Source organism: Nyctereutes procyonoides, unplaced genomic scaffold (genome assembly GCF_905146905.1).
Source record: "Nyctereutes procyonoides isolate TBG_1078 unplaced genomic scaffold, NYPRO_anot_genome, whole genome shotgun sequence".
In the NCBI taxonomy this organism is placed as follows: domain Eukaryota; kingdom Metazoa; phylum Chordata; class Mammalia; order Carnivora; family Canidae; genus Nyctereutes; species Nyctereutes procyonoides.
This window is the reverse complement of record NW_026575126.1, coordinates 26,589,891-26,711,786: the sequence shown is the minus strand read 5'-3', so window position 1 is coordinate 26,711,786 and position 121,896 is coordinate 26,589,891. Positions and strand designations below refer to the sequence as shown.

The following is a 121,896-nucleotide window of genomic DNA, read 5'->3' as shown; positions in this document are numbered from 1 at the left end:
ACCTTGGTATATTGTAGAGCTATTTAAGAAATGTATTAGAGCTATTCTTGACTTTGAACATTTCCACAAGATATTGTTGGTGATGAAATGAGAGGCAAAATAGCATGTAAAATAGGACTTCATTTTTATAAAACAAATTTTAAAACTGTGTGTGTATGTGTACTGAATACTATGAGGATGGAAAAATGTAAGGAGGGATCATACTACTTAACAAGAGTTAGCTGTGTGGGTATGCATGGGGTGTATGCGGGGCGGCAGTCATGTGGTTAGGAAGAGAAGGAGGAGGAAGGACATGCAAAACTAAAGAGGAAAAAGAAAGGTACTGTATCTAAATATAAAGCATTTTTATGTGACTCCTACTTAAATAATTAATGATCTTATTGGTTACCATTTCTCTGGCAGGTATTCTTTCTTTCCCCAGTTTTATTGAGATATAATTGACATCTAACATTTGTAAGTTTAAGGTGTATAACATAATGATTTGATATATGATTTATTGCAGAATGATTACCACAATAAGATTAGTTCCCTTTCATCACATTAGCATAGTTAGACAACCTTTTTCCTTTGTGATGAGAAGTTTTAAGATCTATTCTCTTAGTAACTTACAAGTATACAATACAGTATTGTTAACATAGGCATCATGTACACTATACCCCCAGGACTTAATTTATAACTGGAAGTTTGTACCTTTTGACGACCCCACCTAATTCCTTCACCTCCTACTTTCCTCTGGTAGGTGTTCTAAGTTTACTATATCATCTTAACAACCTGTGAGATAGAGATTATTATCTCCATTATATCTAGATGGGGAAACACATTTTTGAGTAGTAAAATAGCTTGCAAAGCAACATGGTTGCAGCCATCCTCATAAACAGGAAGGAGTCTCACCCAAAATTTGCATCAGATGTCAAGGCTAGTGATGCCAAAAACACACTAAGAGGTTTTGAAAGGTTTACTATTTACACAATGAGGCTTTCTAGGGAGAGCTGGGCAGGCCTCTCAGGTTGTTCTGTAAACAGTTTGAGAGATCTGGAGAAGGAGAATGACTTGGAGTTTTTACGCTGGGTCAGGGAGTGGGTTTCTGCACACAGAAAAGGAGTTATATGGTTTGAACTTTCTATCAATGCCAAAGGAGGGAGCATTTGGGCTTTCTTAACAGCTTGACCAGAAGTGACAAGAGGGGAAGAGGGAAAGTGCTTTAAAGCTCCCAGTGGTCTAACATCAAAAAATGAAGCCAGGGCAGCCTGGTGGCCCAGTGGTTTAGGCCACCTTCAGCCCAGGGTGTGATCCTGGAGACCCAGGATTGAGTCCCATGTCTGGTTCCCTGCATGGAGCCTGCTTCTCCCTCTGCCTGTGTCTCTGCCTCTCTCTCTCTCTCTCTCTCTCTCTCTTTCTCTCTGTCTGTCATGAATAAATAAATAAAATCTTTTTAAAAAATGGAGCCAGATTCTTCATTATAAATGGGTTAAAAAATTATACATGCCGGTATTTATGAAAAACATTTAGCTTTATATCTGCATTTGTGTATCTACTGTTTTGATTAAAATAACTGTCCAGGTTATTTTTTGTGACACTTATCTAAGGCTAATACCCAAATGATACTTAATGTCATGCATGTAATACAACATGCATGGTCAAATACCTCAAACTTTAAAGTCTTGAGAAATAATCTATTTTCAAGAAATTAGCAAATATTAAATAATCAACATATTCAGTCTCTGAATATAGACACAAAATAAATATGAAATCACTTTGTATCGTCAGTATTACCAGCTTGCATAGGATTACTAACTAATAACTCAAAGGATAATTTAAATCTATCTCAGTAATGTTTTTTAATTGTGAAAAACAATTATTTTATTCTTACCAAACCAACTTGTGAACAGTTATCATTAAATTTAATAATACTAAATAATTCTTATATATTTACTTCAAGTTCCTAATGTCAAAGTGAATAGTATTTTAGAGAAAATCATGATAAAATAAAGGTGAATGCATAGGCTGCTTGGTAACATGCTGAATTCTTATTAGAATCTGCTTCAGAGGCTTGAACTACTAGTACAAAAGGAACACACCACACCCAATCATTTCATATTAAACTTTTTATTAAAATTGAGTCTTCATAATATATTTAAAATGACATGTTCCACAAACAAATATCTGGGCAAAAAAATTCTATATGTAATTATTGGCACATAAATTTGAAATAAAAACTAAGCTATATATATATATATATATATATATATATATATATATATATATTTCCAAATTCATATCAATTATCTGGAATACCTGAGTTTCTAGCTGTTGGTTTTCCAGATAGTGTGAAATGTTTTTCATCCACCTCGTCAAGGACACAGCCCATCCAGAAAGAATAACTTTGGTTAATAGATGCTGTCTCCCAAAGATCACACAGATGTCCTCAATGGGATTCAGGTTTATCTTCTGAGGTTTCTTCCATATGGAGGTCAGTCTGTGATGCAAGGAAGGATTCCCATGTAGCAAGGCACTGAATAATGGAAATACACCACGAGGAGATCAACAGTAGTTAACTTTCAGTAGGAAAGGATAATAAATCCTTATATATTTGTTCCTAGAGCAATCTACCCTGCTCCTGTCTCCCACCAGTATGCCAGAAACCTTGTTGTTTCCTACATATTTTAATTTCTAATGAGGGATACCATTGCTAAATAAGAGGAAAACATAAAAGTTTAAAAAAAGAGCATGGATTAGTTTTCTGACATGATCCAGTATTACCCCACTGTCAAGAAAGAAAATCACTACATTTTGGAGAAAAAGATGGACCATTTGGATCTGAGGAGTTGGGCGTTAAGCATCTAGACAGAGAAGTGGGGATATAAGCATACCTCTATCAGATTTGAATCCCACTACAAGTCTGAGTTTGGCTAAGCTGATGAATCTTCATTATAGTTTCTCCAGCTATAAATTAGATTAATGACAGTACTTACCACTAGGGCAACTATAAAAATTAAAGTTCCATAATCAGTATAAATCCCTATGAAGAATGCTTAGCCCAAATAAGTGCTCAAAAATTAGTAATTATTATATTATGATGGTCTCTTGGGACTAAGTGGTGAAACTTGGTCATTAATATGCAACAGGAAATGAAAAAGGTTCAGACGAGACTGAAGGTGGTGGGGACACACAAACAGGAATGTGACCACCTTTGTGATGTTGCTTAGGACTGACCTGCCTACTTGCCTAGTCTCAGTAAGCTGTATGAATTTTATCCACAGCATAATTTTAATAGTTTGCATATATTCAGGATTCTTCTAAAACAGACTTACTCGAACATGTATTTGGCATAAGATTAAATTAATTAAAAGTCATATCTTTTCCAAATGTGGATAGACTGCTACATACAAATACATACATATTTATTTTTTTTGATATAATACACTCTGAAGTTGGACTGATTAACACCAGTTTATTTGCCAAACTACTTTCATGTCACTTCTTTAGCCTCTAAACGTTTTATAGCTTTAATATATCTACTTCTGACAATAGGAACTAAGTGACAGACCAGCAATTTCCCAAACACAATACAACTCAAAATTTAAACCTCTCAAATTGTAAATGTGCTGTGTTTCAAAAAGTATGTATGTATGGACTTATGTATGTGTATATATGTGTGTATACAATATTGTTTCAAACTGAAGATTTAGAATATGGGAAGCATTTTACCAAATAAGGTTTTTATAAAGGTCATACACAGTGATTTGACTCTGAAATAGTTTCCAGAGCTTAGGATATGAATAATATGGTTAGAAAATTGTTTATTTGCATGAGAGCAGAAGTACTGTTGAAACCTTAACTGCCGAATTAAAAAAAAAAAAACAGTAAATTACTGAGTAAAATGTTAAGTATTTATTTTCTGATATATGTATTTTGAAAGTCAGGCGTGGAATAATACAAGTCTCATAAGAATAATCAAATCTATCAAGACTTTAAGGGGTATTTTTTATTTAAAATCTTTAAAGAGTAGTGGTACCTGAGTATAAGCCATAAGGCATAAGTTTTTAGTCACTCTGATGAATCAGTTCTGGGATTTACCTTTACTCTTTAGTAAGTTACTGACTCTCTGATTTTCTCCCTCTTTGGATGTGCAATAATAATAATACCTATCTCATTGGTATGAGGAAATAACAAAGCAAGATAAGGGTAAAGAAGGTGAGGGTAGGGAAAAGAGAGAAGACCAGGTAACTGTAGGGACCATGAGGCAAGAGTGGCCTCTTCTGATGTGGTACAGGAGAAGAAGCAAATGTATTTACATTAGATCCTTATACCCATAAAAGGGCATTAAAGAGAAATACCTCACATTTGACATATGTTTCAACTTTTAGACCTTATGTCTTTTATAACTGTCCAAAGTATACATAATTTGGGAGGCAGGGGCTGACATAAAACATCCATTCGCTCAGAAAATATTTTTGAGTTCTTATTATGTCAGGTGCACAATCTTTGACCTTACGGAACTTATGATTTAGCAAGAAACACAAGTAAGAAAATATAATCAATTATGGAGTCTATGAAGTTTACAGGGTATGATGGAAATAAATAGTAGTGGGATCTAAATCACACTAGAATGAGTTAACGAATGTTTCCTAGTAGGAGTAAGCCAATAAATCTCTGGCATGTTTGTGAAAGGGTAATGTGAGGAATAGTTTATGGTAAACTGGTTAGGAACTGGGGCTTAGGACTTCTGTTGCTGACTAAGATGGTATAATAAGGACTGAATTTACTCCTCTGATGAGAGAAGACAGAAAGACAGAAAGAAAAGAAGGAAGGGAAGGGATGGGAAGGGAAAGGAGGGAGGGAGGGTGGGAGGGAGAGGGAGAGGGAGAGGGAGAGGGAGAGAGAGAGAGAGAAAAAAGAAAAAAGAAAAGAAAAGATATATGAAATATATTTTTCAAGACCCTGAACATCAGGCAAAAAAGGACAAGAGAGACGTGATAAAAACAATCTGAGCCCTATGACTACCCTACTGTTATGGGCAGAATTGTGTCCCCAAAACTCATTTGTTGAAGTGCATTCTGAGATACTTCAAAATTCATTTGTTGAAGTACCACAGAATGTGTAACTATTTGGATATAAGGCCTTTAAAGAGGTGATTCATTTGAAATAGGGCTGTTAAGACAGGCCCTAATCCAATCTGACTAGTAGCCTTATAAGAGGAAATTGGTTATATAAGGAGACTACAGGAATGACAGCAGAGAGAAAAGATGGTATGAGGACATAGGGAGAAGGCTGCCATCTGCAAAGTCAAGAAGAAAGGTCTCAGAAGAAACCAAGAAGCTAAGCCTGCCAACACCTTGATTTTGGGCATCTAAACTCCAGAACTGTAAGAAAATAATTTTTTGTTGCTTAAGTCACTCAGTTTGTAGTATTTTGTTATGGCAGCCCTAGCAGACTAACACACCAATTTATTGCCTCAAGAGATTTTCCAAGCCATGGTTGAAGAAGGTGAATTTTGATGTATCCAAGCAGACTCCCTGGGTTGAAGAGATGCAGCTAAGAGTCTACAGAAAAGTAATGCAGGAGAGTTCATAGAGCATAGCACCAGAGAAGAAAGAGTGGAGAGAGAGCACTCTGGAGATCTGTGGAGGTCTGCCTAGGGAATTCAATGGAGTCCTGATTAGTACATGCATGTAGAAAATTACTTGAGGCCTGGAAAAAGAAGCCACCAGTTAGGATTAGAATGAACAGTGCCCATGTCTCCCCAGGGCCAGGAAAGGAACAGGGTTCCACCAAAGAGATGGGAAAAATCTCATGATTCATGAGTTATTGGGTAGAATACAAAAAAGGGTCTTTCCTCAATACTGGGAAATAATTTGCCCTATACTAAAAGCTGCTCAAGTACCACCTAAAAAATCTTAAAAGTAAGACCTTAAAGGATCAAATTGTGTCCAAGCAAGTTAATTAAGTGCTATAGGAATACAGAAATATTCACCACATAACAAAATTCAGAATACATGGCATCTAATTAAGGTTACCAGGATAAAAAGCAAAAAAATATGACGCATAATGAGAAAAAAATCAACCAAGTGAAATTTACATACAATGGAATATTACTCAGCCATAAAAAAGAGTGAAATCTTGCCATTTGTAATAATGTGGATATAGCTAGAGAGTATGATGCTAAGTGAAATAAGTCAGTAAGAGAAAGACAAATACTGTATGATTTCACTCATGTGTGGGATTTAAGGAACAAAACAAATGAATGTTGGGCAGGGGAAAAAAGACAAACCAAAAACCAGACTCTTAACTATAAAGAACAAACTGATTGTTACTGGAGAGAGGAGGTGGGCAGGGGATGGGCTAAATGGGTGATGGGGATTAAGAAGGGCACTTGTGATGAGCACTGGGTATTGTATGTAAGTGATGAATTACTACATTCTATACCAGACACCAATACTACACTGGATGTTAACTACTTGGAATTTAAATAAAAATTTGGAGAAAAAAAAAAGAAATTGACCCAGAATTAACAAAGATGCTAGATTTAGAGACATGGACATTACAAGTTATTATAAAACTGTCCTAGATGTTCCAAGAGTTAAGTAGAGGCATGGAATAAATGAAGAATACACACAAATTGGACTTCCAGAGATGAAAATTACTGGGTGAGATGAAAAAATAGAATGAATGGAATTAATAATGTATAAGACCAATGCAGAAGAAAAAGATTTGTGAACATAAAGGTATACGAATGGAAAGTATATAAAAGAAGACACACAAAGAAAAAAGATCAACGAGAAAGAAGAGAAAAAAGCATCAGTGAGTCAGAGGACACAGCTTGCAGTAGTATAATATACTTGTAATTAGCATCGCTGAAAAGGTGGGGTGCACAAAATCTTTTGAGAATATTAAGGCCAAAATTTTCCCAAATTTGATAAATTATAGACCCACAAATCCAAGAAACCTAACAAACCCTAAACATAAGAAACAACATGAGAAAGAATGCATCAAGCCACTTTTTATAACCAAATCACTCAAAATCAATGATAAGGATCATCTTTAAAGACAGAGAAAAATGATAATCTTAGAGACAAAAGAAGGAAACATAGGCTGAGTATTTCTCATCCAAAATACTGTAAGCGAGAAGATAGCAGAGGAACATTTTTACGGTAGCGAAAGAAAAAATACTGTCAAGATACAGGATGCTATATCTCGCAAAAATACCCTTCAAAAACAAAGGTGGAATAAAGATATTTTCTGACATACAAAAGCTATAAAGCTATAGAGTTTATCACCAACAGACCACACCACGAGAAATGTTTTTAAAAAAGAAAAATTCCATCAAACAAAAAGAAAATGAGACCAGATAGAAAAATGTGAATCCATTCAAAGGAATGAAGAACACAGGGCATGGCAGTGATATGGAAACATGTATTTTTTATTACTTAAATGTATTTAAAATATAATTATTGAATTAATTATTATTATTTTTTATTTATGATAGTCACAGAGAGAGAGAGAGAGAGGCAGAGACACAGGCAGAGGGAGAAGCAGGCTCCACGCACTGGGAGCCCAACGTGGGACTCGATCCCGGGTCTCCAGGATCGCGCCCTGGGCCAAAGGCAGGCGCCAAACCGCTGCGCCACCCAGGGATCCCCTGAATTAATTATTAATAATTAATAGTAACAAGATTTTTTGAGACTTATAATACATGTACAAATCAAATACATGACAAAAGAGCAGAGAGACCAGGAAAAGAGAACAGAAGAATACAATTGTAGGTTCTTTTTTTTTTTTTTAAGATTTTATTTATTTATTCTTGAGAGACACACAGAGAGAGGCAGAGACACAGGCAGAGGGAGAAGCAGGCTCCATGCAGGGAGCCCAACGTGGGACTCGATACTGGGTCTCCAGGATCAGGCCCTGGGCTGAAGGCAGTGCTAAACCGCTGAGCCACCCGGGCTGCCCTGATTGTAGGTTCTTATATGATAGATGAAGTGGTGTGATATTACTTGAAGGTAGACTATGGGAAGATTAAGCAACCCGCAATAAACCCAAAAATAACCACTAGAAAAATAAAAGGTATGTCTAATACACCAACAAAAGATGTAAAACGAAATCATACAAAATGGTCTATTATCCAAAAGAAGGTATAAAGAAGAAAATGGGAGCAAAGAGCAGACAGAATAAAAAAACAAATAGCAAAATAACACTCAAACCAAGCCATATCAATAATCAATTTCAATGTCAATAAGCTTAATACTCCAACAAGACAAAGATATTTCTATTCAATAAAAAAAGAGACCTATCTATATTCCACTTATAAGAAATACACTATAAAGACACAAATACATTTAAATTAAAAGGGTTAAAAAATACATACTATGTAACACATGTCAAAAGAAAGCAAGATATACTAATATCTAATATGATTATAACATATAAATTATAATTATATAATATAATTATTTTTTTAAATCCTTTTTTTAAATTTTTTTTTTATTTATTTATGATAGTCACAGAGAGAGAGAGAGAGGCAGAGACACAGGCAGAGGGAGAAGCAGGCTCCATGCACCGGGAGCCCGATGTGGGATTCGATCCCGGGTCTCCAGGATCGCGCCCTGGGCCAAAGGCAGGCGCCAAACCACTGCGCCACCCAGGGATCCCTATAATTATTATAATATAAGCTATATTAGATAAAACAGATTTTAGAACAAAGATTATCATCAAAAATAAAGGTTATTTTATAACGATTAAGGCATCAATTCATCTAAAGGGCATAATTTAAAATATTTATATATATAATGGGAGAGGTTTAAAATACATGAAACAAAAACTGATAGAAATGTAAGGAGAAAGCCAAATTCACCATTACGATTGATTTTGGTATGCCTCTTTCACAAGAATTGTTAGAATATGTGGACAGAAAACCAGCAGTGATGTAGAAAACTGGAACACTATTATCAATCAAGTTGACTTAATTGATATCTATAGAAAGGAAAATACACATTTATTCTTGTATGCACATACAACACTGACCAAAATAGACCATATTCCAGGCTACAAAAGAAGTCTCAGTAAGTTTTAAAAGAGACAAGTCACATAAGTTTGTTCCCTGAACACAATGGAATTAAATTAGAAATCAGTAAGAGAGAGATATCTGAAAAATCTCCAAATATTTGAAATCTTAACAGGAAACTTACATATATAATACCTCCCGTGTCAAAGAAGAAATCAGAAGGAAATTTAGAAAGTATTTTGAACTGAATGAAAATAAAAACATGGCATATAAAAAATTTTGGGATCACTAAAGCAGTACATAGAAAGAAGTTTAAAGCACTAAATGTCTATTAGAAAAGAAAGGTTCGCGATGAATACTAGGTGATGTATGGAAGTGTTGAATCACTATATTGCACATCTGAAACTAATATAATACTGTCTGCTAAAAAAAAAATACTGTCTGCTAACCAATTGAAACTAAAGCAAAAACTAAAAAAAAGAAGAAAAATCTTAAATAAATGATTAGTTTCCATCCTAAAAACAAACAAATAAATAAAACAAATTAAACACAGACTAGGGAGAGAAGAAAGAAGAAAGAAAGAAAGAAAGAAAGAAAGAAAGAAAGAAAGAAAGAAAGAACAAAACTGAAAAGATCAGAGTGAATCAATGAAAGATTAATAAAAGTGATAATCATTAACCAGACCTAAAAGAAGAGAGATGACACAAATTTACAGTTGTGAGGAATGAGAAATACGACATCAGTATCCAGATCCTACTGAAGGAAATAAAGGAACATTAAGAAAAACTTTATATCAATACACTGACAACTTAAATAAAATTTCCCTAAAGACACAAACTATGCAAATTCAATAGATATAGATAGAAGAAATAGATAACCCAATGAATTTGAATTTGTTGTTAAATATCTTCCCACAAAGAAAACTCTAGGCCCAATGGCCATCACTGGTGAATTTTATCAAACATTTAAGGAAGAAATCATATTAATTCTACACAAACTCTACCAGAAAGTTGAAGACATAGAAATGCTTTCCAATGTGCCAAAACCAAAGACAGTGTAAAAGAAGAAAATTACAAACCAGTATCTCTCATAAACACTGATACAAAAATTCTAAATAAAATTGTGGCAAATCCAGCAATCTGTAGAAAGAATTATACATCATGGCCAAAAGGGGTTTATCCCAGGAATGTAGGATTGGATTAACATTCAAATTTTGGTCAATATTAACTGTATTAAATGCAGTATCTTCTCAATAGACACAGAAAGGGCATTTATCAAATTATAATGTCCATTTCTGATTTTTAAAAACTGTCAGCAAATTAGGAATTGAAGAGAGTTCCTACAACCTGAGGAAGAACACCTACAAAAGACCTAAAGTGAACAGCACAGGCAGACATGCATTAAATATTAGCTGTCATTAGCATTTTATCTCTTTTCAATGCCAAGGGAAATAAAGAAAGGAAAACTCAACTTTACATATACTCAAAAATCTCCTTCACCAAATTTTGAGTATCTAACAAATCAGGAAATAGAAAAATACCAAAATACAAATCTCTTTAAGTCTCTAGCTACAGTATCTACAAAACAAGGAAAGTTACTAACCGGGACTGGTGGCCCAATAGAGAGCAGACTTTGCATTTGGGAAGAGCCCTGTTTTCCTAGTGAACCTCATTTCTACTGGAGCCGTCTGGCCTCCTCTGCAAATCCACACACAATTCTGCTATCTGGTAACCCTGCAGGGCAGCCCAAAGCTATTACTGCTTTCAGGAGATATCACATCTTTTTGATTACTCTGCAAAACTATCATTTGAATAAACCTCTGAAGTCCTCAAGGTAAAATTCAAACTGTAATTCTGAACAGTCTATTCTATTTAGAATTCCTGTCAAATAAGTGATCCAAATTACACCAAAGACGGCATTAATTCTCCCGCGAAGAAACTTCTATTGTCATATTCTGCTTCAACTATGGTAGCTTAATAAACATGTAAAGAAGATATTCAGTAGACATCCATGCTGATTAGTGTGAATTAACATTTTCATTTTGCAACTAAGTCCTAAATGGGACGGTGAAATTTAGTAAAAAAGACAAATTAGCCACAGAACTCTTTAACAGCTATCATACTATAGGAAAAAAACAATTTATGTATTTTTGAAATAGGAGTTCTAGAACATTACCATAGAAAAACAGAAATAACATGACACCTGCAATATATATCAATATGAATATTTGCTCAGGCATTGAAATGCTTGCTTTAGTACATATTACCTTCATGTTACCACCTTACAGTGACTGCTATGTATCTTATTTCACAGATGAGAAGGTTGAAGCACAAATGGTTAAGTACGTCTGTGATATTACAAATCTGGCAAGTAGTACAGCCAGTGTTTATTCATCAGCAAATGGAAAGTAACTCATCTCCTGAAAGACCACCAGGATACACTTAATGAGTTACTGGGCCATCGAGATGAGATACCTTCCTTTTACATACTGGAAAAAGGACAATTTTGGAAAGAGACATGGGTAAGAAAATGCATGACTGCAGGAGGCATTAAGCTGAAAAAGTTTTAGGAAGTGTACATACGCAGGCTGAATGTTAGAAATTGATTCCCTACATACCTCTTTGAAATTCTTTATATATTTCCAGGAGCACACACACTCTTTGAAGTGGACCTAAGTACTCAGCAAATGCAGGCGATTATACAGTAGGATTGTATTGACGACACATACAAACATGCTGGTCGTCACAAAAACTGCAGTCTTCAATCTGAATATTAATTAATTGACACCCTGGTTTCTATTGCTCTCTAGGTTCTGAACTAGGTTCAGCACCTGATGCTACCAGGCCTCTTTTGGAATTTTGATAGATTTTCTTCTAAGTAAATACATCAGCTGTTCCCTCCTGCCAATATTTAATAATAACCTGTTACCTATTTGCACAATTATCAAATTAATGCAAATAAATCTATTTTAAAATAATAAGAGATAATACCTAAAACTCTTTTAAAAACCTCTTTTCTCTTTTGCTTGTTTTTAAAGTATGAAAAACCAAGTAAAGATTTAAGAAATGGATTGTTTATGTCACATATTTAAGCAATTTAGTTCAGTATCTGCTGTGTACGGGACTGTGATAATTGGAGGAGATAAAGAGTCATCAAAACAGTAGCAACACAATCTCAAAATCTAGTATGAGACTTGTTCATAACTGTAAATCATGTTTTTTAAAAAGACATTTCTGTTATTTGGCTTCTCATTGCTTTCTATCAAGGAATTGATTTTTTTCCACTTTTAAATCATTACAATTATGAAGCAAGCTAATATCTATTAAAATTATATATACCCAGTACTGTCAGCCTGACCGTTACCAGTACCCAGCCTCTCATTCTAGTTTTAGGTTCTCCTATCACCAGAGGATCAACAACAGGCTGTTAGTTGAATAGTGTTCATAATCTTCCACACTATCATTTTCTTTGATACAACAATACTTTGACAAAATCAAGGAATTGCATCTTATAGTTAAGAAAACTGTGTCTGTAGATATCAATACTCTTTTTTTTCTAATGCCTTCTGTGCCTCACTGCAGTAAAGTGAGCCAATAAATATGCTGTACATGCTACTAGGCAGGATGCTGGGTGACCAAAAAGTAAATTGATCACAAATCCTCATTAAATGAGACTCCAGTGCACGCTTTCCCTAGGTGGCTCCTGTTTGTAGCCCAAGGCCAAAAACTGTAGCTTCTCTTTGAAGGGCAGGAGTGAAAAACAAAGCTGTATAGTTAGGAAGGTGAGCCAGAGCTGGGGGAGACAGATCCAGCAGGTAAACAAAGGCCTTTTTGTTCCTATGCACATGCTTAACGACTTCTCAAATGCACAGAATGTTTAGAAAATATGTTTTAATTCCAAAGCCAGTTTTAAAAGTAAATCTGTTGCTACTTCAACAAAGGTGGTAATGAGAATTCACCCTCAGAAAAGATTAAATATCTCTTCAGGTCTTGTAAGTGTGTAGTAATCCTACAAGCAGATGTGACTAAGTTTTCCAGAGAATGAATGATACAACACAGCTTCCAATGAAAGCTTGCATGTTTAAGATAATCAGTATTTTTTAACCTGGTAGGATATGAAGGAGTTCTGTCCTACAGTGTGACTTCGGACAAATATCTTCACTGCTCTGGGCTTGTTTAATCAATCATAAAGTAAGGGGCTTGGATTGTGTATGTCCAGTAACTGTGATCGTAGAACTAGGAAGTGAATGCTTCCAGGGGCTAACGGTAGCTAACAAGAGGTTGGGAAATGAGATCACACACAATTTATAAATCTACTCTCCTTGGCTCTCCTTGGCTTGACACAGTGTGGAAATGCATCAAACATAAAATTGTACCTCTTTCCTCAGTATTTGATATTTACAAGATAATTATCACTATAAATAAATTCCAAAGAGATGATTCATAAATTAATGAAAAATATTTTCAATTACTACTACTTCTGCTCCATTGATAATCTACATTTATTGAAACCTTATTATGTGCTAGGCACCAAGCTAAGGATATCACATATATTTTTATCTATCTATCTATCTATCTATCTATCTATCTATCTATCTATCTATCTACTTTGAAACGTATTTCCTACATTGGCAATTCCAGGCTCAAGTAGAGTAAACTGGCTTGAGGAATAACCTACAGGAGACTCCTAGGAGGATGTTTATGAGTATAAAAGTTTCAAAATCATTTAATTTTAGTGACTTATAGTGAATATTAAATTTTACTTCTAGGAATTTTCTTTCATCTTTCCTTATTCCATTCCATATATGCATACACATACACATACAGACACATTTTAATACCCAAACAAGGGGTGCCTGGTGGCTTGGCTCAGTTGGTTAAGCGTCTGCCTTTGGCTCAGGTCATGATCCCAGGGTCCTGGGATTGAGTCCCACATCATCGGGCTCCCTGCTCCGTGGGGAGCCTGCTTCTCCCTCTCCCTCTGTCTGCCACTTCCCCTGCTTGGGCTCACTCTCTCTGTCAAAGAAATAAACAAAATCTTTTAAAAAAATACCCAAACAAATCTGTGATGTACTATTATTTTCAGCACTTTACAAAGGATACTGAGGCTCACTAAAAGAAAGTCTTCAAAGTCTTTCAGCTCTAAGTTGTGCCTGTTCAAAGCCATGCTCGTAGCCAACATGGGATGTCAATATAAAGTTTGGTGTTTCCATCAGTCATCCTACTATCCTGTTTGTGGAACAGCTAATAGAAAATTTAGTTTCATCCATATTATCACATAAATCAAATTAATAAAATATTATTTATATATTCCTATAATAGCATAAAATAACTATAAACTTGCCTAAAACAATAACAATGAAACCTATCATTATGAAATGTGATAAAAGCCAAACTTTACCATGTACTTATAATTGTATGTCTTTTAATAAATTAGAAATGAAAAATATGACTGAGTGTCCTCTAATTATTTTAATGCTCTCTCAAGTGATCTTGGGCATAAATGACATCATCTCATTTGAGGAAACACTGAAGCTCACAGATGTAAACATCTCTGCACTAGGCCCATTTCACTGCAAAATAAATTACTTTTTAAAAATTATAGATCATACCTAAAATGAAGGTAATGGGATGTGTAACATTACAGTAATAGCTTTTTACCACCTAAACCTAAGATTCCAAACAGTATTGAAAACTTGCAGGAACTGCATATTTTAAATTGTGAATGTAATCAATCCAGAAAGAAATTAGAGATTATGTTGCTAGAGGAAAGCAACTTCCATTATCTTGTAATAGCTAAAGTTGCTCATTATATTTCATTTTTGGAAAAGTCTAAATTCAGCCTCTAAGAATCATCTGCCAATTTATAATTTTAGAACTATCAACAACTTTAAAATAACAGAATTTGCATATTTTTCTAAAAATTACTTTAACATATCTCTCAAGAAGATAAGTAATAAGCTTGATTTATAAATCCTGCAAATACTTAAAAGACTAACAGATAATGCAAAAGGACTCATTAGCTACAAACGCCATCTTGTGGTCCATGCTTTTATTATTTTGTCGTATTAGTCTGTATCTCTAACTCAAGATCTGCTAAAGATAGAACCCTAGATACAATGTATTCCCTTTCTCTTATTTTTACACATGGAAAAAGTCTAATGCACCGGCAATCTTTAGAGGAAGAATTAATACAGGAACTAAAATCTGAATTCAAATCTTCCCAACTCATACTTTTTCTATACTTTACCATCATTGTTTTTGACTAATACGCATAATGTCCAGTTTAGACACTTCAAACACCAAGATTTTCTGTGTTTAACCACATCTTGAAAGTACAGCAAACTATAAAGAATAGCACCTTTGAATTACTGAAAAATTATCAAGATAGAGCTATGAAGTTTTACTGCATTATTTTAAAGCATTTCATACATGTCTTCTAATTTTATTCTCCTAAAGATTTATGAGGGGGATGTCTCGGGTGGCTCAGCAGCTGAGTATCTGTCTTTGGCTTCGGTCATGATCCTGGGGTCCGGGATCGAGTCCCACATGGGGCTCCCTTGAGGAGCCTGCTTCTCCCTCTGCCTGTGTCTCTGCCTCTCTCTGTGTGTCTCATGAATAAATAAATAAAATCTTAAAAAAAAGAAAGATTTATGAGGGCAGTGTGTGGATAAGGGGGGAGGGGGATTATCAATACCTCTACTGACAGATTAGAAAATTGAGTTAGAGAAGACATGACTAAGATTTTACAATTAGCTAGTGGCAAGCATCCTGATATTCAAGTTTAATTTTTTCATTAGTAAATCCACCTTTTTTCTTCAAGATGTTATATCACGTAGTGTGTACATGTGCCTGTGTCGTAAATCCCTTTCTCCTTTTCTTTATAGGAATTACCATATTTATTGGCCTGTAGAATGCAATCATCATTTATGAAGCACAATAAGATGAATGTTCTTGATTCGGAAACTAGATACTTTTGAAATTATAAATATGTAATCTATTCAAATCCGTGATTAGCTTAACAAAAATTTATCTGATCCAAAGGAAGGGAAAGAGGCACATACAGTCTATGATCTAGTGTAACTGTCCTTTTCACACCTAAATTTAACTTCATTTGTATAGATAATTGAGAAATAATATCACAGAATATGAGATTAATGAGAATATTTTTAAGAGAGGTTTTTAAAGAAAGCAGAAACCTGAAAGACACAAAAACCTTCAAGACTTATATGAAACCTAATAAAAGACGTACATGGTTATGTGAAAACATGAGCTGTAGCTATGGCTTTTCAATGTACAATTCAGAACCGAAATGAACACTTAATAAAACAACAGGACACAGATGACCCTTGAATGACACAGGTTTGAACTACATGAGTCTACTTATCTGCAGATTTTTTACAGGATAGCACTGTAAATATATTTTCTCTTCCTTCTGATTTTCTTAATAACATTTTCTTTTCTTTAGCTTCCTGTAGTGTAAGAATACAGAATATAATACATGTAACATGCACAACATGTGTTGACTATTTTACTGATAAGGCTTCTGGTGAACAGAAGGTTATTAGCAATTAAGTTTTTGGGGAATCAAAATTTGTACACAGATTTTCAGTTGCACAAGGGGGTGGCTCCTCTACCCCCCACAGTGGTTACATAATTACTTTGGAATTCTAAAAATGACAATTGATTTCAAGGTTTCCTTAGAAGTAAATAAAAATCACATTCTGTTGCATTTAAGCTTAATTTTCTAATTGACTGTATTTTATATATTTACATATATGATACTTAAATTTTAAGTAGATTATAAATTTTTAAATGGAAAGTACACTATGTTAAGTGTAAGAGATAAACAGACTCTTAGAAAATAGATGGAACATTAGAGCAGTGTTTCTCAAACTACTGAGGTGAAGAACACAACTTTTTCTTTCAATCTCCAAGGATCATTAAGTGGTCCTACTGAGTGTGACTACTCTGCAGCTGCATGCCACATGAGTCACCACAAAACCTGAACAATACTGGCCAATATTTAATTAGCCAATACTTAATCAGAAAAACAAGTCTAATCATCCACTTGTATGTCACGGTGATGGTTAATTGCTGTAGAAGATGTTAATTGATTACTTTCAACTTTTGACTTATCTTGTTATGAATCTGTAATAAACAACTTATGGACTGGGCATCAGTCCACACTTTAGAATTACTTAAGAGATCGACATAATTACCCAAGGTTTCTCAAATTGTGTTCCATGACATGCTAATCCTGCAAGAAGAAATGCTGATCTAGTCAAGGAAATTATACCTTCAGATTCACAAACCATATAAGCACGAAAATACACTAAGAACTCTTTTAACTTTATTTAATCCAAATTTCTTTGACCACAGAACTTTTTCTTTCAAAAGCGTCACTCATTAACATTACAAAACACTGATTTTCTATAAAATGCATTGAGAGGCCTAGTACAGACAGAATTACTGATTTATATTATTCAACAATTGGTTAAAAATTTCCAGTGGCAAGGAATTTATGTCTTTACAATGCAATTTAATATAATTTAGAAAATTATAACACATAGGAAATAATTCTGTTGCATGTGAGTTCAAATTATATAATTTCCAAGAGCTGGTTTTAGATCTATTAACTGAAGCAAAGATAAAACATGTAATCCTTCTTCTATGACTGCCCTCCAAATATCTTTCTTCTTTTCCAATTTTTTGAATGAGGATGCATTTCTAAGACCATTAGCATCATAACCTTATCCTGATTACATCTTAGTTTGTCAATGTTACTTTCAAAATGCATCATTAGGACTGAATTCAGTATTTTGAATAGCTAGTAAAGGATGTAGATAATTACTTTGCTCTATTTTTTTTAGTCAGAAGTGTCTTCTAGCATAACAAGACTGTAACTGTAACTCTCATAAAACTTAAATTTTGAATAGAGCAAATTTCAATGTGGTCACCAAGATAAAAACCTAGTGAATTAAATGAGTTGACCTCTAAAAAGTATACTATCATTTCACATGCTGAAGATCATTTCATTGGAAAATAATTTTGGTTTGAGTACAAAGACTCCTTTGGAAAAAAACTAGTTAGAGGTAGATTTACGACTTGGAATATGAAAGCAGGGCCCTGTCATCACTGTGGTGGATAATATTTACCTTCTTATTTGTAATAGTAGGGGAACATTCACCTGTATCACTAAAACTGTGTATCAAATTATTGAGGTATAAGTTCAAAAGGTAGTTGGCTAGAATAGAGCAGTCTTTTCAGCCAAGTAGAACTGCAATTTACTCTAAGAGCTCATAGTTACCAAAACTTCAGATGGTTTTACAATAAAGGTCCAAGTGAATATTAAAAGTCTCACATTTCTATTAGTTCCCTGTCTTTCCTAAAGAATATTTGTTTATTCCATAAGCAGCTTCTGTGAGCAAATAAATCAAAGACATCCAACAAAGGTGAACAGGTTTTCTTCCTAAAGAGTTTCTTGGGAATGTAAATGTGCTAAGGTGCATTGTCGACCTTCTCCAATAAAATGAAGCAGTATAACCTAGATGGAAAGCACTTGGCTATTAAACTGTCATAACCAATGATAGCCAAAGTAAAATCAATGCAAATAAATGACTGGTGATCAACTATGCCCCCAAATATACAACAGTTACAGATCCAGAGAACTATACACAGGGACTTCCTCTGATACTTGCAATAGTTGATTTTAAAAAGTTACTTATAAACTGTCTTTAACCTAGTTTTCCCTCAGGTCAGATTCTTACATCTTCACTTATCCAAGAATCCTGGTATAATCTATCAAGCTGAGAAGGGAGCTACCTGGCCTCTGTGGTAGCTAATCTCCAAGTATGCCCCTCCCACAACTGACAATAGAGAACTGTAACAGCCTCCCATGAACATTCTAAGCAGGTTTTCACAGATGATTTTATTTCCATATTCAATGGGGAAGCCGCTAATCAAACAGTAAGAATATGAAGTTTTTAAATCTTAGGATAACACAAAGCTATTCATCTCTATTTTCCTTGCTGTGATCATTATTACTGTGTACCTTTAGATTCTGTTTAAAATAGGAACTGATTGCTCACCAAAAAGTGATTTCCATGGCATAAATAGTAAAAAGAAAGACAAGGTGAATCATCAAATAATCAGCTGTATTGGTTTCTATACTAAAAATATAAAAGGGAAGTTCCTAGGTATTCAATGGAATGCCATTTAATAGTAGGAAGATGAAAACTCAGTGTTTTCTTTTTGAGGATAACCATCCCTAAATGAATTGGATGGTCCACAGAAAAGTGGTATGATGTGGCCTGCATTTGCTAATCCAGACATTCAGGTCCCCCAGTGAGTGACTTCCACTAAGTAAGAAAGTAGATAGTGTGGGCACAAGAATGTAATGGGTTGAAAATTTTAACTGGTATAAAAATGTTTAGGCTGATTAAAAATCTCAGCATCTTAGACTCTCAAGATGGGTATGTTTGCTTTCCAGGAAATCTAGTCTAATCACAATGGGAATCTATCCAAACCTGGGGTCTACATAATGTAGTTCTGAAACATTCTTCAAAGAGTTTCAAAGATAATATAGACTCTTCTGACGGGCTGTTTTAGCACCATCAAGAAATCTGTCTTCTTGGGTCCTAGGGATCAGGTCAGGTACCAGCTTTAGTAAATGGTATGAGGCATGAATATAAAAAGAAAAGTCCCCTGACATGAATTCAAAAATCCTTGTCTGAGGTAACTGAATTACTCGCAGCTATAGCCAACTTCTTTGTTCTTATGATCAGGTAATTGAGACATTAACTTTAAAGAAAGTATCTGTTTACTTGGTTTCATCCTAAGAGACTGTCAATATAAAAAATAAATGGTTCAATATAGACCATTTATTATGCCTCTGTCCCAACATGTCAAAAACTACCTGTCATTCCTTGGGATCAAAATAATTAAATAAACTCTCTGGGTAGATCCTCTGGCACTCCCACTCTCCTCTCTATAAGGAAGGCTGTTCACAAAGACTTAAGGAGTTATTATGTGACTGTATATGGGATACATAAGATATTACAGAGGTTAACTATTTTGGAAATAGGTGTCACTGTTCCCATATTCCCCCAAAATTTCTCTGAAGCGAATTTTAGTATTTACCTAGGAAAGAAAAGCAGTCTGCATTTCTCCTGGGTGAGCAGAAGTCTGCTGATCTTCTTGACATAAGCCAGTTTAGAATTAAGGGCTATAAGTTACAGGCTTTGTAAGCACTGCTTTTGAGTTGGTAAAGGAAGGGCTTTTGCATTGCTCACTGGAAAAAAGAATATAGTCAGACTTCTCTTTTTGTGGCAATGGATAGCTGCAGTTTTATTATCCCTTCAAATATACTGGATTTTAGTTACCTTTTTATTTAGACTTGCCTAAATCTTTCAACTTATATTTTCATTCTCCTTGATAGAGACAACAGGACTTCCCCAAACCTCACTTCTTCCTGAAATGTGCCTCCTGACACCGTTTTCTCTGTCTTCATCTTTGACTGTATCCCTCTTTTTGGATCTTTGCCTTTCATAATCCATGCAGCACAGGTATAATCATATCTAATTCTTTAGCTGCTTCACTTTTAGTTTTTAGAATTGTTCATTCTTCTTATGTCATATTCCCTTTTTGAGTCTGTGACTTTGAAATTAAAACTAAATTTTCTGTGACTTTTTAAAACTCACATTACTATAGTCTAGGGAATATGACTGAAAATGGGCAACCCTGAATTTGAAAAGGACACTTTCTCTCCAGGTTTCTATCATATCATATAACATTTCCCCTTTTAGGATGGAATTAAGACCAGGGAAGCTATTCCCCCTCAGTGCTTCCTTTAATTCATGCAGATGAGCACAGAGTCCATAATTTATCTGATTCCCAGTTTTCAAAAGAAGAAAGAAATTTTGGACAGAAATCTAAACGCCACCCAGAATCTTGCTTATCTGGCAGTTTTATAATCATTATAAAAAATCATTATCAGGGGCAGCCCTGGTGGCGCAGCAGTTTAGCGCCGCCTGCAGCCCAGGGCGTAATCCTGGAGACCCTGGATCGAGTCCCACGTCAGGCTCTCTGCATGGAGCCTGCTTCTCCCTCTGCCTGTGTCTCTGCTACTCTCTCTCTCTGCATCTCTATGAATGAATAAATAAATAAAATATTTTAAAAAAATCATTATCAATATAGATTAACCTCTTAATGTCACAATGCTTGAGAGCTATATTTATCTGGATCAAGGTGTTTTAAGTTTACAAAATTTACAACACATTCCAAACTGTTGTGCCTTACTGATTTTAAAACAATCAACTCTTGGGATCCCTGGGTGGTGCAGCGGTTTAGCACCTGCCTTTGGCCCAGGGCGCGATCCTGGAGACCCGGAATCGAGTCCCACGTCGGGCTCCCGGTGCATGGAGCCTGCTTCTCCCTCTGCCTGTGTCCCTGCCTCTCTCTCTCTCTCTCTCTCTCTGTGACTATCATAAATAAATAAATAAATAAATAAATAAATAAATAAATAAATAAATAAATAAATAAAATACTAAAACAATCAACTCTTTCACCAGAATTTATTTTACCATTTCCCCAACATAACAAGGAATACATTTTTAAATAAATACAAGTGTACCTGAAGAACTTCTAGGGTGTTCAATGCTCATCCATTACTTTGTAGAACGATTATCTATCTATCTATCTATCATCTATCTATCTATCGTCTTTTTTAAAATTCTCTAATTGTTAAGGGGTCCATAAATAGCTACACTTGTATTTTAGGAAAACAGTAGCTGTATTATTCATCTGGCTCTATGATATCCTTTTGCAATGATTTTTTTCTTTCTTCATTCATTTCCCAGCAAAAGGCCTATGCTATAATCATTTTTTTTGTTTCCTACACTTCCATGTTGACACATGTATTTCTATTATTCAGTAGTGATACAACCCTTCAATTAAATCTGTTCACTACAATTCAAGTAAATACAACTAATGTAAATACTCTTTCAATAAAACAAAGCTGTAGTAATCAAGTGAAAAATATATATATATATTTATATTATATTATATATTAGTATATATATATTATATTATATATACTTGCTATATATATTATATATACTTGCTACTCTTCTCCAGTAAACTATTAAGGTCCTAATGGCAAGACTTAAAGTTTGAATTTGGATGCTCCAGAGTACTTAGCACAAGATTTTGATGTTAACAGAATCTTAAATGATTTCAGATGAGACAACTGACATTCTTAAAAATAAGATTGATATAATTTGAAATGAAATGACCTCTGACCTGGTTATTTCTTGAATTCTTATCCAGAAAGTTTTTACAGTCTAATGTTCATAATTACTTGTGATAGTATTATCTGTGAGAGCAAAAAAATGTAATGTGTTATGTTAAGATACATTATTTTTGAGAAAAAGTAAGCAAATAAGAAATATGGAGCTCAAAATAACATATCTACTATAATCATCATGATGCAAAATAAATAAGGAATCATGTTTTTATGCTGACACATTCAGAAAGGGTCATGTAGAAATCTTAAAATATTTTGATCTGAACAAAGCAAATGATTTTTCTATATTGGATTTAAATATGCCACTCTCTCTGGGAGAAAAGGTTACAGGCATTCTTTGTTTTTAATTTATATATTAGTGTACCTAGCTTTTGTTGTTGTTTTTGTTTGTTTTTAGTGTGCGTGTATGTTAATTTTATAACCACAAAAATAGGACTATTAAACAAGGGCTTCCATACATTAATACTGTAAAGTAAACTGTGCAAAGGAACAAATTACATTACTTTAAGTATTACATTCACTTAAGTATTTTATTCACTTAACTATAAACTGCATTATTTGGCAAAAATTAACATTATGTGATCTTTTCATTGATATTAAAAGTGAATTTTCTAAGAGTATATTCTTTCAGTTTGTAACACTGACCAAGGATCACTTAGCCTTTCAAATTTCTCCACCACCATCATCATCACCATCAGCATAAACAACACATAAACAGAAACTGTTCTCGTGTTTTAGCATTCCTTCACATTTTATCAGGAAGTAATTTTCTTTGGTTATTGAGTAGCAATATACTTTGAAATTACTCAACTCATGTTCAATTGGATTTTTTTGTTGTAGTGTTTTGTTAATTCTTGTTTTTAAAAATAAGTGAAATTTCTTTTTTTTTAAGATTTTTATTTATTTATTCATGAGAGATGAGAGACAGAAGGCAGAGACACAGGCAGAGAGAGAAGCAGGCTCCCTGCAGGGAGCCTGATGCAGGATTCGATCCCAGACCCCAGGATCATGCCCTGAGCCAAAGGCAGATGCTCAACCACTGACCCACCTAGGTGCCCTGAAATTTATTTGTAATTATTTGTTATATAGGACAAAATGAAAATAATTTCATTTTATCCATATAGAGTTCACCTAGAGATATCTGTTTTTTATTTGGTGTCAACCATCTCCAAGTAAATTCACATACCTAAGTACCACATTTCAATATGACAATAGCTAGCTTCCGATAAAGACCCACGCCTCATACTTAAAATCTGATTTTCCTCTGTCACTTTGATATTTAACTTTTAAGTTATAAACAAGCAGTGACCATTTCATTTCATAAAACAAGTCCAAAGGCAAATGTTTACATCCCAATTCATCTATCATACTAGGAACAAACCCCTTTGGGGATTTATATTTGCAAATGTTGATTAAAAAAAAAGTATTTCCATAAGAATGTGATTAAATTAAAAAAGAAAATGGAAAGATTCTGGAACATTTTACTTCTCTGTATATCTAAGATATTCTGAAGTTAACAGATAACAGCAGACTGTTACTGTTTCAGGCCACACAGTCTGTGTGCTAATTAGGAAGCCTTGATTATTTAAGGGCTCCAACTTCCTGATTATGCTTGGACTGATATGGCAAATCAGTTAAAAGTTATTCACTTGGGAAAAAAAACAACAAATAATTGAAACTGTAGGGTTCTTTCGAATTTAAAGAAAACTAATGATTACTTCAAAGTTATACATCTAAGATGTATTACACTCGATACATTTTTATGAACACTTAGAAATGTAATTCATTTGGAGGAAAGAGTTAAAAACATACTGACATAAACTGCCGTGAAGAACAAAACTGGCAATATGGCACGGTGATACTAATTTAACTGTTTCTAAGAAAACAGTATTTTATATAGACTGAATTCAGTCTATAAGAATGACAAAAATATGAATTTATGTGACAGGTATAGTCAAAACCCAAACACTTCAGTTATAACTCAGTGGAACTGCTATGAACACTTTCCCTTAAAAAATAAAGTCCAAACTTAGAAAAAAAAATTCACAGATCCTATCATTTAAAGGAAAATACAGCCCATGCCTTTGTCATGTGATTTTTATACCCTAATACACTTCTGTTTTATAATCACAGTCAGTTATAGTATATTGCATATTTCAATTTTTGAGGCATTTTCTTTCTTTCTTTTTTTAAGTTTTTATTTATTTATTCATGAGAGACACACAGAGAGAGGCAGAGACACAGGCAGAGGGAGAAGCAGGCTCCATGCAGGGAGCCCGATGTGGGACTCAATCCCAGGACCCTGGGATCATGCCCTGAGCCAAAGGCAGATGTTCAACGACTGAGCCAGCCAGGTGCCCCTTAAGGTATGTTCTTATAAATTATTTTGGCTGATTGTCATAACACTTCTGTAACATCAGAATGGACAGTTCTAATGTAAAGGAGAGAGGAAGTTATTTTTGTGGATTTAAATAGTTAAGTGGTAATAAACCCTATGTTAGTCAATGTGCTTTATTCAATAAAATATTTTAAATCATTTCAAAATCTGAGACTTATGGGAGATTTCTTTGAGATATCTGAACTTAAGGTGGTTAACACAGAATAAAAAAATTAAGGAGATGGGTGCCTGGGTTGGCTCAGTCAGTTAAGTGTCTGCCTTCGGCTCAGGTCATGATCCCGGGGTCCTGGGATGGAGCCTCATGTCTGGCTCTCTGCTCAGTGGGGAGTCTGCTTCTTCCTCTCCCTCAACCCCTCCCCATCTCTTGTGCTCCCCCTCTTTTTGCTCTCTTAAATAAATAAAAATCTTCAAAAAAAAAAAAAGTTAAGGTGAGAGAGAGAATGATCTTTTCAATCACTTGCATTTCCAGGCCACTGCCACTAAATCCCTGTGTCAGTTCACATCTCTGTCTGGTGCTGCAACAGTTCCCTAACTATCAGGTCTCATCATATCCAGTTTTGTTGCATTCTGACCCATAAAAGCCCAAGTGACCTTTCTAAAGGTAAGTCTAACAGATAATGTCATTTCCCTGCTGAAAACTCTTCAATGGTCTCTATTTCCCTTAGGATGAAAAAAAAAAGACTTCTATGATAAAGCACTCTTTAGCTCAGTGGGGTTCGGGACACATGGCAGCAAATTATGGCATCTGGCCATATTGAATATTTTAAGCTGAAGGAGTTTGAGATTATGGCAGAGGCAGGAGGATCACTTCAACTTTACATAACCCTCATTTTCCATAACCTGATAAAACCCTCATATGGGACTACCTGGGTGGCTTGGTGGCAGATGCCTTTGGCTCTGGTCATGATCTGGGGTCCTGGGAGGGAGTCCTGAATCAGGTTCTCCATGGGGAGCCTGTTCTCCCTCTGCCTATGTCTCAGCCTCTCTCTGTGTGTCTCTCATGAATAAATAAAATCTTAAAAAATAAAAAAAAAAACCACTCATATGAAAGGTCCTTATATCCAGGGGAATGGAATGTCCTTATCAAAGGAAAGGAACAAGCAGGCCTTGTTAAGTTTCCCCAGTTTATTATACTGACCTCATACTTCTTAATCTACCATAATGCTCTATGACTGCCCACCCTTCATCAAACCTAGCATAAAATACTTGGGTCTGTTGCTTCTAGACACTATGTCCTTAGGAAAGCTGTAAGTTCTCGGGGAACTTACATTAAATCAATTTGTGTGCATTTCTCCTGTCAATTTATCTTTCTCATTTCAATTTTCAGACCTAGCCAGGGACCCTAAGAGAGTTCAGGAAAACTTTTTCCTCCCATACAAAACCTCGTTTTTCAGTTCAATACTACCTCTGTTTCTCCAACCTCCAAAAAAGAACCTCAACTATTTGAACATGTTCTCTCACTTCTGGGATTTTCTGCATGTATTTTCTCTGACTGGAACTCTTTCCCACATCTTATCCGCCTACCTTTATTCATCATTCAGGCCTCGGCTTAAACAACATCCTCTGCAGAACATTTCTCATTCCTTCCAGATTAGGTTAGATGCCTTTGTAATATCTTTCTATGCTAGAACGTATTATACTTTATTCTAATCTTTTGTATTAATTGTCTGTTCTCCTTGGTGACTGTGACTGCATGAGAAAGGCACTGTATTTGTCTTTCATGCTGTGGTCCCTCCAGGGCCCAGCACAGCATCTGCTAGAAGTAAGGGCTTAAGAAACTCGTTAAATGAAAATATCATTATCAGTTAATCTTTGAAAATATACAATATTTTATAGTATTAAACTGACATGCACTACTAGACCACAAAGCATAGAATAATATTCTTAATGTACCGGTTCCATATAGTCATTAATTCAGCCAGAGATAAGGTTTAAGATACGTTTAAAATGTACCTCCTAGGAACAGTATGTTTAGGATATGGTAGATTTAAAAAAAAAGAAGTGGTAGTATAAAATTCATTTAAAATAATAACTACCTCAGGGAACTGTCTTTTGCAAAAAATAAAAATAAAAAACCAATCATTTGAAAAGCAAAATGATGACTAGGTTCTATCTTGAACTTCAGAAAAAAAAAAAAAAAGCTGAACTAAACTAAACTGAACTAAAAAAAAAAAAAAAAAAAAAAAGAATAGCATGCTTTTTTGTTGAGGTTTTGAATGGCAAGGTAGAAATGGCAGGGACACAGGATCCAGAACCCAATTTGATTTTCTGCTCATTCAAACCTCTGGTCCTGTTCTCATGCTGGAAACCCTTTATAACATAAGAAAGGGGGAGGAGGAGGAAATAAGACAGGAGGATCAGTAGGAAGCATTACCAGGTGCTTTTGAAAAATTCAAATCCTTCCAAAACAAGAAACTGTAGGGAAAACAAACAAAACAAAATGGTGTCATATTTCTTTCTCACATCAAGGCTCAAATTAGGCACTTGGGGCATGCTGCGTAAGAAGGAAGACTTTCATCCTTCCTCCACATAAACACATTTGTTTCGGTGGGTGGGTTCAGCATTACCCTATTAACTGGAAACTCCACTGGCACTGAGCCACCAAGGAGGCTTTTGAATGTGACACTTGCTTCCTTAATAGACTCTTTCATCAAGGGACAGATAGAAAGTAAAAGAGAGGATAACTTTCATAACATGAAGCAATATCACATATCACTAATTACCTGTTCATAATAGTGGATATTCTCCTCAGCCATATCTGTAAATGCTGACTTGATATCATTTTGCATATTGTGTTTCCATCTTTCCCAATCTGCTTTCAGGGCATTATTAGCACATTCCACTTTATCTTCAAGTTTTCCAATCTCTTCTGTAAGCTGAATTAGATCACAAAGAGAGATGCATTGATCAATGTATTCTTGCCACTAAATGAATTCATCAAATCTAAGCCAAACATTATATCAAAACAGCTTAAGTATAATTCTTTGTTTGGAAAGTCACCGGCATTTACTCCTTGTACTAACCAGTTATAGTAGAAAGAAGACTGGATTCAGCCAGAGATGCTGAGTAGAGTTCTAAGGGCTGCCACGAATTAGCATTTGACCTTGGCTAAGTCCCTCAAACCTTGGGCTTGGGTTTCACTATTTATAAAACAGAGGAAGTTGAACTACAAGTTATCTCAAAATTCTTTTGCATTAACCCTCACTACCACTATTGTTTATGGTGATAATATTTATGTTAAGAGGTATGGTTTAATTCAACAGCTTCCTCTTGCTGGTCCTCATTTTTCAGTTGTTTTTAGTAGAAGGATCAATTTAACTGACAATGTTATAACATCCAATCAGATTATGCAGTCCAACCTGGAGGCTCAGGGGATTAACCTGCCAAATTTAACTGAGCTGGTAACAGAGGCAGGTTGATATCTCAAGACACCTGACACCTAGTCCATGAGCCATCAGACAGGCTTAGTGTGATAGTTACACCTCCTCCCACCCCAACCCACCAACCTTTGAGCATGTATTCCATTAATTCATTGTTTTATATTTGGTGTATTTACATATTAACACATATAGTTAGATATACATTATTTATATACACTATTTATTCATATATTCAGAACATGTTTATTAAGTGCCTTCTCTGTAAGGCATTCTTCTAGGGCTTAGAGATTCAGTAGTGAAGACAATGGACAAAAATCCCTGCTTGTACCAGACCTTATACTCAACCGGGGAAAGACAAACCACAAGCAAGATAAATGAAATAGGAACAATCAATTGAAAATTAATGCTAGAAAGAAGAGTGAAGCAGAAAGGCAGATAGGGAATGTAGGATGATGAAGTTTCACATAAGATGACAGGGGAAAGCCTAAATGAGAAGGTGTCATTTGATTAAATACTAGAGGCAACGTGAGAATGAACCATGTGGCGCTTAGAAGAAAAATCATTCCTAGCAAAGGAAACAACACGGGGAACAGACAGACTGGAAGTGGAAGCATGCCTAGATGTTGAAGAAGAACGCGGAGGCTAGCATGGCTGTAGCATGAATTAGAGTGAACAAAAAAGGGGGAAATTCTAGGAGGTGAAATCACAGAAGGAACAGGTGACTAGCTCTCATTGAGCTGTGCAGTTCGTGGTAAAGTGCTTGGATTTTATTGGGTAAGATCCAAGGCCAGGAAACTTCAAGCAGAAATGACACCAGCTCTCTCGTGTTTTCAAAGGGGTATCATACACTACCAATGTGGTGCAACTGGAAGTATTGGAAAGAGGCTATTATTTAAGATCCCCATTTCAGAGGCATTAAAATGTGAGAATGTCTTAGAATCAAAATACATTATTTTGCTTGATGCTTATATGAATTATTACTCTCATTAATCTTATTTTCATCATTATTATTTTCGCTACGGAATTCCACTTTTCTGTCCTTATTTCATCGCAGCTATATTTGTCTTTATTTTCTAAGAATAGACATTTGGTATTATATATATCTTCCATTACCAATGGGAGATGTATTTCAATAGCAGGTTGACTTTCATGTTTTTTGGGGGGAGGAAGGGGATTTTTTTTTTTTACTTGTTTTGTTTGTAAACTATCTCAGTGAGGCCATTTATTACTTTATGAGTATGTGTACTCTTTGGGGTGATTATTTTGTTAAATCTTAGAGAATCTGGGCAGCCCAGGTGGCTCAGCGGTTTAGCACCGCCTTCGGCCCAGGGCGTGATCCTGGAGACCCGGGATCGAGTCCCATGTCGGGTTCCCTGCATGGAGCCTGCTTCTCCCTCTGCCTGTGTCTCTGCCTCCTCCTCTCTCTCTCTCTCTCTCTCTCTCTCTCTCTCTCATGAATAAATAAAATCTTTAAAAAAATCGATAAAAAATCTTAGAGAATCTGTCTGATGAGTTGTTAATGGGACGTTCACGGGATATCTGATGGTGGGCTGTGGATGCTACGGGATAAGCTGAGAGTAAAATTGCTGAAAGCCAAATGTTCCAAAGAGGATCTGGGTCTGCTGGAAGAAAGCTCACTCTTCTAGGTTGTTGGACGAAACTGTGCCATTTTCATAGCCAGATGGAAACTATTAACAAAAAGTCTCTCTTATGTAGGATCAGGAAGGTACCTACAAAAACTGTAAGTGCATTATTATTCTCCCCCCGCTTAGCTTCTGCAGTCTAAAATTGCTATGCACTGGAGTGGGATTCTTGGCAGACTCCTCTACTAAAACTGGCTTTAGGAAACAGAGTATCTAAGTCATATATTTTATGTTTTTCCCCTTCCTGAGAGTTTAACATGATATCCCTGTCATAGGGGTTTATAAGAGTTTTCCCTTTATCAGTCTGCAACTCCCCCTCATAAAAGCCCTTGGAAGCGGTGGTCTGGCTGAATTGTGCTTCTGCTCTGGCTGAGAGCTACTAGAGAAGTCCTGTCCTGTTCTCTGATCTCACTCCTGCCTACAGAAAGGAGGTTTGTAGCCTTCTCAGCACAGCATTGGGTTTAAGAAGAATGATGACTGGTTAGACTGAGTTGTTTAAGCCCCACTTCTGTCTTTATAAACTATGTGGCACTGGGTAAGACTAGCTGTTGAAGCCCTAGTTTCTTCAACAGTAAAATGGATATAAAAATGACAATATATCACACAGGGATTTTAAATGCATGAAATAACTATTGACTTTCACAGTACCTGACAATTTGCCTACTAGATGTTATGTATTACCATCACCAACCACCATCACCACCACCATCACTATGACTACCACCATCACCACCACCATCATCATCATGAGTTGGTGAAACTGAAGTTGATTCCTTCTCTTCTTCCAGTATTTTGATCTCTGGAAGTATTTCATTCCTCTGCCAGGGTCTCAGTCCTAAGTCAATTTCTAGTGCTATTTCTTAATCTGTTCTCACCAGTGTGGAAGATGATACATATGCTTTAAATATATATGATCAATTCTTGTCATGTTTTTGTAGCTAGAGATGAGTAATTTTCCTTTCTTTGATGATTTCATCATTGTTTTAATGGGAAAGGAGTAAAAGAGACATTAGGTATTTCCCCACACAGACTCATCTTCCCATAATTTCAATTCTAGGAAACTCTTAATTTATAATAAGCACAAAATGCCTAATTCAAATGAAGAATGACCTGGACTCTATCTTTCCTAATAATTTACAAAAGCATCGTATGTCCTTTCCCTTAGTTATCTTCAATTTTAGCAAGTTCTTTGGTATAAGGTACATTTGCATGGTGCCATCCAGGCTTAGAACATAAACACTTAAAAAAGTTAACCAAAGTGGGAAAGTAAGATGTGTTAGAACCTGGCAGGCCAAAGAAGTCTTTCTAGCACTCTGTTGCCCCTCTTGCCACACAGCAGGTTTCAATAACTCTAAAACTAGAAAATTCAATTCATAAAATAGCACAGAAAAGACTGAATTAAAAAGGATTAAAACTTGAATAATTGTTTTCACAAATCCTGGAAACGACTTGGCCCTCCGTTAGTGGAAAAACAGAAGCAAGCAACCCTTTTTGCCAGGAAAATGTTGTCATACCAGAATAAGTAATATGAGATTGTAAGATAGTAAAAAAAAAAAGTGGGGGGAGATTTATATTTAACAGCAAGGCTAATGGGTAATTTCTAGCTTCAGTTATAGTCAGCTAGAAATTAGCCACACAATTAAATGAAAACCATTAATACTAAGAGCTCAGGCAAACAAAACAGTCTTTCTCCAATACTGACTCCCTACTATAGTACCAGTAACAGCAAAGAGAATAATAACCATTTATGCATTTCTGCCGTGGGCCATTGCATTAAGCTATATACTTTACATATATTATTTCATTTAATCTGAATAATGTTACAAATTTGGTGTTATTATCTTCCTTTTACAAGTTAGGAAGCTGGGAGAAAAAAATGAAAGAGATCACACAGTGGCATAATAGAGATTCAAACCAAGGTCTTGCCTAAGTCAAAGCCCATGTTTTTTTCCACACTGACTAAACAGCACCAAGCTACAAGGTTGAACTGATTCAGCTTTAACTCAAGGAGTTTGTAATCTATTAGGATACACGTGTGCAAAAATGAAATAAAAACCAAAGACTATATATAAACTATGAAGTAGAATGTGATATAAACCACAATGGAGGAAAAAATTAAAGAGATATAGGAAGACACAGGATGGAGGATTAATTCTAATTAGATCAGGGGATATTTTAACTGTCAATTCAGTAGGCAGGGACTGGGGAAGAAACACCTGGATGAAGGTAAGGCATAAACAAAACCACAGAGATGGCATGTGACAGACTGCGACAAGAGACTGGATAAGACGTAAGAGTGGAGTTTGGAAGTGGACAAGTGGAGACAAGAGATGCTGCCGGATAGGCTGATTGAAGATTCACTTATACCTGCTTGAGGGTATAAATGATATTGAGCACAAAATGGATTCTGCAGGAAATGGTAAATCCCTAAAAGTTTCTGACCAAGATAGAACTGTATTTCCTAAATCAGAGATATACAAGGATGATTAAAGAGAAAAGAAAGAGGAGAGGAAAAAAGGAAACCCCTCCCTCCTGCTTGTGATTTCTCTCTCTCTCTCATGCTCTATCTCTCTCTCTCTCTCTCTCTCATGCTCTATCTCTCAAATAAATAAAAATTTTAAAAACCCAACAAAATACCAATGGCATTTTTCAAAGAACTGGAACAAATAATCCTAAAATGTGTACGGGAACACAAAAGTTCCCAAATAGTCAAAACAATCTTGAAGGAAAACAATCAAACAAAAACAAAAAACAAACAAGCAAAAACAGAGCTGAAGGTGTCAAGCGTCCTGTTTTCAAAACTATACTACAAAGCTATAACAACTAAATCTGGCACAAAAAGAGACACAGATCAATGGAAATAAACCTACATATTCGATGGCCAATTAATAAACAACAAAGGAGGCAAGAATATACAATGGGGGAAAAGACAGTCTCTTCTATAAATGACACTGAAGAAACTAGACAGCCACATGCAAAAGAATGACACTGGACCGGTATCTTACACCACATACAAATATCAATTCAAAATAGATTAAAGACTTGAATGTAAACTTAAAACTAGCCAACTCCTAGAATAAAGTAATAGGCAGTAAACTCCTTACTACTGGTCTTAGAAATATTTTTTTGGACAAGCTTCCTCAGGCAAAAGCAACAAAACCCAAAATAAACAAATGGGACTACATCATATTAAATGCTTTTGCACAGTGAAGGAAACTATCAACAGAACAGAAAGACAACCTACTGAAAGGGAGAAGATATCTGCAAATCATATACCTAATAAGGGATTTTTAGCTGGATATTTTAATGATGCTTAAATTGCCTTAGAATTCTTCTAGACCAAAAAATGGTGATGTGGTTCAATTTGAAAACTAAAAAATTTGTTCCAATAAAATGAATGCTTAATCCTACTCACTAAAATACAAAAATATATAAATATATAAATCTGGTTCTATTTTGGGGCCATATTCTCTTTTGATTCAATCAATTATTTTGTAGCACTATGCTTTCAAGGTTCTCAGAAAACTGAACATTTTACTGGTTTGAAGTAAGTAATTCAAATGTTGTTTGCAATGAATATCCTCATTTCCAGAACATTTCTGTATGTCCAGTGCTCTGCTGCATATGGGGAGCAAGACATGTACCTGTTACAAGGGAGAGTAACCTGCCTCAGTGACAAGATGCTTTTGTGTCTAGATTGACACATGTACTGTCCACTGAGGCAGCTCCACTCTATTTTATCCTTCTTGGTTGCCTAAAGGTATTAATACATTTGGTTTGGTCTCCTCTTTTATTTTCCTGAATTTTAAAAATTTCATAATCACAGACATGTATAATAAGCTTCTCAAGTTTCCTCATCTGTAATATAAGGAGATATAAAGTCCCTACTTAATAGGATTCTTTAGAATAACATGTTGGTAAAGAACCTGGGACTTAAGCATTTAGCACACAAGTGGCTAAGCATTTAGAGTGGCATTCTGAAGTGACCATGAAAGGATTAGTGTCTCAGAAATTTCCTGAATGAATCTGCCCACTCACTCAATTTGTAATATATTAGAGAATACGTATTGAGGATCTACATAAAACAAAAAATGCAAATAGACCTTTTGCTCCCCTAACTCTGAAGGCATTTTAGAGCATACTTTCTAGTAACTAAAAATACCTGTTCAGCAACTTAAGAAGATCCACCATATTTCCGAACGTTTTCTTAGGCCTTTAGTTTTTCTTATTTATTAGAAATTAGTTATTAGGGATCCCTGGGTGGCGCAGCGGTTTGGCGCCTGCCTTTGGCCCAGGGCGCGATCCTGGAGACCCGGGGTCGAATCCCACATCGGGCTCCCAGTGCATGGAGCCTGCTTCTCCCTCTCCCTCTGCCTATGTCTCTGCCTCTCTCTCTCTCTGTGACTATCATAAATAAATAAAAAAACTTACAAAAAAATAATTTAAAATAAAAAAAAAAAAAAAAAAAAAAAAAAAAGAAATTAGTTATTAGTTTTTAGGAAATATATTAGTTCCGTCGACAGCTACTTGTTAATCCCAACTATGAGCTGAGTACCATGCTAGGGCTGGTGCCTCTGTGTGAAATATTTTCCTTCTTCTCTCACTCATTTTTTTGGCATACTGATTTCATAGAAACAGATCGTTACCTAATGTCAGAAAAGTATCCCGATTCTAATACAGCTTCATGATGAGACCAATATAGAATGCCGTAACCTATGTTTCTCAAATTGGGATTCCTATGTCCACATTAATACTCAGGGATCACCTAGAGAATTGCTAAGGTCACGAATAAGCATGGCATAATCTTTTATGATATTTTCTGTGGATAGATATTTTATAGAAGGCATATACAAACATTTTTAAATTAACACAAATACAAATATACTATGGGGTAATGATACTCAAATGAGACTTTAAAATAGAAGAGCTTAAAAAATGCTGAGCTTACATGGAGTGGGTCTCTCTCAGAAGCCTGGAGTATCTGTTCCAACTTTTCCATATAGAAGAAAGTAAACTCTTTTAGTAAAAATGTTTGAATTACATACTATTACTGAAACGTGTTAGAAGCAAATCTGCTTGACTGCTGAACTATATATTTAATAAATAATTAATATACTTCAGCATGATAATTCTAGGGGAGTTAATTGCCATGATTACCAACAATTTTGTCAAAGTATCATTTATAAAAATTACAGATTGAGAAAGCAGCTTCCGCACAGTCTATCTCTACAGGAGTAGCTGCCAGGATGATGGAAGAAAACACCAGTCAAACTTTTTTCAATCACTGTGACCTATCACTGATAAAGAGCGGTCTAGAGGGGACTTCACTTACCTCTCTAAGAATCACCCTAGCTAACTATTCGATCACCCATCTTTCATCGCTTATCCCTTACATTACAATCTAGAACTAGTGACAAGTAAACATGCCTTTTCCTCACCCTATCAGTGTCTCCATTTGCAAGTACAGTAGTAAGAACATACAGACAGTACAATTAAAACTGGAGAATCTCTCCAGTATCATGACTTAGCCCCTAACATCAAAATAGTTTATGAGAGTCCACTCCAAAAGCATTATTGGAAGAATTTTTTTCTTCATTAACAAATAATGGCAATCTCACAAAACTTAGCTCAATGTGGAATCATTTATGAGGTTAGTAACATCTTGATATAAAAACTGATATTCCTGGCATAAGCAATAGTAATTACAAGTCATTTTTTTTCTTTTCCCAGTTTTATAGAGATAGAATTGACAAAATTGCATACATTTGAAGTGTACATATAATGATGAATCATTCTTATTTGGAAATACAGATACAAAAATCCTAAAACACTGAGCAATGGGACGCCTGGGTGGCTCAGTGGTTAAGCAAACGCGTTCTGCTCAAGCCATGATCCGGATGGAGTCCCACATCAGGCTCCTTACAGGGAGCCTGCTTCTCCCTCTGCCTGTATCTCTGCCTCTCCCTCTGTCTCTCATGAATAAATAAATAAAATCTTTAAAAAAGAAAAAACAATGCTGAACAAGCCAAATCTACTAATAGTCAAATTGAATTTACTCAGGGATCCAATGACGATTAAAATGAGAAAATTTCTAAGTGTAAATCACCACATCAAGTGTATAATGGAGAAAAATCATACAATTATATGAGTAGATGCAGACAACTACTTAATAAAATTCACCAATATCACAGAGAATAAGAACTATCTGAACCTGATTAAAGATGGGGGAGGGGACTTCAGCCAAGATCACTACTAATGAAAAAAATCTTGAGAGCATTTATGTTATTAGCATCAGGAATAATACAAGAATGTCCCATCATTAATAACATTATAACATATTTTTAGCCAGCTCAGTAAGAAATGAAAATATATATTTATAAAATATAACAGCTGAATAAATACCAAATATCAAGTAAATAACAAAATTATCAATATGTACCCACGATAGTATTTTCTACATAATAAATCCCAAAGGGCCTACAAATTATTAAAATTAAAACTAATTTAGAAGATTGCTATATAGAAGATAAATATGCTCAAATGAATTACATTTTTACACTCAAGCTGAAAACAAAGTTGTAAAATAAAATTTTTTAGATTTATAATTTAAGATAAATTTAAGTAAAAAAAAGATAAATAAAGTAAAAAAAATAAGGTTTATAGGAACACATTTATCACAAAAAGTAGAACTTTTTGGAAAAGGCATTTTTGAACTTTACTGAGAGATATCCAAGAAGACTTAAATAAATGGTATCTGAAAAATCATTCTATTTTATATCTTCTAGCTAGTTCTCTTTCCTCTAATTTCAGCTTAAATATGTTTCTCATATAATCCTTTTCAGAAAAGCATTTATGTACAAAGTAGCCTCTTATCTTGTTGTCTATTTCAGTCTGTTGTTCATTTCCTAAACACTGATTAGAAATAGCTGTTATTTTTATTTGCCTATGTTGAAATGTAAGCTGTTCCAAGAGGGCCATGTGTCTATCTTTTGACCACTGTACATCCCTAGTGCTCACACTATGTGGGAATTTGATAATTATTTGTAGAATTGATGAATGAATTTAGAAAAGTGAAATATTAGTAATGAACCTTGGTTTGTTTCCCTACTGCCTTTCCAATGATTATTTCTTTACACTTTGAAATACCACACAAAATTAAAATGTGCCTGGATCTAACCTTAAAGTCATATTATCACTAAAATTTTGAACAAAACAATTTGAGAATAACAGCTATTCTTTCTTAAAAATATCTTCATTGTTTTCTTTTTAAAATGGCTTCTCTATTATTTCCTTTTATGGGAAAAAAGTCAACCATTCAATCTATTTATTCAAATGCTAAAAATTTCTCTTCATCATCAGAAAAGCTGGGAAATTATCATTTCGAAAAGTTCTTGAAAATAATATACCTAAATAAAAAGATTTAGATTGCCACTCCATCAGAAGACAATAGAAAATTCAAAAATCCAATTCTAATCTGACAGCTACGTCTTCTTAACAAGTATTAATTAAATTGCAGGGGAGAGATAAGAGGGCTCTTAACAATAAAATTATATTATTTTCTGATTCGTGAGAGAGGTAAGATGTGTCTGGAGAAATCAGATGCTTGATTATACAATGCTGCTCAGGCATACATATGATTACTAAGTAGTATCTTTGTTATATACTTTACAATACATATATTTCTTAAACACTAGAAAACTTTCTCCCTGAAACCCATTGGCAATTTTGTTATCCAAATGTAATATGTTCAGGAAAACACAATGCATTTTCTAAAATGACAATTTGAGTCATAAACACCCACAAATGTAGTTGACACATCACCTTTCAAGTCAGCATCTCTAGCACCACTAACATTCCTCAAGTAAAGAATATGATTTCTTATAACATTGGAGGCAACAAAGCCAATTATTTAAATGATCCTATTTTTAAAAATATAGTGATCTCCTTTGAATCTTCTGCACAACAGAGATCTAGTAAATACATACTGGACTCAAGAGCATTCATTGCTTTCTAGGTGTTTCCATGAGTCTTGTTCAAACAAACCTTTTAAAAAAGGAATGAGGGCAGCCCCAGTGGCTCAGCGGTTTAGCACCACCTTCAGCCAGGGCCTGATCCTGGAGACCAAGGATCGAGTCCCACGTCGAGCTCCCTGCCTGGAGCCTGCTTCTCCCTCTGCCGGTGTCTCTGCCTCTCTCTCTCTCTCTCTCTCTCTCTCTCTCTCTCTCTCCCTTTCTCTCTCTCTCTCTCTCCCCCCCCCGTGTTTCTGCCTCTCTCTCTCTCTCATGAATAAATAAAATTAAAAAAAATAACATTAAAAAAATAAAAAAGGAATGATGTGTCTCCTTAAAAAGAAAGTCAAGTCTTTAACTCTTTAGACGCAATAATTTCCTGTGTTTGTTTCTGAAAAGCATATTCTAAATTTAGAAAAGCAATATGCTATATTATATTATATTAATATTATGCTATTTTATATTATATATTTATATTTATATTATATAATATATTATAAATAATATATTATTTATATATTTATATATTTTATATGTTATATATTTTATATATTATATATTTTATATATTTATAGCAATATGCTATATATATTATATATTTTAACTAATCTCATATTGCTTTTCTAATATGCTATATTACCATTAGGTTTTACTGAGGTTAAAAGATATTTCAAAGCAAAATCTAAACATGTCTTTCACAGACTTTTAGAGGCTCTAAAATTTTCTGTACAGTAATGCTTTCTATTCACTGTTTAACCAAACAATATCTCACATATTATCCCATTTAATTCTCACTTGTAAGGCAAACATTATTTTTCCCATTTTACTAACAAGAAAAAAGTAAAGTTTTTCAAGTTTCAGTGACTTTTTCTATAATTTCTTCCTGGAACCTGAATTCTCTAATTTGTAATCCAACCCTCAACATTACTAAACTCCAAAATGGGCCAGTGAACTTGCATTCAGAGCATGAAAAAACAGTTCACTGGCTACATATAAGAACTTCCATTTGTATGTAACTCTTTTTTTTTTAAATTGACATTATAGTTTCAAGTGTACAACATAATGATTCACTGGCTACATATAAGAACTTCCATTTGTATGTAACTCTTTTTTTTTTAATTGACATTATAGTTTCAAGTGTACAACATAATGATTCAGTATTGTGCATACAGGCAAAGTGATCACCACAATAAGTCTGGTTAACATCCATCACCACTCAGTTACACATATTTTTCTTGTGAGGAGAACTTTTAAGATCTACTCCCTTAGCAATTTTCAAATTTATGATTAACTATAGTTACTATGCTAAACATTACATTCCCATGACTTAGTTATTTTATGACTGGAAGTTTGTACCTTTTGACAACCTTATATTTAACTCTCATTCAATGTTTTTAACGTATTTGCACAGTTTATAATACAGATAAAATATATGAATTTAGTAGAATAAATTGATAATTTATGCATTTAAAATGTATATATAGTAGGTGATATGCTCAGAAATATTATATGTAAGTGATGAAGCATGTGGTCAAAGAGTCTAGTGACTACATGTTATCTTTGCTGAAATACAGTGTACGTTACACTTTTATTCAAGTGAATTCTCTTGACGTTACTTTTAGACATTCATCTCTTTTCCATCCGAATTCCTACCAAACCTAAAACCTTAATTAGATATGACCCTTCAGGACGCCTGGGTGGCTCAGTGGTTGAGTCCCTGCCTTCGGCCCAGAGCATGATTCTGGAATCCCAGGGTCGAGTCCCGTGTCAGGCTCCCTGCATGGAGCCTGCTTCTCTCTCTTCCTGTGTCTCTGCCCCTCTCTCTCCCTCTCTGTGTCTCTCATCAATAAATAAAATCTTTTTTTTAAAAAAAAGATATGAGATATGACCCTTCCTCTTTGACCCAATCAACCAAACTACCATACGTTAAAAAGCAGCTCTTGCAACATATTCTAAAACAGAGCTAGCCAGCAGAACTTTCTGTGATGACAGAAATGTTTTATTTTAGAGTGTTCAGAATAGTAGCAATAGCCATACGTGACTACTGAAATATAGTTAGTTCGCCCAAGGAACTGAATTTTAAACTGTATTTAATTTTAACTAATCCAAATGTAAATGCGAACAGCCACATGTGACTACTGGGTACTATCTTGTACAGCATAGCTCTGAAGAGCTATGATTAATATAACTGGAATAGCATATATGCTCAAGTATATGAGTTACAAGGTTCTCTACCACAAAGTTATCCTTTAATAAAGCTCTTGTTTTCCTAAAAAGCCTCTCATATTATTGAATATTTTCTGAATTACTTCATTCTAAAAAAACATGATAGTAACCTTAGAAGAAATATTAGCACGCAACAAACTCAGTTAATGGTACTTTTGGATATGTATATATCCACTAATAGTCCACTAGTGCAATTAGGGTTTTTTTGTTGTTGTTGTTGTTGTTGTTGTTGTTTTGAAGGTGATAACCTAATAATTATTTTTAGGAAATGACTCATAATTTAAGTGTTTGATTGTCATTACAAATAAGTATTTTAAAGTCTACTTTTAAAAACACTGCAAATAGACAAACAAAAAGAGCAACAAGACAGCCTAGTTCTATCATACATAAAATATATTCTAAAACCTCCATTATTGAAATAGTATGGTTGTGATGTTTAACAGGTAGATCAAAGGAACATACAAAAAGTTTTAAAATAGGTGCATATGAGAACAAAAATTTTCGAATGTCTGAAAGTATATTTCACAGGTAGCATCACAATTACTGGCACGATTATTCAAAAACATGATTATTCAATAGATAGTTTGGACACAACTGGATAGTTATCTAGAAAAGAATATAGTTGAATCTGCACCTCACATTCATAACTAGAATCAATTCCAATGGCTCAAAGATTCAAATATAAAAAAAGAAAACCACAAAAGTTAATAGAAGAAATATGAGACAATTCTTTTATTATCCTGAAGTGAGGGAGGACTTTGTCACATGTACTTAAAACTAAAATCCTTTAGAAAAAGATAAATCTAACTTTATAAAAACTAAACATATTTGTATAACAAAAATCACTATAAAGAAAATCACAATACAAATGACCCCTCCAAAAAAACCCTAATAAGATTCCGTAATAAGAATCCTGTAAAAAGCAGGGAAAGACCAAGAATAGAAAAAATCCAATGATCAAAAAATCAGCAATCACAAAAAATGAAATAAAATTTTACATAAATTAAATAAGATTTAATAAACTTAATATTATTAAACATATAAAAATGCCTAATCCCACTCATCATAATAGAAATGCAAATTAAAACTACTACTCTTCACATATCAGATGGGAGCAATCTAGTTTAACATTGAAAAGCCTAGGGTGGAGGGTACAGGAGTAAACAAGCAGTCAAAAACATCCTGGTGAGAATGTAAATACATCTCCCAGTGGAAAACAATTTGGTGGTAACAATAATAACAACATCAATAACAACAGCTAATTCTTTTAACCTTTCCTTTGTACCAGGCACTATTCCAAGCACCTTATATGTGTTAACACATTTGGCCCTATGAGCTAGGTACTCTTACTTCTACTCTACAAACTAATAAATCAAGAACAAGAAGTTAACTAAATTGTCCAAGATTCCACATTTAGTAATGAAATATCAAAACTGAATAGCCTCTGATTCAGCAATGTAACCTCCAGGTATTTATTCTATGGATCTACTGGTACATTTATAAAATAATATTTATATTAAGTTATTCATAGAAATAACTGCTGTTTATAGCAGCAAGAGATCAGAAGTAAATAGGCACCAGTAGGAGTCAAATTAAATCAATTCTGATACATGCATACAATGAAATACCATGTAGCTGTATAAGGCCAGTGACTGTAATGCTGACCAGGATATTATATTAATAAGGCAAAGTGCTGAAAACTTTATAGCATATTACTACATTCATTAAGAAAAGGGAAATCAGGATGTATATTTGTATTTGTAGTACATCCATGAAGAAACATGGAAGACCAGAAAAGTGACTGACCAACAGGATGGACTTGTAATGTGGGTGGCGGGAGTTGGAGGACATAGTCTATGGGGATGGGACGATGACTTTTCATTAAATGTGAGTTTTAAAATTCATAAATTTTGAATCATGCGAACGTATTACCTACTCAAATAAATCATTTTAGTTTTTTTTTTTTAAAAAACAACATGCTAAGTTCTTACTTTAGAATTCAAAAACATACATGTTTTGGAAGAAATGAAACACTGAAGTTCTTTATGTTCATAAATGCGTACTGATGGTTGGAGATAATATCTGTAGGGACATATCATGTAAGGATCCAAAAGTAAGGCACAGAAATAGACACTCTGGGCTCCTTTTTCCTTATTGTTGAACTGTGTGAATATATAACCTTTTCTAATGAAGAGGGAATGTTAGATGACTCAAAAGAGATGTTAAAGATGCATGTGAGTAGAAAAAGGTGATATTTCTACATTAATATATTTACTTAGTTATTATTAATTCTCATTATTCAATATTAGAAACCCATACATTTATACATTGGTGTGATCTTAAATGTGTATAACTAAGTTAACCTCAATGTTTTAACTAAAAATTTGACATTGAACAAAAACCTCGACTTGTAGGGAGTGATCTTCATTGGAAAGCTTGTGTTTGCCGTTCTCCATGTGACAGTGATGACCATATCTGGTGCGTGGGCATGCCCTTTCTGTATCTTTATTTCTGGACTACCCATGACATGTCCAGGATTTTCCTGGTGGAAAGGTCTGTGCCAGCTCTTTTAATACATGAAAGATCTGTTTTGAACACATTTCTCTGTCCACTTTCCTACTCATTTGAGATTAAAAGCTTCAGGATCAGAGGGTCTCCTGGCAGGCAGAACCAGTGGAGGTTTGTGTATTTTTGAAAATGCCCCAGTGATCTTGAACTCCTACCCTTTCCCAGGCCACACTGCTGTTGAGAACCACTGACACACACTAGGGAAGAAATCGTGCTCCTTTAATTCATTTCACACCCTCTTTTTACTGAGAGATAAGCAAAGCAGGTCAATTTACTCTAAAATTAATACCATGAAAACTGCCAGTTCACTGTGACAGAGTATTTCAAATCACCACTAATGTTCTGCAGCAGGAACGGCAAATGGAATTTATCACACATGCAAACTCTGACTGATTGATAGGAGTTAGCTGAAGCATGTTGATAAGCATCTTTTCAAATGTTGCCCTGGAAACAGTTTTATATCCAATCGAATCTAATTGGAATACAGTTTAACAGCACCCTTTCTGGAGTCCTGCTTCGACAACTCTGACATGTGCAATATTGAACCTGTACCTTTCTCACTCTATGCCTCAGTTTTCACATTTGTAAAATGAGGAAGTAATAGTTCCTACACCTCACTGTATTATGTGAGATGTAAATGAGGTAAAACATCTATAGCACTTAGTAGCACAGACAGTGATTAAGAAATGTTAGCTATTACCACCACCACCACCACCATCATCATCATCATCATCACCACCACCACCACCACCACCACGATGTTAGTTTTAGCATGACATACTGACCTGGTAAAATAAGTCTACATAATAATTCCTTAAGAGAAGAAAAAGAAGAATTTCAGCTTTCTGAGATCACCACAACTCTCTATGTTCCAAAGTGTTTTCAAGTTGCAATTTCCAATGCATTATGATCTCTAAGTATGATTTTTTGGAGACGATAAAAGGGGAAAGCATAAACAGTTAAAATTCCATTCTGTTTGGATTCTAGTAGAAAATAATTGTCATTTGTCTTAAAATATTCTGGGCTTCTGACCCACCCTATCAGAAAAAAAAAAAAAACCTATTTACAAAATATGGGGTGTGCAGTACCAGGTCATAGGTTTGGCTCTGCTGTTTGACTAGCTAATGGTGGACAAATCACTTAACCTACCTTAACAAAGTCATCACCACTACCACCTTGGTTTATGCCATCATCTTGGCACTCTGAGTCTTGGACTCTGCAGGTCTTTTTGTTTCCTTTGCAGGAAACAGAGTGAGCATTTGAAAGTGACTACAAATTCTTCCATTTCCCTTTCTCTTCCTGAACAATTCAGTCCTGAAACTTACTTGATGGGGCTGAGCAAAGCTGATGTCTATATTCGTGGAGGAAGGGAGGCAAAGTCACGGTGGCCCAGAGCAGGACATCAAAGCATTCACAAGACGATGAAGTAGACCCTACAAAAAGTAGTCTGGAAAGGGAAGTCACAGCCCAAGCAGGGTGAAGAGGGTGCCTTAATGTGTATGTGTGGCCGGGCAGGGGGCATGGGGAAACAGAATCCTAGAGTGTAAAAATGCCTTGCACGGGTGTGGCCCAGCATAGGGTGCAAAAATCCAAGTTGGGTGAGGTACTTAGACAAGAAGATGACAAGATCTATCAACATTGGTTACAAACGGGATTGATCAAATAGGAAGCTATATGAAGGATACTTGGAACCTGTTTCTCATGGTCAGAAAGGGAACTACAAAAAAGGAAAGAAGGAAAACTAGGGTGAACCCTTATGATGCTGTGTTTGAACTGGAGGCACTGGTATGAATTCTGTTTTTCATATATGTAATTAGACAAATAAATACAGATACAAAGATGTGTGTTTGTGATTCTACATAGATATATTCCCTATCTCTATCCACTCAGGGTTTAGAATCAGTGATACCTCAATAGCAGCAAACACATCTAATGCCAAGATATTGTATTCTACATACAATTTTTCTCACTAGAAGTAAGCAGGGCTTGTTGGAAAAAGTGCTGATTCCAGGGCTGGTGCAAGAGAAGGATAAGAAGAACCTGGAATGTCTTGTTGTATGAGAAAGAATGATGGAAGCATGTCAAAAAGGAAAAAAAAAAAGAAAAACCCACCTTGAAGACTGCCCTATTATTAGCCAATTTGGGGCAATTTGCATATAAAAATACACAGTGATAGTAATGGACCTACTGACTAACACAGAAAACCACACACACACACCCCAATTGGAAGTTAAACGTACCATAAGGAATGGTATAATTACACAGTCTCAAAGCAGCTCTGCACAAAGTTTTTATTACCTGCAAAGGTACAGGAGTGATTTTACAGTGGAGAAGTTTAGCAGGCATCACCTTGGTCAACTGTTTAGAAGAGGACATCATCATTAATGGGACAAATAAAAATCCTGTGCTTCTTAACAGAGATCAATGAAAAGACCACAGCATCACTTGAACACTATTCCTGCCAAAGACTGATAATTTAAATCTAATCACAGGGGAAAGTCAAACAAGTTGGTATGGGAGGTATTCTGCATAATAACTGGTCTCTACAGTGTCATGGTCATGAAAGTCAGGAAAGATGAAAGACTTGTTGAAGACTGAAGAAAAAATGTAACTAAATGCTGTCAATAACATTAAAGAACAGGGGCAAAGTCTGAGTGAGGTCTGAGCATTAGATGAAAGTCATGTTTCAATGTTGCTAGTTGTCTCATGGTTATGTAGGAGAGTGTCCTTGTTTGCAAGAAACATGCACCATCAGGAGTCTTAAGTACAACTTACTTTCCAATGGTTAAAGGAAAAAAAAATTTTTTTGAGCTGTCCTTACAACTTTTCTGTAAATCAATTTAAGATTTAAAAAATACTGGGACACCTGGGTGGCTCAGCGGTTTGAGCATCTGCCTTTGGCTCAGGACATGATCCCAGATTCCCGGGATCAAGTCCCGCCATCGGGAACCTGCTTCTCCTCCCTCTGCCTATGTCTCTGTCTCTCTTCTATGTCTCTCGTGTATAAATAAGTAAAATCTTTAAAATAAAAAAGGTTTTAAAAATACCAAACTTAAAAGCACACAGCACACCACATCGTATGTCTTCCCTGGTTGGAACTTACCAGTGGCTCCCATGGCAACTCGAATAAAATGCAAGACCTCTGTGTTCTTATCCTTCTTGCTAGGTCCTGTCTTCACTGCCAGCCTCTACCCCTTAGTCTTCTGTACTGTAGCTCCACTAGCTGTAACTAAGCTCCCGGAACATGCAGAACTCATTCCCATTTCAGAGCTTTGCAAAGGTTCTTCTTAGAACACTCATGTCCAGATCTTGGAATGATTGCCTCTTGTCAGCATTCAGCTGTCCTCTCAACACTCCCTTTTCAGAAAGGCCTTCTCATCCCTTCTTGGCAGTCTCTATCAATGATTTAATTTAAATTTATTCTTATCAAATTAATTTGTTTATTACATTAGCATAGTCATTTATTGATTTTATTTTCCTTTATTTTCAATACCCCCCACCTAGACTGTAATCACCTTTCAGGATAGGGGCTTTGTCGGTCTCCATCCCTGCAATTTCCCCACAGCCAAGTCCTTAGATAGAGAATGAGCTAATAACTTGGTTGACTGACAGTCTAGGCCTTAATTTCCTCATCTACAAAATGGGAATAAATTACTATCTATCTTATAGTATTATACATGGAATAATAAATGCAAATGATTAGCACAGTGCCTGGCACACAACAGTTACTAAATAAATCCAAAATATGCATATACAAGGGAAAGAACTAGTTTGGGTCTAGAACCTCTTTGAAAGTTGAATGGTGCTTTATAGGGTATCTCCCCCTAAATTTACGGCCTTATTGACTATGATTTAATAGAAAGAAGAATGCTTACTTTCCAAAGCCCAGATATATAACTAATCAAAATGCACTTTATTTAGTGATACGGCACTGTGCTTAGAAGAAAAATCACTGGTTCTATTCTTTGTAGAAATATATATATTATTTTTAGAAGTGCTAGTTAAATGATTCATACTTTAAATAATATGTTTTATGATACCATTATATATTCTCTAACATATTATTCTTTTATACTTTCTTCCTCCTACTTACCAAAATTTTTACTGACACAAGCTCTAGATTTATAAACATTAATTCATCTTCAAAAAATTTTTCTTCAAAGTAAGCATTATTTCTGCATGTTCATGGATAAAGAATAATTAATGTCTGATTAAGGTCACAAGTTAAGTAAAAGTGAATCAAAGCCCTCTCCAGGCTGCAGACACCCAGTGTGTTATTGCTCTAAGCATAATCAAATATTTATTGAGTGCCCAGGCAGGGCCAGGAGTGAAAGAGATATGTAAGACAGACCCTTAGGACACATTTCTTATTAACAAAAAGTCTAAATTAAAAGGAAATTGAATCTATTTTGAGTTTCTATATGGGACAGCTATTTAAACCATTATATCTATGGCGGGTATAACTCCAGACAAAACCACAAATCCACAAGGATACCGTAAGTAGAATTTCTTAAATCCTGAGAAGAAATGACTAGAATTTTAAACCACTTCTTTCACTTATCAATTTGTTACTTTTTCTGTTGCAGTTAAGACAGTGGGGGGGGGGGGGATGTTCCTAGAGTAAGACACAGAGCTAACAATCTTCCTTTAGAAAATCATCTACAACAATGTTACACTGCCTCTGTTTTTCTACAGTCTTCCATTGTCTTCTCCCTCCTTCCAGCCTCACCCACCACAAGCATACACAAGCCTTATTCATCAAGACTCTAGGTTTATGTGTTCTTTTTTCAAATCAGTAAATGTTAAGGTACAACGCATTCCCTAAGCAAATTTCATGGGTAAAAATTTTGGAAGTAATACAAGTTTTTCACTTCACCTTCAAATATTGCCTGATTAATTTTCCTGGTAACAGTTAAGATGAGCTAGTCAGCGTTCAGGTTTGTGTTCATGATAGACGTGTTCGTGTTTGTGGATTTCTCCCCCCACCCCCCAAAAAACCATGCGTTTTTTGGTCACAAATATAAAGATGTGTTGATCTTTGAGTTGATTTGAAATACTTTACCTCTAGCTCTTTTTGTTAGTATGTTTCTTACTGTTTCATATTAGATTTGATATAGCTTCAAAAGCTATACTATACAACTAGCTTAAACACAGTAATAGATAAAGGAATGACTACAAAGGGAAAATAAGAGTAGGGAAAAATCATGGTCAAAGCCAGGTGTGAGGCTGACACAAAGGACACACATACTTGCCCGGCAGGTCTGGATCTGAATTGAAGCTCTTAATAGCCTAGGAACTAATGTAAAAAGTGGGATGGGATCAGGTATAAAAGCTGATGTGTACATGCTGAAAAAAAGCTAATGGCTCAGGAGAAATTAGATCCTATTGCTGGTGCTGAGACATAAATGAAACTTTTCTCAAGAGTCCTCATAAATGAAAAATAAAATGTAGTCAGTGCTGTTGATGCTTATCATAAAGGGATTTATGGTTCTCCTCCTTAAAATGTCCTTCATTATAAATCAATAGCATAATACCAAGTACAGTTTAGTTTAAATAATCCTATAAAGTCCGAAACACAACTTTTTGATAGTCTGTACAAATTTAGATACATTTTAAAGTATCTATTCAATTTCCTAGAGTGACTAGCTGGGGTCGGTCAGAGTGTCCACTTTTCAGTCCAAGTTAATTGCTGCTTCTTCTTTTATTAATATATTTTTTTGACAATGTGAAGGTCTAAGAAGAGAAATTACAGCCACCACTTACACTTTGCTCCAGAAGAATGAAACATCCAATATATACTTCCAAAAAAAGTTTTTTTAAATATTGTTTATAGAAATATTTACAATCTAACACTAGAGTTAGACACCGGGTTAAGAGTTTTCAGATGCAAAAGAAAAACCCTTTCAGATGCCGATTTAACAACACTCTAGGGAAGATAATCCCCATGACTGTTATAGTTGAGGAAATTAAAGCAAGGAAAATGTAAGTAACTTGCCTAAAACTACAAAGGCACACAATCCTGTGGTTGAAATCACATGCAACTCTGCAATTGCGTTTGAAACCCTGTATGAAATACTTAGCAGGGAGTGCTCTACTTAAAATGCCAGGAGCATAAAAATAAATGTTAGAGGGGAAAATTAATATGGTAAAATTTCAAATGGAGATCCCAAGCTCAAAAGATTCTTAGTCATAGGGTAGACATGACTTTTTAGCATTGAATCAAATACCCATTAACCTCCTTCAAAGTTTATATAAGGGGATCCCTGGGTGGCGCAGCGGTTTGGCGCCTGCCTTTGGCCCAGGGCGCAATCCTGGAGACCCGGATCGAGTCCCACATCAGGCTCCCGGTGCATGGAGCCTGCTTCTCCCTCTGCCTGTGTCTCTGCCTCTCTCTCTATCTCTCTGTGTGAGTATCATAAATAAATTAAAAAAATTAAAGTTTATATAAACAGAAGTACATGTTTTGTTTTTTGCCCCCACCACTCAAGCCAATGCCCTGAATGAGAGGCCTGCCAGTAAAGGTACAGAGGAAGAGGAATTCTAAGCACTGCCAGGGACTTTGTTCTGGAAGGAGACGCTGCTGAAGGCCATTTTAATTACAGCCTCCCCCATTCTCTCATCCCTAAATCCTACCCAGCTGTGGTATACTATTCTAATATGTGCTACACTGTGTATTTGTGGCACATATGTATTAGTTGTTTACCCAGAATCCATTCCCCACTTCCCTTCTTACTACCTGAAAGAGCCCTAGTTTTTTTTCTGGTGTTTGCAGCAGGGAGCATATTGTTAGATTCTGTAAGTCCATTCTGATGGCCACATTCCCACTCCAAGTAACTGACTTGATCATGGACTTTTCACAACTCTGGCTAGTGAGAAACAAGGAACAGTCTGCTTGGATGCCTTCTAGAATAAATGGATAAAAGAAAATATACAAGAAAAAAGTCCCTTTTCCTTCCACCAGATAGTGTCACATCCTTTACCACTGGATGAGAGTGGTATATGTAAATGTGTGTACCTGTGTGTATGTGAGAGACACACACAAAGATGTAAACAGACAAAAAAGAAGCAGAGAGAGGAAACCAGATACTAATCAATGAGGCATACAGAAAGGAATAAATGTGTAAAACGTCAGGGGAGAGAGATAAGACAATAAATATCCAAGAAAAGGTAGAGGTGACCTCTGCTCCCCCACCACACACAAAAAAAGTTATGTCAATACTTTCATTTCCTAGAAGCTTAGAGGAAAGCCAATCCTGCTTTGTGAAGCATTTAGTACACTATCAAGAACATCTGAAGATTAATAGCCACTATTTGAGGCCAAGAGTAAAATACTAGTTCAAAAATAGCAAGTCATACAGAGCGAAGACCAGCTTGAATAAATTTGGTATCTGTTTGCATCTACTGAATGTGGCTATATGCAAATCCAGATCATAATGATCTTATGAAAATGTATTTTTTTTTTTGCTCACATAAATATACTGCTAAACAGCTATGGCATTCTATCTAGATCCAACTCTCAGATTCTATGCACATATTGCTAAATGTCAAATGTATTCATATTCATTTATATTTGAATGCTGCTTTGAGTGGAAAACTATAAATCACCCATTCAAAAATAAAAACAAAAATAAAATGGATATGCAGCATTATTTAGCACCACAGATGAACCTTATTTATCTTGCAGTTAAGCAGAGAAGTGAATAAGCATTTTCAAACAGAAGCTCTGACTCTGAAAACTTAATAACTAAACTGCAAAAACCACAAGTTTCTTCAAATATCTGAGTTTTCCTCATAATCTCAGTTATTGTTATACTTTTAGCTCCACAGTCAGAAATTCTCTTACTTTGACTGAACAGCATCTATTTCATTGAGTATCTTTCCTGGAACACATAAGACAACTCTCAATTTGTCTTGAAATACTTTATTATCTACACTTATCTTAATTATTCTGTATCAAGCTGTTTTTATAAATGCCTCATAAGTGGTTAAAAAAAGTTGAATGACTCTAAATAAATCTGTTGAGTTCATTTTGTTGGTTCCATCACTTACCACCAGCCAAAGCTATATAAATTCCCTTTCTTCCTCTTCACCTGCTATTCTTTCTCTGGTTTTTAATATTGGAATATGTTATGGCTCAGTCCCAGGACCTCTTTTTTCTCATCCGTTGGTGACCTCAAGGCTTTAAATACTACCTGCTAACAACTCCGAAATATGTATCTTCAGCTGGATCCCTGATCTGACCTCTAGATTTTTATATGTAACTCTATACTCAAAATCTCCATTTGGGTATCTGATAGGCACATCAACTTTAAATGTTCAAATATGATTTCTTCATCTTCCCCATTAAGCCTGTCCCTTCTAAAGTTTTCCCCATTTCAATTTATATCAACTCTTACCTTCCAGTTGCTCAGTCCAAAAACCTTGGTATCATCCTTGCCCACTCATAATCCACAGATGTCCAGATAGCAAACAGCTCTGCCTTTGAAATCTACTTGGAATCTGACCACTTCACACCATTTCCACCTTGCTCCAAGCTGTTGTGTCTCAGGGGGACTATAAGAGCTAGTCTTCAGTGCTGGTGTTCTTCTATTCCATGCCACATACACATCAACCCTCGTCTTACCCAAGCACAGTGATTACTTCATAACTTACTTCTAATCATGTTATTTCTCTGGTCAACTATTCTCTTCCTATTTCACTGAGACCAGGGGTCTCACAATCTGACCCCTCTGACCCCATTTTGTACAACTTCTTTCACTTGCTCATTCCATTCCAGCAACACTAGTCTCCAGGCTTCTCCTGAAAAGCACAGGCCTATTTACTCTTTGCACTTCTTGACTCTACCTGAAATGCTCTTCTCCAAAATATTCATATAGTTCAAGACATCGCCTCTTTCAGGTTTTAGTTGATCACCTTCTTGATAAGACCTTCCCTGACCCCCAGTTTTAAATTTCACTGCTCCCAAACACTCCCTCTTCTCCACACTTATCATTATATGACAATCAATTTAAATTTTAATAGATTGTTTCCTATTGTCTCCATCCACTAGAATGACGTTGGCTTTCTTGACTGCTATCTCTCCAATGCTTGCAATAGTGTCTCTCTTATAGTAGGTACTCAACAAGATTTGTTGACAGGTTTCGCTGAATACCTCTACCTCAAAGGTCATCCTATCATGACATAAAGTTGCACATCTCTAACTTTATCCTCCATTTTATATGCTATAGTTCAGTTTATAGAGCTACTACCTGTCCCCTTAACAAGCTAGATGTTTAGAGTCACTAACAACTTGAAGCACTGGCTTCCCTTCATTTTTTAACTGTTATTCTATCTTCCACCTACCTCTCTCTCAAATTTACTTCCTTGTTACTCCCCTACTACCTCTTCAGTTCAAGCTCTCACTGGATCTACACCCAAAGGATAAAACCCATACTATGGCAAGGTTCTCTTCCTATCTGACTGTAACCTACCTTTACAGCCACATCTGCTCATCTCCCCTATACCTACTCTCTGTACATGTACATCAGCCTAGTTTTCTCAGTTTAGCATGCTTTTTGAACCCTTACTACCTTTCATAATACTGACTGTACCTGAAATATGCTCCCTGCTCTTCATGGAACAAGTCTCAAGTCATTTTACAGGAGCCATCTCAAGTATTACTTCTATAAAATCATCAAAATAACAGCAGCTAACGGCCACTGAGTGCTTCCTAGGATTCAAATAATTTACTCACATTGTATCATTTAATCCTTAAACAAATCTATTAGAAAGGTACTAATAACTTCCCCCAAATCATACATGATAAAACAAGGCTCAAAAAAGTTAGGAAACATATCCTAGGTCACAGACTTAAGCAGATGAACTAGGATTGGATCGTAGGTCTATCTAATCCTAAAGCCTAAATGTCAAAACTCTAAATAAACAGCTGAACTGACCTTCAAATGGATATTCTGAACGTCTTTACTGAGTTTAGATCATTTTAAAATGATTAATTTTATTGTTGTGAGATAAGAACTACAAACGACAAACTCCAAGAAACTGACACTTTGCAACTATTTAGATAATAAAGAATTCACTCTAGAAACACTGTTTTAATCTGCAGGAAAACACATAATTTTTTGTAGGCATATTTGTGTGATGAGAAAAAGTAACAGACACACCATTACTGACAATTTACAGCATTTACAAAATTACAGGCAAGGTAACAGACCGGAACCTTGTTTTTGTATACCACAGAGCCCACATAAAGGTTGCCTGATATGTCTGAAAGGACCTCTGGAATGTTACATCTCTGCTAATCTCCACCCAATAATTATAACTCTCCTAGTTTTTGCCTGTCTTGGTAAAGCTTCATCTCACAGACCTTTTCATTATGAGTTGCTTTGCTGGGTTTGCATATAGCAACCCACCCAAAGGTGACTTTGATGGAGCCTCTAAAGGCAGCCCCGCAGGTCTCCATAGAAATGGCCCCAGGGCTGTCTCCAAAGTGGCCCTGCTTGAGTTGCCATGGTAAACAACCAGGCTAGATTGCTATATTCAGTTCTCTGCCAGGGTCGTCATGGTGACTGCAAAGGATGGCTCCTTAGAAGGACCTCACAAGGGCGCGTTTCCATGGTGACCCTATCCTGCATATTTCTAAGCAACTTCCCTCCGGTTGTTCTGTGACCAATCATGGCAGGTTCAGTTTGAGAGTAACCCTGGAAGGTTTCTCCCAAAGACATCATCATAACATAGGGATTTGAAAGTGAGGTCTGTAAACACATAAACTGCCTGAAAATGTAAATGGTACCATTCATAAATCATTAAATTGGTCCCTATACGTTTTAGGAAGGATCTGTTTTGATGGGTAACAAAAAAAAAAAAAAAAAAAACCCACATACACAAAAAACCCACATTTGCAACGTCTGTTAAATGTGTCTGTTTCAAATCTTAATTTAAAATATCTTACAGAGTATAATGCAGATAATTAAAGTTTCAAATTTCTCCAATCTTACAACATAGCAGATAACTAGGTAAAAAATACTTTATAGTGGATATGACACATACACATAAAATGAAATCATAAATACAGATGGATCATTAGGTTATAATGAGATATCAAGGAAATTTTTATAGAGCAAAAGACAAAATATTTGCAAGTCAAATGAAAAAAAATGTGTTTTTTTAGTTGAGTTGGGAAAGCCTAGCCATATTTGGGCCCAAGCTATTTTTTCCTGTATTTTTGTGGTTGGAACAATCTCAATTACTCTTCCTTTCAATTTAAAATATGAATATAAACCATTCTGAACAGATGCTTGGTTTTTAAGCCATTTAACTATTCTCTTGAAACTTTAAAATACTGTACTTTATCTAGTATTTAGTTAAGGGCAAATTTCATCTAATTGCTAATTTCAATATCTTTAAAAATTACTTAACAAAGAATCCACAGTTCAAAAAATACAATTATAATTTCTGTACATGCATTCTCCTTTGTTCTTTCCAAGTGACTCTTCAAATTTACACACACACACACACACACTCCTTATAGTGAAGAAAAGATTAACCCTGGGTTTCCTCTTTTTACTCTTCATCTTGAGGTAAGATGAAGATAAATCAAACATGATTTCCCCCCCGAGCATTAGTTCCTCTGGTTTTATATTTTCCATTATTTTCTCTCTCAGATGCCATTCTCCTATTCTATCTACTGCAGTCCACCACTGCCCATGCACCTTCCATGCAGGAGAAAGAACTTGGGTTTGCAAAAATAGTCAAGGAAGATGAGGATAATAAACATTCACTTCATTCACTTCTTGGTGAAGTCTCAATGTTTTAGATAAAGTCTGAATTTGTAGAGATGTCTCGTTTTAAACCTTCAGTATGTTTTTGTGAATCAGAGCAATCACTGCAATTTTCATACACTCATTTATTCACTAAATACTTATTGAGTGGCTACCATATATCAGGCACTGTTTTAGGGGCTAAAAACACTTCAGGAATCAAATAAAAAAAAAAAAATCCCTGCCCTTCAGGTGCTTAGATTATGGACCAGGAGAGAGAGAAAGATAGTATAAAAAAAAGCAGTAAGTACAAAATCATATCTCTAGTTAGAAAATGATTAAAGCCAGGGAGAAAATTAAAGCAGGGAAGACGGAGGCTGTTCCAAGCCAGGATGGGATTATAATAGTAGGATTAATGGGGGGGTTTAAAGAACTCCCCAGGCACCTGCCATAAGCATACTCAATATCATACTCAGTACTAAACAAAATCCTTACATTAAAAAAAGATCACAGAGAAATCAACAGAAGTTAACCAAAGTAATACTCAATTTTTCCCATTTTGATACTTGCGGCACAGTCTGTGGAAGGCAACTGATATACCATGACCCCTCATCCTACTTCTGCTTCAAGGACTATATGAACTTGAGCAAGTTACTCCACCTTCAAAGCCTCTTTCTCAATTTCAAACCGAGAATAATAACTCCAAGCTGAAAACAGTACTCTGAAGATATGCAAAGATAATAAAATGCTAAAATACTGTGGGTGATACCATAATGTCTGGAATTAACACAAGAACACTACAGGAAAAAGAGGTGAAGAGAGAGACAGATGAAGAAAGGTGGTCAAAATGTTGGAAATTAATGAAGCCCAGCGATGGCTATATGAGTGAGTTCATCATATCACTTTTTATGTTTGAAATTTCCCGTAAAAATCTACTGCAAGGAAAGATGAAACTTGAAAGCAAAGATACTTCCTTTATAAAAGTGTTTACAAGAATTAGAAAAAAGTGTACAAAAAAAAAGAAAAAAGAAAAAAGTGTACAGAAACATTGACTTATTTTGTATAAACACCTTATAAAATGAGCAAAAGGTGGTTTTATCTACTAACCTTCTGGAACAATGCTAGGTACTTTCCATACCTTCTTCTAACACCCTAATTAAAAAAAAAAAAATTACGGGGATTCCTGGGTGGCTCAGCAGTTTAGTGCCTGCCTTTGGCCCAGGGTGTGATCCTGGAGTCCCGGGATCGAGTCCTGCGTCAGGCTCCCTGCATGGAGCCTGCTTCTCCCTCTGCCTGTGTCTCTGCCTTTCTCTCTCTCTCTCATGAATAAATAAATAAAATCTTTAAAATAAATAAATAAATAAATAAATAATTTAAAAAATACTTTCTACTTTAAGTATCAAAAGAAACAATATAAGAAGGAAAGTAGAAAAGTATCACTGTTAAGCTTGCAGATTCACTGGGTACTCAATGTCTAATGGATTTTTAGAAGACAGTTTAGTATCATTTGCTGAATCCCTAAAAATAAGCATGCTAATAAAAATTTCAGACAATGAATTCTCTATTATTATATCAAGAAACTTAAAAACTTACCAGATCAGTATCTGCCTTTTTATATGTCAAAGCTTCCACTTTGGAATCCAGTTCTGCTTGTATTTGGTCTCTCCTTTTCATAACACCCTTCATATCAAAACACAAGGATGGAATGGGTTGTACTTAGGTTTAATAATATTTGTATGACAAAAATATACATTTTAAAATATAAATAGCCTATCTTCCCCAAGTCATCAGTCCTTTGGGAGATACAATGACTTAAAGAAACTTTTTTAATCTCTAAAAGCTAAACTGAAAGCAAGTATTTAAAAGAGTTTTTTTTTTCATAAATCTTTTATTCATTTTCCCGATGCACATCTTACTGGTTTAGGTGTTTTATGTACAACTCTTGATGGAGCACTCTAGACATACATTGTTCTTCAAAAAGAGCAAAACCAAAACAAATAAACAAACAAAAAAAATCAGTGAGAGCACTGAAAATATATGGTAGGGTGTAAAGTGGTTGCAGTTGGGAGGTCATACAGGCCACTCACTCACCTAAAAATGTCTATAATAACTGGCAGTTACCCAATTCTAAAGGCATGGTTAATTGAGTTAATTATAGCAGGGAATCAGAAAAGTGAAGTGTGTACTCATATTTTAGACTTTGTTTTAGCTTAAAATATATCAATATTAATCAATTAGCCATGCCTTTGAGGAGAAATCATAGCCTCTTCTCTGAGAGGAGTTCCATCTTGTTTTCTTGAATAACCATGATTTCATGTTTCAGCGTCCTTAAACTTTAAAACACCCCTGTGAAGGAATTTGAATGCAGAATTCACCTTCATCTTTTATAATGTTTGCCAGTCTTTTACAATGTCTTTCCCTTAGTGAGTCACTTTTCTTCCAAGACCTGCTACCAAGGCTTCATAGACACAAGGACTCTTTTTATATGTACACATCTTCTACTGGTTTTCACAATACTAATTTAAACAATAAAATCATGATAACGAACACAAGTGGCCTCAACAGGTTAAGTAAAAAATAAAGTAAGTTCTAGGTAGTAAACAATTCAACCAGGAAGAGTAGAAATGAAGGACATAAAGGAGCCTTAATGAGCCACAGGTCTTTGAGAGGTTTTCAGAGGAAAGGAAGAACCTACCTATAAATCAGCTGAATGGAGACCAGATAACATGGCTATAGTATTCGAGAACTGAGAGGCATTAAGATTAAAAAAAAGCATCCTAAAAATTACTCAGTCTAGTTTTGTGCCTGGTGGAATCACTCTTAAAATACTCAAAAGAGATGAACATTTCTCCTATTTTCAAAGAACTCAATAGAAAATCCAACTAATTATCACAGATCTTTTACATTTACTTCAATGTTTCATTGCCATTAATATCAAGAACCCCTTCTTTCTCTAACACAAATGACAAATACTACAATTGTGTCTCATTGATTTAAGGTGTATTTCCATAAATATTAAGTACTATGCTTCACGTGAGTAGAATAGTGTAAGTAAGAGTTGGCTTCAGAAGACAACTAGTAAAATTACACAAATTTAATCATTTTGTCAAGGCATACATTTCATTATTTTAGCTCACATATAAAGAAAATCTTCCAACATAAAACAGAACCGGAAGTGCAATATAAATACTACTATTTATGCCCTAAGAGTCTACAATAATATAATCAAATGAGAAATAATTCTTCAAATACAAATCAAATACAAAATAATTATTTGTATTAATCAAATACAAAATACAAATAATTCTTCAAATACAAATCAAATACAAAATAATTCTTTCTGGTGGCAATTATAATTTTTCCATACGTATAATGACACATGACTTAAATTACATAATTTTCATCTTGACGTAATAAAGAGAAAAACACACCTTAATTAAGAGAGAAGAATATACTATTTGTAATTATACAAATCAGATCTCTTTGAAGAGCCACACGGGGGGGGGGGGGGCGGTATCAATAATGAAGTAAAACAATGAAATGTAGCCAAGGAAAATGATGGAGACGAGGAGACTCCTCCACCGTGAAACACTAGAAGCCTCTGGGAAGCAAGAAGGGTCTGTTTATAGAAGACCCCAATAAAGGTAAGTAACAGCAGCAACCTGAAATATCTACAAAATATTGAATAACTGGGAAAGAAAAGGCTAACTGTGATAAATGCAAAGGGGACAGACCTCATGCTGAAAGGCTAAGAAAGTTTTCCTTACCAAGGCAGAAGCAAAATTAAAAAAAAAAAAAAAAAAAAAGAAATCCGTCTAAACCAAGAGTACAGGAAAACAGACACGGCTCCAATTACAATCCGCAGAAGAAATGGACTCTCTCTGAATGTAAGCAGACTCCTTCCCCCACTGCCATGCTACAACACCAGAACCCTGAGGGCATCAGTTTGTGCTAGCTGCTCTGAGCAGAGGATAAAACGGGATGAAAAACATTAGCTCTGCAGTTAGCATTGCTAAATCCCAAATATCTGGAAACCTTAACTTGAACTGAGGAGGTTAAATGCAAAACTTTGATATAAGAGGAATAAAAGCCTTTGTAAATAGTGAAAGAAAAACATTTTAACTTGAAGGATTTCTTTTTAGAAGCGCCCAGAAAACAGAACAAACGTCAAGATCCTTCTCAAGTACTTTGTACATCATGGTACTAAATAAATTGCTAAATCAAATGTGCCTAGAAGTAGGTAACCAACTCTCTCATGAAAGGAAATTTCTAAAGCACTAAAAATTTTTAAAATACAATTTTAAAAGCTTAGAAAAACGTATCATGTTGTCTTCGTAAATCCTGACTGAGGATGTTTCAAATGTCTGTGTTATACGTCACTGTTGCTTTGTCTTTTACTCACATATTCTTCTACTCATTAATTCATTTATATAGTGAACAAATATTTATGGAGCATCTGTATGCAAAGCATTCTGCTAGGACAGGAGAATAGTGGTGAAAAAAAAAACAAATAGAAACTGCCTTTGTAAAACTTATAAACAGGTCAGGGACTAAGGTAAAAGTATAATGAGGCATTCTTACCATTAACATTTCACTATAAAGTACATACTCATGTACTACAGGAAGCAGGGACTCTGAGAGTCCAGACATCCGCTTCTCAGTGGCCTTACAACATTTGTCAATGCAGCTGGCAACCCCCTTTAGAGTATCAACCAGATCTTCTTCTGATGCTGACCACAGAATGTGAATCGGGCCATATTCTTTCATTTCATCAGAATATTCTAAAAACAAAAATTAAGTTTTTCAATTTATAGAAGTTTTACAAATCCCTATATTAAAGACAGTAAGGAAGTTTTACAAATCCCTTTATTAAAGACCTTATTTTTCTCACTGTGCTTATGTTCTTCTAAATGAACATAAGTAGATGGATATCATCTTTGATTAAATTAAACAGTCATTCTAATCTACTTAGGTCAGTTCTCGAATGACTGTCCAAGAGTAATCAGTAAAAGCATCCCTTTTCATTTCTGAAAGTATCCTGGATTGAAATATAAATTATACAGGACCACCGTATCTATCATGGGCCTCTGCCTACCAAATAAACTACACCTCAGTGTCTCATAGACAGTATTACCTAAACAAACTAATCTTCTTTTGAATACATATCCTAACAGTAAGTTTAACAGTAAGTTTTTCCAGTGATCTAAGCAAAAAGTCTGGTTATCATCCTATACACAAACTTTGCAGAGCCATTCGATCACCAAATCTAATATTTCTTAATGTCTATCTATCCATCCACCCATCCATCCATCCATCCATCCACCTATCTGTTCTTGCTTCCACTGTTGTCAGCTCATGAGCATCTGTAACTTTAGAAATTAGAAAGTTCTCTATGATCAGTTTCTACATTGTCTCTCCAAGTCCAACTCTTGAGATTCTCTCCCAAAGATATTTTAATTCAGCCAAAATAATTACTCATTCATGAATATCTCATGATTTCTCCTCAAATATTACACATATCCCTTTGCCTTGCCCACTGCCATTTCTACCATCTGACAAACTACTTCTAAACTTTTAAATCCTGCCACAAATAAATTCCTTCAGATTCTGCTTCAGAAAATTTGTAGATGCTTTGTCCTCAATGAGCCGATCATAATTTTATACTTCTATTAAAGCCTATCATAATTTTATGCTTGTAATATCCCATTCTATCATAATTGCTTGTATAAATCTTATGTTCCTAGGCCATATGCTCCTTAAAACAGGGGCTGAGTCTCATTATTTTCTTTCATCTCAAAGCCTGATACATACTGTGTTCAATAAATATTTTCAATTAGTGAAAGAATGAACAACAAAAGATTATTCAGTGCTTGATAAGCCATTAATTCAAAAATTTGGAGTCCATTTTAAAATCTGATTATTTTTACATTTTTCCTTTTATTTTATCATCTTTCAATGATAGCTTTTTATGGTAGAGAATGTATAATCAGTGAGTGATTTTTTTTGTCTAGTATCCATTAAATACAATGAAATTCCCTATATTTTATCATTTTACTGCTCATTAGGATTAGATTAAATATGTCATATTACTCTGAATTAAATCATTAAAATATCAAAAGTTTGATCAAGTGAACTGAAAAATATTTTTAAGAATTTAAAAATAATGAAAATATTAGCTGTCACTGAATAAAGTTATTAGGCCTCATGACCACTAGAGCCTTTGCAATTGCACCCTCCTGATCTAGGCCTATCCTTTGTTTTAAATAATGGCCATACTACACTAATATTTCTGGCAAAGAAAAATGTTCTCCTTTATCTCTTTTTCTCAAATTTTGTGTACATCAGTATCATTATACCTCTGCAACATTTATCTTTATAGAGAGAGCTTCCCTAAAATTCTCCACTGTGCTTATACAGCACTCAGATCACATTTGTAAGCAAACACTTAATGAGTCGCACTGTGATTTATTAATATACCTGTTTCCCCAACTAGACTCAGTGAGCTCAAGGAAAGGTACCATTCTATTCCTCCTTTAACCTCCAGCACAGAGAAGCAGCGCAGCATGTTGTAAATACAAATATGGCAAATAAACGGAACACAAAATAAAACAAAATCAAAGAAAAAACTTGAATAATTTTTTTTAAGATTTTATTTATTTATTTGAGAGAGAGAGTGAGTTCGAGCAGGGGGAGGGGCAGAGAGGGAGGGCGAGGCAGACTGCCTGCTGAGCAGGAAGCTAGACCCAGCTGGATCGTAGGGCCCTGAGACCATGACCTGATCTGAAGGCAGACACTTAACCAACTGAGCCAGCCAGGCATCCCAAAACTTGAATAAAATTTTTTAAGAAGAGAAACCCTAGCTATGATCACCAAAGTTTCATGATTTGGGTATGAATAAAATGCCCTATATAGCTTAGGCTCTGAAGGCTACAAAAGACAACACTCATCATTTTGAATAAAATTTGGTAAGTGGGCTTCACATTGGAAAGACTAAGAAATCCCTCAAGTTTGGGTCAGTGGCAATCACTCCCTGAAAATTAGAACTCAAATTTATAAAGTCTACCATAAAATCCAGTTTTCCCTCTGAACAATTCAGAAACTTTAGAGTATACCAATGATTTAAAAACTGTTCCCTAAAAAAAATAAATAAAAATTGTTCCCTCGCACCAGCAAATGTGAAGCAGCATATTGATATTTTACAAAACTCCTACATCTCAAGAATTTCCAGGGGCTTCTCTGACTTGCTATCCCACTTAACTAGGCATCAAGAATATACTTAACAGAATTGGAATCATGGAATCCAGTTAAAACAATTAGCCTCTTGAGAATAAGAAAAAAGACAAATGGTAAATAACAAGGACAGACCACGAAGTCTTAAAAAAATTATTAAACTACATTTAGTTACCACAATGACATCATCAAGTATCAATGCACGGGAAAAAAAAGATAAAGGGAAACGTACACTCAGCTATAACAATTTCTTCTGTTTTTTTAATAACCAATTGATTCTTGATAAAGCAAATTTTCCTACCACCAAATGATATGTTAACTCATTGATTTTTTCAATCATTGAACAGGTTTTAGTTGAGTACCTACTATGTGCGAACTACATGAAGATACTAGAAATAAAACAAATCTTTTCCCTTTTGGTACTGATGGAATTTGCTGTTTAATGGGGGATCAAAAAAAACTAAAAAATAAGCCATCAATGTAGATACTTAAAGTAGTTCATCTCTCAAACCAATTTATAATAGAAGATAATAAATAAATTGACTTGACTTAGCCACTTATTTTTAATGTAGTTAAATGCAATTAGAGAATTACCAAAAAGTCATTATGGAATCAGAAAAAAATCATCATGGAATAAAATGTAACTTATAAACCATAAAAAAAAATAAAGAAAGAAAAGAAAACTGAAAAAGGAAATGGTGACTGCAAATAAAAAGACAGACCTAATTTCCAGTATATAAATCTCTCTGCCATGCTGGGACAGGCCTAATGCAGAGTACTGGGTCCAAAAATATTACCAGAAAATGTGGAAACCCTATTTTCTGAAACATCACTGGATTTTTTTTTTTTTAGATATTTATTTATTTGAGAGAGAGAGAGAGAGAGAGCACCAGAGAGCAAGAGAGCACAAGTGGGGAGGGAGGAAGAAGGAAGAGGAGGTGGAGGGAGAGAGGGAAGCAGACTCCCCGCTGAGCAGGGAGCCCGAATCAGGGAGCCCAAGTGGGGCTTGATCCCAGGACCCTGGGATCACGACCTGAGCCAAAGGCAGACGCTTAACCCAGTAAGCCACCCAGAAAACCCCACTTTGATTTTAGGCTATGATCCATGTTATACATTTGAGACTAACTTTATACAACTCTTCTCAAAATCTGAAGCTCAGGGCTTGAGCTGCCACTAATAGTTATTTAAATGAGAACAAGAAGAGCTAGTGATTAACTAAAGCAAATGGGAACTGACCATAACTACCTTCAAAATCATACAGAAAAAAAAAAAGAAAAAAATCATATAGAAATAAAAAATTTTCTCAATAGGTCTGGTCAAAAGCCATACTTGAAGGTGAAATTCTAACTTGATGTTATGTGGTTCCTCATGTAAGGAGCTTAGAAGTCACTGCTCAATGTTAACAAGGAAAATGCTGAATAGACTGAAAAATAAATAACTTCTCTTGATTCTCTAAGACAGAAAAGGCCACAAGACAAACCACTGCTCTCAAGATTGGAAAGACAGATGAAAACAAGGAGTCGTGGGTTACCAGGTATATGCTAAAGACCAAAAGAAACCACCTCTAGCCACCCACTGCTGGGGTAGGGAGACTGGAACTGTAATTGAGGAACTGCTGGAGGCTCAGTGTGGACATCTTTAAGAGTTATAAACTTCAGGAGGACCCAGTCATGAGGGCCCCCCTCCACAATATTGTTGTTACTCCAAGGAGATCAACTAGGTTCCCACAGTAAATACTGAATAAAAATTACTCCTGCTTCTTGCAGAGGGAAATGAACCATCTTTAAATAGCCAGAGCACTCTGTTCTTTTTTTTTTTCTTGTATTTATTTTTTCTTTTCTTTTTATTATTTATTTATTTATATTTGCACTTTATTCATTTATCTATTAATTATTTTTGGACTCCATTCTTCTTAACAAAGGCCTGCCCTCAGAGAAAACTAGTTAACCAGAGCATAACCTGCTCAGGGATCATCAGAGCCTACCTGACCTGGAGCAAGGGAAATACTCAACTCTAGTCCACTCTGGCCATTCTGTCCCAACTAAGTAGGGAGGGAAAAACTGAGAAACTCTTGTGCAGTTCACATTCCACAGGCACTGGCTCACTAAAAGATTAAGACTTAATCACAAAATTATAGAACCGTTCAGGTGTAACAATTTTTTCTGTATTTAAAACTATAGAGTCTTTCTCCTCTGCAGTATCTTACCACGTTACTAAAGGCAGGTTAATAGCAGTTCCTTTTACCCGGGATCATGTCTGACTATTAAGAAAAAATCACAAGGCATAATAAAAAGCAAAAAAGATAATTTAAAGAGACAGAGCAAGCATCATAATCAGACATGGCAGGGACCTTGAAATGATCAGACCCGGAATCTAAAGCAACAATGATTAATATGCTAAGGGCTCTAATAGATAAAGTAAATGGGATGCAAGAACAGATGTGGGTAGTAAGCAGAGACACAGAAATCTCTGAGAAAGAACCAAATCAGAGAAAGAACCAAAAAGAAATACTAACTTAACATTGCTTTACTACACTAGCAAATGTGAAGAACCATCAGAAATTGAACAACTTTGTAATCACATTCCAGTGATTCTACATACCCCTTTCTTCCTTGTAAATTCTCTGAGATATTTTATCTATCAAATTTATTTTCTGGCTAAATATTTCAATAAAGTTATTCATTTCCATGAACTCCTCTGGGCGGCTTTTCACCCCTCTCATTGACATTGCAACAGCTCTGACTGTCTGCCCCATCCTGCTGAGTAATCCAGGCCCTTGCTTCTTGTGCGAAGAGAGTTCCTAGAAACAAACAGACAGACAAACAAATGAAATATTTGTGGCAAAGCAAATATTCCAATATTCCCAACAAAAGGAAATCCAATTGGAAGGATAAAGAATATAAAAATGTTTCATATATACTTTATGTAGTTTGAAGCAGGTGAGTTATATTAGGGTACAGTTCTTTCTCTAAGTGTATCTTCTTGATAATATTCCTTTTCAAAGTACTTGTGTTAAACATGTATACATGTTTCCTCTCAACATGGATCTTTTAAAGAACAAGGTTTAACAGAGGAGATCATGCTTAAGGAGATATTGGAGAAGATAAGAGGATAATATGAGATGCAATCTATATTTTATAACAGGGATTTAATGGGAAAATGATTGAGAGAAGATTTCTCAGGGTCTAAACTACTCCCTAAAAAAAAAAAAAAAAAAAAAAGGGGAAAATGTCATTAATTCTTTAGTTATAATAATAGCTAACATATACTGAGAGCTTAGTATGTTCCAGGTACTATACTCCCACTTTTTAATATATAACTCACAATAAACACTATCAGGTAGGTTCTATTATTATCTTCATTTTACAGAAGAAAATACAAGCATAGGAAGGTTAAGGAGCTTGCTCAAAGTCCAAAAGTAATTAAGTGGTAGATAAGATTCAGTCTGACTCCAGAGGCTTCACTGCTAAGCACTAACTAGCTTTGTCTTCATAATGTTTCTACAGTAGTTTGTAAGTATATACTCCCTGAGCACAGCTCTTTAATCAACTGAAGTGGGTAAACTGTGACACTAACTCTACTGGCTGGCTGCCTGTAGAGAAAGATTTTTAAGAATATATGTAGTGAGTGCTGTTTCATAGTTAACCTGAGAGGGAGGGCTACCAACTTGCAAAATAGAAGTACTGAAATAAAAGGATACATCACACAAAAGTAACCCTTTAGAAGTATGGCATATTAAAAAAGAACACCAAGAAGGCCAAGGGATTCTGGTGATGGTTATAACACTTGTTGAAACATAGGTTTAGGATCAAATAACCGTTGACCAAATAAAAGGTTACCCACAAGAAAAAAAAATCTATAAATAATAATGCTGACTACCAAATCTACAGATAAAAATAGTATTATGTATTATTTTCCCAAATATTAAATACTATCTTTATCCAGATTTTCTTTCTGAAGGCCTTACACAAAATAATACATATAAAGTAAACTTGTTTATCTCCAGTATGATTTTTTGTGCATATAACAACAGATGTCACCTTTGACCAGGTAACACATACATCTATCCAGGAATGCTAAAGCATCACTTGATAGAGTAAACATTATCAAAAAGCACAAGTCACAAATGGCAAGCTATTACCGCAGATGTGACTACAGAGAATGTTTCTGACAACTTCTAAGGTTCTGGAGTCAGGCCACAAATTCATTTCACGTAAGTCTCAAAGGGCTTCCAAATGGCAGTGCTATCTGTCAAGACTGAGATGAACTACATTCTAGCCTATATCACTTTGGCAAGAACTGAGCTAGAAAACCCAATATTGGTCAGCAATTACTTAATATTGACCATTTGCCCTAATTTCCTATTCAGTATTAGCTATATATGCAAGGGGTATACTGACCATAAAAAAAAATTTGGCTACCAAGAGAAATATAAATATGTGTATGCGAGGAAGATAGATGTCTGTGATGTTTACATGTAGATTTGACACAGGGTTAAATCTGAAGGATATCTCTCCAGTGTCTGATATTCCATTGTAATTCAGGGATGCTGCTGCCTGATTTATAAAGGTAAACAAGAGGAAGCGTACAACCTACTATACATAAAGACACTAAAGGATTATATGAGTGTAAATCAAAATTCTTTACCCAAGCTTGTGCAGTAAGAAACACTTTGAAGTCTTCATTAAATGTTAAAGTTGGATGATCAGCAATTCGGTTCAGGAATTTATGCAATGCCTTCCTGCGTGTCTCGATGAAGTCATCATTAAAGCGTTCCACCATTCCTTTCACAATAAACTTCTCAGGCAATGGCTGAAGCAAAAAAATTTTAAAAGGTTAACTGAGCATCATGTGGCATGGGATTATAAGGAATTCTATACTCTTCTTTTTTGGAAGGCTATTCGAACATGTGATCGTTTCTTATAAAAGTAATTCTTCAAGATTCACAATGCCAGAACCAAAACCTGCAAAATCTTAACATATTAGAATAGTTTAGAAAAACAAATCTGTACACAGATTGAATGTTTAAGAGCAAATGTTTCTAAGATCAATGAGTTACACTGATTTTAAAGGTCTGACATTAGGTGTTAGGCATTCTAATGATTCACAAGACAAAATGGCAGCCACTTTATGAAAAAAAAAAAGTACACTTACTGGAATAATCAGAGTAGGGTGTGCTTCTTCAAGTTTTCCTTTCAACCAAAGGAAATCTTGATAACGTCTCCTAACTTCAAATTCACTGGAGTCAAATTCCCCACGAGATGTCTGAAGAAAGTAGGAGAAAATAACAGCACACGCAATATAAGACAGAAGACATTTGCCTCATGTTATTTTAGACATTCTGAAATAAATGGGTCTCTAAGAAAAATTAACAAATTCTAATTATTCAGTGTTTGTCAGCCTGTACTTTTTTTTGCAGTCATCAATTCATGTAGCAGATGAAACAAAGCAAACTTTCCAGTATTTCCAGAAAGAAAGCAAACATCATGCTCAAATTTAAAATCCAAACTGAAAAATCTGTCTTAGAGCAGCCATCTGCCTTCCACAAGATTTTAACTACGATTATATTTGGCATGACTTTCTTGCTAACAAGAAAGTGTGTTCTGAATTTAGGTTTCAAATATATTTTTCTCAAGATGATTAGAATTCAGAATTTGAGGAAAGTCCTATTTTTGTAATTTGGAAAATAACCTGAATATAACTGAGAAAAAATGTTTTCCTGGAATTTGCTCAAATGAATTGCTTTGGTAAAATTTGCTTTCAGTATATGAAAATTCTAACATTTTACAGAGTGATTTTACCACTGTTTAAAAATGTTATTAATGAAGATTTGATGTGAAAAGAAAATCTTCCTGTCATTTCTCAAGGGATTTTGAGTTATATGCCTAAACTCCTAAAAATTAAGCAAATAAATTAAAATATCTATTCTCAACAAACCAAAAATCTATGCCAACACATATGACAAGAAGAACATGGGTACAATATCAACCTCACTTCCATTGCCCGAATCCCAAGACAAATAAAAGAACATTATTTAATGCACACTCACTCTCACCAATATCTCATTAACTAAATTTTTGCATATTAAAAATTATACACACTAATATTAAGGTTGAAAGTTTCCTGGAGGAATAATGCTGGAATAACACATTGCATGCATATTTTACACTCACCAGAAATATCACTCACCCACACAGATGAATGCAATTGTAAAATGAAGAAGTTCGAGTCGTAGATGCAATCTTAATTGTCATGAAATAAGGTTCACAAAAGTTATACTTTCTAAGGTTTATTTTTTAAAAAACAAATGTGTAGAATATCATACAATATATTTTATCAAAACATTTCATTTTTAGTGGGAAAAAGTAGAGGTAAATGAGATGCAAAAGTCTAAGGAACACAAAACACTATGAAATCTTAACTATGGGTACAAGTTACGGAAATGGTAAAAATAGGAAAACTAAATCTAGTAGAAACACAGTTTAACAACATATATACGAGTTGGTATGTGTACATATATATGCAAATACACACATATGCATACATATATATGCACACAAAACATGGTTTATAGTCACTCATTAAAAAATACTTATTGAACACCTTCTTGTACCAGGCACATATGCATAGGTTTACTACCAATTTCCAAAAATATAAGTTGGCATAACCAATACTAAAATACCCCAAAATTGGGCAGTGAAGAGCTTTGTGTGTCCTCAAGAATTTTCAACACTTTAAGTAAACATAGAACAATCTGATATAAATTCTGGCAAGAGGAAGATGTAAAATCAAGTCAAATAATTGGTTGATTCTGTACCCATCACTCAGTCATTGACTTAGAAGGGTTTTCTAACATACTGCAATACCAGAGGAAGAAAACAGAAGATGAGTACTAGTTTCAAAAACAGTGTGTTCGTTCATGCTACTTTAAGAATTAATTCTATTGCCAAAGAGTTATAAGACTAAGATATGGTAAGGAAAACAAGTATTATTAACTAGGTTCAGATCATGATTAATTTCCCAACAGCAGGGACAAAATCATTGTCCCACCTAAAGTGGCCAATTTTGATCATTAGAAGATAGACAGAAGCTTCCAACTACAGGAATAACATGGTTTGATGACAGATCTCCAACTTAGAACTGGTGTTCCAAAAAGTTATTTTGAAGCACAAATAATGCTTCTAATATAGAATACAGTTTTCCATGGAAGCCATATTGTAAATGGTGTTTAATCTTTCATGTCTGACCATAAAAAGTTGGGTACTTGAAGTTGAGGACTAAACTAACTCATGAGATCCATACCTCAAAATGTACTCATTCAACAAGCAGTGACCTTTGGTCAAGGGTAGTGACTCTGGGCTTTAAGGATTTAGAAAATTGTATCTGAGGGGGAAGGAACCTTAGGATCAGGAATATACTTTAACCCCTACTCCACACTGGCAGGCATCTAGGAGTCTATCTTCATAATGAGGATGTGAGAGGGAAGATCCCTGTTACATCTCTTCACTCTTGTTTCTGTATGTGTTAAAGGAAGTCACATCTCTTCATCTCCAAAAGAGAAAGTACTTCTTTAGAGCAATCACTTCACATATTCTAACCTGGAGATTAAAGGGTAATTTCCCACAAGAACAAGAGATCCTTGGAACATGGGCTTCCTGACACTTATAATTATTTACAGCCACGTCATTCTTAAGTATTCCTAAGTAGGATATTGTCAGTGTACATATGTGCACACGTATATGTGCATTTACCCTTATAATATTTTTTAAAAGATTTTACTTATTTATTCATGAGAGACACACAGAGAGAGGCAGAGACACAGACAGAGGGAGAATCAGGCTCCCTGTGGGTTGCCTGATGCAGGACTCAATCCCAGGACTCTGGGATCACGCCCTGAGCCAAAAGCAAATGCTCAACCACCGAGCCATCCAGGTGTCCCTACTGTTATAATCTTAATGCCTATAACTATAAATTTTCATAAAACTAAAACTCAGGGAAACCACTTCTGAACCTCTAAATGAAATGGGGTGCCCATGCTCATAAAATGCTGTATTTTTCTCGCAAAGCATTTGTGACTATAATTAAATAGTTAAGCATGTAATTGTATAATATCCATCACCCGTCCTAGGCTGAAAGCTCCATGAAGGCAGAGAGTATGTCTGTCTTGATTGCTGGTGAAGTCTCAAAATACAAGCACACTACCTGGGATGTAATGGCACTCAACAAAACTTCACTGAATATAGGAAAAAGTGAATAAATGATAATAAGTGAATAGTAAAGACTCTATTTGATAACAAAATATATATCTACCAAATGTTTATACATTTGTATCTGTAATACATATTTTAGTATATATATAGTTATAGTCTATATACTAGGATGTAGTAAAAATAATCAGAAGTAGAACAAAAAGACTTGTATAATAGTCTATTTCATAATAGTGAAATGAAAGATAGTTTGACATAACCATGTAGAGATGCACCAAAGTATAAGAGAAAACACATATCATGTGAAAGTAAATGGTCTGGATTTAAAACCCAGCTCAGGTAATCATTATGGTAGGTAACCTCTGGCACGTTACTGAGTTTCGGTGTCCTCATGCACAAAATGGGGGTAACTCCTAACATCTAGGTCCTAGGATCACTGTTAAGCTTTAAATAAGTTAATACGTATAAAGTGGTTAGAACATTGCTTTGCACAAAGTAATCACACAATAAATGTTACTACTGTAATATTATCACTATTACTACTACTATAAGAGCAGTATACTTAAAGTATAATGTATATATGGATAACTCATCAGAATTATATGTCTGTGATTAGAGTAAAATTCACAGGGTGGCTTATAAAAAAAAGTGTCTTTCTAAGTGAAACAAATAATTTTTTTGGGAAAATAATTCAGTTGCACAAATTCTTTGCTAGGAAGGATGATGACAATGGATGCTTATAATTAAAATAGTAATACCAGGAGAAATCTGGTTCGATTCTTAACAGAATGTCTGTATAAACACATGAAATATTCACATAGACCCTACAAGGATAGTACTGTTATCTTATTTACAACTGAGGAAACTAAGCATAGAGAGGTTAATTAAATTGCCTAAGACACATACCAAGAAAGAGGAGTAATCAAGATTCAATCCCATGCTATCTTGCTCAACAGTCTCTTGATATGAGTATGATACCATAAATTTCTTCACTCATCCATTCACCAAAAAGTGAAACTGCTTATTTATTATATCCTCTGTGTTTAGAAATATGGATAACTTAAGATACAATTACCTTCCTTGTGAAGCTCACAGACTTGTTAGGAATAAATACCAATAAATACATATTATCTACTCACAGATAGGCAAATACTGAAAATTCATTATGTGCCAGGCATTTTGCTGAGTGTTTTATATTGATTACCAATCCTAAATTGATTCTTACAGCAACTCTACAGAACCAGGTTCGATGATCATTTCCGTGTTATAGATTTAAAAAGAAAAAAAGACTCAAAGACTTAGAAGAATTAAATATAGGCCTTTAATTTCCTTGCTATACTGATTCTGATGCTTTATATTCTTTAAGACTTCAATTAGAACATGTGAAAACAGAAGAAAGAAAAAAGACTTTCAGCCTGTAGGTGCAGGGGGCAGGGGCTAGGCAGGCATCATTTTTAGTTATGGAAAAGTAAACAGTAGTTCTTCTGTCTAGAAGAGGAAGGACAGACATAGCAAACAAGAAAAAGTATATGCAAAGTCATGAGTATTCAGATAACAAAGATCAGTGGAGAGCAGGGTATTGAAATGAGCAGGAGATAATAAGTCTTATACAGTAAGCTGGCATCAGACTGAAAAGTTCCTTATATGTCATTCCAAGGAATTTGCACTTTGTTCTATAAGAGATGAGGAACCAAGGAAGGATTTTAAGAATCTGAGTGAACAGATCAGATACGTGTTTTTTAATGAAACATAACTAGCAGCAAAGGTGAAATTTGCACTGGAAGAAGTGATTACAGGAAGATGGTCTAAAACCTTTTCATCTACACAAAAGATGTACTACAAAGATTAGGGTGAGGCTTCATAAAGAAAATATTATAACATGAATATAATTCTTAAAAGCTGTTGTTACATAAAGGATTTTTTTAAAAAACAGTTATACTATTTGGTTATTTTACTTTGATAGTCTTGTCCTAGGATTAAGGAGAATTGGGTTCTAGATTTACTCTTCCTTTGAGTTACTGGACAACTAACGATATCTTACAAAGCAGCCACTTGCTTTTACTTGGAAAACAAATGAAATTATATTTTGTAATCTTTAAAGAAGTGCTACAACAAAGTATTGTATCATGTTTTTAACTAGTTGTCTTTATTAATAAACTGAGGTGAGGCTCTTCTTTTCCAAAGATATTTCTTTATAATTTTTGAAACTAAAACCGAAATGTTCATATTTCAAGATGCACAACTGCTAAAAAGAAAAAAGAAATGAGTGACTGCTGTAATTTGAATTTCACTGATTTCATACAGAAGAGGTTAAGGGTAGATCAGATGCAATGTCTTACCCAAAATGGTTGGAAAAAAATAAGTCAATTCAGCTAAGATTCTCTACTGTTGAGAGTCATAGCAAACAAAAAGTACTTGCAAAAGTTCAGAAAATAACTTTATTCAAGAAAGTATTCACTAAAAATTTACCTTAGTAATAATCCTGTAAGTAATGAAAGTTTCAATTGTAGTAACATGGCTTTCAGGTTCATCAACTGTAATGAAGAGATCTTTCAAATCTGGTTCATCTTCAAATTTGACTTGGTTTATCATCGACAGAGGAGATGTTGGCATCATAGGGCTGAAGGAATTCATGTCCATCAATGAGGCATCCTAAGGAATAAACCACATTCAAAACTTAACATCTATAAAACTAAGTTTTAAATCCTCTTTTTCTTAGTAACTATGAATACTAATGAAATATGTCAAGAACAAAAGGGATGATTGGACTCCTAGTTAAATATGGCATGCTGAACATGTATTTTTATCTGTTTCCTCTTAAAATCCCACTTTAAAAATGACAGAAAAGAAACTAACAAAGTAAAGTAAAACAAGACAAAAAAGGCATAAAAAGCCATAAACCCTCAAGGTAATAAAGGAGAGAGAGAGAGAGAGAGGCGCTAAGCAAACAAAAGCAACTACTCTTTGGAAACTGGAAATCTGATTGTTGAGGGATCACTGAAATAGCAGAGCAGAGAAAGCTGAACAGTAAACCTAGGAGATGATGGTAAACTTAGAAAGCATGAAAGAATCTAAGAGAGACTTAAGGGTTACAGGCACCACAAACCTGTGGACACACAGAGTGATGGTAGAGCTAAAACCAGAGGATTGGTTGAAAAGCTAAAAAACAAACAAAAAAAGAAAGAGTACCTCAGATTCCCTCACCTACCCCATGTCATCAGTCACATTTCTTCCCCAATTTTGCTGAAAACTCTAAGTTTACTTTCTCTATTGTCTCTGAACTCAAGGGTGCCAGGCAGAGTGGAGGAAGAGATAGCAAGGAAAAGTCCTATAGACTAGATGGGAAGATAGCCAGCCCTCTTCCCTCATCTGGCCCCAAGGATGCTGGCAGCAAGGTGCGAAATTCCACGTAGTGATCCGAGGGTTCCACTCTTACCTCACCGTTCTGAGAAAAAATTAAGAGTTGCAGTCTCTGAATGAATTAGCCAGGTCTCTGCATAATCACTCTGCGGTGAAGCCCCTATCATATGTGCTGAATATCTACTCCACTTTTTATTGCCTGATGTAGGAGCTACTAAATATCTAAAATAAGTGGAAAGCCTCTGATGTGAAAGACTCACAAACACAAGACAGGAAGCAGTTAGAGAACAGAATGGTTACAAAAAATAGATGAAATCATCAGAGATAAGCATGATATCTAATTCATGAATAGAAACAGGAGTTATATTCTTTTTAAAAAATCAGAGAACAGCAGCAAGACAATAAAAAAGGAGGCTCATGAAAATTGAAATATGTTAATAAGATAACTCAACAGGAAGTTTGAAAGCTAGAACTCAAGAACTAAGCTGAATTAAAAGAAGAAGAGATAGAAAAGGAGAAGGAAGTGTTTTTAGAAATTAAAAGATCCAGGCAGGCAGTGCCTTAATAAAACGGATTCCATAAAATGAAGAAGGAAAATGTACTTTAAACTGAAATGTTTCCAGGTTGCTAGGGCTTCTCCTGCCTCCTCAAAATGAATGGGGCAGTTGTGGGGTGGGATATGCTCCTGCAACCCTCCATTACTATGACATTTCATAATAGAGGTCAGCTTCCAGAGAGAATAAAAACAGTTAAAATACAACAGGAATCTCAGGAATCAGAATGGCCTCAGATTTCTCAATGGTAACACAGAAAACTAAATGACAGTAAAATATCTTCCAGATTTTGAGAGGAGACTATCTTCTACCTAGGACTCTATATAGCCAGGCAAACTGTCATTCAAATATACATGTCAATTAAAGCCATTTCAGATATATAAAAGACTTCAAAAACTGTTTTACCCATGTACCCATTCTTTGGAAGCTTCTTTAATTTTCCAAAATAAGGCATATAGCAAGAAGAAACAATCTAGGGGCACCTGGGTCGGTCAGTCAGTTGAGTGTTCGACTCTTGGTTTCGGCTCAGGTCATGATCTCAGGGTTGTGGGATGAAGCCCAGCAGAGGGCTCACACTCAGCAGGGAGTCTGCTTGAGATTCTCTCTCTCCCTCTGCTCCTCCCTGCCCTTCAAAATAAATAAATAAATCTTTAAAAAAAAAGAAGAGGAAGAAATAGGATCTAAAAACAGCAGATTCAACAGAAAAGAGAACCAGAGGAAATTCTTTGAATGACTGTGAAGAAATGTTTCAGGTTAACAGCTTTGCAGCAGAACCAGAGAACAACCTATACAGACCTGGTCAGGAAGACAGAGTCATCAGGAAGGTAGGGAGGTGAATAGGGAAAAAATAATAAAGGAAGAGAGGGAGGAAGGAAGGACGGATAGAAGGAAAGACAGACACAGGGGAGTATGAACGGAAAAAGGAAGAACAAGAGAAGAAAGGAAGAAAAAGGAAGGACGGAGAAAGACTAAGAGGAAGAGAGAGGGAAAGAAAGAGAAGAAAGAGAAGAAAGAGAAGAAAGAGAGAAAGAAAGAAAGAAAGAAAGAAAGAAAGAAAGAAAGAAAGAAAGAAAGAAAGAAAGAAAGAAATAGAGAAAGAAAGGGAAAGGGAGAGAGGGTTAGAGGGAGGGACGTAACAGAATACATGATATGTTTAAACATAATGAGAGGAAGCATGCCGTATAAGATTTTGTAGATGAATTGTGATGGGTGCAGAGAAAGCCAAGATGGAGAGAAGGCAAGAACAAGGGATAAAGAAGTAGAGGAAATGAATGAATAAAAGATAAATGATAAAAAATTAAAAATAAATCTAAAATAAATAAAGAATAAATGAATGATGACTCTCAAGAAAGCAAAACATATACAAGAATGAAAACATAATCATAGTTCAGTACATGGTTTGACAGTGAACAAAAACAAATAGTTCCTAATCCTGAATTTAATTAAAAATGGTGATATAATTATACTGATCAGAAGAAGAATACTGCAAATGCTTGAAAGGATGAGACAGTACTTATAAAATAGCTTCAAAAATGCAATTACTGTGATGGAAAAAAGGAAGATGAGCAACTGTTCCAGACTGAAGAAGACCCAAGAGACATAATATCTAAATATAACATGAGATCTTGAATTGGATTCCATATTAAAGGAAGAGAACCTTCATTTATTCTCTCTACACAATGTTATTGGGAAAACTAGAGAAATCTGAATACCTATTGGATAGGTATACTGTGATTAGATAGGACGGTGTCTGTGTTTTTGAAAAATATATGCAGACCTAATTAGGGGTAATAAAACATCACATCTCCAATTTATTCAACTTACACAAAGAGTGAAAGCAAAAGTTGTGAAATGGCAGTCATTGTCATTGGGAAATCGAGGTTCAAAGTATTGCAACTTTTCTCCCAGTTTGAAGTTAGTTCCAAATAACAAAGTATATTTACAGTTTTTAAAAGTCAAATAATTCTACAAATTCTACAAAGCTTAAAATAAAACAAATTAAAATTAAGAAGCAGCTTCCTCTGCTCCAGAATTGCTATTCCCAGTTCATGCTCCTCAGAAGCAAATGCAGAACTCTATTAGCTCTTTTTGTTCCTTGTTACATTTCTTATTTCAAAACAATATATGCATTGCTTTTTTTTTTCCAATTTGACATTATCTGTAGGTTTCTTACTAAGGAGAATAAAGAATATTTACTTAGTCAATTAATTATGTAAGTATAGACTCAGATTCCTATGTTATTCAGTGGGTTGTAATCCATTAATATTATAATTTATTTTGGTGTTATGTGTCCAAAACCTACCTAGTGGAACCCCCCTTAATCCTGGCACCTGTGTGTTTTTGATATGTCTTCATTATTCCTTGAGCACTTTATATAAAAACTTGACATAAGATGTTTCAGGTTTATATTTTCCCTGACCCAGCTATGGAATCAGACATCTCTCCAAGGAGTTCTGGTTCCTTTTGGAGGAAATTGGAATTTGGAAACCAAGATGTGAATGACACAAGAAATATATGTATAATACACACACACACACACACACACACACACACACACACTCATCTGGATCTATTTATCTATATATGTACATATTAAATACCATGAGTTCAGACCGATACCTCCAATTACATTTTGACACCATCTGACCTTTCCCACCTTACCTCTTCCCATATTTGTAACTCTTTTCTCCAGCAGAAAAGAAGCCTGGATCCCACTATCCTAAAGATATTTACAAATATGGTCAATCCTCCTACACCTATCAATCTCCCAACCAGGCCAGCTGTCTCCTCAGACCCGACCACATAAGCAACGGCAGTCTTATCTCTTTCACAACCACACTGGATCCCTCCCCAGCCCCAATCCCTCTGGCTACTTCCTTGGACACACTGGTTATTTCCTCAGGCATCTTCAATAGTTTGTTTTTTAAAAAGGGAAGAGAAAGGCTGCATGTTATTTTTTTTAATAAAAGTTTTTAAATGAAACAAAAGGATAATATGCAGTAAAATTTTAAATACAAGTAATGTGTTATTCATATGCACAGATAAAACAGTTTCAATATGACATTTATTTTTTCAGTAGTAATAATGACTTATTCCCAATTCTATACTTTCTTTTAGATATCACTTTTTTCCTTCAAAATTAAGAATACAGGTGTCAGAATCAAAACTTTTGTCTGTTTGAACAGACTAAATTTAACCAAAACACTTAGAAATGAATTCTGCAACAAAGTCCATCATAACTTAGCACCCGAGTTAGTCAATACTAAATGAAAAAAAAAAAATCATTACAAAGGAGGCCCAAAACTGGGTCCCAGTCCTTTCTCTCCCACTCACTAAGCAGATAACTTGAACAATTAATTCAGCCTTTAGAGGTTAAAATGAGGATTTGGAGTTGAAAATCTGCAAAATCTCTCCCACGTGAAAGGCTAAAACAGTACAACTTCTAAATGTATTAATATAGAAAAATGTAGCAAAAACCATATATTTTAAGAAAAGGAACACTTTTGTGGTACTAAGAATGAAAAAAGATTGAAATCCTAATATGGACTTATTTTTTCCCCCAAAACAAATCAACTTAAAATCCTTTTGAAGAAGCATCAGTAATATCTGGAGTACTGTTCTCAAGGTTCTTCCCACACAAAAAGTTAGTTATGTGAACTATAATATAGCATGTGGGTAACTCCTCAATGCAGTAATACAGGAGATACTCAACACCAGTTGAAGAGAAGAACAACAATGGTTGTTTAAATTAAGAAGGTTCAGGTTATTGTGATTACAAAATGATCTGGGAAAGGAAAAAGACTTAGGCATGATTTAGCCCAAGGGACAGAAGACAGTAACAGTTGTATTAATGAAACACAAAAACAGAAACAATAAATGTCTTGCAATAAAAGTTTAGCAAAGTAAATTATGGTATATGCCTGTTGATAGGCTACAATAAATTCTATCCATATGATAGAATATAGTAAAGTGATTAAAAGTAACATTCTAGGAGTAACTTAGAAAACAGTATATTGGAAAAATGGTTACAGTATGTTATTAAAAGAAAACAACAGGATATAAAATTTGTGTATATGTGTGTGAGAGATAAAGTAGGAAAGAAAAAGTGAGAGAGAAAGGACACAAACTTATAAGCTATACCAAAAAAGTTAATAAAAGCTATTCCAGGTATTGGGATTGCTGAGGAGTTTAATATCTCCTGTGAGTTCCTGCATGTCCAAATATTCTAAAGTAAACATACGTTGAGAAAGATATTAAAATTGTTAGTGTCAACACTGTGTATAATATGTTCAAAGGCAGTAAGAACGACTGTAATAGGGATGCGTGGGTGGCTTAGCGGGTGAGAGTCTACCTTTAGCTCAGGGCATGATTTGGGGACCCAGGGGTCGAATCCGGAGTCCTTCCCCCTAAACAGGCTCCCAGCAGGGAGCTTCTCCCTCTGTCGATGTCTCTGCCTCTCTCTGTGTCTCATGAATAAATAAAATCTTAAAAAAAAAACTACTGTAATAAGTTGAAACAGGTGTCTAGGGCCAATTGGACAAAAGACCTTGGATTACTTTTTTTTTTCTTAACTCATCAAAGTTGCATAATTAAATGGGAAATTTAAAAATGTCTGGAATCACATGAAAATTGGAGAGTCAAAGTAAATTACAGAAGGCTAACACAATGGAACACTAAGGAATCATTTAAAAACGTAATTTAGAGGTTCCAAATAAATATGCAATCAGAATGTACAAAAATATCTCTCTGTATAGTATATATATTGTGTATAGCATAGCCACTTCATCACATAAAGTATCTATTTTTGCAATCCAAAGAGGATTTTCACTCTTCAGAAAAAAAGGCAAAAAGCAAAAATAGTGTTCAGCAACTGTTCCACAGCAAACCCTTAGAAAAGCGGGGTGCACCCAAGCAGTAAGAGTGGCGCCACCAGGCTCCTTCCCCCGGAACTACACTCAGCCTCGTGGCATCCAACTCTATGACTTAACTGTGCCTGTGAGCATCTGTGCCTCATCTGGATTTATTTTGTGCATCCATTAGCAAAATGTTTCCTAAGGTATCAGAAAAGCCTAAGAGAGATTGTGTTTTGGGTCTGGAAATGCTCAAAAAGATTTTTCCATATAGATTAATGGTAATTGGTTCTTTGTTTTATGCCATTTCAGCTTACAAAAGGTTTCATAGGAATGCTCAATTTTTAGATGGGTGGGGGGAACCTGTAGTAGCCTTTAAAAATGACAAATTTTTATGTGACAGGCAAACGTCCTTTAAATTTCCCTGACACTGCATACCACCGTGTGCTTTGGTATTCTTTGTAGTCACCCTCTTAACTCACCACAACCCACTTCTTATACCTACTACATAATTTAACATTCTATTTCTTCTGCTTAAAATGCATGCTTTTGTAGAGTGGGAAAGATCTGCATGAATTTACAAAGGCTCACAATTCCAATGAGTAGTGTGGTGTCAAAAATATGCTTCAATATCGAGCAAAGGAAGAAAATTACAGGCTGAAATTTAGCAACATCCAAGATTTCAGTAGAAGGATTTAAATTACTATGAATCACTCAAAAACATTCTTAAAACCTCAATAAAAGTGACTATCCAAAGAGTTTTATATTCACTTCAAAAAAAAAAAAAAGGAAAAGAAAATATAATGACAATGCTTAAAAGATTTACACTTGGACATGAATAAGAGAAGAAAGTAAGTGTTTGAGAAGATTCAAAGAAGCAATTAACCAAAAAAGCCCTCCATTTAACCTTTTGTGGTGGATGCTTTTCTGGAGAAATGGATCATTAAAATTTGTTCTTTCCAAACAAAGGTTTCACCTCCACAATAATGTGTGCTTCTTTCTCCTGTTAGTTCTCTCTCTCTTTTCTGTCTCCCACCCCCATCCCCAAACCTTATTTACACATTCATTCATTCTTAGCATTTGGATAGATGTCCATCATCCTATGATCTTTTAGACAATGAAAGTACACCATTTCGGGATCCCTGGGTGGTACAGTGGTTTGGCGCCTGCCTTTGGCCCAGGGCGCGATCCTGGAGACCCGGGATCGAATCCCACGTCGGGCTCCCGGTGCATGGAGCCTGCTTCTCCCTCTGCCTGTGTCTCTGCCTCTCTCTCTCTCTCTCTCTCTCTCTCTCTCTCTCTCTGTGACTATCATAAATAAATAAAGAAAAAAAAAAAAGAAAGTACACCATTTCATTTTCTTTCTTCAAGAGATTAAAGCAGAAGTGAAATTGTGTGGTAAATCTCTACTTCTGAAATAACACTGAATGCCTTTCTTACAGCCAGCACAGTGAAGACACACAGGCACACACACACCAAAAATCTTGGGATGGTTTCAAGCCCAGATGTGAACATACATGTATAATAGTGAAGCCAAATTATTACTGAAAGTAGTTGCCTTCTACCCTTAATCCAAACCAACAAACCCATCATAAGAGAAAACAGTTAAATGACTTTACAGAAATAAACGGACATTACAATTATATCACCATGATATTGATATTTATTGACACAATCACTTACAAATTAAGTGTAAGTTTTCCTTGTTGTTACATTTGGTTTAGTAGAAGCATTTGTTGGTACGAGTTAAATTGCGTCCTTCCAAAATTCCGATGTTTGAAGAGACCTAATACCCCATACCTCAGAATGTGACCTTATTTGGAGATAGGGTCTTTACAGAGGTTATTAAGTCAAAATGTGACCACTGGGGTGGGTCCTTATGCAATATGACCAATGTCTTTATAAAAGGAACAAATTTGGAAACAGAGACATGTGTAGTGGGAAGATGGTTAGGAAACATAAGAAGACACCAAGGTTGAGAGGCCTGGGAACAGACTCCTTCCTCACTGTTTTCAGAAGAAACCAAACCCAGTGACACCTTCACTTCAGACTTCTAGCTTCCAGAACTGTGAAAAAAGTAAAAGTCTCTTGTTTCACAAACCTAGTCTATTGGACTTTGTTACGGAAGCCCTGGCAAACTGACAGCATTTCTACATGTAGAGTTGTACACAATAAAAATTTAAGAAGGAAGCAAAGGTACAAAGGAAGTAAGGAATTAATGATTACTGTATTTCATCCTGGCTCCATTCGTTCATTCTCTTACAGGTTAACAATCAACTCCAGTAATTTCTGAGAAATGTTTTTGCTTCCTCCTTGAATGCTTTTAGATGGTTCCAAAGTTCCACTACTAAAATAAATAAAATACATCCCTGAAATTTAAAACAATGGCCTGCCAATACTTGAGTACTCAGGAAATAAACACCAAGAGAAACAGGTTAAAAGGTGAGATATGACCTTTCTAAGAAATGTCCTTCCTGAATATCTCCCACTAAAAGGCTACTCGGAAACATCTCATAAATATAACATGAATTACTCTGATAATACTAAATCGGATCCACCATCTGTGCACAAACAGCTATTTTCTTTTTTATACAAGTAGAGGGGGAAAAAATCAATGTGAGAAGTGTGATAAATCAGAATAGTGGCATGAAAAGGCCATGCAAACAAAATTTGCTGATGCGCAAGAAACACGCACACCAAGAGACATCTGGTAAAAAAGCAACTTAAAGTGGAAGGAGTTTGAGAAACTGTGTTATGAGGGACACTCATCCTGATGGGCCTATATTTAGACTTACCAGCTGTGTTTTGGTTTACAGCTCCTTCCAATCTGCCTGCTTATAATAATAATACAAAAATCAGAAAGGCCTTCTGTGGAACACTGCTGAAAATGTGATTGGGGGAAAAGCCAGCCTGTGTCATGTTCTATAAAGGGGCATACAACACTCTAATCTTGTTTGACATAATTTCCAGGGCTATGTAGTATATATCCCCTTGTATGCATATACTATAATTTATTTATCCATTTTTCTGTTTCTAGCATTTCTATTTTCTAACAGTGCCGCCTTGAATGTACTTGGACTTCCTCGGGTTTTGTGCACTACAAAGCTATATACTAACCATAGTAATTTTTCACATCATTCTATTTGACGTAACATTCCCTTCTGTCCACCTTCCCCAAAATGTAGCACGCTAAAAGAAAAAGTCTCTGTAGCCAGGCAGAGAGGTCATATCTCACCTTGGATCGGAGAGGATAAAAAAGCGAGGAATAAATGTGATGTACACATCAGCTCCTTGAAGGCTCTATATGAATTATTTTATGTAAACCTTACCACAACCCTGTTGAGTATGTCCTAATTCTCCCCCCAAACTTTTCTTTAACCAGATAGCAATATTTAAGATTTTTTATTTTACAATGGTGAGAGAGCGATACACATTCAGTAAAAATCAAACTTTGACTTCGAATTTTGATCTTTCCTTGGGCTAGCGATATGCACACGGTACAACACTCTCTGGTGATGCTGGAGAGCAAGCAGTGTTCAGTTAGCCATGAGACCATGAGGATAAATCCAATACACTTACCACCATGCTGCACCCACACAATCAATCGGTTTTTAACTTTCAGGGACAGTATTCAGGACAAATTCAGTATCTCAGGTGAATGAAATATTCACCACTTTATTATACAGCGGGCTTTGTGTTAGATGATCTTGGTCAACTGTAGGCTGATGTAAATACTCTGAGCATGTTTAAGGTAGGCTAGGCCAGCTATGATGTTTGGTAGATTAGGTGTATTAAGTGCATTTCAACTCCCAATATTTTCATTTTACGATGCTTTTGCCAAGATAAAACCTCATCATAAGTGAAGATCTGTATATTTTTTGTATGTATGAAAATATTCTATAAGAATCATTTAAAAAGTTATAGAGGGTGTGTTCAAACAGGATAAGGATACATTCTTGATTATTGAAAACTGTACAGTAATTTTCTTTTAAAGTTTTCTCCTAAAACTTAGAAATAAAAATAAAGTCTGATTGAGGTAGGCAAAATTAAGTAAGTTCCGGATTTTTACCATTCGTATTCTTTTAAGGGCTTTTTAAAAAATATCCAGACACACATACACAAATTAATATTCTTATTCACCTCAGTAAACATCACTGCATATATAAGCTAGGACAAGTAAATAATAAGTAAAATGTTAAGGCTGAAAAACAGGCGAGGCTCCCACACGAAGTGTGTCCTCCAAACCACTGGCACGGTTATACGTGTGCCTCACCAATATGTCATGTTACTGCATGCCAAAGATATTTAAAGCCCTTAATGCTAAATCCACAAATGACAAAGGTCTATTAAACTTGCCTCAAAATAAATCTGGGGTACATCGATTAAACACAATTATCAGCTAACAACCTCTTATAGATTCAGTGATGACTAAGTAGAAGCAGACCAAGTCAGGAAAAAAAAAAAAATTGCTCTAACTAGAACTCCTGATAAAGTTGAAAATACATTCTATGGGCAGACAACACTGCAGACCTAACTCAGGAATGTAATAAATAAAATATAAATTAAAAAAATTTTAAAAACCCGGTTCCTAAGGAGCCCAGCCAATTGACTGTATACTCAATAGGCATGACTAAAATGCATTCTGGCACACAGTAAACTACTCCCCTAAACCAAAGCTCCATCTTTCCTAGAAACTATCTACAAAGATAGTTGAGTTGCCTCGAGAAAAGGTTGAGTTGCCTTGATATCCAGCCACGCCAACAACCTTAAAAGCATTCCGAAGAGACTTAATATATGCTTATAATATATCAAGAAAACTAGTAGACAGAACAACTGTACCAAGAGTATTCTTATCACCTAGTACTTTCAAATAACATGACAAATACTATGTATCATGAATCATTCAACGGGGAAGCTTATATACATACACGGGAACACTGGGGATGTTGAGGGTTGGATTCCAGACAACCATAATGAAGGGAATATTGCAATAAAGTCAGTCAAATGAATTTTTTGGTTTCCCAGTGCATATAAAAGTTATGTTTACACTAAACTGTAGTCTATTGAGTGCAACAGCATTATGTCTAGAAAACGTATGGTATATACCTTAATTTCAAAACACTTTTGCTAAAAACTGCTAACCATCATCAGAGCTTACAGTGAAATGTAATCTTGTTGCTAGTGGAGGGGCTTGCCTGGATGCTGATGGCTGTTGACTAACCAGGGCGGTGGGTGCTGAAGGCTGGGGTGGCTACGGCAATTTCTTAAAATTAGATGACAATGAAGTATGCTGCATCAATTGAACAATTTCTCTGTAGCATGTGATACTGTTTGTTAACTTTTACCCACAGCAGAACTTCTTTCATAATTGAAGTCAGTCCTCTCAAGCCCTGCTGCTGCTTTACCAACTAAACTAAATGTATGTAGTATCCTAAATCCTCAGTTGTCAGTTCAACAATTTTCACAGCATCTTCACCAGGAGTAGATTTCATCTGAGGAAACGACTGTCTCTGCTCATCCATAAGAAGCAACTCCTCATCCCTGAAAGTTTGATCATGAGATTGCAGCCATACAGTCACATGTTCAGGCTCGACTTCTGCTTCTAGTTCTCTATCTCCACCACATCTGCAGTTACAGCCTCCAATGAAGTCCTGAACCCCTCCAGGTCATCCATGAGGGCTGGAATAAACTTGTTCCAAATTCCTGTTCCCGTTGATATTTTGACCCTTTCACATGAAAACAAATGTTCTTAATGGCACTCAGAATGGTGAGTCCTTCCCAGCAGGTTTTTAATTTACTTTGCCCTCAGATCCATCAGAGATCTTACCATGGCAGCTACTGCCTTATGAAGTGTATTTCCTAATTAATAAGACTTACGGAGTTGAAATCACTCCTTGATTCATGGGGTGCAGAATGGATGTTGTATTAACAGGCATGAGATCAACACCAATCTCATTGTCCATCTTCTTCAGAGCTTTTGGGTGACCAGGTGCATTGTCAATGAGCAGCAATATTTTGAAAAGAATCCCTTTTCTGAGCAGGAGGTCTCAATGTTGGGCATAAAATATTTGGTAAGCTATGTTGCAAACAGATGTGCTGTCATCCAGGCTTTGTTGTCCCACTTATACAGGCAGAGTAGATTTGTAATTCTTAGGGGCTCTAGGACTTTCAGAATGGTAGGTGAGCAGTGGCTTCAACTTAAAGTCACCAGCTGCATTAGCCCCTAACAACAGAATCAGCCAGTCTTTTGAAGTTCCAAACCCAGGCATTGATTTCTCTCTAGCTATGAAAGTTGTAAATGGCATCTTCTTCTAATAGAAAGTTGTTTCTTCTACGTTGAAAACATTTGGTTTAGTTTAGCCACCTTCAGTAATTATCTTTCTAGATTTTCTGGACACCTTGCTGTAGCTTCTTCATCAGCACTTGCTGCTTCACCTTGCACTTTTATATTATGGAGATGGTTTCTTTCCTTAAACCTCACTAACCTCTGCTAGGTTCACACTTTTCTCCAGCAGCTTCTTCACCTCTCTCAGCCTTCACAGAATTGAAGAGTTAGGGCCTGGCTCTGGCTTAAGCTTTTAGTTAAGGGAGTATTGTGGCTGATTTGATCTTCTACCCAGACCACTAAAATTTTTTCCAGATCAGTAATAACACTGCTTCATTTTTCTTTTCTTTTTTTTACCATTCATCTGTTCACTGGAGTAGCACTTTTAACTTCCTTTATGACTTTTCCTTTGCATTTACAACTTGGCTGTTCAGTGCAAGAGGCGTAGCTTTTGGAATATCTTGATTTTCAACATGCTTCCTCCTTAAGCTTAATCGTTTCTATTTTTCATTTATCTTTAAGATTTTATTCATTTATTCATGAGAGACAAAGAGAGGGAGGCAGAGACATAGGCAGAGAGAGAAGCAGGCTTTCCGCAGGGAGCCCGATAGGGGACTCAATCCCCAGACCCCAGATCATGTCCTGAGCTAAAGGCAGATCTTTAACCATTGAGCCACCCAGACATCCCTCTAGTTTTTCAGTTAAAGTGAGAGATGTGTGCCTCTTCCTTTCACTTGAACACTTAGAGGCTACTGTAGGGTTACTAATTGGCCTAATTTCAATATTATTGTGTCTCAGGAAATAGGAAGGCGAGGGGAGAGGAAGAGCAACAGGGGAATGACCAGTCAATGGTGTAGCCAAAACACACACAATATTTGTGTATTAAGTTCCCTGTCTCATATGGGTGCTGTTCATGGTACCCCAAAACAAATACAATAATAACATCAAAGATCACTGATCATGAGTCAATAAAAAATATAATAGTTTAAAAGTTTGAAATATTGCAAGAATTTCCAAAATGTGACATAGAGACGCAAAGAGGGAAAATGCTGCCAAGAGACTTGCTTGACACGGGTTGCCACAAATCTTCAATGGGTAAAAAATGCAGTATTTGCAAAGCCCGCAATAAAGGAAAGAACAATAAAATGAGTAAGCCTATAATATAGCATTTAAGAGACAATACCAAAATTCTGGTAGCACTCTAAATAGTAACTAAAAAGAATATACAGGAACAAATATATGTTTGTGAGTCTCTGAAGATTTCATTACAAATGCAAAATAGAGGCTTCTACAACTTAAAAACATTAAGCTTCTGTACCATAAGAGCAAACACTGAAATTTTCTAAGGGACAGGGACTGTGTGCCTTAGCACCATATGCTTACATTACTTCATTTAATCCTCTCAACAACATGATGGAAGTAAATGCAGTTATCATCATCTGCAGTTTACAGATAAACTGGTGGATAGGGATAATAATAATTCTTCCCAAATCACTTATCTCAACGGGCAGAGTCAAGATTCAATCACCACTACCATTACCACCAGCCATGTCCACACACAAAACACACCCAGTGTAGCAGCTTTACTTCATTTTACAAATGTTCACTGAATGTCAACCACGTATCAGGCACAACAGGAGTCAAGACTGGGATGTTTCCTGAGCTCTTATGAAACTTATACTTTGGTTAAATGGGAGGGTGGGAGATAATAAACAAGTAAAACATAGAGAAAAAATTTAAAAATTCCAGATTTGAGTAAGTATTGATAAAAAAGGTTATACTTTTTTTTAAAGTGGCGTGTGTTGCTGGGTTAAGGGGGGAAGGCAGGGAGAAAGAGGAATGCTCCTGATAGTTATCAGGGAGGGTGTCTTTCAGGAGGTCATACTGAAAAGAAGCCAGTCATGAAAAACACTGAGGGATAAGGATTCCAGTCTGGAGAACCAATGAAGCCTGTGACAGGAAAGGACTCAGAATGGTGGAGGACCAGAAAGGTAGCAAATGGCTGGCACACAAGCTTTCGTGAAGGTATAAACAACAAAACTCATTTTACTATTTACTGTGTCAGAATTGTAAGTATTCACATTTTCTTCTTATAGGTCTTTAAAAAAGGGGGGAGGGGATAACACTATGATAAATGGCTGTTACACCTAGAAATACAAAAGTGAGACATTTGTTGCACACAGGCTTTTAAGGATCTGTATGGCCTCACTCAGACTATCATGAGCATCAGCCAATTGGAGATTATTAATCATGACTAATGCTTTTCTATTTTTCTCAATTATGCTCCTTACCTAGCAGAATTTTTTTTTTTATACTTAATACCCTACAGAAAAGAACTGCTTTTCCTTATTCAGAAAGGTCCAATATGCCATTTGCCTCTAACTTTGCCACAAGACCACTGTGGGAGATAGTATGATTGTTCCCAGTGGCCCTCTGTCATCCTATGAAAGGGTTTTATCTCCTGGTCAACTGCCAGCTAATTTTTAGTGTCCCATTATAGAAGGAAAATAGTTTCCCACCACAATGGATTTGATCAGTAACTTACTTTGGATAATGGCATGTGTCTGGGCAGATTTGGGATCCATTGCCTATTTCTACCAGTGCTCATATTCTTTTCCCTCTGCTAGAGGAATGAAATGTCCCAGTCAGGGGTTTCTCCTTCGGTCTTGATCTCAAAATGAAGAAGACATGTGAAACAGACTCAAAACTTGAAACAGACTCATAGCTCAGTTACAGTTGACAGGTTCATGAAAAAGAAATAAGCTCTATTGTAGGTAAGCCACTGAGATCTTGTTGCTCTTACTACAGCATAATTAGTGAAAGCTGATGAAAATATTATTCAATGTTCAATTAGATTAAATATAAAAATGTATTTATATACATATGTATGTATAAACACACACAACTTTTTCAGAGTTAGTACAAAGGAACAAATCAGGGTGGGTTTTTTTCCCCCCTCAATTTTGAAGATTCTCAAAGAGTTTGTCATTTGCTTTTGGTCACACATAATAAGGCTCTCATTTTAATATTAAGCAGAATTTCTACTCCTAAATTTCATTTCAAATGATTAAACTCTGTTTTTCATTTTAAAATAAAAACTTTATTTCTTGGGATCCCTGGGTGGCGCAGCAGTTTGGCGCCTGCCTTTGGCCCAGGGCGCGATCCTGGAGACGCGGGATCGAATCCCACATCAGGCTCCCGGTGCATGGAACCTGCTTCTCCCTCTGCCTGTGTCTCTGCCTCTCTCTCTCTCTCTCTCTCTCTCTCTCTCTCGCTATCATAAATAAATAAATTAAAAAAAATAAATTAAAAAAAACTTTATTTCTTGTACCAAAAAATTAAAGCCATGACTAAAAAACAATAAAATTACAAGAAAAATGAACCTAAACATATTATGTTAAATGAAATAAACCAGACACAAAAGACCACATATTGTCTGATTCCATTTATATGGGATTTCCTGAAAAGGACAATCTATAGAGACAGAAAATAGTAGATTAGTGTTTCTCCATGGCTGGGAGTGAAAACAGAGGTTAACTGTAAATGATGTGATGGATTTTGGGGAGTGGGGATATAAAAATGTCCTAAAACTGATTTACAGTGATGGCTGTACAGCTCAGTAAATTTAATAATAAAAAAAAAAAGCACCTCTGGGTGAAGTTTATACCATTTTAAGTTATACCTCAGTGAAGTTACTTTAAAAACAATCAAAAAGAGTATGTCATACCAAAGCATTCTCAAAATAAAAAATATATATGTATACATATAATTATTTCAGTTTTAATTTTAAATCGACTGGTTTATCCCTCTGTTCTGTTTTTTCTTAATTGCATTTTACTAAGTTTTTATGTCAGTATTTGCTAATAAATTTGATTTCCTGACTCCATCCTTTTTTATTAATGCTATAGGTAACCACACTGTAATCCAGCATGATTGATATAAAGCAGGGTCAGAGTTAATAAAATATTTCATCTAAAACAGAGAAAATCTTTCAAGCATATAACTTCTCACTTGTTTATTGAAAAAGCTTTAACATAGATTTGTAAAGTGAGTAACTATGAAAGTTTACTTTAACTTTTATATCCTACTAGGAAAGTATGGGATACAAATAATAAGAATAAAATAAATTTTGAACACTACAACCACATAGCTATTGCATCTGTGTTTCTTTTTGATCACACTAGCCATTTGTAAAACTGTAGCAGGTTATCAGTTAAAGAGTTATACTAGAGCATCCTACCCGAACCTCAAGAATGCAGAAATAAAATTGCACCTTTAAAACTCAGTAACATACATTTCTGGGGGAATACTATGGTCAAATCTGGAGCCTTTTGACATTATTTTCCCCAAATACTTTTGATAATATTCCCTACTGCCATGAATCAACAAATAAATACTGTTGCCAGCATAAAAACCTTTCCTAAAGGTTTCCATGGATTTTTTTTCTTTTGGCTATACAATATCCAATACTCTTTCCGAATATAAGATTGATTATAGTTTCTGCTAGTGCTTATCCCTTTCTGTACCTGCCATCTCCAGCCATCAAATCTACTGTGAGTACCTAATATGGACCATTTCCTTCCTTTCCTGCCATAATAAGTTTTCATTGCTTGCAACCAAGCCTCTTGAGATAGGTGCTATTAGCTTTAAAAATTTTATTTTTCCTAGTAAAAGAAGGTTTCTAAATGATTCCCTTGGAGTTGTTGGGTTGTTTTGTTTTGTTTTGCTTTGCTTTGTGTTTATTTCCTCTCACAAATTCAAAAAGGAGATTTTGTCCAGGTTCAACATTCAGCATAGCTCTGTGTCATCCAGCAAGAACATTTATTCACTATTTATTAAGACCAATTTGCTTTAATCCTATTTAGTTTAGTATCCTGATAGGAAGAATCAACACAATACAAACTGAATTTACTGAAAACAGATCATTAACAAATTACTGTAATAACTTGGTCTCTCCACAGGAAAAAAGTAATAGGCCATATCATTCATTAACATATTTATCCCATAATGTCTGAAGTTCCTACTTCACTACCATCAAGAAGTTTAATCTATTAGAGACAGAAAAGCAATCAAGGTTTTACAGATGAGAAATAAATATCTATTCATAAGGTAATGTAGTAAGTATTACAAGATTTGAAACGGTATTATGGGAAGCGCAGAGTGGAAAAAATAATTCTAGCTGGAGAATGAAGCAGCTCTTCAGTAAGAGATACCTTTACATCAGGCCATAAGAAACAGAAAGGAGTCTGCTGTGTCAACCCAACAATAACTACACAGAGGTAGAAAAATATGAAGCAAGCTCATGTAGTGGCAAGTGAACCAACCTAGATCAGTGCTTCTAGATCAGTACTTCTTCAAATTGTAAGGTGCAAACAAATCAAGGTGGACTCCTGGTATCATACATATTGATTCATTTGGCCTTGAAAGTGGGTTCTGAGACTGCATCGCTAATGAGCTCCCGATGCAACAGATTCAGGATTCTGAGTAGTAGCAGTTAAGGCCGGAGATCCAGCAGGCAGCCCCATCAAACGTCCTGAATGGCAAAATGTGACAATACGATCAGAACTGTGTGTACTGCAAACATCAGTGTGCTCGTGAATATATGGGATGGACTAGAGGCAGAAGAGAAGATGAGTAGGGCTTTATGAGGCTATTTTAACGGTTCTCAGAAGTTAACAACTCTGATTTGTAGCAGTGGGAACAGAAAGAAGTCACAGATTCTGGAGATACCAAGAAAATAAAACTGATGGGGGGCTTCTTAGATATGTTGGACACAAGGAGAGTGAGAGGGATGAATAGAGAGTAACACTCAGTCTTTGATCCTGGCTATCTAAGAAACTGTCACATCATTAGCAGAGAATTAAATGGAAACCGTAACCAATGTGGCAAGAGAAATATAAAAACTAGAAAAATAGCCAAGGGTAATTTGATTTGGGAATTAAGTCAAAGAGATGAGTAGGACCATCTAATGAGGACTCTCCACTGCTCTTGTAGTTAAATTCAGTGTAAGCTAAAATTCCACTTGTCCCAGCCTCTTAACTGCTGAAAGGGACAGTCCAACGGCCACATCCTCTTCTCCTCTGGGACAGTCAGTCATCCAGCTTGTGCGGGAACATTTTTAGTGATAGAATTCATGACCATGCTGAGTAATCCTTTTCATTCTGGAACCTTCAATTAGAAAATTCTTCCATAAATTGACCCAAAACTTGTCTCCTCAGATTTCTGGCCTAGCAGTTCTAGCTTCGCTCCTCAAAACTACAAACATCTAATCAACCTAGATTATAATAACTCTTCATAAGGAACTAAACCCAAGTCTTTTCCAAGCTAACCTACTTTTTGTTTTTGCACAGCCTTTCTTATCAGGCCACGGTTGCCCAGACATATCATCAGTGAAACCCCCTTGTTTATTCTCCTTCACTATGGCAAATGTGTGGCAAGACTGTGGCTGGGGCAGCCCTCCACACTACTCATGCTAGTGGAAAACAGTGTAGATGGAGCCAAGCCCTCTTTCTGCTAAGCCCAGACAAGATTGCAGGCTCAGTCTCAATACAGCATTCCAAAGAATCAATAACAGGATACTGGCACCTGCAGTTGAGATAACATCCCTTTGACGTTTTCTGATATAGACATCGATTCCCCCTTTAAAATACAGAGGATAAGGGGCACCTGTGTGGTGCAGTCAGTTGGGCATCTGTCTCTTGGTTTTGGCTCAGGTCATGGTCTCAAGGGTCATGGGATCGAGCCCTTCATCGGACTCTGTGTTTTCTCTCTCTCTGCCCTTCCCACTCTAGTGGGCATGCACTCGAGCTCTCTCTCTCTCTCTAAAATAAATAAATCTTAAAAATAAAATATAGAGGATGGAATGAAACTTTGGAAGTGGCATGAACAATTCAGATCACAGTATAATTAACAGTCCATGTGACCTTGAGAATATGGTGTTTGTTTAGGTTCAGTATCATGTCATTTGTGTGTATTGACCTTTCAGTCACTGAAAACCACTAGGAATGTTTGTACATAGAATGGTCCCATACAAGGTCTCCCCAAACTTACTTTGAAATTTCCTTATTTACTTAAATTCTACTGTTGACCATATATGCTCACTCATAAGGAGAACTTGAGGATTTTTTATCTTCTTCCTACTTCACGCACCAGTCTTCCTCCTCTGGGATGAATATGAGTACTTAACATATAAGAAGGCTATGTTGGTAGATGGTGGAACCGCTAGTGGTAGGAACCTCCTAGATCAGCCCTACTTTCCTTTGCTTAATGGGTCCCTCTTTTTTTACCCATCAAAATGGTAAGACCCACTGAGGCAGGATCAGGATACAGACAGGGAAGGAGAGCATGTGACCTAACTGCTGTAATTCCACATTCTAGATTTTAAGTGAGTTGGAAGGTTGAGCTTATACATACAAACATTTGCATACATTCCTAGATGCTTGTGCACTACATACACACAAATAATATATCTATACACATCCATGTATACACACTACACACATGTATGCAACTATGTGTGTGCATATATTGTGTACAATGCATGTGTGTATTTTGCATATTTCAGTGCAGATCACCAAGGGAACTACTTATTCATTCAAGGATATTTCTTGAGTAATCATAAGTCAAGCTTGTAATAAAGATCTGGTTAGACTCCTACTGCTCAAACTGATACAGCCACTAGCCACAGGCGGCTACTTATATTTAAATGTAAATTAATTAAATATAATTAAAAGGTCAGTTCCTCAGGTGTACTAGCCACATTTCACATGCTCAAAAGCCACTTGTCGCTAGGGCTGCCACATTAGGCAGATACAGAACATGTCCATTATTGCACTTGTTTTTGGACAACAGAATCCTATGGTGCCTGTGTATAGCTGATCAGTCAATGGGCAAGAGTTGGGATTGACAGAGATCCAATCTACTTAGGAGCTGGATGTCTCAACAACTATATCCTATTATTCTTTCGAAAATAACTTTTTTCACAAAAATGAGTGATTCTTTCAAAAGCATTGTTCAAATAAGCATGCTCATTGTTATATTTCTGATTTACCACAAAACTATTTTCTATCATTGTTATAAAAACTAGATCACTTCTTTCTTTTCAAAGCTTTTCATAGCTTTGATAGCTTTGCTGGAGATTGAAATGAAGCCTACCTATACCTTCTAGAACTTCCTTTTTACCCATTATATTAAAAAAAAGATTTTTTTTTTTAAATTTTGGTGTACCATTACCTACAATCCCTGTCCCCTCAAATGTGAATAGTAGTGATGAAGATAATTATATCTGTAAATTCCCTGTTTATTCTAGATGATACAGATCTCATTTTATGGTCCTAAATACCCTTTTAAAAGACCAATAATAAGATCTATCATTTACCGAGTACCAGATAAGTACACCTCTGTTCTTCACTGTGACCCAGTTACCTTTACTATGTTTGAATTGCTCCCTCTTCTACACCTTACAGTATTTAACAAAAATAGGGGTTATTTATTTTAATGTATTATTTCCAAAAAGCAACTTTTGTAAAAAAAAAAAAAAAAAATAGAGAAACCAGACTCTTCTAAATTTTTGGCAAGCCACATGTCATTTTGGCCCAGTTCTAACACTATTCTTACACTACTGTTATAATTTTTATCCTTTTCTTTTTTCTGTTTTTGAATCATTGGTCATGTTCCCCAACCTTCCAACATCTGTGTTTACTCTTTAAAGTCAATACCCTCTGCGCTCTCTAGGGTCTCTTGAGATTTAGTATCATTTTCCTCTCAATGGATTACCTGAAAACTCTGAACAATACTTTGTTTCCCATCCCTCTTGATTTCTATTGCCATTTAGAGTTTCTGTTAGATCTTCCACCTAGACTCCAAGACTGACAGCAACAACTGAATGGTGCCTTTCTTTCTTCCAAATACTTAGCCCAGCATCTTACACAAAACTATTCAACATGTACCTGCCATGCGCTTGCAATGTATTGTGGGAAGAAAGAATTAATAATAAGCCAAAGATTCTACTCTTTACAAAACTTCTGGAGGGGAGTATGATATATACTCACAAATAATCTAAGGGTGTAAGGAACTACAAATGTAAGCTGAATAGTAAAGTAGAGGAGCCCAAAGGACTGAAGGGTAACGATAGTATCCTTTAGAAGTAATTGTTGAAAGCATCCCAGGGTAAGCTGGTCAGTGGAAGAGGCCCACAGAGGAGCAGGTTGGAAAGGGAGTGGTAAAGAGACCAGGCCAAAAGGAGGAGAGTTTCTTAAATCTGCTTCTCTGTGGTTAACGGCTGTAAAAGTCAACTTATGGAAATATAAGTAAGCAGCTAACTTAAAATTTCTCCAAGTATTCTTTTCAGACTTTAAGGAACATTAGATCTTTACCTTAATCTATGTGGCCAGTCTCTCAAAAAGTGGTTCTTAACTTCTAAGTATCCATCATAAGTAGTTACAAAACACCAACAGGTAGCATGTATCCAGGTGTGTGGAGCTGAGGCTTACACCCCTTTAAAGAGACTACAAACTTATAAAATTAGGTAGAAAACCAAATGTTGATTTAGAATGAGAAAAATCTCAACAACTCTTTGGAGCCTTGGAGATCTAGATTCCTTTCTTCTGAGACAGCTTGAGGCAATTTACCAGAAATGCTAAGTTAGAAATGCTTCTGGTTGCAATCCTTCATTCCCTTCCCACCTGGAACATCTACAATTCCCAGTAACTCTCAACATTTCCAGAGGCCTAAGCACAAATTTCATTAGTCTCATCTCAGATCTGCCTCTGACAACAGGGGCTCATTAAAACAAGGATTCTTAAGAGGCACATTCGGAATCTGGGGCAAGAGAAAGCACAGGGCTAGTTTAAAACAATCCTGGAAGATCTGACACACAAGGGCCACTCCCCACACTGTCCCTCCCCCATGCTGGAAGTTTCGCAACACAGAGCCCTACACTAACACGCCAAGGCCAATAGTATCTTAGAAGGCAGGGCAAAGGATGGGTCGGTTGTCCTCAATCGGAACGTAGTGTGTGCCATATGAAACGGCCGTGTTAATTCTTTTATAAGCGAACAACAACAAAATAATAATAATTCCATTGTTTTACGATTTCAACACATTGAAAGGTCAAATAACTTTCTCAAGAACACAAAACCCTGTGGGGTGGTCTAGGATCCAAGGGCGCCTACCATTTCATTCAGTCCTAAGGGCAGAAAGGAGCTTTAGAGAGTCCTCTTTGGGGTCAGGGTACATACTTGATCACTTTGTAACTTCAGTTCACTCCCCCAGAACACAGCGGGGGTTAGGAAGGGGCTTTACCCGACGCCTCAAGGTGACACTTAATCACAGGCTTCTTATTAATTGATACATTGTTCTCCTCTCAAGTCTTGTACCAGCAGCCACGTCAAGAAGCTGGCTTGACCTCTTCAGCCGTGCCGGGAAGGTTTCTTTCTTTTCCAAAAAAGAGATGCCACCCTCCAGTGTGCAGGCACCCTCCAGTGTGCAGGCACCACCGTCTCCCACTAAGCCAAGCCGGTTTCGCCGCAGGTCCACGACGAGTTAGGAGGGCCCTGGGGTCCTCGGTTGCCCCGGGGGGGGGGGGCAGGAAAACCGAAAGCGCCGCGGTGGGTGGGGAGGCGGTAGCTCCCCGGACAACCCCGGGCTCTGCAGAGCAGCTCCCCGTCGGACACGACCCGTGGCCTCGCGACGAGGGGACTCCCGCGCCACCTCCCGTCCCGGGCCTCGGGCCTCGAGCCTCCTCGGGGCCTCGGGTGAGTCGCCCCGTCCGGAGCACAGCCCGGAGCACTAGGGCGGGAGTGACCTCACTCGGCGCGGCTGAGCTCCCCCGGAGTTCCGCGCTCGGGCGGGGGGCACCCCTGGGCCACCGCCTCCCGGGCTCGGAAAGCGCCAGAGAAGACCCAGAAAGGGAAGGGGGGGCGCTGGGGGGGGATCGCAACTTTGCTCGCCGCACAAAGCCGCGGCCGCGCCGATGCAAGGTCAAAGTGCAGGCGGGGGAGGGCGCGGCGGCGGCCCGGGGCCCGCCCGGATTCCAGCGGGCTGCCCCGCGGGGCTCGGCGGCCTGGGGGTGACCCCCCCGCGCACCCCAGCTCGGGGCCCCCGCGGGGCCGGGAGCGCCCGGGGCCGCCGCCGCCGCGCCAACTCCTGGAGTTGACTGGGAACTTTCCCGGGACGGGACGCGCCGCCGCCGCCGCCGCCCTCACCTTGCTGAACACCTCCAGGTCGTCCTCGTCCTCGTCCAGGTCCAGCACCTCGGCCCGCGGCAGCGCGGGGGGGCCGCTGCGGCCCGGGAGGGGGGCGTCGACCCCCGGGCTCGGCGCCGGGGCGCCCCCAGCCGGGAGGCCGCAGGAGCGCGCCCGAGGAGCCCGGCGCTCGCCCTCCATCCCCACAGTGCGCGCCCCGCCGCCGCCGCCGCCGCCAGCCCGGCTCCCCGAGCGCGCCCATTGGCTCCCGCGCAGCCTGCGCCTCCCCGGCCGGCCCCGCTCCAGCCCCTCGCCCGCCGCGCAGACGCGGAACTGCCGGCAGCCGCGGGGCCGCCTCGTCCGCACCTGGCGGGGGGCGCGGGGGGCAGCCGGGGGCGCAGGGGGCAGCCGGGGGCGGGGGGCGCAGCAGGGCAGCGGGGGGCAGCCGGAGGCGGGAGGGGCAGCCGGGGGCGCGGGGGGGGGCAGCCGGGAGCGGGAGGGGCAGCAGGGGGCGCCGGGGGTGCAGGGGGCGGGGGGCAGCCGGGGAGCGGGAGGGGGCAGCCGGGCGCGGGAGGGGCAGCAGGGGGGCAGCAGGGGGCGGGGAGGAGGCGGGAGGGGCGCAGGGGCGCGGGGGGGGGGCGGGCCGCAGGGGGCCGGGAGGGGCGCAGGGCCGCCTGGTCCGCACCTGGCCGGGTGGCGGGGGGCGTCCTCGCGCTGCCCGGGCTCGCGGGGCCACCTGGGGGCCCCTGGGCGGGGCTGCGAGGCCGCGCCCCCACCCCGCGGCCTCCGGGCGGCCCTCCCTCCCTGTTCCGTGGCGGGCGGTCCGGGTGGTTGTGGTTTGCGGGTCCCTCCCGCCGAGGCTGATGCAAAAATAAAAGACCTGAAAAGCGCCTCTGGTTTTGTCATTGATTTTTGACCCAGTGACCGCACTGTGTGGTCATCTCGCTGCCGGGCCAGGGAAGTTAGGTTTAAAAACTATTTTCAGCCACTTTCGGATGCGCCTTTACTTCTGGAAGCCTTCCTGAGCTGAATGAGCAGGAATGTTCCTAAGAGCCGAGGCCGAGGCCGAGGAGCAGGACTGGACCTTGCCACCAAAAAATAACCGTCAACCTTGTTGCTGCCAGGGCGAAACCATCATGAGTTGTTCACTGCTTATGATTTGTCTAAAAAAAAAAAAAACTAAGTTCCCACCGCCGCCCCCCCCCCGAAATGGAAAATTGAACACAAATTGATATATTTCGGGGCTATCTTTGTGTTTCATTATTTACTCCCCTCAGCCCCAGCCAGCTCTTTTTCTCCATCAGCCCTGGAAAAAATGTCTAATAGGTTTGCACATAGGCAGGGAGGAGGCCAAGTCAGACTTGAGCCTGGAAAAATATTTAACCCAGTATTCAGAATTCTTAATATAAGTATTATATTAAGTATATATATATATATGTGTGTGTGTGTGTGTGTGTATAACTTCTCATATCTATTTATTTATATATATTGGAAAATAGAGCATTTCTCTACTTCTAATTAGAGGACAGGCCTTACTATGTTCCCTCTCAACTCTTCATATGTACCTCCCATTGCTTTCAGGTCACGTATGCACTTCTTCAGACAGGCTGTTCAGCCACCCTGTGATTACAGTCTTCCTACATTTTTTCTTCCTGTACGCAGAATACCATCTCCTGCTCATCCTTCAGGAATTAACTAGAGTCCCGTCTCTTTCTGGAAGACTTTCCAAATTAACACTGCCTGTTCCCAATTTAGCAGTTAATTTTATGCCATCTTTTACATTGTATTCATTTCATGTAAATGCCTTAAACTCCTTAGTAAACTATAATATTTTAAGGTTGGGGCTCACATTATTTATTAATAAACCACAATGTCAGATATACTTGCTTAAAAAGGCTCTGTGCTAATGTCTAAAAGGAATACAAGTTATTAAAAGACTTTTTTTTTCCCCTCTCTAAGCTCATTTTGGCTAATGAGAGATTCAAGGTTTTCTTAACTGCAGTCTGAACCAGGAAATTCTTAAGGATACTGTGACTCATACAATTGCCAGAAAGCATAGAGACAGGCTCAGAAAATGGGCAGAACAAACCGAGACTACACAGCTTGGATCACAGCCAAAACCATGCCACAGAACCAATGTGCAGACATTGCTGCCACCATTGCTGAACACCGGGTGCTATCGTACCCGCACACACTGCCATTGACACTGATGTCACTGGACTCGGGGTGCTGTCACCAATATCAGCATCGCAGCTGCCTCTGAGAAGTACCTCTGCTCTATTACTGCCACAAAAATACCCCACAGACCTCTTTCTCAGTGTTAATAGTTCTGGTTTCAGAACCCTGGAGGAAAGATCTTGGTCCACCTGGCCAAGTCCCATAGAAATCTCTAAGGCAAAGAATTTTCTAAACATAGGCCATTTTGATGTTGGTCAGAAAAAAAAAAAAAATCCCTACCACTATAATTCACTCCTTTGGCTGCCTAACTAACATTAATATCATGTTTCTCCACATACTTTCTCTCCCTCCCCATTCCTGCTGAATATAGTACAGCTATGCCTCAAGCACTTGGGAACATAGTCCTTAGCTCCCCAAAGGAAAAAAACCCAAACCTATTCATTACTGGTGCAGCTCCAAGTCTACTGTGTCTATTCCTCCTGTAGTTCTGCAATCCTGTTGATATTTTGCAGCTTATGAGCTAAATTTTTAAATTTAATTACCAACATGACATACCTGCTTATTCAATGGCATGAAAAATCCTGAACTGCCACATAACAGTCTTAGCTTCCCATTAAATGGGATCATCACTGGGTTCTTTAATGGAAGAATTATTTGGGTACTAAAGCCTCTAAACCGGCATAGTTCAAATTTTTAAGTATAGGTGTAATATTAAAAGGAGGCCTACCCAGTCCTGGCCCTTGGTTCTTGAACTTATTCTGATTATGGGGAAAATAGCATCATATATTAAATTTTGGTTCTGAGAATGTACATCCTGTCAAAAACCTTCTTCTCTCTCACCCTTCCCAGTTGGGAATCTCCTAAGACCATAGGTGAGTCTTTAATAGTACATTCAACCTTCCATAAAGTCAGCTCTTTCTGGTAATGGGATTCATGATAAGATAAGTCACCCTTTTGGGCATTGTCCAATGGCTTTGCTTCTTTTGCTAGAAGGAAAAAAAATGTTATGCATAAAATCTGATGGGAAAGCAACCAGTCAGTGAGTTCATGGATGATCATATTGGGAGAAACTGAGCAGGAAAAGCAAACCCAATGTGTCTTTGCCACTAAGGTCAAATCAAGGTTATCCTCTAGGTGCATAGCAGTGGGTAACCAGAAGTAGTTGCTGTCGTGGCGAGATGAACACTTAGCCATGGAAGTAGCCAGTTCTACTTTAGAGTGTGGGAAATTTGTGTTGTTAAGCTAGTGCATAGCATACATCATCCCTACCATCATGGCCACTTGACAGGTGAGGCCATGGATAAGCATAGGAGTGCCTGGGAAAGCAATAGTATTAGCATCCACAGAACAAGAATTCTTATCAAACATACCATTTGATCATATAAATCCATCAAATGGAGTGTTTGGAAAAATTGCCATGGGCTACAAATAAGCTTTTATTCTGGGACCATTCTAAAAGGCCCATCCACATACATTTTCTCCAACCTTCTTGACTTCTAGATCCTACCTTGTTCTAACTTCCACCCAACAACCCTTTAGCCCATATCCTGGGAGCAGTATAGAATCTTCATCCTAGGCTCTCTCCTTTAAGCCTAGTGGGCATTGTTAAGTACCATGGGGAGGATTTCTCTATTCCATTGCCCTTTTTCACAGCACCACACTGATTCCAGAATATCATAAAGAACCATCTGTAACCCAGATTTGAAATTTTTACCCATTTCAACAGTTAACTGTTCAAATGGAACTCCCTGTGAGATCCTAACAGTATGCCTGTTGGTAGCAAGAGCCAAATGCTCATGCAGGGTATGCTTTTAGGACTATTTCTATATATACCATTTCCACATAAGTATGGTTTGCCGAAGGCTTATCTAATTTTATGATTTTTTTGTTAATGCAGCCCCCATTTCATGATGAGCTTCTCAGGTCACATAGTCACATGATGCTCCATGCTTAGGTATTTAGTATTTGTCAGAACCCCAGAGCAAGCCAAGGGCTGGTATCTTAAATGAAAAAAGGAGGGCATGTTTTGCCTTAAAACTTTAGTGTTTTTGATTCTCTTTCAGAACTTGTCACAGGTTCCAGAGAGCATCCTGTTACCACAGGCTCATCAGTAATATTATCAATGGTAGCTAATTGGTACCTCCTTCGAGTCAGACAATGTTATTAGTAATTATGTATGTTCACTCATTTAATTCTCAAAAACACTTTATGATAGGTGCTATTATTAACACCCTCATTTTATAGATGAGGAAAGTGATCAACAGGTTAGTAACTTACTTAAGGTAAGTAGTAAGCGGTAAATAATTTATAGCTCACTGAAAGACAGTGTTATGTATGTTGCCTTAAACCAAGTAGAAAAGAGGAATTGTAAGGGTATTTGGGGATTCTCGGTTCTTGAGAGAACGAGACTAAACATTTCAGCTGATGCTCAGCTTGCCTCATGGGGGGGGGGTGGTAGGATTGGCCCCTATAATTTATTTATTTATTTTTAAGATTTTATTTTATGTATTTCTTCATGAGAGACACACAGAGAGAGGCTGAGACACAGGCAGAGGACGAAGCAGGCCGCACGTGGGGAGCCCAATGCGGGACTCAATCCCGGGACCAGGATCATGCCCTGAGCTGGAGGCAGACGCTCAATCACTGAGCCACTTGGCATCCCTGGCCCCTATAATTTAAAAGTTTGAGTTATCATTAAAGAATAATGGAAATGACATCTTTTAAAATTTATGCTTAACAAAACTTTTCCCCATTAGCCTGGGCTCCATGTGGGAAAAAGATCTCCCCCTAAAATCCTACCTATGGTTCAAGAAGTAACACTTCAAAAAATTCCAAGTCTCCCTGGGTTAATGATATATACCTGGGACCTCTGGCACAAGCAAACACAAAATCTCTCTTCACACCACTTCTGACAGTGTTTCTACAGATAAAGCTGTGATGCAGACGAGATAACAATTCACATTAAAATGTTCAAAGAAACCATCTACCATGTGTCAGAATCACTATATAAAACTATTAAAAGTATTAGAGCCTAAAGGACATTCAGCAGTATACAAAAATATAAACTAATAAAAAGAGTAAAAATAACTACAATATGCTACAAAAATAACTAAAAATCGAGAAGTGAAAAATACAGTTATAGTGCTGATGGTCAATTTTTTACCTCTCCACTCCAGATCAACTCCTGTTGCCTGCTCTGTAGTGATAGCACTGGGCCTTGTCAATACTTTTGCTTTGCTACCTGGCATGACTTTAAGTCTTGTCCATAGAGGGCCTGGAGGGGCCCTGGAGGAGGAAGGATGTTCCTCTTCCTGTTTCTGGTATGCTATATTACCAGTGTCCTGTGGAGAAGCTGTTTTTCCTCCTTCGTTCAGCCCCTACATAGTTTCTCTAGTGTACACTTCCTACAGGGCACAGTTTTATGGTGTTTTACCCACTAGCAAACTCCTTCGGCTGTGGTGGCATAGTAGAGACCCTGACATTGTAACTCTGCCCCCGGCCTAGATTGCCTCCTCCATCCGCTCTCCTCAGTCCCAAGCATGGACATACACCAGGGGCACTGGAGGTCTTCCATCCCCTGACCTTTGTCCTGCACAACTAGCCCAGAGCTGACCCAGTCTGAACTGAATGTGGAAGTGCAGTAGACTCCTGAGGAGGGGGACCTCTCAAGCACCTGACTCCAACAGTGTCCAGCAGCTTCTCTTGGTCCCTAACCAGTTCCAAGGCTTAGGACCTCCAGAGGGTAAACAGCCAGCAGGTCCCACTTAATGAGGCACTTTCCTGACTTCACCATTCAGGACACCAGCATGGTAGCCTTTCCAGTAATATCTGGATCTTAGCCCTAACAGCGGATGACCTTTTCTTCGGTACTAATCTCAACCCTAGGGGCAGTGGTCACGTTTCATATCTGCTATTCTTACTTCTTTAGAATTCTTTGAAACACTCACTCTGTACTCCAATTCCTTTTAAATAAAGTTTTATATTAAACTTTCTCTTGAACAATATAAAATTAGTACTAGGAATGGTCCTAGGAGATAGACCTACAAAAATGGCATTCTGGGAATCTCCTTACAACCAGCTGACTGAGGAAAAAATAACCCTGAGGCAGGTCTACAGATGAGTCTTCATGATATGTTAGTAGCTTATAGTGCCTCAAAGTAGCAGCTACAGAACTCTAGCCCCACTCAAGGGTGAACCTGAAGAACCGTGGTGAAGGAAAATCCTCCTAGTGGGTCAGAACTTCAGGTATGAAATGTGGTCATCTACAACATCTGGAGTGAGAAATGTCTAGAAATATAAGTCTATACTAATTCATGGGTAGTTGTAAATGGTTTGGTTGGATGGTTAAGGATGTGGAAAGAATAATATTGGAAAACTGATGAAAAGGGAGCTTAAGGGAGAAATATGTCAATGAACTTTTCAGAAGGGGCACAGACTGTGACAATATTAGGGAATGTGAGATGTCCCCCAAAGGACCTCTACTGCAGAGGAGGTTCTTAATGATCAGGTGGAAAAACTATAGACTCTAGGAATGGCAATCATCTTTTCTCCCTAGCCATCATATTCCTTAGTCAATGGGTCTGTGAATTAAGTGGCTATGGTGACAGGAAAAGAATCTATGCATGAGCTTGATAACAGGTACATCTTTACCAAAGCTGACCTGACTAGTGCTACTGGTGCATATATAATTGGCCGACAGCACAGACAAACACTGAATCCTCATTATGGCACCATTTTGGGAATATGCGAAGACAAGCCAGTCATGTGACGGCAAGCTGATTGCATTGGATAAATGCCTTCATGGAATAGGTAGAGATTCATTTTCATTGACGTAGAAATTCTGGATGAGTTTTTCCTTTTCTGCCATTATTTTTGCCAACACAACCATTGATGAATTCACAGAGTATCCTATTCACCATCATGGCATTCCATGTAGCATTCCATCTGATCAAAATGAAAAAACTCATTTCACAGCAAAGGAAATCATGCACATGGAATCAACTGTTCTTACCATATACCCCATAACTTGCATACTTTTCATCCCATCTCTTCTGGCCTGAAAGTGACTCATGTCTCTTTTGTTTACATCAAGTTGGCCAGAACTGGTCATGCGGCTCCATCTAACCCCAAGGGGTCATGAAGTACAATCATGTGTTCAGTAGGCAGAAGGTCAAACATACATGATGAATAGCACAAATAGTACAACCTATATGTGGTTAATTCTAGGTAATTAACATGAGGCAAAGGCAAGATGATGGAAAGCAATAACCCAAGTCTGTGATTAATACCCATTTATTCTGCAAATGTACAGTTCTTTTTTTTTAATTTTTATTTATTTATGGTAGTCGCACACACACAGAGAGAGAGAGAGAGGGGCGGAGACACAGGCTGAGGGAGAAGCAGGCTCCATGCACCGGGAGCCCGATGTGGGATTCGATCCCGGGTCTCCAGGATCGCGCCCTGGGCCAAAGGCAGGCGCTAAACTGCTGCGCCACCCAGGGATCCCTAATGTACAGTTCTTTAAAAAGATTTCCTTACTGACTTAAAAAACTCAACAAGTATTTTAAATTATTAGCTTCAATTTTCCCATCTACAAAGTGGGGATAATTGTTATATACTTCAAAGGTTATAAGGATCAAAGAAACTAGTATATGTGAAATAATTTGTGAAATAAAGACATATACAAATATTAATTATTTCATTACTATTAATATTAATGTAAGCAGTAGCTGATGATTGCCATATTTTCTCCATTATTTCATTTAGACATCCAAGTAGTAATGTCTGCGCTGGTTCCCATAATGTAACATAACGCTTTGCAGTTTGATTAGAATACAAGGGTTCGGTTTTTGTTTTTATGTTTTCCCTTACTATTAAGGAACACTGGCAATTTCAAGTCTTTTGTCATTAATTGTGACATAGAAACAAATAAATGTGTTAGAATAATAAGGCAACATGATATTAAACATCTTTCACTCATCAAAACCCAAAGGACATAGAATATGCATGTAATTCCATGACCAATAATGGCCTGCTTTTCTGCTGAATGTAAAGCAATGACCCTACTATTAGGAAAGCCAGGGATGATTTTCATTGAAAACAAGAAGCAAATTTACTATCTAACATAACTAGATGTACAGAGGTAAAAGGCATAAGAAGGCAAGCATAATAAGATAATTGTTCAATAATTATTACCACCTAATTAACTGGATGAATGAATTGATTTAAAACAGCTTACTATTGCCAAATTTGTTTCTAAAATGTTGTTTGGGGTGCCTAGGTGGCTCAGTCAGTTAAATGTCTGACTTTGGTTCAGGTCATGATCTCAGGGTCCTAGCATTGAGCCCTGCATGGGGCTCTCTACTCCATCTCCCTCTGTACCCCCTTCTCACCTCTCCCACTCCTGCCCACCCCCCTCTCTCAAATAAATAAAATCTTTAAAAAAAAAGAGATAAAATGTTGATGTTTTAACAAATGTTTATTTTCTTAGATATACCATACTCCTTTTCTATGGACAGACCCATTGGACAAATCATTGCTATCATGGTATTTCATTCAAGTGGTATTTAATATAATGAGAATTTATCTTCGGTTCATTTCAATTCTAGAAGAAAAGTTCATTTGAGGATATTTGCTTTAAGGAATCTTAAAAAATATTTTTCAGATAATGCTTGGTGATGCTTTTTTAAAAAAGATTTATTTATTTTAGAGAGAGAGAAAGAGAGCATGAGCAAAAGTGAGGGGAGGGGGAGAGAGAGAGGGAGAGAATCTCAAGCAGACTCCCTGCTTGCTATTCACAGAGCCTAGGGCAGGGCTCAATCTCAAGACCCTGAGATCGTGACCTGAGCTGAAATCAGGAGTCCGATGCTTAACTGACTGAACTGTCCAGGTGCTTTGAGTTTGTTTGTTTTTTTTTATTTTGATCTTTTGCCTTATAACCTTGCTTAACTTGATTATTCAGTTTAATATTTTTTTAGTGAATTCTTTAAGATTTCCAATATGCACAATCAAATAATCTTCAAATCAAGATAGTTTCACATCTTTGTTTCCAATATAGTTGCCTATTATTTCATTTGCTTGCCATATTAGTCAGGGTTCTCCAGAGAAACAGAACCAATCATATAATGAATAATTGGCTCACACAATTACGGAAGCTGACAAGTCTTAAGATCTGCTATCAGCAAGGTGGAGTTGCAGAAGAACCCATTGTATAGTTCCAGTTTGAAGGCCAGCAGGCTCAAGACACAGAAAGAGCCAGTGTTCCAGTTCAAGTCCAAATTGTCTTAACTACTTACTTTCTGTGAATAACACAAAGTCAAAAAAAATCGTTCAGAGCAAGAGTAGTTTTCACCCCTTTTCATTATGATGCAGACTTTGGAAGACAGTTTTGTAATATGGCATGATCCCAGGGAAAACTTCTATTTCTTTGATTTTTCTTAATTAAAATTGCATTTTTATTTCAAAAAGTAATTTGTCAGGCAATTTCCTTAGTATCAGAACTTAGTATCAACACTGTGGCCTGGAGAAATATTTTAAAAGCTCTATGTTAGATACAGTTTAAGAAAATTAAAGTGTTCTTGTTTAAAAAATCAACTCTTAAAACAAAAATCAACTCTTTAAAATTCCTACTGGGTTGTAAAAAATGATGCAAAATAAATAGAAAAGACAAAGAAGTACATTAAAACTGCCACATTTAATCTCTTCAGGAAAAAGAAAATGTACAGAGAATATTTAATATACTTCAAGAACAGAAGCAACAACGTTCATTGTTCTTAAGTATGAAACAGCAGTTTTAGCCTCAACCATCTCCTCTCGAAAACATTGTAGTTGTTATTAGGAGATGGAATATTGCTTCAAACATGTTATGTAGAAGTTTGATATTACAAAATAAAACTACCTTGTTTTGTTTTAAAAAGATGAGATTTTATATGTAGAAGTCTAGAGTAAAAATGTTTCTCTCTGTTTCAAATGGCTACATCCAAAGAATGATTTAGTTGTGACAATATGGGTGAACCACCTGACTACACAGCCTTTGAAGGTAGAAACCCTGGCATACCATCTTTCATAAGAATCTAAATATTATTTGTTCGCTAAGAGATCTTACATATCAAACTCCATTGAGGCATTTGCCATTTGAATATAGCACACTCTTCTCATTCTTGGTAATACCATCAGCTTACTTCTCCATTGCTCCTTTTAATATATAACATTTTTGGCATGGGGGTCCATTGCTTTTCTTTATACTCAAAATCCTACACTCATCCTGAGTAAATCTATTCCACATGATGGAATAAGCTCTTCTTCTTCTTCAACTCCAAAGTTTTCCATAGCCCCTTGACTCAGTCATTTCTACTGTCATTAAAATATGTATATGATATATATATAACATAACTTGATTTTAAGCATATAAAAAGACATACAAATGCAAAGGTAAAAGATAAAATTTACAGTAAGTTCCAGTTTTTTATCTATATGATTATACAAGATCTCAAAATTTACTTTTTCAAGTTTTATTGCTTGGAGAATTTGATAAATTTGGTAAAACTTCTTTGGAGAGAAATTTGGTTTAGCAGATAAAAACTGAACATAGATGTTATTGCTAAATTGAGTCCCCACCACCATCACCACCACCACATGACTGTATTTGAAAATAAGGCCTATCAAGATTTTATAAAGGTTAAATGAGGTCACTATTGTGGGACCCTAATCTGATAAGACTAGTGTTCCTATAATAGGAAGAACAGACCCCAGAACATTCTCTGTCTCCACATGGACACAGAGGAAAAACTACTTAGGAAATGAGAAAGATGCCATCTATAAGCCAGGATGAGAGGCCTCACAAGAATCCTAAACTTGGACTTCTTGATCTTGGACTTGATCTTGGACTTCTGGCCTCCAGGACTGTGCGAAAGTAAATTTCTGTTATGTCACTCAGTCTATGGTATTATTTTGGCAGCCTGAGCTAACTAACACAATAGCTTTGACTCAGAAATTCCAGTCTTTTCTCTAGATAAAGACATGGGGACACAAATGGGAATGCTCATTACAGTGTTTTTGTAATTGCAAAGAATTGGAAATAATTCCAGTGCCTTTCTTCTGTGTTACATTGTGAATTTGCTAATTCGTATTTCATTTTGTCTACTGTTCTTCAACTTTGGAACATTAAGAACTTTATTTTCCAGACACTATTGTAGATAGGGCTTTGGGTACAAACTGGGTCAATCACTTAGATGTATTTGTGTGGCATCTGGAAGTGAGGTGGACACCATCTTCTTGCTTTTACTTGGTAATTTCTAAAGGTCAGCAGGATGGTACAAATGTACAGTCTTTTTGCTCTTGCTCTGGCAGGTTGATGGTTCCCAGAGCAGCATCATTCCAGGGTCCGTTTGCCAGCTTCCCAGGTGTTGAGAGGAGGTTGTGGTAGAAGCGGTAGAAGCAGTGTTGGCATCTTGATTTAGTTACAGCTTCCGAGGTAGTCTCAGAGGTAATAGCTATATATTAGTTGGTCGGTTCTGTATTGTTTTGGAAGATATTCCTGAAGGTCCCACTGAGAACCCCCTCTTTTTAGCCTTCCTGATGATTTTCTAAGCCCCAATTCCCCATGTGTTATCTCTACCTGCTTCATCTACATACAGCTATTTGTTTCCCGAACTAAGCACTGACTGATGTACCTCCAAGAAGGAAATGACAGAATTAAGTATGATCTATTCATATGATTAAATGATCTATGTTAGTTAAAGGGATGAACAGTAGCTCCATGTATTAATAAAGTCAGATGTGATTGTTAAATAAAACATTAAATGAAAAAAAGCAAGCAGCAGAATATGTGTGTGTGTGTGTGTGTGTACACACACACAAACCAATCACGTATATTTTATGTGGCTAGGTATGTTTGTACACAAGATAGACATCAAAGTGTTATTGTGGTTTACCTTTGCAGAAAGAGAGAGTGGATGTGGGTAGCCAAAAATGGCTTTAGCTTTTACTCAAATGCATCGAAGAACTCTGGTTTTTCTCTAACATTTAAAGGGGAATGCATCCATGTTTTCATGCTTTATAAAGAATTAATTTTTAAAAAGCTCCTCTGCCACCAAAACACTAATTCAAGCATTGTGTTTCCTGAGCACAGTCTTTTATTATTCTAGCTTTTTCTTTCCACTGTTCTCTCTGTGATCATTCTTGTGTCTCAGTGGGCCCTCGGGTCATTGCTCTTGCTACTTCTAATACATCACTTTCAGCTTAGATTTTCTGCTCCTTCATTTCAGTTATTCTCATAATCTGTCCCTCACCCCTTTTTTTCTTCCTTTGCACATGCCTTTAATACCCTCAATCTAGATAATTACAACTGTTCATTTTCTCAATACCTGAGTAGCTGGAATTACTGAACATGACAAATAGAACATGTTCTCAGTGTAACTTCATAATCACCTACCTCAACTGGGTCCTCACTGATGCCCAGTTATTCTGCTGTTTCTTTGTTCAACTCCTATTCTTATTCCCTGTGATGACTATTTCAAAAGTTGGATAGAACTCAAAAGTTCAGAGAAGACTCTGAACCTTGCTTGCATAACCTCCCTCCTTACTCTCAGTGGGTGACTTTATCTCCTACTTTATAAAGCAAATGGAAGTGTCAAACATACAGACTCACTCTCTTCTGCCTACATGCAATCCTCCTTCCCTCTCCTCTCCTTTGGAATACTTATTCCACTTCTGAAGACCTGTAAGTTATTGATTCTGGATCTGACATCTGGGAATGTTGAGCCCATCTGGTACTACAGGAGAATTTATCCCTAAACAAAACCAGTACTATAAAGTTAACAGACAGAGATGAGAAAATATTCAGATTCAAAATGATAGTTTTTAAGTTTTTATCAAGCAAATTTTGGAAGTTTCCTCATTGAAGATTCCATGATGTGCATGCAGATTGAAATTATAGATGTCTTATTGTTTAAGTTATTTGAGTCACTCTTTTTTCTCTACATTCTGAAAAAATACCAAATTCAAGTTGACTTGAAAATGGCTACATGAGGATTCCACTTCCAGTCTACTCTTACCCATATAATTATTATGGAATGTGAGAGGGGTGAAGATGTGAGGTTTCTTATCTACTCCTGTGAGACTGGAAAGACTAAAATCATACTTTTGGATTGCCAAATGCCTTCAAAACAAAAGTACATTTCTGAATACTTAATTCAGTATTTTTTTCTGATAGAGAAGTTGATCTGAAATACCTAATCTACTATTACTGGATATAGATGCTACTATAGCTTTTAAAGTTGGAATCAACTTTACTGAGGTATAATTTATAGACAGAAAATTCCACCAAATTTAAATCTACAACTTGATCAATTTTGTCAATTATATGTAATAGTGTGACCACAACCAGAATCATGATACAGAGTATTTCTATCAGTTAAAAGAGTTTGTTGGTAGCCATTTGTCATATATAAAACCTGGATTCACAAAGTTTGACTTAGAGCCATAATAAATTCTTAATATGTACCTATTCTTTAAATTTAACATATTTGTAATAATTTGAAACAAATAGCAGATGACAAAAGATTAGACAGGAAGCTAGGTGACACTGCAGTGGAGATGGGTAAGCAGTACCTGACTTCACACACCAAAGAAGGAAAGTTTCCAGGAGTTGGGGGGAAAGTGGGAAAAGTGACCTAATTTCCACTTCAGAAATCTTTAGGAACCTTCAAGGCCAAGTACCTTTGACTGAAAATATCTAGGCTAATAAACAGTTACATATGTAGATCCCTTTCCTCTGCCCTGGAATCAAGTGACGGCAAAAGAAGACTGGCAATTAATCAGACCTGCTGTGGTTGTGGGCACAGGTAGAAATTACTCTCCTAAATCCAGTGGATAGATAAAGTATTGCACCACTTTGGGAAAGTAATCTCATGATATATGCTAAAATGTAAAACATATTTTGAAAAACCCATTAAAATTTAAAAATTGACTTCTAGTCCTTAAAAGCAAGAGAACCAGTCTATAACAATTTTTATTCTTAGCAGTTCATATAGTGGTTGAGACTAGAAAGGATATGAATGCCTATCTATAAATAATTAGGTGAATAAATTATGAAATTTATCCTGGGATATTATGCAGCCAGTATAAGAAATCAATTCCAGCCATACATGTTGACCTGGCAGGGTTTTCCAAAGTATTGTTATACCTACAGGTAAAAATATGACTAGAGACAAAAAATAAAATTCATTTTATAAAACAATGATTTCAAAAACCTACATTTGTATATGCATATGTATTTATACTTAATAGTAATGTTTGGATATGATCACATGATCATAAAATGTTTGAAACTGAATTTAGGGGAACAAAGTGATTTGCAGAGAAATGATTGGGAATTGGCAGAAACAGCTTTGCAAAAGTGAATAGAGATTTTAAGTGTCAGATATAGGGCTAGGAGTGTCACTTCAAAAATTCAGTCAAGATAGAATAGTAAGGAAAGAAAAAGCAAGATCTAGCGTGCAAGAAATGAAACAGATAGCTGGAGGCTGAGGAGGCTCCAACAGTCCTGGGAGAGATGGCAAAATGAGACACCTCAGGGACCTGGAAAAAAGAATCCAGTAGGACAGTCCAGCTGTCCTCCAGGAGTTTTTGTGGGAAACTGCCTGACTCAGTTGCTTAAGCTTGTAGACTCTAGATCAGAAACAGTGATGACAATTTTGGATCTTTGCTATTATTAAGCTGAACAGTTGCACTGTCAGTACCCTTAGAAGAAGAAAAGGTAGCTGAAAGTCACTTGATTTGGTTTGATTTAAAGGTCAACATACTGGACAGACAAAGTGAACTAATTTTATTCTCATGCCCTTTAAAACCAATTTTTAAAGTTTTTCACATCAACATATTCCAAATATGACAGTTTACATTGTGACTATTAAAAAACCATTATCAAAAACATTTTTGTGACTTACATTGTTATTTAACACAATTATTAGGCATTTGTTTATATTTCAAAAAGAAATTTTCTATAAATGTTTTATTAGGTTTTTTTAATCAACTTAGACTCCAAAAGCAGTGACATATTTTATCTTGATTTTATTTGCCAGTTCAGTTGACAACTGCATAGTTTTTAGTAATTAATCTTAGTTCTTTAGGAATTGAAATATTGTGGAAGATGACGTGAGAGAAAGTGAAGTAGTATCAATACTACTTTCAATAGTATCCATAAAGGAGGGAAAAAGCAGAATATGAGGATGATACAAACTATAGTATATAATTATATAATAATATCAATATTATATAATAATATCAAAGTGAAAAATAATAGCAGTCTTTTCAGCAAATTTACTTTTGACATTGGTATATTTTAAATTCACAAAAGGAAGTCATCCAGAAAATTGTGAAACTTAATGTATCTACATCAGTAATTAATACATAGGCAATTTTCAATTTTCCAGTGTTAGTACATTTGATAATACTTCAGTAACAATAGTTTCAGTTTAGTGTTAGAATCCAATTGTTTTTTCCAACTTGACAATGTTTTAACAAATTCATTTTGTTTCAAACTTACAGTGACATGCAAATGACTACATTCATTCCATTTTAATGCATAATGTAAAAATATTATTTATTTATTCAGACATTTAGGATGAAAATATCCTTTCCCATAAGATTAAGAATACCTTTTTATTTTCTTTTTTTAATGTTTCAAGTTTTTATTTAAATTCTAGTTGGTTAACATATAGTGTTATATGAGTTTCAGGAGTAGAATTTAATGATTCATCACTAACACCCAGTTCTCAGCACAAGCACCCTCCTTTATACCTATCACCCATTTAGCCCATCCCCCTACCCATTGCCCCTCCAACAACCCTGTTTGTTCTCTGTTGTTTAGAGTTTGTTTTATGGTTTGCCTCTCTCTCTCTTTTTTCTTTTCTTTCCCGTATGTTCACTCGTATGTGGAATTTAAGAAACAAGAATACCTTTGTATAGGAGACACCAGAGTATACTGATAAAGCATGTGGGCTCTGGATTCAGAATGCCTGCTATAAAATTATGACTTTGTTCCTTACCAACTATGGGATAATTATTTAATGCCTTCAAGTCCTAATTTTCTCATCTCTAAAGTGGAGTAATAGTTGTGACAACTAAATGACATAACCCCTAAGAAACATTTTGTAAAATGCCTAGCAAATGAATATCATTTCTTACTGTGAAAAAGGATGCCATGCCTATGTTTAGAGGCATGCCATCCCTCTATGGGAGCATGATCCAACAGGGCTATGAACACTTTCTGCCTCCAAACAGCTTTTGTCTGCAATTAAAGGCCACTTGGTGTATGAAGAATACATTGGGTTTTACATTAGAATACAGATGCTAATGGAATCTGTCTCTTACAAGCTATATGACTTTGGGAAACCTATTTAAAAAATCTACACTTGTTGACTTACAATGTTATTAAAAAGATCAAAGTGGATCATATATGAGAACCCAAAGGATTTTATTATTAATAGGATGGAATATAATGGTCACAGATATATTCCTAGTCAGGTTCATTCATATTTTTGGATTAGAGCAGTACTTCTCAAACTTTATTTTTTTAGGCAGAAGAATTCCTGGTTCAAATGAAATCTTAGAAAACTGCAGTTAGAAGTAGATCTGTGTATGTCATTAGCCACTTGATTAAAATGGGCTGGTTTAGCTCATTTTTGCATTTGGATCTATAAAGTTTCCTTCAGCTTTCCTATGTATCCTTAAAATAGCTCGAATACCACTTTTTCCATAAGGTCTTTCCATACCATCTCCAGGCAGTACATTAATTATGGGGGCCAGTTAACAAAAATAAATCCTTTCGAAAATGCCCAACTAAAGTATTTCATAAAGAAGATTTAGCAAAAAGAACTAGTTACATAGATGTTAGGGGGCCGGCAAATCAAAACACAGGCCATGGGTAACGAAGAAATAATAACGACAGGAAGCAGCTACCACACAAAGGCTGGGTAACAAAGGGAGGAGGTTGGGGTTATCAGAACTAGACGCTCAGAGGTAGTCCTATGGAACTGAGCTTGAGTCCTTTTATGGAGGGAGTCATGGCTGCTACTGATGGCTCCAATGAAGGACCAACCAAGATAAGGATGATTCTGGGAATCTTGAAAGAAGCTGATATCTGAAACCAACTACTCCTGGCTGTGGCATCACTCCATGGGTGAGGGACACTGTCAGGATCAGCAAGCAGAACACAAAAAGGAAGCCCCTTATCTACCTTCTCTTGCCTTCCAATCTTTTCTTTCTATTGGCAAAGCACAGTCCCAATCCCAGGGTAAGAAAAAAATATAAAAGAGTGATTCTGGATCTGAGAGATAATAGCTAAAAAACTGGCACACAGAATTAGTTCTTTTTTCTTTCTTTATGTTCTAGTTCTGCAACACCTTGTTCCTGTCCTGTTAATATCTCTATTTCACCATATTATATCTCTGGATATGTTACTAACCTACTACACACAGTTCATTATAGTTTACACGAGTTCAATGAACACTTATAGACTGGCTATTATGTTATAACCAGAAAAATGAGGGTGATATATAAATGAATATGATGCAATTTTGTTCTTATAATCTTGGCTTAGAACTTGTTATTTTCGATACAATCAAGCAAACATGATGATTACCTAGACTCCAAGAAACCGAGAAGAGGAGCAATTAGGGAAGCCTCCAACAGGAAGGAATAATAAGATATAATAAGATATGAGAAAGGAGTGCTTGAATGGGACTTGAGTTTAATCTTGAAAGATAACTAGAGATGCAAATATGAATAGTCTGAGCAATGTGATTTCAAAAGAGCATGAGACATGACCTAAGAAATGAAGTGAAATAAGACTGGAGAGATGGCAAAGGATTGTGCCTCATTTTCACATGTAACCCCAATAATTAGTGTGACATCAGGCACACAGTGAACACTCAATAAATACTTGATGAACAATGGAATAAATGAGGGACCATTTATAGGATTATAGCTTGCCATTAGATATCTAAGGAAGCATACAGCTAAAAATGTATAGTGGAACCTCAAATATAAACTTCAAACAGGTATTTTTCTCATAAAGAAATTGCTTAAGAGAGAGCTGTGACTAATTTCCAGACAGTTAACTATTATCTGGATGGTGATTTAATATTAAACCTATGTGCTCAGGAGAGAAGTCAACTATTATCTGGATGGAGATTTAATATTACACCTATGTGTTCAGGAGAGAAAGAATAAATGAGAGAACAAACTGTAAGAGAATGTGAAGAGATGTTCTTTTGACATTGGCTCCAAGTTTGGTTGGGTCTGCTGGTGAAGCCTGGGAACAATACCTTACACTGATGACCACTCAAGAAGAGAGAACAGAGAAGTTAAATTGACCTGCTGCCTCATGAAACCCTGAAAGATAGATCTGCATGTATTGGGCTATTTCAAGTGTAATTCCAATGAAAATGAGAAAGAAAATTATTTTAGGAATGTCTCTTTGAAAATGATGTACATTTTAATTCTCTGGCCAATCAGTTGTAACAGTTAAACAAAAGACGTGGACAAAGAAGCCCCTGGATGGCAAGATCGGTTAAGTGTCCATCTCTGGATTTCAGCTCAGGTCATGATCTTAGGGTCCTGATATTAAGCCCTGCATATGACTTTGCACTCAATGCGAAGTCTGCTAAAGTTTCACCCTCTCTCTCCTCCCTTCCCCACACTCTCTCTAAAATAAATATATAATTCTTTAAAAAAAATAAAGATGTGGACAAAGACTGGGAAAAAATGAGAACGTAGTAAATACTTCACATCTCATAAAGGCTCAGCTAATATTTTTTTTATCATGAATGGATAAAAATGGTAATATTTTGTTTTCAACTTGTTTTAGTATCTTTATTTAGTTCCAATGTTTTTCCTTGTTAATTAAAATTGTATCTCCCAATGAAGATATTTAACCTGGTTAGCTGATCAAAGGGAATTAAATTTCTCCAATGACTAAAGACAGAAATTTCCTGAAATATATAGTTAGGACATATTCAGGCTAAGAATAAAATCAATATATGAAAGTGAGAAAATTTAATTACTTGTTTTGAGGAGTCAAAAAAAAAAAAAAAGATGGTGGTATCTTACTATGAAGCCCGGGAATATTTTTAAAGTCATAGTGGATGGAATCATCAAAGATAGTGTATTTTAATAGAAGTTAAATACACCGTAATTTTTATGGAGAATTTCTCTAATGCTTATTCTTTTTCCATTTCCAGAAGAGACAATAAGCTTGGGTAAGAAATAGAGAAATCTATAAGTGTTATCTATAAGTTATAGAAAACTATATAAGAAAATAGTTATAACATCTAAAGCATAAAGGAGATTTGAGTTGATAGCTCTTCTAAAACATATATTAAATTTAAAAAAACACATTTTCTGATTTTATATTAATGGTATTACCCATTTTCTATCAGATGAATTGAAGTATTTTTCCCAGAATGCAGGAGACTTTTTACTTTTGCTTTTGGTGGCCTCTGTTGTGAGATAGACTAGTTCCTCCATTTGCCTTCTGTATAAAGTAAATTTCTTTAAAATCAGAAAAATAACTTACTTTCTAATGTTGAAATGATTAATTGAAATAAAAGCCTGATTAGTGGAAGAAACTATTGGGACACCTGGGTGGCTGAGCGGCTGAGCATCTGCCTTCAGTTCAGAGCATGATCTCGGGTGCAGGGATCAAGTCCCATCTCAGGCTCCCTTTGAGGAGTCTGCTTCTCCCTCTATCTACATCTCTGCCTCTCATGAATAAATAAATAAAATCATTTTTAAAAAATGGAAGAAACTATTAAAATTACTTTTAGATGTGATTTTACCATTGGGGTAAGAGTCTCCTTTTATTAAGGATTATTCTTTAATACATTCTTCTAAAAAGCATTTTACTTTTTTAAAGATTTATTTATTTAGAAAGAGAGAGAGCAGGAAAGGGGCAGAGAGAGAGAGAGAGAGAGAGAGAGAATACCAAGCAGACTCTCTGCTGAGCGTGGAGCATGACACAGGGCTAGATCCCATGATCCTGAAATCATCGCTTGAGCCAAAATCAAGAGTTGGATGCTTAACCAACTGACCACCCAGACACCCCTCAAAATCATTTTAAAAATAAGCAATGGCTGCTGACTGGTATGAATACTTGTTTAAGCACAATCTATTGATTATAGAAACTTTTAAAAACAAACTGCTGAATATGTTTTTAAAATAATTTATCTAAGATGTATAAATGTTTATATAAATAAAATTCTGTATACTATTCTTTTCTGCATTATTTGTTGATTTGGGTTTAGAATTATCTTAGATCTAATTGGGCAGCTCTTTATCATTTTCCTTAGCCTGGAATAAAATATGCTAAAATCAGAAAAATCTATTCTTCAAAATATTAAAAATTCATGTCCACAAAACCACATGACCCAAAATCTTTTGGACACTGATAATTATAATTATTTAATACTTCTCCTTAACAAGTCTATTTAATTAGTGATCTTTCTTTGTCAATTATGATAATTTGTAAATTTCTACAAAAATATCTATTTCATTAAGATGCACTAGCTTGGATTTTGTATAACACTCCTTTAAATTAAAACAACAACCAGCTATTGTTAACTTACTTGCTTTTTTTATATTACTTTCAAATTTCTCATGTTTTACAGTTAAGCTTATCTTTTTGAGTTTTTCCCAATATTCTTGTTTCACAGAGTTAGAAGTTCAATCTTTTCATGATTTCTAGTTTTTGTATAAATTTTCAAATCTTATTTATCTTTAAAAATTATTTTTCTTAGAGCCTTTTTACATTTTAAGAATAAATATATCTTCCTCAATATTTATGAATAAATTTTTTCTTTGCTAGAAAATGATTGAAACTTATATATCTCTACTTTGTATGTATTTTATGTGGCTTCTGTCTTTGATCTCTGTAGAGTTTGTTTTGTTATATGATATGAATTAAGGACACAACTTTTTTCTACTAAGTGTACCAAGGGATTGCAATGCTATTTATTTAATCAATAATTTTCTTCACTGACTCGAAACACAATCTTTATACAAATAATGACATTTATAGTTGTGTAGATTTTTATGTGTACTCATGGATTTTTTATTTTATTCAATTGATGTATCTGACACCTTAACCACACTTGTAATATTTGTGCCTTAATATCAATATTTAGAATCAACATCGATATCCTTACCCATTTCCCTTTTTCTTATCTTACTCAACCTCCCAGGATTAGTCAACAAATTATTTTCTTAGTCTTGAATAATCTTCTTCTTTGACTTTCATTATTTCACATTCTCTTGCTTTTACTTCTGTCCTATGTATTTATTTTTAGTCATCTGCAAATGAATTTCTCCTATGTCTAACAATTACATATTTTCCATAATAGACATATATGAAAAAAACTTTTTTGTGATGGCAATAAAAAATAAAAAGTTATTCAAAATGCCCACACCTCAGAAGTACCTAATTCAGACTTCCTCTTTTGGCTATTAAGAATTAACTTGTATTTGACCAATATTTGAACAATGGACAACTGTAAATGCTTTCTAGATAAAAAAAGAAAAACAAAAGCTGTTCATAATCATTAGGGAACAACCACGGATGGCATTCAGAACCTGAGAGACCAGGATCCTTGAAAGAAAGAAAATGCATTGAGCTTAGCCTAACATTTGGTGTCACTATTCCCCTTGTGTTTTTGTTTGTAAGTTGTAGCTAAAAGTGAGAAGTCAAGCAGAAAGCATCAACTAAAAAGCTGAGAAACCTAGCAGAATTTTCAGCATTAATGCAATGAGGAAGACAAATTTTGATTTAGAACCTACCAAGGATGAAGCCCCTAGAAATTACCCTAGATACTCAGTTGGGATTCCTGAATGGAATAGGATAAACAGAAAATCCTACAAAGGATAAACAGAAAATAGATTATCCCTCACAAAGATCTAAACCTAGTTTTTCAACAGCTCAGTTCACACTGGATTAAGGTGATCCACTCCTATATCACGCTGATAGGCAGAAACAAACGTAAATCTATGAATAAAGAGGACATCATCTAGAGCCTCAATGTGCATACACATTGCCTGGCATTAAAAGCAAAATAAAATAAATTCCTGTGAGATAGGATCAGTATTAAATAATTGAAAGCAACAGAGAAATAGGCAATATAAACAGACCCACAGGCGATACATACATTGGAGTTACTAGACTTAGACTTTAAAATAACTTCATTTTTAAAAATATATCACAAAACATATACTTTGAGTAAGATAACTGAAATCCATTAATGAGCAAATGGATATCCTAGAATGCACAAATAAGATAATTAAAATTAAGAAATTAACACATTGATTTAACACCAGATTAAAAACAGCTGAGGAGAACATTAGTGAGCTGGGAGAAAAGTCGATATAAAATATCTGGACTGAAGCGAGAGGGCAAATAAGATGACACATTCAGAAAAGAGCCTAAAAGATATATGGAAGTGATTTAAAAAATAATAATAATAACAATAGGGACACCTGGGTGGCTCAGCAGTTGAATGTCTGCCTTTGAATCAGGGCGTGATCCTGGGGTCCTGGGGTCGGGTCTCACATCAGGCTTCCTGCATGAAGCCTGCTTCTCCATCTCCCTTTGCCTATGTCTCTGCCTCTCTCTCTTTCTGTGTCTCTCATGAATAAATAAATAAAATCTTTAAAAAAAACCCACAAAAATATTTGTACTAAAGTCTCTATGTAGAGGAAAAAACGAGAAAGAGTCAATATTTGAAAGACACAATAGCTAAGAATTTTACAAATTGAAAATTGGAGTCATCACTGATAGATTTAAGAACCGTTACAAACACCAAGCAAGAAAATACAAAGGAAATGGCATTGAGGCATATTAGACAAAGTGAATATTGTAAATTGTCAAAACGAAATGGACTTATTACTTTAAAATAGAAAAATAAGAGCTTCAAGACCAGTAAACCAAAACCAGAAGCAGAGTATGAAAATGCTGCAAGAAACCCACTGCTAGACAATAAAATTATTTTTCACAAATGAAGGTGAATTTAAGATCTTTGAACAAACAGAAACAGAGAATTCTTTCCTAAAAGATTCACATAAAACTGATATTAAAGTAAGTTCTGTAAGCCAAGGAAAATGCTACATAAAAATATTGAAAAATCTTTTCAGTACTACAAACTGTCATTGCATGGGTGAACCATAATTTATTTCATCATTGCTATGAAATGAATTTTTATGCTTCCCACCACCCACCCCATTCATATGTTGAAGTCTTCTCCTCCAATGTAATGCTGTTTGGAGGTGGAGTGTTTGGGAAGTCACTATGTTTGGATGAGATCATGGAGGTGGAGGTAGAGCCACTATGATGGGTTTGGTGCCTTCATAAGGGGACGAAGAGACCCAAACTCTTGCTCTTCAACATATTCAACACATGCATAAACTCAGAAGGCAGTCCTTACCAGAACCTAACCACATGGGCCTCCTGATCTCAGACTCTTTGGCCTCCAGAAGAGTGAAAAATAAATGTTATGTAAGCCACCTTCGTTTATAGTATTCCACTCATAGCAGCCTGAATTGACTAAGAAACTATCAAGGAACATTTATCCATAATCCAATTTTTTGCTATTAAAAACAATATTTCAATAAACTTGTACACATGTCATTTGGCAGTTTTGCCAGTATACCTGTAGATATTACTCAAAATTAAACTACTAGATAAAAGAGTGTGTACATTTCTAATTTTGATAGACATCACAAAATTGATCTCCAAAAAGTTTATGCAATTTATACTCCTACTCCAATTTATACTCCAACTCTGAGGAAGCCTTTTCTCCTACCTGTGCTTCAACAGTGTGGGTTTTCAAGTATCTTTTCATTTATTATCTTAAGAAGTGATATCATCACTTTTATCTTGCATATCTTTATAAAATAAAGCAACCTTTAAAAAATATTTAAACACCTAATATTTTTCATTTTCTGAGAACTATCCTCTGCCCACATTTCTTTTTTCTTTATTTAAATTCAATTTGCCAACATGCCTATATTTCTTTATTGCTGGGGTTTTTTTTCTTATTGATTTGAAATACCTCTACAAAGATGAAATTAGCCATTTGTCAAATGCATTGCACTTTTTCTTACTTTTTGTCTTTTTGTTGCACTTTTACTTACTTTTCTTACTTTGTATGTTTTTTGTGCAGATATTTTGATTTTCATATGGTCAAATTAATCATTCTTCCCTTATGGTATATGGGGTTTATGCCCTATAAAGTATTCTTAATTCTGAGATTATTGTGGAAAAATACTCTCATATTTCATTTTAGATCCCTTATGGTTTTACTAAATCATTGATATTTCAAACCTAATTTGATAAAAGGAACATGGTAGTGCTTATTTTAATCCATCCATCTTTTTTACACCTTGATTGCATATATTTTCTTATCAGCAGTTTTTTTTTTTTTTAGCAGAGTTTTAATTGCTGTGACATTATAATGTCTGGTAGGATTAGTCTTTATTTCCTTTTTCAAAGTTGCTGGCTATTCTCAGTAACTTGTTTTTGTCTGTATAAACTTCAGAATTAGCTCGCCTGGTTTCAAAATTTAAAGAACTGCCACAGTTACAATATTGTCTCCTCTTATCCAAGAATATAATAAATCTTGGCATTTATTCAGATCTTTTTTAATGTCTCTTAGTAGCATTTAAATTTTTGTTATATTGGGCAGCCCAGGTGGCTCAGCGGTTTAGCGCCACCTTCAGCCCAGGGCATGATCCTGGAGACCCAGAATCGAGTCCCACATTGGGCTCCTGGCATGGAGCCTGCTTCTCCCTCTGCCTGTGTCTCCGCCTCTGTCTGTGTCTCTCATGAATAAATAAATAAAACCTTTCCTAAAACAATAAATAAATAAATGTTTGTTTTATAAATATACTACCTTTCTCGTTATTTTTTTCTTTAGTGTCTCACATGGAATGTTCTTTTTAAATTCAACTTTTATTTCCATTATCTTTTCTAACAGGTTGCTGTTTATATAGAAATGTAATATATTTTCATATAGCTAGCATACTTACTGGTTTCTTTTTGTCTAATAACTTGATAGATCATTCCTTTGGGGTTTTTTTAGAATAGAATAATACTTACCTGCATTAATGAAAATATTGCATTCTCCTTCTAAGCGCTATCCTTCACATTTCTTTCTGTTGTTATTTACCTTGGTTAGATCTGTCAGAATAATTAATGGTAGTAGCAATAAGGAGCATTTTGGAGCATTTTTCCTCTTTGGTTTTAAAGTGAATGTTTCTATTGTTGAAACATTCAGTCCGATTTTAGCTTTTGAACTGATATACACACAAACACACACATCCATGTTAGTGCTTTACATTTATATATATAACATGTATTTATATATATGTCCATGTATATTTATTCATCATAATAAGTAGTTATTTCTGTGTTCCTATTTTAATGGGAATCTTTTAAATGGGTGTTTTAAATCTTATCTAATACTTTTTATTCTATGAAGACAATAATTTTCTTCCCCCTCAGACATACTAAATGGTTTATCCTAATAGCTTGCTTTATATTAAATCATTTTGACACTCCCAGCAAGAGCCTATTTAATCATGGCAAATATATACTTTCAATTCTACTTGCTATTATTTTACTAAGATTTTTTTTTTGCATTGATATCCCATGGTACTGTTAGTCCATATACTTACTGTGT

General features: G+C 36.1%; 1 protein-coding gene across 2 annotated transcripts; it reads right to left on the bottom strand.

Annotated features, from left to right (window-relative positions):
* Positions 1-2,151: 2,151 nt before the first annotated feature.
* SNX7 (sorting nexin 7) lies at positions 2,152-96,248 on the bottom strand. Of its 2 annotated transcripts, none has more exons than XM_055340749.1 (9): positions 96,017-96,242; positions 72,193-72,375; positions 66,671-66,781; positions 66,164-66,328; positions 64,118-64,316; positions 58,868-59,067; positions 55,880-55,966; positions 27,428-27,580; positions 2,152-2,512 (listed from the first exon to the last, which is right to left on the bottom strand). In XM_055340749.1, the coding sequence occupies exons 1-9, from the start codon at positions 96,194-96,196 to the stop codon at positions 2,426-2,428; spliced, it is 1,365 nt and encodes a 454-aa protein (XP_055196724.1). In that variant the 5' UTR covers positions 96,197-96,242; the 3' UTR covers positions 2,152-2,425. The 2 variants fall into 2 exon arrangements, with proteins under 2 accessions (XP_055196724.1, XP_055196725.1); XM_055340750.1 differs by lacking the exon at positions 2,152-2,512 and adding an exon at positions 22,302-22,375 and having other exon boundaries at positions 96,017-96,248.
* Positions 96,249-121,896: the final 25,648 nt, after the last annotated feature.

Excerpts from the sequence above, each read along its gene's own strand:
- SNX7 (XM_055340749.1), bottom strand. The coding sequence starts at position 96,196 with ATGGAGGGCGAGCGCCGGGCTCCTCGGGCGCGCTCCTGCGGCCTCCCG. Across the intron at positions 66,782-72,192 it reads CTTACAGGATTATTACTAAG|ACATCTCGTGGGGAATTTGA; the intron begins GTAAATTTTTAG and ends TACTTTCTTCAG. Across the intron at positions 55,967-58,867 it reads TTTATAGTGAAATGTTAATG|GGTGTTATGAAAAGGAGAGA; the intron begins GTAAGAATGCCT and ends TTTGATATGAAG.